This window comes from Muscardinus avellanarius, assembly GCF_963383645.1.
Source record: "Muscardinus avellanarius genome assembly, chromosome: 8".
Lineage (NCBI taxonomy): Eukaryota > Metazoa > Chordata > Mammalia > Rodentia > Gliridae > Muscardinus > Muscardinus avellanarius.
Window position 1 is genome coordinate 83,496,621 of NC_137794.1, and position 116,745 is coordinate 83,613,365.

General features: G+C 37.7%; 1 protein-coding gene across 2 annotated transcripts; it reads left to right on the forward strand.

The window, feature by feature from the left end:
* Window positions 1–9,591: 9,591 nt before the first annotated feature.
* On the forward strand, window positions 9,592–114,971 carry L3MBTL3 (L3MBTL histone methyl-lysine binding protein 3; the record flags this gene model as incomplete). 2 transcript variants are annotated; one of them, XM_080700740.1, is made up of 21 exons in its annotated part: window positions 9,592–9,708; window positions 19,136–19,247; window positions 19,613–19,687; window positions 21,115–21,274; window positions 22,831–22,963; window positions 25,247–25,331; window positions 27,341–27,432; window positions 29,501–29,605; window positions 32,729–32,864; window positions 35,533–35,624; window positions 38,200–38,351; window positions 48,877–48,953; window positions 52,205–52,290; window positions 56,513–56,623; window positions 66,601–66,715; window positions 68,353–68,455; window positions 81,092–81,241; window positions 92,456–92,535; window positions 108,628–108,797; window positions 109,011–109,073; window positions 114,828–114,971. In XM_080700740.1, 21 exons carry the CDS (start codon window positions 9,607–9,609, stop codon window positions 114,969–114,971), a joined length of 2,343 nt encoding a protein of 780 aa, XP_080556866.1. The 2 variants fall into 2 exon arrangements, with proteins under 2 accessions (XP_080556866.1, XP_080556867.1); XM_080700741.1 differs by lacking the exon at window positions 19,613–19,687 and having other exon boundaries at window positions 9,607–9,708.
* Window positions 114,972–116,745: the final 1,774 nt, after the last annotated feature.

Genomic DNA, 116,745 nt, shown 5'->3' on the forward strand with positions numbered 1-116,745 from the left:
ATTTTTTTTTTCTGATTTTCTATTTTCCCAACCCTCCCCTTCAGGACTCTGTTGCATTTTCTTCCACTCTTATTTATTCCTTTGATAAACTTTATTACTACCTACTCTGAGTCTTCACAGAGGATTTTAAAAATGAGCAAATCCAACTCTCCTTCAGCACCTCCTGGAAGTAGATGATCACACACTGATAATAATCAGAATGACAGGTGCTGTCTTCCGACACTCTCTTCTCTTGGCATCCTTTGTGCACATACATACTCCAGTGCTGTGAAGGGAGCACCTCTCTAGTCACTTGAGCCCCTCTGGGGAGGAGCCTTAGCTTTTAGTCTCGCCTTTCCCCACTAGCCTCTTTACAGTCTTTACTACAGTCTTTACAGTACTTTCTGTGCCTTTGTACCAGCCTTCTTAAAAACAGGTCCTGAAGCCAGCATTGGTATGTGAGGAAGTTTTTATGTTTCCTTAATGTAAATGTCACAGTAAGGCTGCCAGTGGCCTAGTTTGGGGTAGATTTTCAGAAATTCTGCCCTCCTCCTCCTTCTTCATTGTTAAAATATTCTTTTCTGAGCCAGGCATGGTGGCAAACAGCTGTAATCTTGGTACCAGGGATGCTGAGACAAGAAGATCGCAGGTGTGAAGCCAGCCTCAGCAACTTAGGGAGACCCTGTTTCAAAACAAAAAATATAAAAAGGGCTGGGGGTATAGCTCAGAGGTAGAATGCCCCTGGGTTCCATCCCCATTACTAAAAAAAAAAAAAAAAAGAAGAAAAAAAAAGAAAGAGAGATTTGAGGGCCTAATAGGCTGATATGGATGAGATCCTTTAAAATGATAAAGCTCTAAGGAATCCCTTCAGCTCCAGGATGTCTGTGTCTCTTTAATGTGTGTTAGGCTTAATAGATTGTTCTACTCTCCCGACCCTTCACCAGTGGCCTTGGATTGGTGGAGATGAGAGTTCTCCTAGCAAGGCTATGTCCTTCTTTGTTGTCTTAGAGGAAAAAGGAGTGCACCAGAGAATAAATCAGAAGTGATGGGGCCTTTTTTGGAAGCGGAGGGCTGTATCTCTTTTTCAGGTTCACTTCTCAAGTGGGTTAAAAGTACATTCACTGGTATCAGAGACCATGACTATAGGTTAGGAGCTGGGTCAGAGGGGTTGCATCTTTGTGGTTGAGTCTAATTGAAGATGAACAAACTCCATCTTGTAAAACGCCACCTTGTTTTCAGCATAAATTTTGTATAGTGGGGCATTTGTGGAACTCAGAGCACTGTGATAGTAACGAAGGCCAAGGGGCGAGACAGTGCTCCACAGATGTTTGTACCTCCCAAAGGCCACTAGGGAATTAATTATACTTCTCTGTTGAAGTAGATGATTATAAGAAGTTAACATCGTATTGACCATTTCTTTGTGATACCTAAGGTATTACCTGACTTCTCTAATCTTCACCATTAGTGAAGAAAAATTCCATGATTCTTCACATTTTTACAGTTGAGGAAATTGAGACTCTATGAGATTAGTTTGTCTACAGTCACAGAGGAGGAAACTGTCAAACTTTGGGAAGTGAGATAAAGAGGAAAGGAAAAAGGTGGCTTAGGGAAGGATGAGGGGTAAAAAGAATGACTTGTGAGAACATGATGGGTTTGGAGGATAATCCCTGAAGTAATTGGATTTGTGCCTGGGAAAGATGATGAGCCAGGTGCCTGGGGAGGGGGGAGGCTCAGAAATTTTATGTGCCATGTTGAGAGCTCTTCTAGCTGGTATTACTGAAGAGTGACATTTAGGATTTTTGAGTATGTCGTTCTGTGCCAGGTACAGCATTTGGTTGCTGACTGATGATTTCTATAAAGTAAACCAGAAGCCATCTTCAGTTAATGGTCCTCATGTAGGTGTCATAGCAACGAGGTGTTGGATTCCCGACGTGGAGGACAGTGTTTTTCCTTGCTTTGCTACTCTTCTACACAGTTGTCAGTTTTACTTGCTTCATGGTAATGACTTTAGAGTTGGCATTCCTGACTTATTTTTTACAAAAGATACATTGACCTCTTAACCAAAAATAGGAAAGTTTAGCTAATTAATACCAGGCACCGATATGTCAGGCCTGTCATCTGAACAGCAGAATTTTAATCTGATTTTGGTTTTCAGGATTTTAATCTGAAGCTTTTGAGGTAATGTCTACCTCCATTCTACAAACACTCTTGGCTCATAACTGTAGCTAGCATCTTTGTACCTTAATTTTTAAATTGCACCTTTAATTGAATTGTTAATGGCAAAGTTAGAAAATGCAACTCTAAAGAAAGCAAGTGTAAAATGATTTAACTATGTAGCTGGTCTTAATGAACATCAATTTGCTGTGCTTTTAAATGTAATTTGGGGAGAAAGACATTTGAGCAGAAATGGCTAGGCCACACTTAGCACTTTCCCTCAGTGATCCTTGTTCCTTTCCTTATCTGCAGGCCCAGACCCTGGTGTTGCAGGCAGGGCCTGTTCTTTTGCTTTGTGCTGTGCGTCCTAGGTAGAATTGCCTGTCTTCAGAGGACTGTTATCTCCCCTCATGTCAGCCCCAGGCAGGCCCTTCACTTGGAGTATGCTGCAGGAGCTCAGCACCAAAGGAGGCTATACTCCTCACTCTGAGCCCCTCTTTCATCCACTCATGGCAGATAGAAGCGAAGAAGTGGTATGAAGGAAGGATTATGAACTGCACACAAACTCTGTTTATCCCTAGTGAAGATGAGATACAGTAGACTCTTGACATTTGTGAGGGGTATGTCCCAGGCCAATTGCAGTTCTCAACTTGATAAACTCATTGTAGCACATAATTCCTTCTTTAAAATTACTAAAGTATAACTGAAACATTTTAAGTGATCTCTCTAGACCCTTTACTACTTATTTCACTTGATGAGGGATTTTTGTACTGTCTGGAACACTTATTGAAACAAACTCATGCATCTTTTCTTCTTATTTCCTTTTGGAGCAGTTGGTAGTTTTGTTCACACAGTGTGTCTGAGTCATCATTGCATTTGACATTTCAGTCTTTAATTTATCCGAAACTTCAATTTTGTGGCTAGGGCCTATTACTTTCACAAACATGTTCATATTCCCCCATTCTGTCATCAACCCTAGACTCAACTAACTGTTTATTTTGTTTTATTTTTTAAGAAGAAACAGCATTTTGGTCAGTGTTATTGACAGTATTCACAGCACTGAGACTATGCACTGTGACTGGAGCATGCCTGGACCTTGGCCAGGACAGAGGATTTGCCCCTCAGCTTTATGGCATGTGTGATTCACAATCATGCCTCTGTAAAAGGACATTAGTAAACATCACAAGAACTTCAGGTGTCTCTTAGGAATGTTATAAATCATAAAATATTCCTTCTGGAAGGAGTGAGCCCTATACTTCTCATCTCACCCCTCTGTTGAATGGGTGCATGTGTATATATTAACACTCACTGGTTAATTTATCCAAGAGCTTCTCATAGATTGGTTTCCCTTAGTGTCTTCTAGGTGATAACTTTAGTTTTGGATATCAGTAACAATATTTTCATTATAAAACATGCCTTTTTTTGGTACTAGGGATTGAACGTTAGGGGCATTGTACCTCTGAGCTATATATGCAGCCCTATTTTTTTTCTTTTCATTTTGAAACAGGATCTCACTAAGTTGCAGAGGGTTTTGCTAAGTTGCTGAGGATGGCTGCAAACCCATGATCCTCCTGTCTCAGCTTCCCTAACACTAGATTACAGGCATGCACCACCACACCCATCTAAAGCATCCCTTTTATAAGCATATTTTTAAATAAACACGAAACAGGATTTAAAACCTCGTTTTTATAATTTAAAAAAATTGAACATTCAACAGATATGCAGAGTATACAAAGAAAAGGCTTCCTCCCAATGGCTATTTTTTAGCAAACCATTGACTCTTATTGGAAATAGCCAGTGTTACTGGTTTGCGACAATCCTTCTAGAGATTGTCTTTCAAATATAAGCAATATATATGATTATATACATTCTCTTATATTTTACACAAAGGGTAGCATGTAGTTTTTGTACCGTGCTTAAAGTTAGCAGTGTTAGTAATGTCTTGGTGTTCTTTATGTATCAGAATATAGTGTTTCCTTATTGCCATTTTCCATGGCATTATATATCACCATGAGGATTTATTATAATTATCCTCTATTGGTGGACAATTGAGTTGTTTATACATGTGTGCATGTATCTATAAGCCAAGTTTCTAGACATAATAATTTCTGAGTTGGAGGATATTGTTTTGAATATTGACCTTCATAGTGGTTGTTCCAGTGTGCCCCCATCAAGAAACGTGAGAAGTGCTGCTTCCCCCTAGACTGCTAATTTAGAATTGTTTTTGTTATTGTTTGTGCTCAGCATTGAACTCAGAGCTTTTGCATGTGCTAGGTACATGTTCTACTACTGACTTGTACCTTAGCTCCTTAACATAGGATTGTGTGTGTGTTTGTGTGTGTGTGTGTGTGTTACTGAGAGTGGAACCCAGGAACTTTTCTACCTCTGGGCTATACTCCCAGACCTATTTTATACCTTCTTTGGAAACAGAGTCTTACTAAGTTGCTGAGAGCCTCACTAAGTAGCTGAGTTTGGCTTCGTACCTGTGTGACCCTGCTGTCTCAGCCTCCTAAGCGCTGGGATTACAATCGTGCGCCACCACACCCAGCTACATAGAATTTTTGGATGTAAGATAGCAACTCGTGGATTGGGGTGCTCAGTGAAGGAGCCAATGATGTAAGTGGTAATGGTAGAATGGGGCTACAAGGGCCTTGTTTACATAAGGAACAGCAGAGTTTCATCCAGTAAAATATCTCATGGGAGAGTCAGGTTGCCCCGTTTTGCTTTGGACACAAGGAATGGTACAGGAAAGCGATACAAGAGGTGCTTCTGAGGATGGTGCCATATGTCATTTAGATTGCCCTCTAGACCTGTTGGAGGCTTAGGGCAAGAAAATTGGAATAAAAGTAAATAAAAGCTGAAGAGAATTGTTTCATAAAAGGGAGTTTTGGGAGCATAACACATTTGTATTGGTGCTAGTGGTAATGGTCTTGTGTGAAGTCATCAGCTCCTGTAGTGGACACTTGTAGGCGCCTGCTGGGCACCAGTGCTCTTGAGTTTAGCTATGGTCAGCCAAGTCATGTATATGACTGGAAGTCAAGATCCATACTGGTATATTTGGTGGACATCTGAAACCTCAAAGCTGTTCTGACCAGTACCAGTAATGGCTGGAGACAACTAGAACTAAGAATTAGAGGGAAAAAATGCCAAATCTTGTCTGGTAGCACAGAGTACCCATCATGGTGCACTTTTAATGTATTTCCTTCTGAAATCTCAGTACCATTTAACAAGATTTCAGATGGGATTTTCTGCAGTGAGAACTGCTATTTGTGACTTATAATATGACTCTATTACCTGTTTTTTGTGGCCTGTGGAACACAGGTTACACATGGGATTATGAAGCCATGCCAGCTGGCAATTACAGGAACAAAACAAAGCAAGACCATTTCCAAGTACTTAAAAGTTGCCCAAGTCTTAGGAACACAATCTGTTGAAGTGAAAGGGCTTTGTGTGTGTGTGTGTGTGTGTGTGTGTGTGTGTGTGTGTATTGTGTGTGTGTGTATTGTGTGTGTGTGGTAATGGGGATGGAACTCAGAGGCATTCTACCTCTGAGCTATAACCCCAGCCCTATGTTTTATTCTTTATTTTGAAACAGGGTCTCACTGAATTGCAAAGGGCCTATGTAGCTGAGGCTGTCCACGAACCACAGTCCTCCTGTGTCAGCCTCCCAAATGCTGGGATTACAAGGGTGCACCACCACACCTGGCCTAGGACTTTGTGTGTGTGTGTGTGTGTGTGTGTGTGTGTGTGTGTGTGTGTGTGGTGTGTGTGTGTATATATAATTTTTTTTTTTTTTGGTGGTACTGGGGGTAGAACCCAGAGGCTTTCTACCTCTGGGCTATACTCCCAGACCTATTTTATATTTTACTTGAAAACAGGGTCTCACTAAGTTGCTGAGAGCCTCACTAAGTAACTGAGGCTGGCTTCGAACCTGTGCGATCCTCCTGTCTCAGCCTCCCAAGTGCAGGGATTGCAAGTGTGTGCCACCATGCCCGGCTCCTATTTTTTATTTTGAAACAGGGTCTCACTAAGTGGTGGAGGGCCTCATTATGTGGCTGAGGCTGGCCTTAAAACTGCAATCCTCCTGTCTCAACCTCCCAAGTACTGGGATTACAAGTGTGCACCACCACACCCGGCTCCCTAATGACTGTTTAAAAATGAATGCATATACATGTGTGAAGGGGCTGGACTTAAAACCTTGAAAGATTTTTTCCCCCAAGCACACGCAAAGCTAGGATGTAGTGTGATGTATTGCCATAGATCCTACGTACATCAGGGCAGTTCTCAACATGTTGTCAGTCCCATTTCACCACCTCACTCCATTGATTAATTTACAGCAAATGTCTCTGTCATTTCTTCTGTCCAGTTCAGTTTATATTGCTAAAATGTAAGGAAGAATATGTCTTTAAAAAGTAATGCCTGTGCCAAACGAGGTGGTGCATGTTTGTGATCCTTGCGCTTGGGAGGCTGAGACAGGAGATCGCAAAGGTTTGAAGCCAGCCTCAGCTACTTAGGGAGGCGCTCAGCAACTTAGACCCTGTTTCCAAGTAAAATATAAAATAGGTCTGGGAGTATAGCCGGGAGGTAGAAAGCCTCTGGGTTCCACCCCCAGTACCACCAAAAAAAAAAAAAAAAAAAAAAAAGTACATGCCACCATCATCCCTTAAAAAAAGCAACAGTATTTTTCTGATATCATTGGTACTTATTTTTTCCCCAAATGAGTTAGTTCCCTTATATTCTGAAAAGATGATTGATGAGGGGTTTTTTTTTGTGTGTGTTTTCTTTTGTTTTGAATATCTATTAACTTGTACCTTAAAGCTTTTTTGGTATGTTTCAATTATTTGCAGCTAGCAAGGATTCTACTTTGTCATATTTGGCCAGCAAGAGCCTCCTTAAGTTTGATAGAAATACCTGTGGTAAGTTAGTTATTGTCTTTGATAGCTTCTCTGCTTTCTTGTTTAACAAAATGTTTCAGGCTCGTCTTGGCTATTTCCTGCCACTGAGCTGAAATCAGTTCCTTCACTAGGGAGATTTGGGGAGAAATGCTATTTGAGTATCAGGCTGGTCATTTTCATTGATTGATGATTGGAAAGCTAGAAAATATGCATATTTTAAAGCTAAAGTACATTATGAGTTCGTACTGATGCTTCCTGTTCAAATTTATAATTAATTGATCCTTTGTCAGCTGTCTGTAATACACATGTAAATATTTACTTTATCTCATATTACACAAATGAGAGTTTCAAAACAAAATATTATCATCAATGATGCAATGTGGAAAAGTTTGTTTTGCAATTAAAAAGTAAAAATAAGAGCATTATCAGTTTAGCAGTCAATTTTTTACCCCCTAGGACTGGGTATTCTACCCAGGACCTGGAACGTGCTAGGCAGGTGCTGTACCAGGAGCTACACCCCCAGTCCTTTATTTTTTTTATGTTTGAGACAGAGCCCAGGCTGGCCTCCAATTTAGAGTCCTCTTGCTTCAGCCTCCAGTGTAGTTAGGATTACAGGCATGTGTCACCACATCTGGCTAAATTGTTTATCTTAACAAAGACTTATTATTGTTGATGTTTCCTGTAAATTTTAAGACTTTTCCCCCTATTTCTTAGAACAATAGGTTTGTAGCTATTTCAATGGAATTGAATTAACTTATTTTTTAAAGATTCATTTACATTGCACATTTATTATATTAATAGATCATATATTTAATTGGTAAATTTAGTGTAGATGACAGTTAATAATAGATTAAGTTTTCCTGTTTTTTGACTATCAAAATGGCTTCTTCTTGTTTATCGATATTTTATTTAGTAGTCATTATCTGCGGTTTACTTCCTGAGATTTGCCACCTGATGTCACAGTTACTTGAGGTCAGTGGCAGTCCAAAAATATTAAGTGAAAAGTTCCAAGAAATAAATAATTTTTAAGTTCTGATGGTGTGCTGCGCAGCATGATGGCATTCTCTGCTATCCTGCTCCTCCACCCTGCCCAGGCTGTGAGTCCTCCCTTATCTAGTGTGTTCACGCTGTATGCACTTCTTACCTGTTAGTCATCTGGTAGCTGTTTCAGTAATCAGAGCAGCATTGCACTACTTGTATTCAAGTAACCCTTACTTTACTTAATAATGATGAAGAATAGCAATGCTGACAATTTGAATATGCCAAAGAGAAGCCATATTTTGCTTCCTTTAAGAGAAAGCTCTCAACCTAATAAGGAAAGAAAACATATGTTTTTTATGAGACTTTTAAGATTTAAAGTAAGGTTTTGTTAATCTCTTACGTTCCTCATCTATACATTAATTGTTGCCATAGGAATGTATGCATGGGAAAAAGCATGGTACACATGGTACACATAGGTACGGCCTGTGTTTTCAGGCATCCAGACAGAGGTCATGGAACGTTTCCTCTAGGATGAAAAGGAATACAATATAAATTCTGTTCTTTATCCATACTACATACTCTCTTTTCAGTATACATATATATACTTTAAAAAAATATTTTTGGTGGTACCAGGGATTGAACCCAGGGACATTCTACCTCCAAGTTACATTCCCAGCCCTAGTTTTTATTTGGAAACAGGGTCTCACTAAGTTTCTGAGGGCCTCACTAAATAGCTGAGGCTGGCCATGAACCTGCCAATCCTTCTGTCTCCGCCTCCCAAGTACTGGGATTACAAGCATGCTCCACTATACTCATTTTTTTTTTCATTATCTTAAAAAAAAAATCTCTTAGAGGGCAAGGAAGTCTATCCTTATAGTATCATGAGTTTTTTTGTTTTGTTTTAAGTAAATATGTTATGAACCAGTGAATTTCTTTTCTTATTAAGAATTGCAAAAGTTTACTTTAACATTTTAAAACTATATTTTCTCCTATAATTTACAACTACATTAGGCAAAAGCTATTATTTATATATATACATATATATTAAAATATGTACTTAAAAGTATAATTGTGTGTGTGTGTGTGTGTGTGTGTGTGTGTGTGCGCGCGCGTGTGTGTGTGTGTGGTGCTAGAGATCAGACTTGGGGCCTCACACATACTAGGCAAGTGTTCTTAACCACTGAGCTATACTTGCAGCCCAGTCAACAGTATTTTTGAAGCAATTTTTTTTTCTTTGGTGGTACTGGGGATGGAACCTAGAGGCATTCTATCTCAAAGCTACTCCCCCAGCCATATTTTTTATTCTTTATGTTGAAACAGGGTCTCACTGAGTTGTAAAGGTCCTCACTAAGTAGCTGAGGCTGTCCTCGAACTGTGATCCTCCTGTCTCAGCCTCCCAAATGCTGGGATTACAAGCGTGCGCCATCACACCCAGCTGAAGCAGTTGGTTTTAAATAGATCTATGGATATGAGATACTGTGATGAAGAAAATTTATCTAATTAAGGGAAACTGAAGTCTGATCACTAAGTTAAAAAATGATTTGTATATGGAGTACTTAGTGATATATTTATCCCTTTTCAGGTTAAACAGTAAATCATGACTGAATCTGCGTCTAGCACAAGTGGTCAAGAGTTTGATGTGTTCAGTGTCATGGACTGGAAAGATGGAGTAGGAACATTACCAGGAAGTGATCTGAAGGTAAGCTCTCTTTATTACATGCAACTTTATGTGCATTTGCGTCTGTGTGTGTAGTTATTTTAAAATGAATACATATATGAAATAATAATTAAAAGCATTTAGCATAGTGCTTTAAGTGTTTTGTCATGCTTAGGTCTCTACAGTAAACTCAGGAGACAATTTCACATGTTGATGGGTTGGCAGGAGCTTTTGTCACTTGGGTTAGGGGAAGCACGAATATTTCTGTAGCATGTGCTTTGTTACAGAAATTGATTTATAGCTTCAAGGAGCATCATCTCACTTTTGACTCTATTATAATAGCTTATAAATGCAGAAATAGCAGAGATAAAAAGATAAAAAGATAAAAAGTCCAGAAATTTCATTTTTGTAGATATCCTAGCCTCTTAGATTTTTATAGTAATGGATTTTGTAACTTCAAGTGACTAACCACATTCCCTATGTCCTAGCATTCTCATTTAAAAGCTAGATAATATCTAAATACTGAATAAATGAGATTATTCATGTTTCTTAAAATATTTATGTTGTAAACAGTTGATTTTTGTATAATCACTGTTCAAATGCAGGTCTTCCATATAGGTTAGACTGCTTTTGTGTAGATGAGGACTCTTTTTAGGCATTTTGTTCTACTCCTTTTGTATGTGCTTTCGCTACCCCCTTTCCCCAGCCTCCTCAGTCCCACCCCAGGACGGCTTTTACTGCCTCATGAAAGTGCTTGTGTAGGCAGCCATCTGGGAAGCCCACTGTCTCACCTCTCATTTCTGGTTTACTTTTGCTCTGATCCTATCTCTGGGACCTTGAACCTGTCCATTGCTTTTTAGACTTTGTGTTTGCACTTGGTCATTCAGGTGTTTGAACTTTCTAGCTCCCTAACAAGCTATCATGTGGCTTGCCTCTCTAATGCTTGGTGTTCAAGGCTCTCTTGAATAGAAATTTCTGCCTCCTAATTTAGGCCTCCTGGAATCAAATTCCTTTCCATGGCTGTTTGACAAGTGTCTTAGCCAAGTCTGCCTTTGTTCATCCTCAGTGTTAAGATTTGGATAATCTGGTTGTCATTGGAAAAATACTCGGTGTTTTAGTTTGGTTAGGTTTAATTAAGTGCAGTGTGCCAATATCTCAAATAACTTGGTGTAACAAAAATATTGCAGTGAGGTTTAGTGACATCTGGAGATGTGTGTATGTGTGTGTGTGTGTTTAATAGGTACCAAAATAGGAGTATTTTGTTCTAGTGTTCTTTATCATAATAGGATAACTATAAAGTTGGACTTGGTGGCACACACTTGTAATGGCAGTACTTGGGAGGCTTAGACAGGAGGATCACAGGTTTGTGACCAGCCTTAGCTACTTAGTGAGGCCCTCAGCAACTTAGTGAGACCTTATTTCAAAATTAAGAATAAAAGCCGGGTGTGGTGGTGCACACTTGTAATCCCAGCATTTGGGAGGCTGAGACTGGAGGATCAGTTTGCAGACAGCCTCAGTTACTAAGTAAAGCTTTCTGCAACTTAGTGAGACCCTGTTTCAAAAAATAAAGAATAAAAAATAGGGCTGGGGGTCTAGCTCAGAGGTAGAATGCTCCTGGGTTCCACCTCCCAGTATTGCAAAACAAAACAATAACAACAACAAAAAAGAATAAAAACTAGATCTAGGGATGTAGCTTGGAGGTAGAATGCATGCCCCTAGATTCAATCCCCGGTACCACAAAATAAATATAATTCAGAGTTAGAATGTCCCTGAGTTCTACCCTCAGTAGAAATAAATAAATAAATTAATTAATAAGGTAACTATAATCTAAAACACTATATAATATATCTTAAAACAATTAAAATAATAGAGCTCAAAGATTCCTTACACAGAAATAATAGATATTTGAGGAAATGGAAGTGCTATTACCCTGATTTGATTAAATAATAGAGCTCAAAAGTTCCTTACATAGAAATGATAGATATTTGAGAAAATGGAAGTGCTATTACCCTGATTTGATTATTATACATTGTATGCAAGTGTGGAATTATCATAATTGTACCCCATAAATGTACAAATACTATGTGTCAATTAAAAAATTGCCAAAAAAAGATGGGGTTTTTGTTCTGTGACCCTGAACAGGTCAGGCTTCTTGGTCTTTAAGCTTTTTGGTTCTTGCAGTAAAATAAGAATTAAATGACTACAATAGAGATAGGTTGCGAAACATTTTTGGAGAAAGAAAAACTATTTCTTAGCGGATGTGGTGGCACATGCCTGTAATCCCAGCAACTGGGAGGCTGACAGGAGATCAGGTTTGAGACTAGCCTCAGCAACTTAGACTCTCAGCAGCCCAAGGAGATCCTGTTCTAAAGCAAACAGCCAAACAGTAAGTACAATAATGGGCCAGAGGTGTAGTTTAAAGGTAGAATGTCCTTGAATTCACTCTTTAGTACCCTTCCTCCTTTAGAACTCTGATAATGCCAACCACATATTAGCCACTTGAGCTGTGTTACATTATTTTACATTCTCTAACTTTTTGAAGCCTCATATATAAAGTGGGGCTGTTAGAATTTGTATTAAGATTCATTATCATAAAGTATTTATGAAGATTGAAAAAAATAATATCTATAAAACACCTAAACTATTTTCTGCATTTGCAATTTATTATGCAAATTGCCCTTTTCCCCCTGTACTTCCTTATTTTTCTTATATATTTTTATTCCTTTACTTCTCAGTGGCTTTCCTTTAATTTAATGACAGGTGAATGATGAAATTTGCAATTTTTATTGTTACCTTTTGACAGCAGAGTGACATTCATTCATTCATTTCTAACGCTAAGAAATTTGTATTGCTTTAAGGATTTCTTTTTTTTTTTTTCCAGTACTGGGGATGGAACCCAGGGGAATTCCACCTCCGAGCTACACCCTCAGCCCTAGTTTTTATTCTTTATTTTTGAAACAGGGTCTCACTGAGTTGCAAGTGCCTCCCTAAGTAGTAGCTGAGGCTGTCCTCGAACTGTGATCCTCCTGTTTCAGCCTCTCAAATGCTGGGGTTACAAGTGTGTGCCACCACATCCAGCTTGCTTTAAGGACTTCAAAGCAACAAACTAGAAATAGTTTATTACTTTTTCTAAGGTAATCTGGTTATTAAACCATTTAGTGTGTATTAGAATCTGGCCTGTTTAGATTGTAATGCTGAGGTAATTGCCACATGTCCAGTTCATTCCATGTACTGTAGACAGTTTGATACTTCACTTTAAAAATAATTTTAAAATTTATTATTTATTTCATGACTTATAATCCTTTTTATCTGAAATTCAGAGACTAGCCCATTGATTATATTGCTAAGGACTTCTGATTCACTTGCTCTTTGTATTAAAATTGAGTTGCTTAAGAGATCTGATTGAGAAACTGATTTTTTTTTGTGTGGTACCGGGGGTGGAACCCAGGGGCTTTTCTGCTTCCACGCTATACTCCCAGACCTATTTTATACTTTATTTGGAAACAGGGTCTCACTAAGTAGCTGAGGCTGGCTTCGAACCTGTGCAATCCTCCTGTCTCAGTCTCCCAAGCAATGGAATTCTAAGCATGTGCCACCACACTGGCTGAGAAACTGATTTTTCACAAAAATAAAATATTAGAAAGCCAGGCGTGATGGTGCACGCTCGTAATTTGGGATGCTGAGACAGGAGGATTGCTGTTCGGGGACAGCCTCAGCTACTTAGTGAGGCCCTTTATAACTCAGTGAGACCCTGTCTCAGAATGAAGAATAAAAAATTGGGCTGTGGGTATACCTCAGAGGTAGAATATCTCCTTGGGTTTCATCCCCAGTACGGCATAAATAATAAATACATACATACATACATACATACATACATACATACATACTTTAGATAAGTCATGAAATTTTCTCTCTCACATCATTCTCTGCCTCACTGACACTACCCAGTCTTCTGTCCCCCCCCCCCCCCATGGCTTACTAGCTATGTTATTTTATTTTATTTTTTTATCTTTATTTATTTATTTATTTTTCTTTTAACAATTTTTTATTGAACATAAATAGTATACATTTAAACTATATTTGGTGCCCTCTCCCCCCTGCCCCCGTTTTCCCTTACCCCTCCCACCAATGGTTGTCCAAATGGGCATGATCATGTAGATTTTCTAACAGGGTGGTAGCCCACTGAAGTTCACTCAACTGATTTTTCACAAAAATAAAATATTAGAAAGCCGGGCATGATGGTATACGCTTGTAATTTGGGAGGTTGAGACAGGAGGATCACGGTTTGGGGACAGCCTCAGTTACTTAGTGAGGCCCTTTATAACTCAGTGAGACCCTGTTTCAGAATGAAGAGGCAGCGAATGCATAGAGGTCAGTTCCTACCATGGTAACAAGTTTTATGTGCTGCAGTTTGGGCCGTTTTGAAAGCATTTTCTTCTGTAGAGCCTCATGATTGCTGGCCAATTGAGTTATGTCACTCTTATGTTTTAACTTTTTTGAGCAGTTGCTAGTATCTTTCACAGCAGAGTTCAAGCCCTATACATTTTCTGCAGGTTTTTTTGTTTGTTTGTTTTGATGATATGGCCTCCATTTTCCTGTCTGGGTACACTTCATTTTATTCCTCAGTACCTCTTTGTTTTCTATCTATCTCAAACGACTAGTGACTTCCTACTTCGGGCCCTTCTTACTGTTGTCTGTTGTTGTAATCCCCTTTCTCCTCTGTACTGGGCTGACGAACCCATATGTAAAACAGCAGACATCTTTAATTGCAGAAGTGGGAAGAATAGGGAACAAACTCCCTGCCGAACACTTTACCTGCATCTTTTCAGTGCACCCTTTCAGGTAATCCTTTTTGAAAGAATTTATGTCTATCTTGTCAGTTTACAGATGGGGAAATAAAGGTCCACAGTGGTTATTCACTCAAGGTAAAAGTTATCTTAAGACCAGGCTTCTCTGGCATTAAAATTGATTCTCATAACACTGCTATACTACTGTCTATGGATAGAATATTTTTGTATACACAGAGATATAAGGAAAATGTTAAAGGGATGGAGGAAGTAAAAACTTATTTTGACTGAAGGCGTCAAGATCAGGATAATTTGGGCTTCTGGTGCTGAAAATATGTAGATGTTTTCTTGAAGATTTCTAGGGGACAGCAGTGGGAGGAGGCAAGAGAAGGGCTTCTGGAATAGAGAGGATCTTCAGAGGTATAAAGTGTTGGGGAGAACCACAAGTATTCACTGACAGTCTTGAAAACACATCATCAAGGAATTTCTGCCTTAAGCACGTTTGGGAACTTCACAATTGACTAATTTGTTCTTTTTTTGTGTGTGTGTGGGGGGTCTGGGGATTGAACCCAGGGGCATTCAACCTCCGAGCTACATCCCCCAGTCCTATTTTTTATTCTTTATTTTGAAACAGGGTCTCACTAAGTTGTGAAGGGCCTAAGTAGCTGAGGCTGTCCGCAAACCATGATCCTCCATACAGCCAGGTATGGTGACCCCAACTTGTAATCCCAGCATTTGGGAGGCTGAGACGGGAGGATCCTGGTTCATGGTCAGCCTCAGCTACTTAGTGAGGCCCTCCACAACTTAGTGAGACCTTGTTTTAAAATAAAGGATAAAAAAAATAGAGTAGTGGGTGTAGCTCAGAGGTAGAATGCCCCTGGGTTCAGTTCCTGGTTCTACAAAATAAATGAATGAATGAATATTTTTAGATTAATGTCTCTGGACCAACCATCAGGACAAGCAGGTGACTATGTGGTAGTGGAAAGGTACCCAGCAGGGCTCCCAGCACTTAAGCAGTTTTTCTACTTGAACTTCTAAATGATGTTTAAAATCTATCCATAGAGAGTTATTCCTCTGGGTCATAAGTCCCTCAGTAGAATGGAAGTCCCTCAGTAGAATGCAGATACTCTCCTGAGAGTGATAGCATCTTATCTCGTAAGAATAATTGCCATGTAGCTGAAAAGGAGACCTGGTAGCAGCCAGGCAGAAACCAGCTATAGAACTCACTGTACTCTTAATGCATGGTTCTGCCTTGTCTTGATTAATGTTTAAAACAGTTTAGCTACCAAACATCTTCACTCTTAAAACACATTGGTAATTACAACTCGCATATCAGCATAGAAAGTAATAAAATGAAAATAATAACCTTGATAGTATCTTTTAATGATCCATTATTAAAGACAAGCAAAAACAGGCAAAGGATCTTCTGCCTCTATAAGCAAAAATTAAGAAGAGAATTGAATCAGTTAAAGGTAGTTTAAGTCAAGCCAAACAACTAAACCTTTGCCACCTTTTATTTATTTCAGGCATAATTGTTTTCTGATCAACCTAGATATATCCACATGCAAACAAAGTTACCATGTCAGCCATTGTGTTTTGTTTGCTCAGTAATTCTTTTTGTAAAGTTTTTTATTTCTATATTCTTTATTGTATAGTGGAGGCTCACTTGAAAAAAATTTCATAATGATTTTAGCTCTCTAGGTTAAAAGAACTGATAATTAAAAAAAACAAAGTTGACGTTTTCATCATTCTAAAGCCACTTATAAAAGTATTACTAACTCCAGAAACTGTTTCATTGGGGGAAAAAGTTAGGAAGTGAATCAGTCTTTCTGGAATTCAGTTTTACAACTTCAATAATGTTAGTACCTAAAATCCTATGCTGTATAACATTTTCTACAATATCAATATAATACAATACAATAGTTTCCTGGAAGACACAGTAAATTCTTATTTGAGAAGCTATGGAGATGCTTGATCCCTATATCTTTTTGCATATGATAGGATGCTATGAGGCTTTCAATTTTTGAGATAAGTAACTTTGGTAAGAGAAGATGTGCTTTATGCTTTCAGGGTTATAGGATGCCTTTGAGGATATGATGGAATCTGTGGGTCCTGTTTTCCCAAATATATTTGTGTACATACCATAATTTTGCTCACATTTCAAAGATCAACTTTTGAAGTCCATCCATGGATATCTGACTTAAAGGAGTTCAGTGTCCCTAAATGACATTGCATTTCTATTTTGTATTTTATTTTATTTTTGTTATTATTATTATTTGTGGTACTGGGGTTCCTGGAAACCCTTCTACCTCCAGGCTACACTCCCAGACCTATTTTTACATTTTTATTTGGAAACAGGGTCTCTTAAGCCACCATGGCTGGCTTTGAACCTGTGAGATCCTCCTGTCTCCACTTTCCAAGTACGGGGATTACAAGTGTGTGCCACCACGCCTGGCGTTCTATTTTGTATTTTAACTTTGGGTCAGTTACTGGCAATTAATATTAGAAGGAAAAGTGACTAAGTTGATTGTTGTATTATGGAAATATGCAACAATAAAGTATATGAGTCAAACATTTCCATGTGTAATAATTTTTATTTGTAGATTCTACTAATATTATTCTCTTCCTCAGTGTTTGAAATGTAGGGCAGTTTACAGATTAGCAATAATTTGCATACTTGAGCCACAGGACACTTTCTGTGTAATGTAAATGTAAATTGCTTATATAATGTGAATTATCAAGTTTTTCCCTATTTTAAAAAAATAATTCAGAATTTTTGTCACATTCTTTAATATCATTAATTAATAATTATCATTACAACTTGTTTTTACTACTCTTGCCCAGTAGATGGTACTGTCAGCCTTATTATGAAATACTCTATTTTCAAAGTTGACTATTAAGAATAATTTTTTTAGGTTAATGTTTCTTTTCCCCCAAAGTAAAGTTATTCTTTGTTCATTTCTTTTTTTTTCTTTCTTTTTTTTTGTGATACTGGGGTTCCTGGAAACCCTTCTACCTCTGGGCTATACTCCCAGACCTATTTTATGCTTTTTAAATTTGAAAACAGGGTCTCTTAAGCCATCTGAGGCTGGCTTTGAACCTGCGTGATCCTCCTGTCTCTACCTCCCTAGCACGGGGATTACAAGGTGCGCCACCACACCTGGCTCTCTGTTCATTACTCTCATGAACTTCTTTCACTTCCTAGACTGACATGCCATGCGAGATTTATTGTGCAAAAATTTCTTGAGAACTTGATCTGGACTTTACAGTAGTGAGAAATTAATGACATTTGATAATTTAATAATTATGGCCTATGCATGTAGAAAAATGTTTAAGGTACTGTTGGCACCTGATGGAAAGATTATAATTGTTGATATACTTTGCCTAAGATTTTTCTAACTTGGATTCTAAATATAATTTGATAAAATAATGCTATTGATACAGAATACTGTCCCCATTGGAAAGTGGAGGGCCTTGCATGCTGATGATGTGTAATTCAGTGAAGGATCTAAAACGTTTTATTACCCTTTTGAATTTTGAACTTTCTGCCTTTTATCTCCTTACATTTATGAAAGCCTATTGCCATTCTGTTTTGTGGAAAATCAGAAGAAATACAGAAAACTTACAAATTCACTGACATTAGAGTAATCCTAGATGTTTCAGAGAGAACAGGGCCCTGCACATAGGTAATGGTTAAGCCTTCAACACACTCAAAGTACAACCAGGTTGTTGTAGAAACATACTTTGCAGTTTGCCATGGGGTAGGAGATTTTTAGTTATTAGAAATGTGAATGTTCATGAAATCAGTGTGCCCTTGACTGTTTAGTAATAAAATTGGCTTTTAGCTAGTAGACTTGTTCAGTTCTCACAGATCTTTCCAGTTGTTTTAGAACAGTAGAGGTGAAGATAATGGAGGATTTTAAAGGGCAGTAAAAGAAAGAGAAAGTGTAGTTCTGGGGAGGGACATTAAGAAATAAACAAGTCTAAGCTGGGCGTGGTGGCACACTCTTATAATCCCTGCACTTGGGAGGCTGAGACAGGAGGATCACACAGGTTCGAAGCCAGCCTCAGCTACTTAGTGAGGCTCTCAGCAACTTAGTGAGACCCTGTTTCCAAAAAATAGGTCTAGGAGTATAGCCCGGAGGTAGAAAGACCCTGGGTTCCACTCCCAGTACCACAGGAAAAGAAAAAAAAGAAATAAACAAGTCTGAAAAAAGTGTCTTAAATGACAATAAAGGTAACTGGCAACTCTTTGGAAAGCACATCTTCAGAGGTACATGCTGCATTATTTTCTTCCCTCAGTTCCAAAATTGGTAAAATGCAGAGGTCTTAATAACCCTTATGCAAAAAACAATTGTTTAAAGTAGCTTTTAGCTGGGTGTGGTGGCGCACGCTTGTAATCCCTGCACTTGGGAGGTGGGGACAGGAGAATCGTGCTGGTTCGAAGCCAGCCTCGCTGGCTTAAGAGACCCTGTTTCCAAATAAAAATATAAAAATAGGTCTGGGAGTGTAGCCCGGAGGTAGAAGGGTTTCCAGTAACCCCAGTACCACCAAAAAATTAAAAAAGAATAAAGTAGCTTTTATCACGTAGTTAAATTGCTTAAAGACTATATGTGTCAGCTATGGAATAATTAGTGTCCTGAGCACTTTTGTAAAACTTATTTCTTCTGTGCTGTTCCTAGTTTCGGGTAAATGAGTTTGGGGCCCTGGAAGTTATTACAGATGAGAGTGAGATGGAAAACGTTAAAAAAGCAACAGCTACCACCACATGGATGGTACCAACTGCTCAAGAAGGTAAGAAAGAATTATCTGCATTGTATTTCTAACTATTGAGAGATTTGAGAGAATATTTTAAGAGTTTATCATAGGCCAGAACTTTGAAAGTCCTGAATGATTTTTGTGTCTCATGTTCTTAGGTAAATATAGAGAATGAAACTGATAGGAGCCAGCTTTTATGTTTTAAAATAACTATAAATGCTCTTCTTTCCTAATGCCAGATCTGTAATAGGACTAGGTTAGTTGGAAACTGTCAAGTAAATCCAAGTTGTAGTCACCTACACAGGTGATTTAGCTGAAAGCCTACCACTTTTTTTTCTTATCTACTCCGATGGTTGTAACTAACACCTATATGCTGATGACTCCTAAATCTATATCTCCAGCCCCGACCTCTCCCCCGAGCTCCAGGCCCGTATTTCCACCTGCCTACTGGACATCTCCACCTGGATGTCCCACAGGTACCTCAAACTCCACATGTCTGAAATGCAACTCATTTTCTATTTCTTTCTCCCTTCCCCAAGCCCGCTCTTTCTTCCTTAATCCATGCTTCAGTTGATGGTAGCACCATCCACCCAGTGGACAAGCCAGAAATACAGGAGTCATCCTGAATTTGTTCTTCCCATCCCCATATCCTGTTACTTGATGCTCTTGGTTTTTTATTTCCTCAGTATGTTTCAGATCTGGCCTTTCTATTATCACTGTCACTGCCTGAATTTAGTCCCTTATCAACTCTTAACTGAACTATTGCAGAAGTCTCTTAAGTAATCACTTTGCTACTAATCTCACCTCCTTTCAACTTACTCTGTAACCTGAAGTCAGAGGAATTATGTGGATTGCTTATCTGACACTTGCTGATTTCTCTTTACCTCTTTAGCAAAACATCCCAAGACCTGGGTGACCTGCACCCACCTGCCTGCCCTGTCTCTCACTTTCTCTCCCCTTTTCTATATGCTGTGTTCCTGCAGTGCCAGCAGCACGGACTTTTATCTGTAATTTTCCCAACTTGTCTTGTGGTTTCATGCTTCCTTGCCTCTACTCATGCTGGTTTCTTTTTTTTTCTTTTTCTTTTTTTTTCTGGCTCAAATGCCATTTCTCTCTTTGTCTACCTGGTAAATTTCTCTTTGGCCTTCAAAACCCTGTTGAGGCTTTGTATCAGAAAATCCTTCCCTGACCTCACCCCAGGATGAATGAATCACTTTTTCTTCTTTACTACTTCTGGAACTCGTTCATGCTTCTATTGTTGCATGCATCACATTTTGTTGTACATATTGGTTTTATTGCCTGTCTTCTCCTCTAGACTGTGAACTGTCTTGGGCAAGGTCTGTACTGTCATTATCAGTGTCCAGCGTAAATTGGTGCCTAATAAATGTTTGCTGAATGAATGATTCAGACAGAAGGAAATTATTTGGATAATTATTATTCAGGAAATTTAGAAAGTAAAATAGATGCTGTGCTTAGTCAGGAATTTTGCTTAAATTAAAAAAAAAAACCACTCACCCAAAGGTTATAAACATGAAATAACATATTTGGCCCTTTTAAATTTATCAGAGATATACTGATAAATCAGAATTCTGTAGATTGACAGTTTTATCTTCTGGATTTGGTGATTTGTGAAGTTTTCTTCATTTTACTTTGTATAGAAAAAGCCTTGCCTAAGTTTTTGTTTATATGCAGATTAATATTTGTTCTAGAAATTATTTGATGATTTTCTGTTCAGAAATCCATTCCCCTCTCCCCAAATTCTATACTTTAATCATTCATTCATTCAACAAACATGATTCTTTATTGTGTGGCTAACAAAATTATTAGAAGAAAAAGTTTAAATGTATTTTGTAATGTCTTCTGTCATTGTTTTAATTCTTTTCTTTTTTATTCCATCTTCTAGTCTTTTCAGAGAAGACTGGGGTGCCTTTCAGGCTGAAGGATCCAATGAAAGTGGAAGGGCTTCAATTCTGTGAGAACTGTTGTCAGTATGGCAATGTAGATGAGTGTCTTTCTGGAGGAAACTATTGCAGCCAGAATTGTGCTCGGCATGTCAAAGACAAGTAGGTTTTGCCCCATTCCATCTTGAAAGTAGGTTTTAGAGAATACCGAGATTTTGTGCTCTCTGACATGTGTTACCCACTCATGTCTTTTTTCCAGAGTCTTTATCTCTGAGAACACATGGGTCATGCCCCTATTATTGCACCTGGTGACTTTAGTGACACTTGGTCTGGGTTGTGCTATCCATGTTCTGCCTGTAGTACAACCTTTGCCTCTGTCATTGGCCCTATGCTTATATTACTCTGATTGCTTCCCATCTAAGACTATTTGGATTTTTCTGGACTCTGGATATGTTTTGATGATTCCAGTATTTATGGATATAGAGTTTTGTTTATAATTTGGGAGTTCTTTGGTAACTCAGTTAAAACTCCACATGTGGAACAAAACTCCCAGGGTTGGTGATTACCTGAATAAACATGGCATGGTGGATGACAAAGTGAGTCATGGTAGGATGATCTCAGGGTGCAGACCCAGTGTGCAGAGGACATCAACTGTGACTAGAAGTACTATGTTACATTCCCAGTTGGGGGCTGCCCGATAAAGTTCAGCTAATCAGCAAGGTGGTGTATTTCTTGCATATAATTGTATACTGAAAATAAATGACTTGATATTTATGTTTCAGTAGAGTTTCCCATATATTTTAATCTGCACAGCCTTGGCAATTGTCTGGTTTTGCTGCAGTTGATGCTTTACAAAGTTACTCTTGGGCCAGCTGTGGTGGCCCACACTTGCAATTCCAGAAGTTGGGAAGCTGAGACAGGAGAATCACAATTTTGCAGGCAGCCTCAGCAACTTAGTGAGGCCATGTTTCAAAATAAAGAATGAAAAATAGGGCTGGGTATGTAACTTGGAGGTATAGTGGCCCTGGGTTCCATCCCCAGTACTGCAGAAAACAAAACAACAACAAAAAAAGTTGCTCTTGGTCTATTTGGTTAGATTTGCCATTCTTAATCATTGCTAGATCCAGCCAGGTATGGTGGCTCATTCCTATTACCCTAATACTTGGGAGGTTGAGACAGGAGGATTGCAGGTTTGATGTCAGTTTCAACAACTTAGCGAGATTCTGTTTCAAAGTAAAATAATAAAACAGGCTGGTGGTAAAGCTTGAATATAGAATACCCCTGGGTTCAATTCCTAGTACCTTTCCCACATACACAAAAATAATGAAAGGAGGGAAGAAAGAAGGAAGGAAAGAAGGAAAGAGAAAGAAAGTTGCTAGATCCTTGTTTTAGAATTGGTCTGAAGATTTCTAAATCATTGATTCTTTTATGGGAGATAAATAAATGTAAACTTGTTAGGACTTATTTCATATATATGTCTAGTCTTCTTTTGAAATTGATATATGATAATTTCCACTTTCCACTCTGATAGGTATCCTATGTAATAGTGGTTTTAAGTATTACCTGTATATGGTATTCTAATGCCTATTTCTCCTAATGATTAAGTAGTTTTCCTTTGGGCGTGTTTTATAAGAAGTTATTTTTGAGTTGATAATCAACATATAGATATTTGATAGGTATTGTTTCCTGTCACTGTTTTGGGGTTATAAACACAACAGAGATCAGAAGGAAGAAAGGGACATAGGAGAAGATAACGAGGAAGAAGATCCTAAGTGTAGTCGGAAGAAAAAACCAAAATTATCTGTGAAAGCTGACCCCAAGGAAGACGGAGACGAGAGAGATGATGAAATGGTTAGTATCTCTTGTTCGGCTGCCAGGGAGTTCCTTGAATGGTGGCATCATGGTTACAAGCCTTGTCTGGGGCCAGTGACTTGAGTTCACATCTGATTCAGGACTACTTCTGTTCACATGTTACCTAGCTTCGTAGTGCTTCACAGCCCTCATCTCAAAGTGGGAATGATAAATAATGGTGTCCTTGCCCTTCCTCAGGGTAAAGAGGGTGGGATTTCCTGAATTTACTACAGGGGTAAGAATCAACAACAAAACCTTCGGTTTCAAGATAAATCTAAAATTTTTCTCAACATCAAAATGCCAATATCATTTTGGTAAATTACAGACAGATCTTATAAAACTATGTGAGTGGATAGAAAGTGGTACATAAATATAAATTACATTTGGGGGAAATTATTCAAATGGTGCTAATTCAAACATCAATATTTTCCCTAAAGTCTGTATTAATGGCTGTATGAAAAGAAAACTTAAAGGTCTTAGAGCATTTCATATAAGATCGATATTGAGCTTCTGTTATTTGCTAACCATTATTCTAGGTGCTGGGAAAATAGGAATAAACAAAACAGGCAGGCTAGGGTCTTTCCTCTCAGAAACATTTTGTTGTTATTAAGGGAACATAGAATAAGCAAACAAAATGAACAAGAAAAATAGCAGCTTGTTCTAAGTGCTGTGTTAAGAATTAAAATAGGGAATTGTGATTGGCTGAATATTTTGCTGGAAGTTGAGTTTTCAGAGAGGCATCCCAAAGAAGGTGACATGAAATCTGTGCTCTGAATAATTAGAGGAGCCAGCTATCATTTTTCAGGAGGCTGAGATAGGAGGTTCGCAGGTTCAAAGCTAGACTCAGCAACTTAGTGAGACCATCAGCAATTTAACGAGATGCTGTTTAAAAATAAAAATAAAAATAAATGGTCTGGGGTATAGCTTGGAGGTAGAATACCTTTGGTTTTGATCCCCAGTACCAAAAAAAAAAAAAAAAACCAAATCAACAACGAAAACGCCCAGCTCTGTTCAGAGAGGAGTGAGGAGCCCTCTGGACAGTGAACTTTGGAACTTTTAAGGGAGAATCCCAAGGTTGAGAGTATGTGTGGCATGTTCTGTTGTATGAAGTGGAAACAGGACAGTAGGGTGGAGAATGGTGTGAGAGGGGAGAGTAGGGTGAGAGGAAGCTGAGAAGGTTCCTGTGATTCAGGTCAAGTAGGTCTTTGTGGTAAAACAGTAGAGGATTTCATTGTTTTCTGTGTGTAATGGGAAACCATCACAAAGTTGAAGGCAAAGAATGGCCTTAATAGGATTTATGTTTTAAAATTCCCAATGGAAGCTAGATATGGTCATACACACCTGTGATCCCAGTACTCAGGAGGCTGAGACAGGAAGGTTGCTGGTTTGAGGGTAGCGTCAACAACTTAGTGAGATCCTTAGCAATTTAGTAAGACTGTTTCAAAGTAAAAGTGAAATAGGGCTTGGATTGTAGCCCAGAGACAGGATATCCCTGGGCTTAACCCCCATTAGGTCCTCTACTCCCCCCAAAATTACCAATAGAGCTTTAATATGCATGAGCAAGAATAAAATCAGAGAAACCAGTTAGAAGTTTCTTGTAATAGACTAAGTGGGAGGGCCATGTAAGACAGAAGTCAGTGTATTTGAGGTCTGTGTTAGAGATAACAATGTTGTATGAGAAGGAAATAGAATAGAAGAATCAAGGATTCCAAGAATCTTCAATTTTTGGTTTGAACAATTGGCTGGATAATCATGTCATTTACTAAGGACAGGGAAGCAGAGGCAGCATAGAGAACCAGGAGTCTGATCATTGTGAGTTTGAGATGCTCATCCGTCCAGGTGGAAGTCTCAAGTATATAGTTGGATGCAGGCACCGAGAATCAGGACAGGGACCTGGAAGTGGAGGTCAGGAGTGCTTGGCATAGAAACAGCCTTAAGGACCAGGGAAAGGGACTAGACTGTGTAGACGACAGCAGAGGAGGGGGCAAGAGAGGTCTAAGAGTGAGGACAGACTGGTCCTGGAGCCAAGAGCAGAAAGCACTTTGAATAGAGAGCAGTGTCCGGGCCCTTCTAGAGTGTAATTCTTGGAGATGTGGTTCTTTTCTAATGACCTCAGGCCAAAAGAAACATAGTGTTCAAATGAACTATATTCTTTTCCTTTAAAGTTATGAAGTGAAATTGAAGAAAAGAACAACAATAAAAAGCTTTCTGACAGCTAGCTAAGTTTTTATTGGTGCCAATATTTTATGAACTTTTAGTCATAACTTTCCTTTCTTGCTACAGGAAAACAAACAAGATGGAAGAATCCTGAGAGGTTCACAGAGAGCCCGAAGGAAAAGACGAGGGGATTCGTCTGTCTTGAAGCAGGGTGAGCTGATGAAAGAAAAGTTGTGCTTGTACTTTGGTGAAATTGAAAACAGCTCACACAAGTAGATGTGTTAGTCTTCACAGTTCAGCACACTTTACATCATTGCTTTTGGTTTTTCTTTGATACAGTTTTGTCATTAAAAATGAAGGCTATGAGGAAATAGATACAGAAAAACAATAGAAATTAGTACCTTTTCCAGTAGTTTCAGGGTAAGCATGAGAATATCTTTTAATTATTTTTCCATCAGGTAGGTGGCTTCTACTTCTGCAGCCTTATCAAACCCTTGCTCTTTTTCCTTTTCCTTTTTTTTTTTTTTTTGGGGGGGTGGTACTGGGGGTGGAACCCAGAGACTTTCTACCTCTGGGCTATACTCCCAGACCTTTTTTAAAAAATATTTTATTTGGAAACTGGGTCTCACTAAGTAGCTGAGGTTGACTTCGAACCCGTGTGATCCTCTTGTCTCAGCCTCCCAAGTGAGGGGATTACAAGTGTGCGCCACCATGCCCAGCTAAACCCTTGCTCTTTTTCATTTTCCAATATTTCAGGTTTTTTATGTTCCCCCTCCAAGTACAACAGCCATATGATGTGGTACGTTTCTCCTCCATTGTTCCTCAGGCAGCATTTTGTTCTTGTGAGGAAGGAACCCAGCTGCAGGCGTTCCCAGTTAAGATTTGGCAGTATGAACCCGTCCCCTTATTTGGTGCTGGCCTTGGGTCATTTCCATAGAGGCCTATGTGTCCTCCACACAGCTTTATCCCCATGGCCTGCCATCTTTGCCCTGCCAGCCACTCTTTTCAGGTCATTCTACTCTGCACAGCCCAACTCCTCACCTGCAGTCAGACTCTTCCTCAGTATCCAGATGTGTTCTTTGTTTATTCTTCAGTTATTTCCTCAAAAATACTTGGAAATATTTCCACCTGCTTTAATCATACAGCATAATGGTTATGAGGTGTTTTTTTTTTTAATGTTGTATGTCACTGAGATTAAAGGGAGTAAATTAAATTCCTAAATTACGGTGTCCTCTGCATTAGAATAGCTTATTTCTACAACTTTTCTTTCCTTTTCCTTTAAGTTTTACTTTGGAAAAATTGCCAGACCCCTGGCTCTTCTAGAACATTGTTTCATTTATTCTCTTTAAATGTTTAGATTTTTTTTTTTTTAAAAAAGCTGGGCATGTATGATGGTGCATGCTTGTAATCCCAGTACTTAGGAGGCAAAGACAGGAGGATCTGGGTTTTTGGATATCCTCCGCTACTTATTGAGGCCCTCTGCACTTAGTGAGACCCTGTTTCAAATTAAAGGGTAAAAAATCAGGCTGGGGGTATAGCTCAGATATGGTATGCCCCAGGGTTCAATCCCCAGCACCACACAAAAAAAGAAAAAAAAAATTAGATTTTTTTTTATGGCCTTTGGTTTTGCCTGTTTCAGTGCATCCTCCAAATCCTTTTCCCCCAACTTTGCTGCCAGTCAAGCTGTTACACTTCTCTCATTTCCAGTATTTTGCCAGAATTAAAATAAAATTGATTTTAATTGTTCCCTATTTTTATCACTTACGTATTCTTTCTGCACCTAAAAATTTCTTACTACTACATCGATATTTTCCTCCCCCTCTTTTTTCAGGACTAACAAGCATTTTCTAAACACTCAATGCACTGGCGCTTTCTTTCTCTTGATGTCTTAGGAAACAAGTTTTGAGCATCCTGCTCTTAGAAGCTTTAAAAGCCTGTACCTTCCATGCTTCTGTTATATTTTGCCTTCCTGCTGGTCTTGTTCCTTTACTCCACATTTTTCTGTTTTTTCTGCCCTCATAGCTGTGTGTATATGCCATAGTTTACTGCTCAGCTTTCATTTATTTGGAAAAGGATCTAGGAAAAGAGCCTGGGAAATACCATCCTTGGAAGGAAGAGAAGAGATAAGCATAGCAGTCTTCAGGGATGTGAGAGGACACAAAACACATCATTGATTTCACAGACTGGCATTTCCATCATGTAGTCTCACTTGCCTTCCAGGTTTGCCTCCTAAAGGGAAGAAAGCCTGGTGCTGGGCATCCTACCTGGAGGAAGAAAAAGCTGTGGCAGTACCTGCAAAGCTCTTCAAGGAGGTACGGACCCTTCTAAAATCCCTGTGTAAAAGGGCAGAGGAGATGGAATACTGAACTGAATCAGTATTGTCATTTCCACTATCTGTTTAGGAAATGTAACCTGGAATAATTTATTAAACATTGCTTTTTATATGTGCATTACATGGCAGGGAATCTCTGAGGGGAGTTAGCATTCATGTATGCGTGCCTTCCCTACTGCTCTAAGAGGCACAGCATGCCCTTCTCTCAACATTAACTGGGCTTACACTCATGATTTTGAGCAGGAATACTAATATTAATAACTGAAACATTAGACAAAATCTGGCATTAAATCTCATGTTAAAATGGCTTCGAGAATAAACGTGAGCCACATTTATATTTTATAACAATGAAGCATCAAAATTTAGGTTACAATATTAGTAGTAATAAAAGATTTTATAAGAACTTAAAATCAATTAAAACGCAGTTATCAAATATAGTTCTGCATATGCACTAGACTAAAACAAAGGTCAGTAAATATTTTCTGTAAAGGGCCAGGTAGTAAATATTTAGTTTTTGCAGGGCATCTGATGTCTGTAGCAACAATATAATTTGGTTGTGTAGCATGAAGGCAGTCAGAGATAACATGTAAATGAGTATACATGGCTTACTCTAATAAAACTTTATTTTCAAAACTAGTGGTGGGCTGTATTTGACCCGTACACTTAGTTTGCCAATCCTTGGTTTAAGATATTTACCTAATCATGGTATGCAATAAACAATCCATGGTTCTTTTTAATATGTGAACAAACATAAGGGATTTTAAAAGAGTGGTGAATGGTAGATGTAGAATGATTACATCTACATTGAAAATGTTTAAACTTAATAGTAATTACACGTGAACTTGTTTTGTATGGTTATTTTCTGTAACTTTGATCTTCCCTTTTTTTTGTGGTACTGGGGGTGGAATCCAGAGGCCTTCTACCTCTGGGCTATAGTCCCAGACCTATTTTCTACTTTTATTTGGAAACAGGGTCTCACTAAGTTGCTGAGAGCCTCACTAAGTAGCTGAGGCCAGCTTTGAACCTGTGTGATCCTCCTGTCTCAGTCTCCCAAGCGCGGGGATTATAAGCGTGCGCCACCATGCCCAGCTGATCTTCCCTTTTTTAAAAAAAAGATAAAATACATGTAATGACTTGAATCAGTAATACATTGTGTAATTTAAAATGTCAAAATGCTAAAAGAACATAAAAATATGTCCATCAAAGGCCTACCCCCGAGAAATTGTTTTGCCTCTCCTGAAGTGACTACTGTTACTAGTATATGTCCTTTCTAGGAAATTTTATGTATATGAGTAGAATACATATTAAAATCTTTTGGTCTCTCTCAAACTTTGTGGCAACATATGTCCTGTACTTTTTGTACTTTGCTTGTTTAACTGGGAAGTTTAGAGGTAATTCTATTTCAGTTTTTAATCCCTTGATCATTCCTTTATAATAATGCATAGTATTCTCTCTTAAGTCTATCCCTTAAAAATTTAAGTTGCTTCCTATTTATTGATAACATACAGATAAATATTTTCAAATCTTTGGCTATATGCTCTAATGAATAACCTTGTATAACTGTCATTTTACACCTGTGTGCATTTTGGATAATCTCCTAGAATTAGAAATGCTAAGTTAAAGAGAATGTTTAGTTTTTTTTTTTATAAGCATTATGAAATTGTTAGGGATCATATCAGTTTTTATTCCTGCTACTGATACAGGCCCCCATCTGTCTTTCTAGAGCTTTACCAAAACAGTGTCTTCAAGTTGATGGATCTTTACCAGTCTGATAGTTGAAATACATCTTGGTGTAATTTTACTTTGTGTGACTCTGAGGCTGAGCATCATTTAAAATATGTAAAAGAACAGGCTGTAAAGCATGAAATTTCCTTTCGATGACTTATTGATACTCTTGGCTCATTTTTCATTGGGTTATTCATCGATTCTTTTGGGTTATTGGAAGTAATTGATGTGTTTGGTTGAAGAGTCTTTAAGAATGCTAATTATTCACATGTTTATTGAGGCCACTGCTATGGTACTAACCCTGCTGTCACTTTGTATTTTAGTACCAGTCCTTTCCATATAACAAAAATGGATTCAAAGTCGGCATGAAGTTAGAAGGTGTGGATCCTGAGCATCAGTCTATCTACTGTGTTCTCACTGTGGCTGAGGTAAGCTTTGCTTCATATTTATTTTAAAAAACTGGTGACCATGGAGTTTAACGAGAAAAACTGCCATTGGTTGAGTGCTTACTTCATGCCAGACACAGTGCTTAGAGTTGTGTGTATATTACCTTATCTAATCATCATAAGAATTCGGTCCTCTGAGAGTCTCCTCTGTTTAGATGAGGGGACGAAGACTTGATATGAAGTGATATATACAAACTACACAGCATCAAGGTATAACCAGGATTTGAACCCAGGTCTTTCTGACTTCATAGTCAGTGTTGTACTATGTTCCTTAAAATAAGGAATAGATCAGCTGATATATCTATATTTTTTTTTAGTATTTTGGGATATCTCCCAAATTTTCAAGACAAAGTAACTAAGTCCCCCCCCCTCTCACACACACACACACACACACACACACACACCTTTATATATATTATGACTCTAGCATATTACTAGGAACACAATAAAATTCTTTTCCTCCTTTGTTAGCCTCCTTGCTATGTCTCTTGAGCCAGGTCATGCATCTTTTAAAAACTTCCTCCCAGAGAATGAGACAATCTTGGGTTATCATAGCACTCTTTCAGTGACTCAGTGGATGTGTAAGAAGCTTGGGTCCTGCAGAATACGCAGCACGTGACGGCTGGGTGATGGCAGTCACTGAATAACAGCCGCAGCCACCTGGAGTGCCTGTGTGCCTGGGCTGACCAAAGGGCTTTTATCTCTTTGTTCACGTTGGTCTCCAAAGCATCCAGCTTTTGAAATGGAGCGGGTTCCCCCATCTTTCATATGGGGAAACTGAGGCAGGTAGCTAAAGCAACTTGAATATCATGTTAATATTATACATAAGAGAAAGGAAAACTGTATTCTTTACTCACATGCCCCAAACAGCTGGTATATTATTTTGGGGTTAGAAATCAGTTTTAGCAGGTGACTGTGCAAATAGGAATAATGAGTAATGAAATAGACTGTATGTAATTTTTCCTTTCCCAGCACCATTCACTAGACTAGAGTAGGTGCTAACCAGCTGTACACTTGGGATGATGGGATTTTGAGAGGCAAAGATTTTAGAAAGGACAGCTGGGCAAAAATTTAAAAATTTTGGCAGGAAAATGTTCAAAATAATTTCAAGGGAAGGAGGGTATGGAGTGAGAGGGATGCTATCATGGAAGAAAATAGAAGGGACAGTGTGAGATTCTAGAGTTTTTGTGGAGATTGAGGCAGAGGTGTATTGGGAGTGGCTGGGCCAGCAAACTGGAGGAACAGAGGGTGTCTTCTCAGGGTTGGACTTTTCAAGTGGGCCTGTGGGGCAGATAAGTTCCTAATGGGGACAGACATAGACAGTGACTTCTGAAGTGGCGAGGGCAAAGGGTGCAAGGAAGTCAGGACTCTATAAGTGGGTTGTCCATATGGATGACCAAAGTACTCTGGGTGGAGAGAAAGTGGGGCTGAGCTGTGAGTGAGGGGTGGGGTGGAGCCCCCCCCACAGCCTCGGGGAGCAGAGTGGAGGAGCTGAGTGTGGAGAGAGGCAGCAACCTCCTCTGCACATGTGGGCTGGAGAGGAGGAGCCAGCAGCCTTGAGGAGAGGCAGAGGCTTGAGAGAGGCAAGCAGGGATGAGCAGGGAGGCTGAGAATAAGGGAGATTATCTACCAAGGAATATGCATTCCATTCTGTAACAGTATACAGGGAGATTGCGGGAAGAACAGGAGGAGGAGACTCCAGGGCAGAGGCTCAGGGCAGTGTGGCCTGGAGGTCCTAGAAGCTGTACGTAACTGCATAATTCAGCTCCTATGCATGGGTCAGACACAGCCACATGCAGAGCATGGTAGAGAAGCAGTCCCCAGCTCCTCCCTCCTGGTGCCCTGTGGAGCAGGTGGCACCAGCCTGACCCTTCCTGAGAGATTGAGCTTCCCAGGAATTCTAGTCTCAACCCTGTACAGAGACTCTAGTACTTCTGCAGAAAGTCATCATAGTTGTAAGCTTTATATGTATAAAACATCAATATATTCTAATTGAGAAAGTACTAATGTATAAAATTTTAAAAGGTCATTGTTCCCTTTATGCTTCTTTCAGAAGAAAGCATTTTAAATCTTTTGTCAAAGTCTTTAACCTTAACTTACTATGCATCTGCATATATATTAATGTTGCATATGTAAATATATGCATATAAATGTCTATACTTTATAAATATATACACAACCAAATATACATAAGTACACACATGGACTCCCACATCTATAATTTTCTAATAAACTGACTCATCCTATAAATTTGCTCTTCTGCTTCAAGTTTAATGGTATATTTTAGAGACCTTTCCACAACAGTAATTGTGCAGCTACCTTGTTATTTGGGGATTAATTGCCCTGACTCTGCACTCTGGTCTTAAGGCTCCTGGTAGGGCTTCTGCAGGACAGGTGTTCCTGGAGTAGTTAGAAGTCTCATGTGGGGGGATCCACTTGGAACATACCTGCTTGTGCTAGTGGGAAGAGCATTGAAGGGCTGAATGTTTAAGAGCCCACAAACCATGACCTAGCTCAGGTCCTATAAACCCAGAATGTCTCCAGGTGAGTTTCTGTAGTCATGTATTACATAGATGAGTCCTTGGTAACATTACAGGGATCCTCTCTGGTCTAAGTATGAACTGAGAGCTGCTTTTTTCCCCCCAGCCCCGTTGCCCATGAAGTAGAACCAGGGGACTGTTCTCTGGGTCTGTACCATCTTTGGCCGGCCACATTCAGTGTAGGAAGACTCTTTCTTGGGCCCTGTGGGAGCTGGGTCAATGTGCTGGTCTGATTCTGGCTTTGCCAGCTTTCCCTTGTGACTTGTGCTACAATTTAGTGAATGGAGAGAAGATAAGTATTTGTTGGATAGTTACTCTTTATCCCATATCAGTATCATTCTAATGGTACCATAGATGTCCCTAGAACATCACAGTTTATCATTGGCAGTATTGCTTTAGATTTTATAATTTGCATAGATGTTTTTGTTGCTGTTAATGAGAATGGTTTGATGAACATACTCTACATTATACCTGATGTCTATGTTAATTTATTTTTTTATATGTATGTGAATATTATGAATTTTGTGTACATGAAATTTTATGGTTTTCTTAATTACTCATCTAGGTTTGTGGATACCGGATAAAACTTCACTTTGATGGATATTCTGATTGTTACGACTTCTGGGTAAATGCAGATGCTCTGGATATTCACCCAGTTGGATGGTGTGAGAAAACTGGCCATAAACTCCACCCTCCAAAAGGTATTGTTATTGTTTTATATTTTATTTTATTTTATTTATTTATTTTGCAGAACTGGGGATTGAAAACAGGGGCAGTCTACCTTCAAGCCACACCCCACCCCTATTTTTTTTTTTTATTATTCTTTAATTTGAAATAGGGTCTCACTAAGTTGTGGAGGGCCTCACTAGGTAGCTGAGGCTGGCTGTGAACCTCTGATCCTCCTGTCTCAGCCTCCCAAGTACTGGGGTGACAAGCATGTTGCCACCATGCCCAGCTTGTTTTATATTTTAAATTCAGTAAAATTCAATAAAACTCATGTTTTAGATGCCAATTTTTAATTTTTAAGAATTCGTGAATCCAAATTCAAGCATATTTTTCATTATAAAAATGTTTATTAAAGTAAAGCAAAATCTACCTTAAGAGAAACTATGTCCATGTATCTATTTACACATAAAAATAATACTTGTAATAATACTAACTTTTACTACAACTTTTACCTACAGATTTCTCTGCATGTGTAAGTGAAACAGAGATGTATATTATTATATATAGGTTATATGTGGATACATTATATATAGAGAGATTATATTATATAATATAGGGAGATACACTATATAATTATATGGAGAGATGTATTATATATAGATTGTAGAGATACATTTTATATAGAGATAAATTTGATTTTTACACACACATACACACGGGGGAGAGGGAGAGAAAGATATACATGTATATGTCTTTGAGAAAAATTATTCAAAAGTTTGGTTTTAACTAAATAATATAACTTATTTTATTTACTGGTATTTCATTGTATAGAAACCCCCAATAAATTGTATATTGAGCTTATAGATCTTAATATTTAAGAGACAGTAAAGAGAATATAACATTAAAATTTGGCTTGGGTGGGAATTGAAATGATTAGCAAGTATTTTCTTATGATTGAGTTTTTTTGATTATAGTCTGCCCATGATTTTTTCTGTTTTCATGTTTATATAAAGTTTTAAGAGTAACAGATAGCATCTTTTTCAATCCCTCCCAGTATATTGAATAACTTGTTTCCTTCCTTTTTCAATGGTTACATTCATTACTGTTTACTTGATGTCAAATATTCAAGTTTCCAGCTTGATAATTTTGGCTCATCTCAAGGCTATTGTTTTTAGTGGACTAGCCATCCTTGTTATTTTATTTTTGCTTTTTTGTGGTACTGTGTATTGGACCCAGATCCTCACACATGCTAGACAGACATTCTCCCTCTGAGCTATGTTCCCAGGTCGTCGTCTTTTTTTTTTTTTTTTTTTTTTTAAAGATTCTTGCTAAGTTTCTCAGGCTGGCTTTGTATGTTAGATCCTCTTACTTCAGTCTCCTCTGTCACTGGGATTACAGGTGTATGTTACCATACCTGGCCTTATCATTTGGTTTTAATTGAAAATTATTGTCACAGTGGCATTTTCAGATAGCTGCAAAATTAAACAAACACACATAGAAAAGATGAGGGTGAAAAAGAAATTTGTAAGCCTTTGTATAATTTCTTATATATAGCAAATTACTGGTTATTTTCGTGCTTCTTTCTGGACTTTAATAGAAGCAAAAGAGAACATATTAACAGAAAAGAAAAATTTTCAATTTTCTCTTTTAAAGAAATATTGACTTGCTGGGCATGGTGGCACACACTTGTAATCCCAGTACTTGGGAGGCTAAGACAGGAGGATCACAGGTTCGTGGCCATTCTCAGTAACTTAGGCTTTCCACAACTTAGTGAGATTCCGTTTCTAAGTAAAATATAAAATAGGCCTGGGGATGTAGCCTGGAGGTAAAAGGGCCCTGGGTTTCATCCTCAGTGTGTGTGTGTGTGTGTGTGTGTGTGTGTGTGTGTGTGTCTCACACACACACACACACACAAAATGACTTTAATCAAATTGTGAAAATAAAGGCAAGGACATTTATTTTGTGGTAATTTGCTAATACCTTTACTTTATAAAATGAATTGTCATTTTTATGGTGATATGTTAAAAAAATTTTACCTGCTTTATTACTTTTTTTCCTTTCAACTTTTGACTTGTTCCCATAAGATAGTCTTCCAAAATAGACTAGGCAAGGGAAAGATAAAGAACTTGACTATTTCAGCTAATATGTCTACTGCTGAGGATTCTAGCTAAAAACTGATGGAAGCAGCCTGGTGATAAAAAATGCACCTCACTATAAAATGAATTAGTCTCTACTTCTTTTCTTTGTATCTAGCATGTTCATTTAGAATGGAAAAAATTAAAGCTTGGTGTGGTGTTGTACGCTTGTAATCCCAGCATTTGAGAGACTGAGACAGAAGATCATGGTTTGCAGATAACCTCAGATACTTAGGCCCTTTGCAACTCAGTGAGACCCTGTTTCAAAATAAAGAATAAAAAATAGGGCTGGAGGTGTAGCTCGGAGGTAGAATGCCCCTGGGTTCCATTCCTAGTACCAAAAAATAAAAAATGAATGAAAAATATAAAATTTGTTGAAAAATAAACACAATCTGTGTCTAAAAATACATAGTTATGAACTGCGTGTTAAATTTTGTTTATTGAAAAAAAATCACTTGATTGCTTGATTTTTTGGTATGTTGGAGTTATAGATAAAAATAGTACTAGGAAGAAAACTGTAAAATGTTTTGATTTATATTGAGTCTGTCCACATGTGCTTTTACTCTAGGATATAAAGAAGAAGAATTTAACTGGCAGACGTATCTTAAGACGTGTAAAGCCCAAGCTGCCCCTAAGTCATTATTTGAAAATCAAAATATAGTAAGTACTTCCAGAATACTTTTTCTTCCAAAGGAAGTGATTTTTTTTTAATTTTTATTTTTTGGTGGTGGTGGTACTGGGGTTCCTGGAAGCCCTTCTACCTTCGGGCTACACTCCCAGACCTATTTTATATTTTTGAAACAGGGTCTCTTAAGCCAGCGCGGCTGGCTTCGAACCTGCATGCTCCTCCTGTCTCCACCTCCCAAGCGTGGGGATTACAAGCATGCGCCACCACACCCAACTCGGAAGTGATTTTTTGAGTGTCTTATAGAATAAATTACAAGTGATAACAGGGAAGTATAATAAATTTTATTGCCTTGGTAAATAGAATTGACTTATCTTAATTAAACTTTAAAATTGATTTATAATCTTTGTGATAAATATCTATTTCTTAGCTATATTAGAATTTTCTTATTGAGTGGTAGAAAGCAACATAGTATACAATCCAGGTATAATTTACAATTAAGATGCACAAAAATTAAATCGACTAGAATATTTTGTTATTCCCTTCATTTAATTAGGAGTGCTGTTTAAATGGGATTCTCTTGGTGAGATGACTATGGCCCTGTTTGAGTTTGCATGCAGGAGGTCTTTGGAGACTATGGTGCATCTTCCCTCTAGCGTACAGCTTTATTTCCAGGGGGACAGAAGTAAAGACTCCATTCAGTGTTCCTCGGTTGGCCTCTCCGAGAGGCCCAGTAGGTTATCCTCTCCTCTCCCAAATTCTGATCTAACTTAAAAGAATAAGGGCAAACCAAAAATACCATCTTTACGACTGATAGTGACTGGGTTGGAGGATATACATAGCCTGCCTCTGAAAACTCATGAGCATTTTGATTCTGAGCCCTAGATCTAAGGGATCTACTACCCTTTCTTACCTCCCAAGCCAGGGAACATGGCCCCTTAAGGAGCAGAGTAGCGTGCATCCTGCAGCTCAGCTTCCCTTCGAGAGTAGAATCAGTCCCTCCTCCCCAGACATGCTCATCAGGTAATAGTGAGTGAGAGGGTGGAGAAAGACAGTAGTGTTTTACTAACGTAGTCCATTCCAAATGGAAATTAATATCAGGAGTAGGGGAAAAAATCCTCCATTTGGGAAATGATATTAACCAGCTAGTTTGCGGGCATCAGGCTAATGAATAAATGTTCTCTGAATTGAACATAAACCAGGTTGACTTAAGACAATTGGGGAAGTATGGGAGTGAGGGAGATTGAGAGAAAATATGTGTATTTAGAAAACTAGTAGGCCAGATTATTATTCTATAATGTTTTAAAAGAGAGGATAGCTTAGTTGCTGAAATGTAAATACTGCCTCATCAGCAGGTATTCTCTGTCAAGACTTACCCCTGGGAGGAAGGTCATTTTGGTGGAAACTCAGCAGTCTGCTGTCCCGAATTTCTAGTCCCTGTCTGGTTCTCTGACGATTTGAGTTTGGGATTTGATTAACTGCCTTTAACTGTTTCCAGCATCTTGTGCATTGCTACCACACAAATTCATCTTGAGGAGGCAATTTATTTTTCTAATTTTAGGTTCTCTACCTTAAATAATGAGATATTTATAGTCATAATTCTGATCATTTTAGGGTATAAATGTATGGTAAAAATTTCTTTGTATTGTGCTTGTTCCTTCAAGTAACACAGGACTTTTTCTAACATTTACAGATATACTATAACAATAGATATATAATTATAGCAAAATGAGACATAACATTTATTTTGCTCAAAGTAGCTAGAATAATACCTATATACTTCAGTCTGAATGAAGGAATTTTTTTTAAAGAAGGGTAAAAATGATTTGCAGTGTGTTGTGATTGACATAATTGATATCTTACTCTGAGATTTGAGTTTTTCTCTCACAAAAGGTTGTAAGGACATTTACATTTAATAGTTCCTCAGGCACAAAATTTTATTGAAATTTTATTGCTTTCATTTTGAGTCCCAGATGGCTGATAGTCTGTGGATTTCCTTAAATTACCAACTATTTTGAATGGTAATATATATTAATAGCAGTTCTGTTGCTGGTGTTGTATATAAAAAGTATCTGTAGTGTTAAATAAAAGTTGTTATAATTTTCACCCTTTCATATATGAAGATGACCTACTTTCCACACAGTACTCTTTTGAGAGATCTCAGAAGTGGAAGTGACTTTGTACTGACTCATGCACATTTTTAACTTGATTAAAGGCATATCTTGTATGAAATAATTTTAATTTTTAAGTTCATAATCAAGGAAAAGAAGGCCAAAATGGGAACTATATGGTGAATAAAACTGGCATGTCTAACTAAGGTATTAAAACACATGTTAAAATTAATTAAACTCTCAGAGGTTGTGAATGTTTTAGTTTTGAGGCTTATATAGTTAATTGATGTTGCTGTAGAGCTATAGAGCTGGGGTTTTATTTCTTTTTTCTTTTTATTGCTGCTTGTTGGAAAGCAACCCTGCTGTGATACTAGCATAGATGTTAAATTATGTGAATACAGGGAGAGAGGCTACACCGTCAGGCAGGGGTGCAGAGTGTGCAGGTCTCACTGGTGTGAAGTGTATGCTTATCTCTAATTAAATCTGCATGTTTCCATAGACAGTGATCCCATCAGGCTTTCGAGTCGGAATGAAGCTTGAGGCTGTAGATAAAAAGAATCCTGGATTCATCTGTGTTGCTACGGTAACAGATATGGTGGACAATCGTTTCCTGGTCCATTTTGACAACTGGGATGAGAGCTATGACTATTGGTGAGATGTTTTCTATTGATGTGTGCTTTTTAAAATATCACATATATCCAAATAAAGTAGGTACATGGTTTGGAAAAAGTAAGAATGTAAAAGCTTATGTTAAAACATAACAGTACACTTCCCCACTCTTTCCTATTTCAGATTTTTTAGTTTTTTTTTTTTTTTTTTTGTTTCTTTGTTTGTTTTGTTTTTGGTGGTACTGGGGTTCCTGGAAGCCCTTCTATCTCCGGGTTACACTCCCAGACCTATTTTATATTTTTATTTGGAAACAGGGTCTCTTAAGCCAGTGCGGCTGGCTTCGAACCTACGTGATCCTCCTGTCTCTGCCTCCCAAGCGCGGGGATTACAAGCGTGCGCCACCATGTCCAGCCCAGATTTTTTACTTTTACTTGTTCCGTACCATACTGTCACATCATAATGTAGTTCAGAGTGATAGAGACATGCTGTATTTCTAAGTAACATCCTTTTTTTGTGTGGTGGTGCTATGGATTGAACCCAGGGATATTTTACCTCTGAGTTACATTCCTTCTCCCAGCCCTTTTTGTATTTTATTTTGAAACAGGGTCTTGTAGGGTTGCTGACAGTCTCCCTTCATTGCCAAAGCTATCCTGGGATCCTCCTCTCTCAGTCTCCAAAGTAGTGGGATTGCAGGCATGTACCACCACACCTGGCTCCTAAATAATATCCTTTAATGCTACTTTGTGATTTGTGTTTTAGTTGACTTCCTACTGTGGAAGTGAAATTCACACACACACACACACACACACACACACACACACACTCACACACTCCCAGATTATACTCACAGGCATGAGCACACAGAGACTCACACTTTCCCTTCATCTTGAGTGTCTTCTCTTACTACTTTTAGGAATTTATTTTAATCTTTCTTTTATATTTTCATGTATAGTAGCTAATTTGTCTATTTATCTATGGTACTAGGAATTGAACCCAGGGCTTTACCCTTCCTAGGCAAGTGCCTACCACTAAACTACATTCCTAAGACCATTTTATTAGCTCAGTAGAAGAGAGTTTGTCTAGCATGTGCATGGCCCTGAGTTCAATCATCAGTACTGCCCCCTCAAAAAGTATTTTTTTTTTTGAGACAGGTTCTCACTAAGTAGCCCAGGCTGGCTATAAATTTGTAATCTTTCTGCCTCAGCCTCCCAAATAGCTAGGACTATAGGAATGAACCACCATTTCTGGAAAGCTGTAGTATTTTATATATACAAACTAAGGATTTTCTGTACCTAACTCATGTTCATTAATAGCCAGAATTCAGTTTCCTTGTCATAGGCATTTCTGAAGTGTTTATTTTCATCTAAAGAACACTTGTAAATATTGTAGAGAAGTAACAAATGTTTTTGACAAATGTTCTTAACCTTACTTTTTAGTACGCATCAGTTTTACTTGCATTGTTTAAAAAAAGATACTGAATTAAAACCAACTTACTATTCACATATTCACATATCTATTATGTGTTACCTATGCTTTATTTTTTTTCTAGTACTGGGGATTGAACCCAGGGGCATTCTACCTCTGAGTTATACCCCATCCCCATTTTTTATTCTTTATTTTGAAACAAGAACTCACTAAGTTGCAGAAGGCCTCACTAAGTTGCTGAGACTGACTGAGAACCTCAATCCTCCTGTCTCAGCCTCTCAAGTACTGGAATTACAAGTGTGTACCACCTATGCTTTTTATAGAAAATTTTTAACATAGACAAATCATTTCATGATTATATTTCAGAGATGTCACTTAGAATATTTTGGTTGTAGCCAGGCGTGGTGGTTCACGCTTGTAATCCCTGCGCTTGGGAGGCGGAGATAGGAGGATCACACAGGTTCGAAGCCAGCTGTGCTGGCTTAAGAGACCCTGTTTCCCAATAAAAATATATATATAAAAAAATAGGTCTGGGAGTGTAGCCCGGAGGTAGAAGGGCTTCCAGGGACCCCAGTACCCCCCAAATAATATTTTGGTTGTTTTTCCCCAGAATTTTTTTCAGTACTGCAGATGGAACCTAGAGGCATTCTACCTCTCAGCTACACCCCAAGCCCTATTTTTTATTCTTTATTTTGAAACAGGGTCTCAGTGAGTTGCAAAGGGCCTCACTAAGTATCTGAGGCTGTCTGCGAACCATGATCTTCTGTCTCAGCCTCCCAAATGGTGGGATTACAAGTGTGCACCACCACGCCTAGCTGTCTCAGAATTTTGTTTTTGCAAAGCATAATTTTGTACCATAGGATGTCTTTGTATTCAGTTTATAATAAAAAATTATTGAAATACAGGCATACACAAAAATAATGATACAGCAGTCCTCCTGTAGCCTTATTGAACACCAGCAATTATCAACTCATATCCAGTGTTGCTTTCTCTATTCCTGCTCTTAAAATCCCAATTCTAAGATTTTTTTTTCATTTGTCTGGACTGTGTTTTATTTATTTTTTGCAGTATCAAGTTTTGAAGCCAGTTTCAGATAACAGCTTTTTATGCATGAAAAATTCACTGTGTATCTTCTAGAGATAAGAATTCTTTTAATTATAGCTATCACACCAACATTCTTAAAACATTTAAACATTGGATAGTGATCCTAAGTCACTACTGGATGGTGATCCTAAGTCTCTTACAAAAATGGGAACTTGAAAACACATGTATATCTGTATACATTTGTGATATTACATGTTTAGTTGCAATAAAACATTTCTTCTAAAATGGAACATGATGAAAATTTATGTAGGATCAAAGAAATGATTACTTATGAAAGGGAAATAGTGTACATTAGAATAAAAATTGCTTTACCTCAGTATTTCCTCTGAGCTAGTTGGTAGCTTTTTAGTTCTATGCCCTTGAAAGTTGTTATATTTAGAATAATATTAAGTATGAGCCGGGCGTGGTGGCGCATGCTTGTAATCCCCGCACTTGGGAGGCAGAGACAGGAGGATCGCGCAGGTTCGAAGCCAGCCGTGCGCGCTGTCTTATAGGAGACCGTTTCCATATAAAAATGTAAAAATAGGTCTGGGAGTGTAGCCCGGAGGTAGAAGGGCCTCCGGGAACCCCAGTACCACCCAAAAAAAAAAAAAAAAAAAAAAAGAATAATCTTAAGTATCACAGAATATTGACATTAGAAAGGACTTTCACTGTCCTGTTTCCTGCATATTGGGCTCTGGGGCTGAACCCCAAATGAGCATAGTCACCTCCTCTTGTTCTCCAGGCACTAGAAAGGAATCCTCCTTTTAAGAAGTGTGATCAAGCACAGTGAGACATGCCTGTAATCCTAGCTACTCAGGAGGCTGAGGCAGGAGGATCAAAACCACAAGCCTGGCCTTATTAACTTAGTGAGACCCTGTCTCAAAATAGAGAAATAAAATGGGCCAGGGTTATAGTTCAGTGGTAGAGGACCCCTGGGTTCAATCCCCAGTAATGTTTAAAAAAAGAAGAAGAAAAGAAAAAAAAATGTTACTTTCACGCCGGGCATGGTGGCACATACTTGTAATTCCAGCATTCCGTAGGCTGAGATCGGAGGATTGTGATTTGAGGACAGCCTCAACTACTTCGTGAGGCCCTTTGCAACTCAGTGAGACCCTGTTTCTCAAAATAAAGAATAAAAAAGAAGGCTAGAGGTGTAGGTCGGAGGTAGAATGCCCCTGGGTTCCATCTCCAGTACTGCAAAAAGAAAAAAAAAATGTTACTTTCATATATGATTTTTCTTCTGGGATCCAGGAAGACTTGAGAACAGGACTTAGAACTTAGCCAGCATTTAGGGCTTGGCCTGAAGACCTGAGATTGTACCTTCAGCCATCTTTGGTTTTATTTCAGTGTTGCATTCCAACAAATCAGAGCAAAAATAGCAATAAGCAGATCAAAGAAACAGAGAAACATCAAATTAGTGAGTTAGGAAAAACCTAGGGCTGGATCTTTGCCTTATTGTTTCTAAGTGTACTGCAGTCTTTTTGAAGAGATATGGATCACTTTTATATTTATAAATTGGGAGTCATGATAATTTTATGCATTTTCCTAAAATAGTATTGAAGAGTTTGCAACATAGAGGTAGTGCCTGAGAGCAGTGTCAAAGCCAACAGGCTTGGCATTACTTGGTTAAGTTGGGGAAGCACTGGGTGTTGGTGATAGAGGCTTACAGAGATGAGTGGGACTCAGGCATTTCTGAACTTCACCCCTGTGAGTTTGTTGTCTTGGGTTTGTGTTACCTATTAGAACCTTTTGTTTGCAGTAGTGCAGGGAGTGAAGGCCTGGCCCAAACTCACTGCAGGACTCCTGGAGAGGGCTTCTGGATAGACAGGGGATGAGAGACCATGAATGAAGAAAGGACTTGGTACTAGATATCAGGAGGAAACCTTCCTGTCCAAACAAAGGACTGGCTTGTGTTCTGGCCTGGACCTAGAATGTGTTGAGGAACAGCAACCAGGTTCTTCAATTAACTCTTTCTAATCTTTCTTTCCAAAAGGATTGGCAGTAATACCTACCTCATCACATGTTGTAAGGATTCAAATAAGAGTTTAAGGCTACAAGTTTGCAAAAGGTTGAAGATAGGGTGATAAGGGATGTCAGGCAGAGAAATTTGGTGCTGAAGGCAGAAGAGGGTTATTGCTTGAGGGAAATTTACTCCTTAACAGAGTTTTCCTGCGCAGAGTACATTTCAAGTTTTGGTTTATAGGCAGGAAGGAGGACCATTGAGGAAGGGGAGTGGAGATATCTGAAACTGGAATTACCAGTGACAACAGTGATCTCTTGCTTTTCTGAGCCTGGAGAAAAGGAAGAAATAAAAGGAAAGTTTGACAGAAGGGTGATGAGCTGGGATTACCTTCATCTCTCTCAGGTCACTGTGTTAAAGATCTCCAGCATGAAGCACATAGTTAATATTTGCAACAGCTGCTGTGGGGAATGGGCTTGGTTAGATTAGGCATGTAAAGGAGAACTGGGAGGCCCAGCCTAATGGGGCCTGGTGTTCAGTGGTAAAGTGGAGAGCAGTGGAGGCACTGAAGAGTCAGCATATGAGAAGCCAGGAGAGTTGGGTACTTCTTATGCATTGGCAGAGTCCTGCTCTGGGTTTAGGGAGTAGGGGAGACAAAGCAGCCTGCATTTCTTCAAAGAACCTAAATCATGATTGCTTGAAATGAAGAGACTGTGATGTTTTCCCTAGGCAAGCATCTTGTAGTGTTACTGCTGGGCACTGCCTTGGTCTGCTGAGCTCCACATGTGTGTGTTAATTTTGCTTAGCTTTTGGCTGTGGCTGTGGTTGTGGCTAATAAAACAAGGTTTCTTTATTTTCAACCCAAGGGTTTGGTGAAGTCACACAACTACTTTATATATCTATAAACTGATCTTCATGTCTGCTCACTTTATGCTTATGTCATAAACATGCTTTTAATGATTGTTTACTTTTTTCTTGCCCTTTTAAAACTTTTTATTATATCATAGCATCCTATGTATTACTTAAATTATCTGTGTGTGTGTGTGTGTGTGTGTGTGTGTGTGTGTGTGTTTGGACCAGGGGTCAACCCCAGGGGAGTACACTTGCCAGGCAAACGCTTTGCCACTGAGCTACATCCCAGCCCTACTTAAATTATCTTTGAAATGGTCGTCTCTCATGATATACACAAAAACTTGAAAGAAGCCTGGTACAGAGATAAAGGATTTGCTTAATTTTCTATCATTGGTTCTGCATTCTTTTTTTTTTTAATTACATTTCTGCCTTTGGACACTAGGTGGGACTACGTGATGTCTTGTTTGACAGTGGCAGCAGGAAGGAGTTTACAGCCTTCCCACTTTTGAATAAAGTGTTTGCTACCAAGAGAGTTTAAGTAAAATCGATAAAAGTTGATTCTATTTATTTTCTATACTGAGGTGGCTTCTTTATTTTAAGTGATGATCAATATTTACATATTATTAAAACCTTTTATAAGATTGAGATAATACAGGAGCGAGTGGCCATAATATACTTTAGTATTTTCCTTAGTTATAATTTATAAAGTAAACCAATAAAACCAAAATGATTATTAATGTTTAATGTTCTTTCTTTGAAGTAATCACCTCTAGTGGCAGGTAATTATAAAAACTACAGTTGTATTATATTGAGAGGGGAAAGAACTGGATAGTGTTATATATTTATTATTTTTTCATTCTTAATAAAGCCATATATGCATTAATATCCTCACCTAAAATAAGGGCAGTTCACCATTAGCAATAATCCATAATCAAACTTATTATTTAGGAAAAGATTAGGATAACTGGAAATAGAGTTCTATGGTTCTGTTTATATAATTTATAACAATGTATCTTAAGGAATTATGTGTTGAAAGATCTTTTATGAAGATATATATTGTAAGAAATAGAGTGATTACTTATGAACATGACACTGACCTAGCAGTTCTCCATTTCCTTTCATATTCTTAAAATAATGAAATGTGGACCTGTAGCCCTAACACATATTATGAAAAGTAGTCAGTTGAGAGAGTGAGGGTACAAGATAACGAGTCAAGAATGGAAGAAACCTCTAACCGGAAGTTAAAGGTATTTTCTACTGAAGTAAGTTCTGAGAAAAGTCTACATTACATAGTAGTTATATCAACTTACTGTGTGCCACAGTACAAGGCTACCGTCTGGGAAGGGTGGAGAGGAGGGTGGTGACGCTATGCTAATCTCATTCATTTAGAACACTTCTTGGAAAGTAGCCTTCCAGTACTCATTAGACTTGTTTATTCACTGGAAACTCCTACCACTATTACTCTCCTGGCTTTCTGCCTTCTAGTTTTCCATCTGAAGGGTTGTGTTGTGATTCTAGCCATCTCAGAGTAGATACAACCTGGTTAATAGAACAATGCCAGACTTTGTGGCATTTTCCAAACTGAGTTCTGTATCACACTGGTGTGCCGTGTGATGTTTGCTTAACAAAAGAGTGTTTCATAATTATCTTCATTAAATACATTAAATGATTTAGGACTTGTTTTTATAGTATAGCTGTACAGCCTTTAATGTGGCCATGTGTATTGTAAATCCCTAAGAAATAGTAAATTGTGTCTTTCTGAAACCTTTTGACTATGTGACCGTGGTGTGTGTGTGTGTGTGTGTGTGTGTGTGAATACCTATTATCTTTGAGACCACACATGAGGAAATATTTAAACTATTTTTAAAAAGACATTAATTGTGATATAGCTTTAGTACCTGTGTACTAGTAAGTATAGCCTCCATTTCCTTATATTGTATTTCCCTGGCAAAATCCCAAGCCTTATTGAATCCAGCTTTCTGCCTGCACATGCCTGTGACTGAGTAGTTGAGTATACTTGAAGAAAGACACAAAACATGCTGACTGGTCTGACTTTGTATTCCTGAATGACTTGAGTGGGCCCTGAGTCCTTGCCTGCTCTTCCAGACTGTTATAAGTCTTCCTCCTTTCCCCCTCAGATTTTATGTACCCTCTTCCTGTCCTCCTTCTCAGCTGATGCCTCATTTCCTATTTCAGTGAGAAAAAGAAGAGACTCCTCAGTGCTGGCATGTCTGTGTCTGCCTGCCTTGCTGACCTCTGCCTGTAGGCTGGTGTGGGCAGTGTGCCCTGCTGCCACCTGGGGACTCTGCTCTCAGGCACTGCATTCCATTTCCTCTCCCTACTCAGGTCTCTCTTCTGCATCAATAGGTCACCCTCTCTTTTGAACTATTTCTACGGGGCACACTTGGGAGAAGGGGGCTTTTGTTTATTTAATGCTGTTGTAACCCTAGTACCAAAAACAATGCCCTGATCTAGGAATTTTCTCCGCATGTATTTCTTAACTAAATAAGGTAATATTTCTCATCTTGTCAAAACCTTTTATTTACAAGTAATTGTAAACTTTCAAAAGTTTATAAAATAGTATGGAGAATTCCCATATATACCTGATCCAGCTTTTCCCATGTTCCCAGTTGCAACAGTAAAACAAAATTCCTCTTTGCTGTCCGATAACTAATTTTTCAGCTTCGTTTTATAACATAACTCCTTAAACATGTAAAAACTATCTCCATTACCTTTTCTTCCCTTTTCTCTGTTCATGGTTTTGCCCTTTTCCATCCCCAATGTTACCAAAACAGCTCTTGTTAAAGATAGTAATAACATTTACATCGACGAATCCAGTGATCATTTTTTGTTTTTTCTCCCCTTTGGTCGATCAGCGCACTTGACCCAGTCAAGTTCTTTCTTCTTTGCCTCCCACTTTACTCACTCACTCTCTAGACCGTCTCCACTCTGCTCATGGCATTAAATATCACTCTATATGTTGACTCCCAGGATTGCACTTCTGGTTTTGGTCTTTACTTTGAACTCCAGATTTTTATGCTCATTATCTGCTTGACAGCTTCTCCTGTTTGTTAAACATCTGTTACTAATAGGATTTTTCATTCATGACTTGGAATGCCTGGAACTATGCCTGCTGTCTTCCCTATCTCAGAAAATGGCAGCTACATTCTTGTTGTTTGTCCTCAAGCCTGTGATTCTTGACTTCATCAGTACACTCACACCCTGTATTAAATCTATCAGCAAATCCTTTGAGTTCTGCCTTTAAATAAAAGTCTAACACATGATCACTTATTTACCACCACTCTTGTGGTATAGGCTACCATGATCAGCTCTTACAATAGCCTTCTAATCACCTCTTCTGTTGCTCCCACTGTAGTTTATCATTGTGAAGCAGTTGGAATATTGCCTTAAAACATAAATAACATTAAGCTAATTTTCTTACCAAAATACTCCACAGTTTACTCTAGCTTAAAGGCTCTTTCTTTCTAACATCATTTCTTCTGCCTCCCTCAGTCTCTTCCTGTTGTTCATGTAGTTCTGCTTGGTTCCTACCCGTAATCTTTGTACTTGCTGTCCCTTCTGCCAAAAGCAGTTTTCCTTCATATACTTAAATGGCTCAGTAGTCTTTCTTCAGATCTTTCAGATCTTTGCTCAGATGTTATTTATTTATTTATTTATTTATTTATTTATTTATTTATTTATTTTTTGTGGTACTGGGGATGGAACCCAGGGTCATTCTACCTCTGAGCTATACCCCCATCCCTATTTTTTATTCTTTATTTTTCTTTATTTTTTAATTTATGTTTTGCAGGTCTGGGGATGGAACCCAGGGGCATTTGACCTTCGAGTTACACGCGCTGCCCTGTTTTTTATTCTTTATTTTGAAACAGGGTCTCATTAAGTTGCAGAGAGCCTCACTAAGTAGCTGAGGCTGTCCGCGAACCGCGATCCTCTGGTCTCAGCCTCCCAAATGCTGGGATTACAAGTGTGCGCCACCACGCCCAGTTTTATTCTTTATTTCGAAACAGGGTCTCCTGAGTTGCGAAGGGCCTTATTAATTACCTGAGGCTATCCGCAAACTGCCATCCTCCTGTCTCAGCCTCCCAAACGCTGGGATTACAAGTGTGCACCACAACACATGGCTTTCAGTTTGAGAGGCTGTCTTGAGTAGGCTACATAAAGGAGCATGTTTACATTCATATAATGTATTGTTTTACTTCCATTTCATTTGTACTATGTTTTTTCACCAAAAAATGTATACAGTATAGTTTAACAACTATTTATATAGTATTTACATTATGCTAGACATTTTAAATAAACAAGATAATTTAAAGTATACAGCAAGATGTACATAGAGATTATATTAAATGCTGTGTCATTTTGTATAAGGCACTTGAGTATACTCTGATTTTGGTATCTGCAGGGATCCTGGACAACCCCTAACAGACACAGAAAGACAACTATATTTTATATTTTTATTTCTTATCTTTTCTACTGTAAGTGCCATGAAACCAGGGACATTTTGTCTCTTTTAATTGTTGCAGTTTCTTCAGGGTCTATCCCAGTGCCTAGCATATTGTCCGCACTCGATATTTGAATGACTGAGTGAGCAAATGTGTGGGTGAAACATGTTGTATGTTGAGATGAGGAATACATAGAGCAAGTGTGGTTAAGAGCAAGGAATTATATGGTCCAGATTTGAGTATGGGTAGAAAGACTCTGGAAAAATATATGTGTGGCTATAGTAAAGATAACCAAGAGAAGAGAGGCGTGAGAGAAAGAACCACCTTGTTTTAATACCTGGCCTCTACCCCTCTGATGGGCAGGGGAAATAGCATGTTGGTTTTTGAGAGCCATTGAGCTCTCAGTACATTCTTAGAGATGCTGAGATAATTATAGCTTGCCTGAGTACATAGTCATGTTTACATAATATTTATGAATGGAAATTCTAAATTTTAATGTTATCTATGCACTTTTACTATCTTTGAAATTTTGGAATATAACAAAATTTGTGGAAAAAATAAAACTGCATTGTATCAAACCCATATGATATTTATCTAGTAAAAATCTACTTGGTTATCAGTGTATTAGAGGAGTAAAAGATCTTTGGCATTTTTAAAAAATTAGATAAATCATAAATAAAATACTGTAAAATGTTCATAATGTCTAATTAACCCTTTAAAAGTTTTTACTAGTGTTTGTGAGTTTATCTAATTATAGTGTTTTAATTTATATAACCTACAGGTGTGAAGCATCTAGCCCACACATTCATCCAGTTGGTTGGTGTAAAGAACACAGAAGATCCCTTATTACTCCGCCAGGTTTGTGTTTATTCTGAGTCTAATAGTATCCATATACCTCAAGAGTCAGCAAACCGTTTCTGTAAAGAGTCAAATAGTAAATATTTTAAGTTTTGTATGCCATAGTCTCTACTTCTCAACTCAATTGGAGTACAAAAGCAGCCACTAAGATAATATGTAAATAGGTGTGGTTGTGCTTTGTTAACACTTTATTTACAAAAGCATACATCTGGCTGCATGTATTAGCTTACTGACCCCTATGTACCTTCAAGTATATGAAGCATTGGAGTAGTTTATATCAAATTTTGGTCTTTTTGCAAAAATATGTCCTGTTTTAAAGGATTTCATTTTTTATCTTGAAATTTATTTATAGGCCGTATTAGTATGCATTTAAAAATGTCTGACCACAGCCATGCATTGTCTAAGCTTGGGAATAGAAAGGAGGCATGGTGGATGTGGCACTGTGGACAGCATGTGGACTGCGTGTGTCGGGCAAGTCTGACAAAAGCACTATGTTCACATTTAAGTGGCAACTTGAGGCTTTAAGAGTTCTTAGTTTAGAGCTTACACATTTGCCTTTCCTTTTTTGTTGTTGTGATTCCTGGTTCCAGCATAGATTTTGTTCCGTATGCTGGCAGTGCCTATGTCCTTTGGAGTCTTGTGGTGTTTGTGCTCTCTGCCTGTGGCCTTGGAGCCTTCTCAGCTTTCTTACTTTCTCTTTTGTAGGGAACAGTGTAACTGCTGAGACATAATGTCCTTGTTTTGTGTCATTTTGAGTCTATTTTCCTGGGCTGCAGAACAAACTGTAGCTTCATTAAAATCAAGACTGTATTTTTAAGCATCGAAGGTGTCATGGTCCCTCCTTATAGGAAGAGGCAGGGTCATCGGCTAAGGTCAGGTCACTGCACATGAAATGGACACGTACATGAGGAATGTCAACTGCCTTGGTCACAGGGAAAGGATGAGTCCTAGGTTTACTTGGAGCAGTTTTGTAGCCCTCAGCATGTAAGAGCAGGGGCTCAGCTTGCAGTTTTAGATGCTAGTCTCTTTCTTTTCAAACAGCTGACTTCATTTCAAGGCTTGTCCCAGCTCCTTGATAGTCTCCCTCAGAGTGTCTGATCACCAACTCAGTCGGGGAGCCAATCATTCCTATGGCTGGGCAGCTCATTGCCTTGCACTTTCCCTTCTACGTTTTCCTGGGTGCTGAGGCAGAGAAGGGAAGCCTCTGACCTATGTACAGAGCTGTTTGTGAAGATGAAGGAGATCTAGGCCATAAAGTGTTAGAGGAAGGGATCTGTGGTTTGAATGTGGTGCTACCTCTAAGAACATTGTGTACCTATGTGATATGTGTGTGTGTGTGGATACTAGGGATTGAACCCAGGGCCATTCTATCTCTGAGCAACACCTTCGGCTTCTTGTTCCCCCTCCCTTTTTTTTGTTTTGAAATAGGGTTTTAGTAAGTTGCTGAGAGTCTCACTAAATTGCTGAGGCTGATCTTGAGCCTGTGATCCTCCTGTCTCGGTCTCCCAAGTATTGGGATTACAGGTGTGCACCAACACATGTATCTATCCATATGATCTCAGTGTCATTCAATTCACTAGTTTTAGAATCTCTTGATATGTGTAGTATGAATTATTACTATAAATACTGATAAATGATAAATTTGGGGGGCACATGGTACTGGGGATTGAAACCAGTAGCATTCTATCTTTGAGATACACTGCAGCCCTGTTTTTTAATTTTTATTTTGAAACAGGCTCTTGATGAGAGTTTCACAACTTGCTGAGCCTGTCTTCAAACCTGTCATCCTCCTGTCCCAGCTTCCCAAGTATTAGGAATTAAAGGTGTGTGCTACCACACACCTGTTGGTAATTATTTTTATTTGGTCACTTTTCGTACATACTTAGTTGATACTCTTATGCAAAGAATAGCTTGCTCACCTTCCATTTATTCATTCAGTTTATTTATATTTGTGTGGACACATATTTATCAATGAGTTATAATCCATGAGTGGTTTTATTTATTTTCACATCAATATATTTGAGAATTTTGGTCAGTAGGAAACCTTTTAAGCAGGTTTCTGTATCTTTTTGACATAGTTTTACCTTTTTTTTTTTTAGTATTTCTTAATTTTTGGCATAGTAAAGTTTATCTTGTACTAGCCTTGACCAATACTGCAGTCAGCCATTTCTCCAAGGCTCCATGGTTCTTTTTAGTACAGAATGATTTTAGAAACTTAAGATCTGCTTGCTAGGTATGCTTATTGCTACTGGATGTTGCAGTCAATAAACATAGGATATATATATATATATATATATATATATATATATATATATATATGTATATATGTGTGTGTGTGTGTGTGTGTGTGTGTATACAAATGTGTTATACTTAAGCCTGTTTCTTCATCTCTATATATTGAAAACCATGAATTGATACCATTAACTCTGATTCAAATTCCACCACTATTGTCTTCATTCCAGTTGTCCTCTGTCCAGATTTATGAAACCTTTCTTCTCAGGCAGAGAGAAACCTGGCTTCCGTTATCTCTTTTGCATATTTTCTCATTCCACTTTATGTAGAAAATTTCCCATCCTACTGGCCACTATTAATTTTTGCTCATGCCCACCTAGTGTATTTTGGGCTCTGGAGGAAACAAAAGACAGTGGGATGGAGGAGGGATTATTTTTATACCTTCTGTTAATAATGTTCCTGGCTTGGATGTGTATGTTTCTTTGTTTGACCTAACAATATGAAGAGATATCTGGAATATTTCACCTATTGCTTAACATAAATCTTTGGTGTTCTTTTTAATGGATGCTTTCTATTTTATATTCTCTATTCAGGGTGATTTAATTTGATTGTATTTACATTTTATAATTGCAAACAACTTTACATTATCTTTGGACGTATTTGAGGCTTCCCCAAATCAGGAGAAAAAAAAAAACTGGTAGATTAAAGGGTATTTGTGTGTCTATCTTATGTGTAAGATTATCCATACTGAGAATATAAATTACACATTACTCATGTATAAAATTTTTCATCTGAAAGGTTAGAGAAATCATGATCAAGATAACAAAATGATAATTAGATAAGTATTTAAATGGTAATTTAGATAATTCTAAATGTGAGACTAGTTTAAAGTTGTCATGAGTATGTGAACATAATTTCATAGAGTAAAATAACAATATCTCACAATTTTTGTAGAGCATTTTGTCATTGTTGCTATCATTTTGGTTAAGCCTCATAAAATTTATGTTTTTCTTTCTCAGGATATCCAAATGTGAAACATTTTTCTTGGGATAAATACTTAGAAGAAACCAATTCATTACCTGCTCCTGCAAGAGCTTTCAAAGTGGTGAGATGATAACACTTAGTATTATTTGGTTAATTTGTGTTAGTGATATCATGTATTCATTGAAATTTAAGAACAGAAAGATATAGTACTGGTACACTGGAATAGGATGAGAAGAAAATAGAAGGCTAAATACGATGTTTTAAAATTATTTTTTTGAGCCGGGCGTGGTGGCGCATGCTTGTAATCCCCGTGCTTGGGAGGCGCAAGTTTGAAGCCAGCCGCGCTGGCTTAAGAGACCCTGTTTCCAAAAATAAAATAGGTCTGGGAGTGTAGCCCAAAGGTAGAAGGGCTTCCAGGAACCCCAGTACCACCAAAAAATAAATAAATAAATAAATAAATAAATAAATAAATAAATAAATAAAATTATTTTTTTGAAAATCAAAATTCTTCCTGGGATCTTTGTTGTTTATATATATGCACATATGTGTGTGTGTGTGTGTGTGTGTGTGTGTGTGTGTGTATGTATATATATATGTATATATATATATGTATATATATGTGTGGGGAGGTTGTTTGCTTGTGGGTGTGTGTATAGACTTTTATTTTGAACTTTCTCCTCAGAAAATAATACTACTTTTTTTAAAAAAAAAAATTATTGGTGCATTGTAGTTATTCATTTTAGTGGATGGAGTACAAGATGGTAGAGGCATACATGCACACATCACCCAATTAGCCCTTACCCAGTTCCCGCCCCATTTCCTCCCCTTTCCCTCTTTCTCATGTTTGGCTTAGTGATTGACTTTGATATGTTTGTGAATGTACATCATGTACATTAGAGAATTTCCCTCCTCCTTAGTTAGGTTGCCTTATTTCCTCATCTGTAGTATCTCATTCTTCATCTAGAGTTTTTCCTGTGATCCATTTTCTCCCAGGCTTCCACATATTAGGGAGACCATCGATTTCTTATTTTTTGTGATTGACTAATCTCACTTAGCATAATGTTCTTCAATTCCATTCATTTCCCTGTAAATATTGTAATTTTGTCTTTCTTTATGGCTGAGTAAAATTCTATTGCGTACATATCCCATAGTTTTGTAATCCATTCATCTGTTGATGGACATCTTATCTGGTTTCAGAGTTTGGTAATTGTGAATTGTGCAGCTATGACTATAGATACACATGCATTAGTTTGGTAGTTTGGTTTTCTTTCTTTTGGGTAGCTACTCAGAAGTGGTTTTGCTGGATCATACAGTGATATGACTTAAAACTAACTGTAGGGTGAATAGTTGACATCTTACAGCAGACTTCGGATTTTCTAGCTAGAAATTCTGAAAGATCAAAACTGGACAAGAAAATGTTTTCAAATGAAAACCATATTTGTAATTTCTTTGGATGCGTTTGTGGAAACCTGAGATACTTTTTATTTTATTGCTATAGATTAGCTTGTTTAATTACTGAAGTAAAAGGTCATCTGTTTTTATTACAGTCACTCTCTAACCCAGAGCTAGTGTCATTCTTTCTTTTTAAAAAAAACAAACAAACTGGGAATGGTATCCAGAACCCAGAGGCATTCTACCTCTGAGCTACACTCCCAGTCCTATTTTTATTCTTTATTTTGAAACAGGACTAAGTTGTGGAGGGCCTCACTAAGTAGCTGAGGGTGGCCGCGAACCTACGATCCTCCTGTCTCAGCCTCCCAAGTACTGAGATTATAAGTGTCTGCCACCATGCCTAGCTCAGGGTCATTATTTCTTGCATAGAACTTACTGAGATTCAAAGTAAGGCTACTACCATCTTGTACCCCCTTAAGATGTATGACAACAACGCACCAATAAAATAAAAAAGTAATAAATGAAGAAACAGAAAAAAAAAAGATTCAAAGGAAGCCTATCTCTATGCACAGAAAGAATAAGAAGTGATATATATTCATCTCAGCTTACTTTATAATTTATTTTTTTATGAGTTTAAAGTAAAAATTAAGCCAGGCATGGTGGCGCACGCTTGTAATCCCCGCACTTGGGAGGCTGAGACAGGAGGATCACACAGGTTCAAAGCCAGCCTCAGCTACTTAGTGAGGCTCTCAGCAACTTGGTGAGACCCTGTTTCCAAATAAAGTATAAGAATAGGTCTGGGATTATGGCCTGGAGGTAGAAAAGCCCCTGGGGTCTGCTCCCAGTACCACACACAAAAATAATAATAATAATAATAATGAATAAAGTAAAAAAAATAGTAAATATTTAATTTTTTAAAATGTTGCTTCATAGTCTGTCACAAACAACACTTTTCTTTAAATGATGCTTTTATATGTAACTTGCTATGATTTTTAATGATAGAATTAATTAGTATGTATAGTCTTAATATATAAAAAAAAGAACATCAAGAACTTTTAGGAGTAAAATCATATGTATGAAGAGAAACCCTCAAAGGTTTTGTATTACTTTATTTGGTTGGTGGGAGTACAAACTAGTTCAGTGTGGAGATTCCTTAGAAAACTGGGAATGGTTCCACCATATGATCCGGCTATACCATTCCTGGGTATCTTTCCAAAGGGCTTGAAGTTAGAGAACTACAGTAACATATGCATACCCACGTTTATAGCAGCACAATTCGTAATAGCCAAAATATGGAACCAACCTAGTCTCCATCAACAGATGAATGGATTGCAAATTTATGGGAAATACACACAATGGAATTCTATTCAGCTATAAAGAACAAAATCATAGCATTCACAAGAAGATGGAAAGATCTGGAGAACATTATGTTAAATGAGATTAGTCAAGCACAGAAAGAGAAGGGACATGTTTTCTCTAATATGCCCAAGCTAGGGAGTAGTGGTAATACCAGAGGACTCCAGATAATGGAGGGGAATTCTCAGTAAAGCTAGAGTGGAAGGATAGGAGAGGAAGAAGGCTGAGGTTGATCAATGCAGGAGCTACATCTGAATATTTGTAAAAGTATGAATATAGGGTGGTCAACCTGGACACTCATTGTTGGGAGGGGGGAAGGGTAAGTGGGGGTGGGGTGGGAGAGGGCACTAAGCACAATCTAAATATACACCACTTTCAATATGTTCCATATATAAATAAAATAAAATACAAAAAACAAATAAAAAAAGCTAAAGAAAAGAACAAGAACTTTTAGGAGTAAAATCATACTGTATGAAGAGAAACCCTCAAAGGTTTTGTATTACTTTATTTGATAGTAAGGTCAGGATTTTTTTTTTTTTTTTTTTTTTGTACTGGGGTTCCTGGAAGCCCTTTTACCTCCGGGCTACACTCCCAGACCTATTTTTACATTTTTATTTGGAAACAGGGTCTCCTAAGCCAGCGTGGGCGTCTGGCTTCGAACCTGCGCGATCCTCCTGTCTCGCCTCCCAAGCGCGGGGATTACAAGCGTGTGCCACCATGCCCAGCAAGGTCAGGATTTTTAAAAAGAAGACTGTGTGAATTATGTTATATATATATATGCATATATGTTTTTATCTGCCCTTTAACTTTCAGCTAGTCTAACACAATGCAGAGCTGCATTGTGTCTTGCTTTAAACTGGATAAAATTACATGCTCACCCTACATCTTTAATATATATTAAAGGGCAAACTAAGATTTCTCTAGTTTGGCCTTTTAGGCCACATTGATTGTTCTGAATCCATTACATAATTTACACACTTGATTATGGAGGGACCAGAATCCTAGAAAACATATCTAACTTGCCCAACAGTCCCCTTGCTGCCTTCTCCTGCTATAATTTTTTCAGAAATCTGTGGTTTCTTTTGAGTTAAGGAGTCGAGGGAGGGACTATAGTTCCCCCTTTTCTGTTCCTGCCCTTTAAGAGCTATTCCATCTTACTAATTTTCTTTTTGAAGCTGTTTTCTGCTTTTCACAGTCACCAACACTTCTAAATTTTGGTGTTATGTCACAACCAATTTAATGTTCTTCCTCCTTTTTTAAAAATAAATTCCACGGTTGTTGATTTTGGGAGATTACCTCCAACCAATAAGAAACATGTCTTGTTTTCCCTGTAGCTAATCAAATAACTACAGTACCTTTCCTTCAGCCTTTCTTAGTCACTCCTTAGTTACGTGCTCAGGCTGTTTCTCTTGCATATGTGTTAGGATTATGTTTTTGATATAGAAGGTGCCATCCAGAGCCAGTCTGGGAACTTAAGAGTTTGAAAAGTTGATTCCTTAATTAGCTCATCTGCTTCTTTATATTATTTTCTGTAACATCAAGTCCATTTGCTTTCCCTCTCAATCTCACTTTATACAATTTTTCTGTTTTGACAGAAACCTCCACACGGATTTCAGAAAAAAATGAAACTTGAAGTTGTAGACAAAAGAAACCCCATGTTTCTTAGAGTAGCAACTGTCGCAGATACAGATGATCACCGAATAAAAGTAAGTGTTCTGTGTTGAGGTTTGGTTTTGGCTTTTGCTACAAGATCCCTTGCATGCAAACTTCAGTAGATATTTAATTTGTAAGGTACTTTAATTAGTAAAACCACAGGCTTATGCAAAGTGGCTGTGTATTTTTATAAGTCAGCATTCATCCAAGTTTTCCTTTAGTCTGCACAAATATTTTCTCTTTAATTATCAGTGGCAATCTAATATTTGGAGAAAAAGTTATATGTATACACAAGAAAATGCAATAATGTTATTCTCCAATACTATGTTCTCTTTTAAACAAATTAAAGTTTAATATTTTGTGGCATATGTTAGATATAGTCTTTTCAGAAGAACATTCTGTCTTTGAATATAAAGACAAATAAAGATAAATAGCTCAATAGATAAAATAAGATTTTAACTGGAATCTGATTAATAATAAATATCTCTCATAAAATAAGCAAATGTATGTAAGATGGGTTCTCTTTGTTATGTTCAAGTAAGGTGTAGTGACATGTGGTAGCTACAGGTGAGAAACACGAAGGCCTCATTGTTTTCTGTCTTAAGCACTCCCTTTTGTCTCTCTGCAGACCAAGTGGTTTTATAGTTTTTACTCGTCCTGTTTACTCACTTGATAGAATTGCTTAGGATTTCTGTCAGGAATGATGATGACTGTAATAAAGGCAAGATGTTCATTGTACACGGAATTTTACAGGGTAGTAGTGTTCTCGCATTCTTTGACATTTGTGCTAATTGCAGTGTGGGAGATGTATGCTATTGTCAGTATTCTATTGATGAGGCAGAGACTCAGGGAGATTAAATAATTACTTTATTCATTACTGGCAGTGGCAGAACCAAGTCCAGTCCTACGCTGTAGGAGTCTTAAGTGCATGCCCAATTAAAAAATAATAAATCACATTTCAGCTGTCAATAACATGTAAGAAAATAAGTTTAAAAATAACACGAAGAACTGTACAGATGTGGTATTTCTACAAAATAGAAATTTTGACATTTAATTTGCTGTGTTTAAGATTATATAATCATGTAACATTTTGGAAAATCTTAGAAATAATGTCAAGCTTGTGTTGACCTTTTTTCAAGTGCATTTTCTTGGTTGTGATGTTACTTGTAAAGCAATCAGTACTTTAGAACTAAAAGTAGCTTTAAAAATAATATAGACCAATCTTCAGAGAAATGTAGAATTAAGACAATACTATTTTTATAAGCCCGGTTGCTTAGAATTTTAAAAAAAGAACTCTTTCTAGTTTGGGTGCATGAAAAATATCACATAATGACTGATATGAATATAAAGTATCTCAGCTGTCTTGAGCAGTTTGGCATCAGAATCTTAGAACCTTGTTTATCTTTTAATTCAGAATTTATTTATGTTGGGGAAATAACTAATTGGAACATGCAAAGGTAAAAGCTCCAAGGAACAGATAGTGCAGTACTGTTTGTAGTATTTAACATAGTAGCTGATGGGCAAAGGACTTTATACCTATATAATGTTAAAATTACATATTTCAAAAGAATTCTTCATATTAAATTCAAGTTTAACAGGTATGGTGGGTGTTTGTTTTGTTTTGTTTTTACTTTTTTTCTTCAAAAGAATAGACACATATGCAATTCTGTAAAGAAACATCCCATCCTTATGACAGGTTTTCTCTTTGGGTGTTAAAACTATAAACCATTGGGTTTCTCTTGTTAATTTCTTGGTTTCAGGGACATATATTTCTTTTGTAATAGAATCTCATTTTACATGGGAGCAAATTTTGGCCTAGGAAAGTTAGGTACTCCAAAATGAGTATTTCAATTAATCAGTAGGAAAAGTTTAGATTAGAATTCAGCTCTTTACTTATAGCTGAATCTTCTTTTTCAAACAACATCCTGGTGGTGAGTCCTTAACACCCCAGAAAGAGTTGGCTCTGAGCAGTACAGTTGGTGATGATCTTTCCATAATAATGGGGATGGACATCATAGCTGAAGGTGAACTGCTGCACATGTGTCTTGTGTCTTGGTGTATACAATCTCTGCAAAAGGTTGGCAAACAGGGCAGTGACTCAGTTCCATGTCCATCGGAGGCGTTTGAAAATACAAAACACTTCTATTAATATGAACTTTTCTAATATGGGAGATGATACAGCAATTTAAGACAGTAGACTGAGCTATTAATGTAGATTAATATTTTCATTTTCTAAAGGATAAAATCAAATCAGTTAATCAACTTTTTAAAAGTTACATAATTATACTATTTCAAACCTTGAGCTATTAGAGTACAGTTTAAAATATCTGATATTTTATCAGGTGATCTTCAAGAAAAATGACCAGAATGATTTTGTTCTCATCTTTACATTTTTGGTGACAAAAGTATAATAATCTTGCTCCATCCTTCCTCAACCCAGTGTGGCTCCCAAGAGGCAAGAGCTTCCAGCACTCTTAGTTACTGCTTATGACATTTTATCTCCAATTTTCTAAAACACTGCTTATATCCTGGTATTTCTAAATTAATCAATTTTAAGTGGCTTCTTTTCTCTCTGTTATGGGAGTTCAGAATTTAAATGTTTCCATTTTTTCCCTTATCCTTTCATCAAAACATTTTTTTCTTACTCTCCCATGTTATTATTATCATAAGTAAGTACATCTTGTTCACGGTTGAGCCAAAGTCTCTTTATAACTGTTTTTCTTGGTGTCAGTAATTTTTTTCATTGTTTTTTAAATTTTCTATCTTTTAGATTGTTAAGAATGTGCCAACAGATCTGACATACTTTGGACCAAAAGCTCAAGTGTGTTTTTCAGCTATCTCTATCTCTCTTTTTCTCTTGAACCCTTTTTTTGCAGCTCCATGTTGCCTTTAGAGTGGACGAGTTCTCAGCCTCATCCAGAGCTTTCATCCATGGGCAGTTTTCTTTGCTGACAAACTGTGCTGTATTTTATTTTCCTGAAAATCACCAAATATGGTTTTATACATTTTTCTTTATCTTCTGAGGGTAGATTGTATCATTTTAAGTCCTTGCATGTCTGAAATTGTTAGCACGCTGGCTTCATGTTTGTTTCCTCCTGCGACTAGGTGAGGTGTTCAGAGTAGTTTCCCCTGAGATGTTACAAGCATTGCTCTGCCTTCTTACACCAGGGGTTGTGATTTTGCGCATCTGAGGCCATTCTGATTTTATCTGAGGGCAATGCATTGTGTCTCTTAAGGTTCTCAGGACTTTTCTCTTTCTCTGGTGTCCCCTGCTGGGCGGTGGTGTGCAGTAGTCAGAGGCTCTTTTATCAGACTGAGCACTTTTGCCTTTTCACCGTGGAACTTTGTGTCTTTAATTCTGGAAATGTTTTGGTCTTATTGCTTTGATAACTTTCTTTTCTCCTTTATGTTCTCTTTATAGAAGTTCTATCTAGTCTGGTATTAACCATATTGATTGATCCTATTTTTGTTTGTATGTGGCATGCACACAAACATGCATCTCTGATTTTAGTAAGCAAAAATTGTGTTTGCTTAGTAATAACTTGGTCTACTTTTTATACTTTTGTGTCTTAATTACACTTAGTTAATTCTTGAGAGTGCTTTTCTTTGTTTTTAGTCCCTCCTCCTTTTACAATAGCATTCTTTTTATTTCCTGAGGCAATATTATTTCTTATCTGAGAATGCTAATGGTAGTTTCTCTTCTATATTTTGCTTATTTTCTCCAAATTTGCTTAAATAGCATGGCCTCTATTTTCATATTGCCTCTTCTTAAATGTTAAATGATCCTTGGTTATCTCTTCACATTAAGAAAAGGCACCAAGGAGCTGGGTGTGGTGGTGCACACTTTTAATCCCAGCATTTAGAAGGCTGAGACAGGAGGATTGAGGTTTATGGACAGCCTCAGCTACTTATTGAGGCCCTTTGCAATTCAGTGAGACCCTGTTTCAAAGTAAAGAATAAAAGATATGGCTGGGGGTGGAGTTCAAAGGTAGAATACCCCGGGTCCCTTCCCTAGTATAGCAACAAAAGAAGAAAAAAAAGAGAAAGAAAAAAAGAAAAGAAGAGAAAAATGTTGGTTGTATAGCTCAGTGCTCAGTGCCAGAGTATTTGCCTGGCATGTATGAAGCCCTGGGTTCAATCACCAGTACCTAAACACAAAACAAGAAAAAGGCACCACACCAGGTGTGGTGGCACACGCCTGTAATCTTAGTACTTGGGAGACTGAGACAGGAGGATCGCAGGTTCATGGCAGCCTCAGCAATTTAGTGACATCCTTCACAACTTAGTGAGACTCTTATTTCAAAATTAACAAAAATAAAATAGGTCTGGAGATGTAGCTCAGAAGTAGATGACCCTGGGTTCAATTCCCAGTACCATTAAAAAAAAAAAAAAAAAAAAGAAAAAGGCTGGAATGTTAACCTGCTTTCATGGGTGGACTGACATATAGTTGTTACAATTGTCCTTTTTATCTGTGATGATACCTTCTAAGATCCCCCATGGTGTCCTGGAAATGCAGATAGCACTAAACTCTCTATATAGTTTTTTCCTCTATATACATACATACATACTTATATATATATACTTGTGATATAGTTTAATTTATAAACTAAGAACAATAGAAGAGTATATATAACAGTAACTACTAATAAAATAGAACAGGTTTAACAACATAAGTTATGTGAATGTGGTTCTTTTTTCCTCTCTCTTCCAAAATATTGAATTTTTCATTTAATATTTTCAGACCACAGTTGACCTTGGGTAACTGAAATGATTAAAAAAAAAAAACTATGAATAAGGGGAAACATTGTGTTGACTGGTGGGTTTTACTCTAGCATAGGAAAACAAAAAAGGTGGCCCTTTTCTCATTTCACTCTTATGGGTTTTTTTTTTTTTTTTTTTTTTTGTGTGTGTGTGTGTGTGTGTGTGTGTGTGTGTGTGTGTGTGTGTATGTGTTACTGGAAGATGAACCCAGGTACATTCTACCTCCAAGCTACACCTCCAGCCTTACTTTTTATTCTTTATTTTGAAACAGAGAGGGCCTCACTAAGTAGTTGAGGCTGTCCATGAACCTGGGATCCTCCTGTTTCAACAACTCCCCCATCCCCTCCCAGCACAAGTACTGGGATTACAAGCATGTGCCACAACTCTGGGTTAGTTCACTCTTACCTTGAAGATGTTCCCATTCACTGGCATCTGGATCCTTTCTCTGAAGCCTCAATTGCTGACATCTACGTCCTTTCTCCTGAGCTTTTCAGTTTTTGCCAGTGTGCCCCATAAGGAAGTTCGAACCCAGCTGCTGCCTGGTGAGACTTTGTCCAACACGTCTCCGCATCCTTTGTCCTGGAGTTCATGGTCTGGTGTTTATATTTCTCTAGGAAGCAAACCTCTGCTCTTCTGCAGGGTTGCTAAAGAAGGCAAGGCCCTTTAGGCAAGGAAGTGTGGATCTAGGGGCCAGCTTACCCAGAGTCTGACTTTGAACCATTTTTGAGATCCTCTTCTTCACCCACTTGTAGCTTCCAGGTGACTCCTTCTCGGGTTCTGCAGGTGAGCTGATGTACTTCTGTCCTGACCCACCTCTCCTGCAGCTGGTATTGGTTAATCTGTCTTAAGTAGCTCTGCTCTCCTTTGCCTGGTTCTGCCCCTCAAACTCATCGTGGTCACTTCCCTCCTGGTGGCTACTTTCTTTCCCATTTATCTCTGTGTATTGATAAGCTTTCCAAATAGTACTAATTTTAGAATGAGAGAAGACTCAGTAACCTTTTCAAATATAACTAACTTCAGAGGAGAGCAGAAGTAAGTGCCTGAGTTGCCTTTCACATGGAAAAAATATGACCAGATAATTCTTTTAAGGAAATAGTGTGCTTTCTAAAATTTAACTGTCTTAATCTGGAAATTGTCAGTGGTATGTTTGAAGTTTTTATGAAGGGTCCAAATTATACTGCTAGATGAAAAATGCATTTACTCTCCTAAACTATAATTTAGTTTATTTGCCAGCTGTTTCTCTGACAAAGACTGATATTCAAAATATATAAAGAAAAATATAAGCAATAGTAAATGCTGATTAGGATGTGGAGAAAAGTAATGCCTATATATTATTGGTGGGATTGTAAATCTCCCTCTTCAGCAACCCTGCAGAAGAGCAGAGGTTTGGGTTTTAGAGACATATAAACATGGCCCTGAACTCCAGGATAAAGGATGTGGAGATGTGCCAGATAAAGTCTCTCCAGGTAGCAGCCAGATTCAGCTTTCCAATGGGGCACACTGGCAGAATCTGAAAGGCTCAGGAGAAGGGAGCCAAATTCTACTGACTGAGGCATCAGAGGAAGCACCCAGATGCCACTGAATGGGAACGTCTCCAAGATAAGAGTGAACTGGCAAATAATAGTTAATTTATATTTAACAATATGCTTTGATCCATTAACAGTTAATTTTCTTTAGAAATTTAAATTTAATTGAATTTGGCATTATTGCTGAGCTGTTTATAGCTGATCATATTTATAGTAGAACAACATATAAACTTATATTTTTCCTTTGTGTTTATAAAATTTTAAATGTCATACATTACATTTATCTCTTTTCCTTTATTGTAGTTCTTTAGGCTTTTTTTTTTCATTTCAAAATAGTACCTACTGAGAGGAAAACTGTTACTTAACATTAATAGAGCATGATGTTTTCATTTGTTAAAAAAATTGTTAATTTCTAGTCTTATGAGGAACCTATTGTGATTATAATTTACAATCCCACAAATAATGTGTAAGCATTACTTTTCTCTACATCCTACTCAGCATTTATTATTGCTTGTATTCTTCAATTTTTTATTTTGAAATGGGGTCTTGCTAAATGGCTGAAGATCTTGCTACATTGCTGAGGCTGGACTTGAACCTGCAATCCTCCTCTTTCCACCTCCCACGTACTGGGATTAATAGGTATGCTCCACTGTGCCCAATTAGTTGCTTACATTCTTGATGCCATTCTAACTGTAGTGAGATGGAATCTAGTTTTGGGGATTTTGTTTTGGTTTGGTTTGGTTTTTTATTTCTTTGGCACTGGACATTGAACTCAAAGGCATTCTACCTTTGAAATATACCCCCAGCCCTTTTTAGATTTTTGTTCGTTTGTTTGTTTTTGTGGTACTGGGGGTAGAACTCATGGACATGGGTTGTGTGAACATTGATTCCAGGGTAAAAGGAAAGGAATTCAGGGACAGTAAGGTCAGAAAACATTGTTGTTTCATGTTTCTAGTAAAACAGAAATGATGATTTACTATGATTTGTTAAATATTAGAATGAATTAAAGTTACGTTAATATTATAAATTATGATTACTCAGTTATCAGTGGAATCAATATAAAAAATTTATATTTTCAGAAAATTGTCATGAATATTGTTATGATTTGGATATGGCATGTCCCTAAAAAAAAAGCCCACGTTCTGGCAATGCAGAAATGTTTAGAGGTGAAATAATTGAATCCAGATTCTGTTCTCATCAATTAACTAATCTAACAAATTTGAATGGATTTACTGGGTGGTAACTGTAAGCAAGTGGGGCTTGGCTACAGAAGAGGGGTCACTGGAAGCCTGGCCTTGGGGATTTTATGTGTCGTTGGTCCCTTTCTCTCTCTCTGCTTCCTGGCTGCCAGCAGCTGAGCAGCTATCTACCACACCCTGCTACCATGTTTCTGCCTTGGAGCTGGTCAGCCATGGACTAAACCTCTAAAACTGAGAGCCAAATAAACCTTTCTTTTTCTAAATTGATCTTGACAGATATTTTGCAACAGTACTGACAAAGCTAACTAAAACAAGTATCATTCTTAGCGTTATTTAAACATTAGTTTTGATTATAGCAAATGGTTCTTTTTAAGTTAAAAATAAGTGTTTTTATTTTTTTTGGGTGGTACTGGGGTTCCTGGAAACCCTTCTACCTCCGGGCTACACTCCCAGACACCATTTTTTTTATATTTTTATTTGGAAACAGGGTCTCTTAAGCCAACAAGGCTGGCTTTGAAACTACGCGATCCTCCTGTCTCCGCCTCCCAAGCGCGGAGATTACAAGAGTGCGCCACCAGGCTCGGCTTAAGTGGTATTTCATATTTAATGTATGTGAATGGTGAATGATTTTATTTCTGGCTTTTGAATTCTAGGCCTGGTTATTGCTCCTAACTAGCTGTATGAGCGTCTGCTAGCCAATTAAACTTTGTGGGTCTCTTCTCATTAAGATTGTATGGATTTCTTCCAAGTATGATTTCTTCCAAGTATGGAATTCTATGGGGCTTTGATACTAATGGAAAATTGATTTTTTGACCTTAAGAAAGTAGATTTATTGCAAAGGACATTATTTTGAGCTCATAAAATATACTTTTAATAATTGTGCACTATTCTATGAACATGCCTTTAATTATTTATATCCACAGATTAAGGAAAGTCTGGTTACTTCTTAATGCTTTCTGCTACACACAAGTTATTGAGATGATTAAATAAAAATTATGTATCTTAAACATTGATTGTTATTGCCAAATAGCTCTTCAGAAATGTTTCCTCAGTTAACACTCTTATCTACAATCTGTGGAAACATCCGTTTCTTCACATACTCACCAGCTTTAGGGCTTACTTATATTTTTGGCAAACTAGATAGAAGAATTGCACCTTGTGGTTTTAATTTGTAGTTTATTAGTTTTAAATGAAATTGTGTCTTTATATATTTACCAACTACTTATTCTTATCTTCTATTTAACCAGTTGTTTCTATCTATTGGACATATTTCTTTGGAGGTTTTCATGTTTTTGTTTGTTTGTTTGTTTTTGACAGTGCCAGGGATGGAACCCAGGGGCATTCACTTTTGAGCTACACCCCAACCCTATTTTTTATTCTTTTTTTTTTTTTTTTTTTGAAACAGGGTCTCACTGAGTTGCAAAGGGCCTCACTACATAGCTTTGTCTGTTTGCAAACTGCAATCCTCCTGTCTCGGCCTCCCAAATGCTGGGATTACAAGTGTGCACCATCATGCCTGGCTGGTTTTCATGTTTTTATATTGACATATGATATTTTAATAAACTAATGAAGAAGGTCCCTTCTTATGTGTGTAGCATATGGGGTTTGTTTTTTTTTTTAATGAGTCTTCCTGACATTACTACAACCATCAGGTTGTAGTAATGTTTGCCATTCCCAGTCTTTACATATATTTGTAATTGAATTGATTTAGTCTTTTATGAGTTTGAGTTTGGTATCCTATCATGATTATAAATAACTTTACTCAGGCATTCTTCGTAAGTGTTTATTGTTCAGTTTTCAGTGATTGAATTTTTTATTTTTATTTTTTTGTGGTACTGGGGTTCCTGAAAACCCTTCTACCTTCGGGCTACACTCCTGGACATATATATATATATATATATATATATATATATATATATATATATATATATATATATATATTTTTTTTTTTTTTTTTTTTTTTTTAATTTGGAAACAGGATCTCTTAAACCAGTGAGGCTAGCTTCGAACCTCCGCGATCCTCCTGTCTCTGCCTCCCAAGGGCGGGGATTACAAGTGTGCGCCACCATGCTCGGCACTGATTGAATTTTTTATTTATTTGCCATATATTGTCTAAGGAATGAGAGATTTAACTTAGCCTCTGTTTGGAAGGTCTTCCTCTCCATTTTTATCTCTCTTCTCCTCCTGGTTGCTTCATAGTCTTTTATAATACTTTAGCAATATTTATTGGGTGTTTGATTTTGAATGTATGAAGATGTTATAACACAGCTCCTACACTCAAATTGCCATAGTATTGAAAGATAATGCATAATCTATCTATAGAACTGTTGCCCCAGAAGTGCCTTCAGCAATGCATTTACTAATGGTTGGATAATATGTTGAAGGTACTTGAAAGGACCTTTTATTTTGAACTGTGAATAACTGAAATGATTTATTAGGTATTAATAGACTGTATAATTTAGAAGAGATTACAGATGGTTATGCCATGGGCAGAAATTTTACTGTAGGAATTTTTGTGACTGTTAATGTCCTCCTGTTCTCCAGGTTCACTTTGATGGCTGGAGTAGTTGCTATGATTACTGGATAGATGCAGATTCTCCTGACATTCACCCTGTGGGCTGGTGTTCTAAAACCGGACATCCTCTTCAGCCTCCCTTGAGTAAGCGACACAGGACAATTTGAACAAATGTTTCCATTTTTGTGTAGTGTGCTTATGTTTTTTTAATCCACTTCTCTTTTTATGTTTTTACTCTGCTTTTTTTATTACATTTTTAATTTTTATTGTCACAAAAAATATAAAAGAAAAAATCTATATTCAAGAAGTATAAACTATAGACATTCTTTCATTTTTATTTAGAAGTAGACATTGTCTTTTAAAATTAGTGCTGGTTTTTGAAAGATAATTTATCAGATTCTCAAAATTTAATATATCAGTGTCAGTATCCTAATAGGGACTTTATTTTATAGCTTTGCAAAATGTTAGCATTGGGAGAAACAGAGAAAATGGCAAAGAGATCTTCCTGTGTATTATTACTTACAACTGCCTGTGAATCTACAATTAGCTCAAACATTTCAGTTAAATTCAATTTTAAAAAGGTACACAGAAAACTTAATATACTATGAACTCAATTTTTTTAAGAGAATATATAACTTGTAGAAAAAATATAGAAAATACAATATGTGATAAGTAAGTCCGGTTGAAATGAAAGGATGTTTCAGAACAGTGCGATCTATATATTGTAACTTTTTTGTGGTAAAATAAGCCAAAACTTTGATAAATGTGTATATACAATTATATATTTGCATCTGAGTACTTAGAACCACAATCAGGAGGGTAAACTTTTCCCTAAGTGGTCAGAATGGGTGAGAGTCTGAAATGTAGAGGAAAGAGCCTATAAGTTGTAACTATTATTCTATATTCCATTATATAGTGTGTGAAGTTTTTACAGTATATGAGTATCATTCTGTAAATTGTGCTATCTTCTGAATAAAATGATGTAAAATTTTATCATTAATTCAGATTTAAGTATCTGTTATTTTTTTCCTTTTTTGTGTGTGATGTTAGGGATTGAACCCAGGGGCATTCCTTTTTTTTTTTTTTTTTTTGGTGGTACTGGGAGTGGAACCAAGAGGCTTTCTACCTCCGGGCTATACTCCCAGACCTATTTTATATTTTATTTGGAAACAGGGTCTCACTAAATTGCTGAGAGCCTCACTAAGTAGCTGAGGCTGGCTTCGAACCTGTGTGATCCTCCTGTCTCAAGCCTCCCCAGCATGGGGATTACAAGCGTGCGCCACCATGCCCGGCTTGAACCCAGGGGCATTCTACCTCCGAGCTTTACCCCCAGCCTTTTTTACTGTTTATTTTAAAAAAGGGTCTCACTAAGTTGTGGAGGATCTCACTAAGTTGTGGAGGCTGGCCTTGATCCTCCTGTCTCAGCTTCCCAAGTACTGAGATTATAGGCATGTGTCACCATGCTTGGCAGTTTGTGACATTTTAAGAGTGTTAGGTCAAAGTTTACCACTATTTTGCTGTCAAAGGAAAAATAAATTATGTGAACCCAGTCATAAGGAAAACCTTTTAAAAGTAGAGGTTTTTAAAATAGTTGTAATTTTTATGGGTTCTGACTGTTTTCCTGTTTGTATGTATTAATTGGAAAATTGGATTTTTAGGAAATATTTTTCTTACCTGTTCCAATCTTGGACATTTAACTCCTAATACTTTTTGCTTAATCTTTTGTCCCACTTTTTCTTCTTTCTCTCTTTTCTTTTTTCTTTCTTTTTTTTTCTCCTTAGGTGCTGCAGAATTAATGGAAGCTTCAGATCTTAGTGGATGTCCAACCCTAGGATGTAAAGGAATTGGCCATTTTAAGAGAGCAAGGCACCTGGGCCCTCAAAGGTATATTCTTACTGCCACTCACATGATTTCTCACATGATCATACAGAGGGTGCCTGTTCCGTATATGTAAGATGATTTCTTTATATATGGAATAAATGTGAACTAATTTTAAATTCATATCCATAAGAAATGTGGTTACCATGGTGACTACATAAAATTGAAGGATATATCTGAACTTAAATCTTTCTGAGAGAAAATGCATTCATGGTTTAAAATAGATTTACTCTAGCTGTTTGGCTTTTTGTGGCCACCTAACTTGTTTTGTAGATACAAGACTTCTTAGGTCTACCATTAATAATGAGAACAATGAAGGCTCTGTTGAAATTATTTGATAGATTATATGATTGGGTGACTTGACAGTTTAAGTAATGAGAGATGAGTTTATTGTAGATTAGCAATGAAGATCATACACACACATGCACACACACACACACTCTCTCTCAAGGGCCAGAAAAGTGGTGTTTTGATATCTTTTTTTCTTACCCCTAAGTAACTTAAAAATGAAGCCAGATTTGTACATTCAAATATGATGTATTGTTTAGATAATTTAGGGATCTTTGTAGATATGTAAAAACATGTTACTTTTCTACCAATAAATTTCTATGATTTAACTGGGACATTAAAGGAACAAAAGTATCACTCACTTTGGTATATATTAAAATAATAATTTCTCAGTGTAAGTGTTTTATAAATTTGTTAGTTGGATTGCCTAATAAGAAAAAATGATTTCTTATTTATCTAGCTTTTCAGCTTGTATAGGTTGTGAATCTAGATCTTAAAAATTCTAAAATTGTACTGCCTCTTCCTCCAAAAGTTAATAGGAATTCCAAAATTGGTGTAATTTTTTCACTAGGATATAGTTTCCTCTTTCATTTCTGTGACCTCAAATCCTGCTTATCTTCCTTTTGCAACACTCCTTGCTAGTTATTTTTATGAGGCTCAATATGTTCTAGAATAAAAAGTCTGAGCATAAATAGGATGATGATTCCATTTGCAAATATCCATTTAAAAATCCTTTTTGTTGCTTATATGGCTATAACCCAAAAGTTATAGGATTAAACTGAGTTTAAAAAAATACATCTTATTAAATATTGTCTAGTGAAGGTAGCTGTATTAGTTTACAGGCAAAAAATAAGTTTAAATGTCAGAAATAATTTATGAGCATGCTAAATTTCCATCATATATTCATTGTATATTCAGTAATATTTTTTGAGGTACTGGGGATGGAACCCAGGGTTTTCTACCTCTAAGCTACACCCAGCCCTATTTATTATTTTTTATTTTGAAACAAGGTCTCACTAAGTTGTGGAGAGCCTCACTAAGTAACTCAGGCTCTCTGAGAATCACATTCCTCCTGTCTCAGCCTCCCAAATACTGTGCCACCACACCTGGCTATTCAATAAATATTTTTGAGCATTAGTTTTTTCAGTCAGAACAACTAACATTTACTGAGTATTTATTTACTCTGTGTGAAGGATTGCTCTAATTGCTTTACATGTATTGGATATCTTTCAAGATACAAGGATTGTTACTTTCCCCCCAGGATTTGGTGAAGCCACTGTGGCAGGAGAGAGGATTAGCAACTTGCCTTTACAGCTAGTGTAGATCAAGGGTCTGTTGTTTTGTTTTTGTGGTGCTGGTGGTTGAACCCAGGGCCACGTGCATGCTAGACAAGCATTGTACCACTGAGCTATATCTCTAGCCCAGAGGATCTATATTTTTTACAACTCCCCTCTAATTGCTTCTGAAGCCTCTGCTCTATGAATTTGTCATAGACCTGCCTTCAAAGAATCTTACATGAATGGAAGTAGAAGAGCTGCACATAATTTGATTAAAATGTAAGAAACAAAAAAATGTTGAAACGTTGGCACACTACCTTTCTGTTGTATAATCCCACGATGTTCATTGATCTAAAGGTAATTTGTTGAAACTCTGAATGAAGAGAACAGAAAAATAAAAAAGTAGTTTAATACTGACTATGTTATTGAGATGCAGTTGAATACTAGGAAATTTTATTCAATCTTCTGGGAAGAAAACTCATCTTAGAACAGTGTCCATAGTCTTTTTTTTTAGAATGTGTTAGGTCTGAGTGGAAATGTTCACTCATGAAAGTCAAGTTTCTGGTGACATTTGTGACAACGTCCTAGGGGCCAGCCACTCATTAGGACAGCCTTTGTCCACATGTGCATGTGAATCTTGAGGATCCCTCAGGGGGGCCTTTCCCATTTCACAAAGTTTCAGTGGTTATTTTGGGGGTATTCCTTTATAGATTTGTAGCATTGTGATTGTGAAGAGAAGGGAGAGATTTCGGGGAGATTCATGGAGGAGTTTATGCAAAAATGTGGTAAATAGACTCTCAATGTACTTGGAACCATACTAGAGAATTGCTCGCTTTCTTGAAGGAGAGGTCGAAGTGTATCTTGTGACTGAAAAGTCAAGCATTGATGGAAAAGCTGGATTCATTTCCTTGGCATATACAGAGCACAACAAGCACATTCTCTGGCTTGGGTAGAATGGGTGGTGGACAGAGAAATACAATTCACAGAACAAGTGGGAAGCTGCAGCTTCTGACCCCGCACTGCCTGCTCTCCTCAGCCTCTGAACCAGGGTTTCTTAGACTCTGTGTCTGGACTGTCCTGCTTACAACACTCAGTGCTTTTTCTGGCAGGGTTTTAATCCTTAACAGGCACAGCCTGTTTTCCATTTCATTAGTTGACTTGTGGAATAGCTTGCTGCATCATGGATCCTTTGAAGGTTCATTTCACTGGCACTTATTTTTGGCCTTGCTAAGAATGCTGTGTTTAGGAAAACATAATGAGAAAATTCTCTTTGGATTAATTTACTGAGAAACTGCATAAATCAAAACATGCATTTCTTGCTTAGATAACAAGGAAAGTTGCTCTTTTAGCAAGAACAGTCAGTTTTATGAACAATAAGCAAAAGACTGTTTTGACTTGCATTTGTCATTACCATCTCTGAAGATTACAAATTGAATTTGGTCTCAGAAATGTTAGAAACAGAACATGCACCGAAATAATGAATTTTGAAAATCTGACCTTTTTGTAATGTTGAAATATAAGTGATCAGTGAGAGGGCTGGATGTGGGTATGGTATTCCCATCACTAGGGATGTTCAGTAGCCATATTGCTTATTGCTGACGCTAGCACGAGAACATTAGCATGGTTGTGTTGTGTGTTTCTCTTTGTCAGTTCATTCATTTGAACCACTGAGATGCCAAAGAATGGGAGGGAGTTAAACAAGAACAGAAGTTTTATAAAAATAGATATTCTGTGTACCTAGGGCCTTCAGAAATCTTTTTAATGTAAAATTTGATCTTGTAGAAGTTAAACAAGAAAATGGAGCAGTATTTCCAGCAACCTCTGAACGATATTTATGAAATCTACAAAATACTTTTTAAATTAGTTACTCTGCATACACATCTGCAAACTGTGACCCTCATATTGATTCAGCACCTACCCATCCATCCACTCTTGTCCAGTGCCTGCTTTTTGCCATCTCCCTTAGGTGGGCTGTGTAGAGGAGAGGGGCCCTGCTTCTAAAGAGGCCCATCCAGCATAAACGTCCTCAGAAAGGTGTGAAGGGAGCAGCACTCAGAGGAGCATCAGTTCCTGGGAGAAGTAGAGCCTTCACAAGTGACACATGTTATGGAGTTTTAGTGCTGCCATTTATTTTTTCTGATTTTATTCTACTGGGTAAAGGTTAAGTGTCGCTCTTTCTTTTTTTTTTAATAAAAGTGATTGATAGGATGTACTGGTGACTTCCTGTGTCCCAAGCATTGTTCTAAGGACTCACACGTGTGTCTCTTGTCATCTTGGCCAATGTCTGTGTATCAGGCAATGTTTTACCAATAACAAGACTGAGGTTTGGATGCCTATGTAAGTTCCAGGATCCTACATTGGAAGGAGCAGTATTCACCCAGCCCTGCAGGGGACCAGCATCTTTGGTCTTCACTGCAAGACGCTCATGAAGAGCACAGTCACCAATGAAGCTTGTCTTTTGTTTTTGTTAAGCTGAATGTGAGAATGATTGTGCAAGCACTTAAACTGGAGATGTTGTCCAGTTGCTTAAGTAAATAATCTTTTTGGTTAAAAGGATTTTTGTGTGTGTGTGTTAAATGAATTTTTATTGGTGCATTGTAGTCATACATATTAATGGGATAAAAAACTTGTGGAGATATACATGCACACATCACCCAATCAGCTGCTACCCAATCCCTAACCCTTCCCTCCCTCATGCTTGGTTTCCTGATTAACTTTGATATGTTTGTTTGTTTTTTTTCTATATATGGTCGTTATTTTTTGACAAAGTTTCCAAGAACATTTGGTGAATGAATTAATAATCTTTTCACTAAATATTGTTGAAAAATAATAATTACATGAAAAATAATAAAACTGGGCCCTACCTAACACCATATACAAATATTAACTCAAAAATAGATAAAAGATCTAAATGTAAATCTTAAGAATATACACTTTTAGAAGAAAACCAGGGTCATAAAACTTCACAACATTGAAATTGGCAGTGACTTCTTAGATATGATTCCAAAGGCACAGGCAACAAAAGAATAAACAAACTTCATAAAAAAAAGAAAAATATTGTACATCCAAAGACAATGTAAACAGAATTAAAAGTTACTGATAGAATGGGATAAAATATTTCTGAATGCTATATCTGGTTATATTAATATTCCAAATAGAAATCCTAAAAATTAGGAACAATAGGTAAAAGACTAAAATAGATAAGGAATCCCAAAGATTTTTATATGACCAATAAACACATGAATATCACTCATCATTATCATAATATAACTAATCATTAAGGAAATACAAATAAAAACTATAGTGAAATACTACTTCACATTTGTTAGGATGGCCACTTAACACGAATTACCTTGCTCCAGCCCTTTACCTTGAGTTTGTTACTATCTTTACTTGTAAAGTGTGTTTCTTGTAAGCAGCACATAGATGGATTCTGGTTTTTAATCCATTTTGCCAATTTATGTCTTTTTATTAGGGAATTGAGGCCATTTATATTCAGTGTGATTATCGAGAGATAACTTTTAATTCCTAACATGTTAAGATTTTATTTCTGTTTGAAATACTGTTTATTCTTGGCTTAGTTGTCTGCTGGATGGAAAATCTTGTTTCTCTGGTTCTGGAGTGTATTACTTATTTCTTTGTAGTTCATCTCTTTGAGTATATTCTCTAGTGCTGGTTTTGAAGACATCAATTCCTTCAGTTTCTTTTTGTCATGGAAGCTTTTTATTTCCGCATGTAATTTGATAGATAGTTTTGCTGGGTAGGAAAGTTTTGGCTGGAAGTTGTTTTCTTTCAGAGTTTGGAATATTTCTGGCTTTCATGACTTGGTTTGTGAAGTCTGGAGTGATTCTAATTGGTTTGCCTCTGAATGTCACTTGGCCTTTTGTTTTTGTTGCCTTTAAGATTCTCTCCTTGGCTTCTACATTGGTCATTTTGACATTTATGTGGCGTGGGGAACCTTTTCTCTGATCCTGTCTAAAGGGAGTTCTATAAATTTACTGAACCTGTGTATCGACCTCTTGCTCTGTGTTTGGAAAATACTCTGCCACTATTTCTTTGAAGAGATTATTGATTCCTTTGGTTTCACTTTCTTTTCCCTCCTCTATTTCGATTATTCTTAGGTTAGCTCTCTTAAAATAGGCACATATTTCTGCAATGTCAGATTCCTGTTGTCGTATTTTTTTTCTAAGTTATAAATTATGCGTTCGTTTTTGGATTGCTCATCTTCAAAGAGCGAGATTCTATTCTCCATGTGGTCTAATGGATTGTTTATAGTTTGAATTGATGCCTTTCCTTCAATGATTGCATCCTTTATTTCTTTTAGACTCTCTCTAAATTCTTTTCTAAAGTCCTGTATTATTTCTACAGTTATTTTCCTGATTTGATCTTCTGGAGATCTCTGAATTTCTGTGTTATCAGTTTCTGATATTATGGGGTTGTGGGCGTTCATTCCTCTATTGTTGTTCCTCTTTCCTATGATTTCAGAAATTTTTGCCTTCCCTGGTTTCTTCCTCGAGTCACCATGACTTCACTTAGGGTGCTCTGGATCTTGAATTTGTGGTAATCTCAGCTGTCACTACTCCTTTACTGGGTGTTATCACAGTCTCAGACCCTGAGAGTTAATCAAGGCTGAGAGAGAATGGGGAGTTTCCGAGTTGGGCGATTTCCCACGGGGAGCTGCGACTAGGGTGTGGTATCTTTGCCACCACTACTCCTTCACTGGGTTGGACTGCAAAATCTAAGACCCAGGGAGATTATCAAAGCTGCGTAAGTCCCTGGGGGTGCAGTGCTGGGATTTCTCCTGTAGGGGGCCACAATTTCACTTACAGTTATTGTGAGTGCTGATCTGGAACTGTTGTGGGCTTGGTGAACTCGCTGCCACTGCTGGCAATATGGCGCCGCTGCTGCGCCCTCGGCTGTGAGGCTGGCATATTTCTTTTCTTGTTTTGAGCTCCTTTCTGAGTCCCTGGAAGGTGTGATGAGCTTGGCCACTGGGAGTTTTAGACGTTCTTTGCGCTGAAAGAATTGCTGAATTATACCCGAATGATCCACAGCTGCTCACTTCACCTCCTTGTTTACCTTTCCTCTCTGGAGCCTGGTACTGTGAGGCATGATGGCGCCAGTGTGGCTCTATAATGCGGGCTGGTTTCTTTTCTGTTCTCTGGTTGTTCTTCTAGTCTTCTTTTTCTCTGTCCCTTGTGTTTATATTTTTTATTTCTCTGCTGATATTGTTTTCTGGCTATGAAAAGTGCTGATTTTGTGGCAATAGATCGAGTGTTAGCAGGACTCCTAAACGCTTCTTTTCTCGGTTGCCATCTTCCCGGAAATACCTCGGTTAAAAGGATTTTCAAAGTAGTGATGGAAAGCAGTGAATAAGGTGGCCTTTCACCTTACCTGATGAACTAGACCCGTGTTTCCTCCTGAGAGGGGCCACGGGGCAAGTATACAAATGACTGATACAGAATAATTTACTAATAGAACAAGGTATGGGATAATAAAGTCATTATAGCAGAGAACATTACAGTGTGAATCTATCCCTTTGCTCTCTGAAAGATTGCATTTCATTCTTGCCATTGTAAAGAGTTGTATGTAAATATATACGTATATATATCCATGGTTGAGTATACACACAATATATGAAAAACTTTGCTAACCTTTTGTCACTAAAACTTAGTGCATAAAAAGCTAGAAATTATCATAAGCCTAATGAGAACTCTGCTTAGATATTTAATCAGCACCAATAATTTTTTTAAATTTTACATGCACTTTTAAAAGTAATAACTTGTATTTGTATATTATAGAAGAAATATTGAACAGAATGCTCGATATTTCTAATGTGATACAAATCACTTGTCTCTTATGCTCTTTCAGGCAACAGACATAGGCATGATCCCAACTCCTTGAAAACATGATTACCTGTAAATTACACTGTAATTCTTATTTAGGAGTATTTAATGGAGTGGGTATAATAGTGAAATACTTGAGTTGTGTCTGTCGATTGGCTTGACTTGAAAGACATCATGTAACAATTATTTTACAAACTTCTATGACTGAGCTAATACGTCCCTTCTCTGTGCCAGTGTTCTTCTTTGTAAAATAATAGTATCTGATGATGTATAGGAGTGGCATGACAAAGAACTTAGCTCATCTGAAGTGCTTGGAACAGTAATGGCCCATAGTAAGCCTGGAGTACATATGAGCCGTGCATGTTTAGAGGATAGGCATTAGCTCCCTTTGAGAAGACGGGTGCTTTCACATCAACTCATTGTCACAGATTAAGAATCAGGAAATTCAGCTGGGCGTGGTGGCACAAGCTTGTAATTTTAGCTTTGGGGAGGCTGAGACAGGAGGATTGCGGTTTATGGCCAGCCTCAGCTACTTAGGCCCTTCACGATTTCATGAGACCCTGTTTCAAAATAAAATTTAGGGCTGGGCGTATAGCTCTAAGGTAGACTGTCCCTGGGTTCGATCCCTAGGACCAAACAAACAAGGAAATTCTTTGATATTGCATACTGTTCTTTGCCTCTATTGTGTTATAGTTAAGAGACAGCCAGGGTTCATGATCAGCCTCAGGTTCTACATCTACAGAATGTCCTCAGGCCTTGAGGACTCTTAAGGAGGGGGAAGGCAAAGGAGGAATTTAGCCTAGAAAATGCAGTGCTCAGTGCATGGTCACTTGTTACCATCCTCATTTAACACATGAGAAAACAGTCTTGAGGGTTGTGCTTGCTCATTATTGAGTAAAGGGCAAAGCTGTAGATCAAGCTCAGAACCAGGCTCCCTGATTCCACTCAGAGTAATGTTCATCCCCTTGTGGCTCTGTACACGTTTGCATTTTGTGACATGGAATCCTGCCTGAGGAGCCATCTGGTACTCCACTTCTCATAGAGGGTGTGAGAATAGGTGTGAGCAGCTCAGAATAGAGAAGAATAATCTATAGCTCATCATCAGCATCTCCCCAGTGGATAATCTTTACTTACTCATTACTAAATTTCTGCTGAGGGCTGTGGTTGTTTCCCTACGTTAGATTGAGTTTGAAATTCCTCTTTGGCAGTGTGTTAAAAAAAAGGTGTTTTGATAGTAAGCCTCATTCTCACCACCACTGTTGCCTTTCTCTGAACTAACCAGGTTTACATAAGGTGATGGAGAGACATTCATTCTTCATTTATTTATTCAACAAAAATATGAATGATTGCCCTTGTAGTGCTTATGACATAATTTGTCTACACTGTACCTGTGATGTATAGTTAGGGCCCTGGCCTATGCAAGATTAGGTTAGTCTTTTCAGTATTTGAAGAGGTCTGGGGGTTAGGAACAAGCCTTTCCTGCTTCAAGTTTTCTTTATATCCAGTCATATTCAAGGTAGATGTGCAACCATTGTTCAATAATTACCAAGAGTGTGATGATGAGTGAATTTTATGATGGCTGTGCTGTTCTAGGACTAACTGCATGCTGTTTGTAAAAAAAAAAAAAAAATGGTCTTTGGGTTTTCTTTTTGTCAGAATATTTCAATAGATAAGTTTGTAGTAAAAAATACACAATATGAAGAATGAAGAATATAATGGGTTCCAAGATGATTAAGATCTGAGGTAAATTAATTTATTTCCTTTGTCAGAAATGGAGAACAGGAACAGCAAAAGGAGCTAGTTGCATTTATAATTGTTTTTAAGTGGGGTGGAATTCATCAGAGATGGTAAATTTGGTTTTAATCCTGTCTATTATGAGGTAACCCTAGGACATTTTGATAGAAACACTGAGCAGAGCCGGGCGTGGTGGCAGACGCTTGTAATCCCCACGCTTGGGAGGCAGAGACAGGAGGATCACGCAGGTTCAAAGCCGGCCTCGCTAGTTTAAGAGACCCTGTTTCCAAAAATAAAGAACATTAAAAAAAAAATAGGTCTGGGAGTGTCACCCAGAGGTAGAAGCAGACATTTGTACTCTGCCCAAATCAAGGTCAGCATCTGGCAGGGTGCCACCTTGCCACCAGGGAACAGGGCTCTTCCCTTCCCCATGCAGTTACAGTGTGGGCAGAAGACCTAGACCTGCCCAGTGGGCACTGCCATCTGAGTTTTCCCTTTCAAGGGGTACTGAAAGATGGGTCAGATTTTTATTTGTCCCTCTGTGAAACCAGAGTAGCTAGGGCCTGAAAGTGGCCGATAGCCTGAGCCCAGTGCTGTGAGTGTTGCCCCCAGCCAGCCACATCCTGGGCAGATGGTTCCCAGGGAAGATGCCAGGGACACCCTGCTTCTTCCTTCCAGGCCTGATTTCCTAGCCTTTCTGTTGAGCTATCAGATGCCCGTTCCCTAAGTTTCCTTCTACTTTCTGCTTTGGGTAAAATTCTTTGTGGTCATTTGTTTCCACAACCTGATTAGTGTATGTATCCCAAGAAGGAGCCCCTGAAGTATATTCAAGTGACACCGTGGTTGGACATGGACTTCCCTTTGCAGTGAAATTGTGAGCCCATTCTCAGTAAGATGAGTAAGATAGTGAGCTCATTGGGCTCAGCTGCTTCATCATTATGTGACTTTGCCAAGCAGTATTTCTGATATTGCTCCCAAATCAACCTCTTTTTACTCATTTTTATTCAGGGAGTGGAGCATCTCTGTTTTCACCAGTTCTGTAAGCCAGAAACCTAAAGGCTATCCTCATACCCTTCCTTTATATCATGTACTATCCCCTATCCACTCACAGGCCATCTTGGGATTGCAGAAGATACCATGACTATCCTTTTTACTTTTTCTCTGTTTCAGCCATAAACATTGAAGCATCATATCTTTACTTTCTTTTTCTTTTTCCTTTTTTTTTTTTTTTTTTGTACTGGGGCTTGAACCCAGGGGCATTCTACCTCCAAACTATAGCTCAAGCTTTTTTACTTTTTATTTTAACCAGACTCTCACTAGGTTGCTGATAGCCTTGTTAAGTTGCTGAGGCTGGCTTCAAACCTGCAATTCTCCTGTCTCAGCCTCCCAAGCACTAGGATTATAAGTATACACCACTGTGCCTGGCCCATCATATCTTTATTCTTAAATAGCCACATTGTTCCATTCTGCCCTCTTAAAATCTCCCCATAAAGAATCCTAAGTTATCATTTTAAAGTTGAAGTCCAGCCGGGTGTGGTGGTGCATACTTGTAATCCCAGTACGTGGGAGGCTGAGACAGGAGAGTAGTGGTTCACAGCCAGCTTCAGCTACTTAGTGAGGACCTCAGCATCTTAGTGAGACCCTGACAAATAAAGAATAAAAAATACAGGATGTGGGAGGTAAAGAAACCAGATCCTCCCATTTGAGCCTCTCAAGTACTAGGGTTACAAACATGCACCACCACACCCGGCTTTCCACTATATTTCTGATGCCTAGAAAAATAAATAGCATTAAATATTTGATAAATACTTGCTGAACAAATAAATGAAATAATTAAAGACAGAAGTCACTTAGCTTTTTTAAGCCATAGTTTTGTCACATGAAATGCTTTCTTCATTGGACTTTGGGGAAATTAAGTAAAATATTGCACGTGAAGCAGTTAGTACACAATCTGATCTCTAGTAAGTGCTCCATAAACACTATAGCTTATTGCTTTTGTTAATGTTGGGTTAACATTATGTGAATTTATATCAATATATAATCAGATGATTATTTTCTTCTTTTGCTTAGGATACCAGGGTAGAGTAGCTTGTAGTAAAATAAAACAGAAATTGCATTTTTGCTTGCAAGGTAGCTGTGGTAGACTTCATAGGCCTTTGTTATTGTTTTCTTTGGGTGGGGGCCACTGAGATTGAATATCCTATCTCCAAGCTATATTCCCAGATCTTTTTTATTTTTTTTTTTATTTTCAAGCAGGGTCTAAGTTGCTGAGGCTAACCACTTGAACCTGGGATATTCCTTTTTCAGCTTCACAAGTACTAGGATTACAAGCATGTCCCATTGCCTGGTTTATAGGCCATTTTTAGAACTACCTGGGAGCGTTTTCAAACTCTCCCTTCCTTCTGCCAAGGTTATGGATCAGATATTCTTGCTAGAATGTAGATATGTACTGTTTAAAAATTCTCCCTGGGTGATTAGCAGCATTCTCATCATCACCTAAACTGAAGAAAAGAAACTGTAAGGCACAAATAAAATTTTCCTGAGGTCAAAACACTTTCCAGATTTAAGAAACATTCCTGGGGCTCAGTGGTAAAGGATTGCCTAGCATGTTCAAGGCCATGGGTTCAATTTCCAGGAAGGAAAGATGGGAGGGAAGGAAAAGACTTATAATCTAATAAAAGAGGGCCAAGATAGGCAGTTAGTTGGAGAGGTCAGTGTGTATAGGGCACCCGAGACACTTGATTTGCCAAGTTGTTTTAGAGACTGGAATACTGAGGCCCAGACATCTACTAAACTAATGTCAAATTAACATTTAATGATCTTGATTTGCTCTTTTAGGTAACTAAAACAGTCACTACATGAGGCCTGATAGGCCAACCTGCAGGCACAGGGTAAAAGGAAAGGAGCTAGATGATCATTATCCAAGCTGAATCTTTTTGCTGTTAGGGGAAAGATTACCCTCATCTTTTGTGTATATTTTCTAGGACATCAGAAATAGGTGATATAGAGTCAGAAATATTCCATGGGGATCTTTCTTCTTTTAGAGGGCAGTAACTGTTACAAAGGAAATTAAATAGCTCATGCCTGGGGCCTGGAGGATCCCCTTAGAAAGCAGATCTCCTTTTATCAGACCAATCTCTCTCCCACCTCTATCACCAACCCTTCTAAGCATTTCTTTCTTGGGGCTCACTGTTCCCAGATATATACAAGCTTGCCTACCTTTGAACAATAGAGAATTCTTCCATGACCATTGCTTCATTCCAAAGACTGCAGCAAAGTGCTTCTTAAATCTAGTGCAAAGAGTTATTTTATATAAGAATATACCTAAATTATGTTTGAAAGACAAAATATTTTATGCTGTTTAATCATACATATAAATATATATAACATATTCAGTTCAATTTTGGGATTTTATATTATGTAGCCTTGTCATTTTAATTGAAAGAATTAAGTATGCTTAATGGAAGTATTCTTTTCTTTTTCTTCTAATCCGTTAGTGCTGCCAACTGCCCCTATTCAGACATCAATTTGAATAAAGACCGCATCTTCCCAGATCGCTTAAGTGGTGAGATGCCTCCAGCTGGTCCAACATTTCCAAGAAATAAAAGGACAGACACAAATGAAAGCTCTACATCTCCTGAAATCAGGTAATTAAAGTGATGATACTGTATTGTTTAGAAGCACTCTGATTGAAGAGGTTGTCTATCTCAGATGTTTATGTTCTATGGTAATGTTTTACTGTGGATTGTCGAAATATACTTGATTTAATCTGAAATGATAATAGAGACCTGCACTTGAAAGCCCCTTGTCTTCCATCCTGACTCAGCTTTCTGCTTAATTTAGAATAATTTAACTATTAAAGCCTAGAAATAGTAAGTTACCTTATTCATTAAGAGTTTCTCTATTTTGGTGGAAAAGTAAATCTTTGCTGAAAATAAACTATTACTGATATATTTAAAAAATGAGCCGGGCGTGGTGGCGCACACTTTTAATCCTAGCGCTTGGGAGGTGGAGACAGGAGGATTGCACAGGTTCGAAGCCAGCCGCGCTGGCTTAAGAGACCCTGTTTCCAAATAAAAAGTATAAAAAAAATAGGTCTGGGAGTGTAGCCCGAAGGTGGAAGGGTTTCCAGGAACCCCAGTACCACCAAAAAGAAAGGAAAGAAAAGAAAAGAAAAGAAAAAAGAAAAGAAAGAAAGGAAGGAAGGAAGGAAGGAAGGAATTATCGAGCACTTTTAGTACTCTACTAGGTTACAGATACAGGATGGTGCTTGTTTCTTCTAGATATTTTTCTCAAATGCTATTTCTTTGAGTAAATACTACCAGCGATGCAAACCCTTTTTCTATTTAATGCTTTTCTAATCCATTCATTCATTTATTCATTTTGCAGTACAGGGATTGAACCCAGAGAAGCTCTACCACTGAGCTACATCCACAGCCCTTTTTATTTTTTATTTTGAGACAAGATCTCACTAAGTTTCTCAAACTAACTTCAAATTAGCATTCTTCCTGCCTCAGCCTCCTGGAGTAACTGGAATGATAGGCATGTGCTACCAAGCCCAGCTCTTAGTTATAGATTAAGATACACAGACCAGTGAGAGACACTAAATGTTGTATGTAGAAAGGTGGTGCATCTAAACTTTCTTAGCTTTTTTTTTCTCATCCAACATTTACACTTTGCTTTATGCTATTGCTCTCCTAGCACAACCATGCAATCTCTTAATGTTGCTCTAAGATTAGGTATTTCACTGATGCAAGCCCAGAAGCAAATTAATACTCAATGCAGGCCTACCTCTACTAGAACATACCATAGTGGTTTTCCCTCGATGGAAGAGCAACATAACTTGGTGATTACTGAACAGCACACTGTTTAGTTTTATATCTCTGCTTCCCTACCTGCCAGGTATATGATCTTTGATGAATTACTCAGTAATTTTGTTTTGAATCTCCTAGTTTGCAGATTCCCTGCAACCACTTTAAAATATGTATTTGGGAACCTGCCCTGTCCCACCAGAACCATCCAGGCTAGAGCCTTGGGATGTACATTGAAAAAAAAATTTTTTTTTCTGCTGTGTTTGTTAATGGGAATTGAACATAGAGGTGCTCTACCACTGAGCTGCATTTATGGCCGTATTTATTTATATTATTAGAACAGGTCTCTCTTAAGTTTCCCAGGATGGGAATTTGTAATCCTCTTGTTTCAGCCTCCCAGGTATTGCTACAATCTTGCACTGATACACCCAGATTAAAAATGTATTTGAATATATTCTCTTGCTTAAAACTTTTCAGTGGCATTTTAAGTCCCTAATTTTTTTTTGTTTGTTTGTTTTTGCGGGTCTGGGAATGGAACCCAGGGGCATTCAACCTCCGAGCTACACCACCTGCCCTATTTTTTATTCTTTATTTTGAAACAGAGTCTCACTAAGTTGGCGGGGGGCCTCACAAAGTAGCTGAGGCTGTTATGTGGCCCATAAAGTCCTGCTTTGTCCAGCCCCTGCCTAACTCCGCAACTTGCTGCTGCCATGCTCTTTTCTCAACCTAACGCTTTAGCCGTCCTGGTCTTCGTAAATCCTTTTCCCTCTACCTAGAACCTTCATCTTCACCTGGTAATCTCTCATCTTTCACATTTCAGATTAGCTGTCCTTTTCTCAGGGAAGCTTGTCTGATCCTCAGACTGTAGATCATTACTGCATGCTCTTGTATCACACATCCTGGTGCTATTGAAGTCTTTCTGTATTCAGACTTATTTGGAGTTTGCATACTTGATGATAAGCTCTGTAAAGGCAGAGGCCATGTCCTGCCTGACACTGAGTGTTAACTTCAGCACTGAGCACACTACCTTGAATGCAGAAGACACATAATGGTGACCTTGAATCACCTATCAGTCTTCAAAGGAGACATGCTATTTGTACAGCCTAAAAGACAATGCTGAATCATATTTGTATTCACTTAAAACTCCTATATCTTAAACTTTGTAAGATCACCACACAGATATCTAAGGAGTGATTAAGTGATGAAATAAAATACTTCACTGTTGTTTAACTTCTTGACTCACATAGATAGTGATACTGTAGAAGTGACAGTTTTTATAGGCACCAAGAATATTGATGTGGTTACCTTCCAGTGACCAGAGTGGGATATGAAGGAATCAGTTCCCTAGAGCTCCTTTACCCGGTGGTTCAAGGCGTCTTCACTGGAGAGCTCTACACATTCACACGGCTCCCCCTTGAGTCTTTCTACAGGTGTGATGAGTGTTTGGACCTGTTTTCTTGCAGAGATTTGTCAAATTAGTGTGAGCAAATTCCCAGTGCCTGTCTAGGTCGAAATGTGAGTGCACAGTTCTTTTCTACTTAACTGTTCACTCGTCAGCAGCATGAGGAGTGTCTGTGTGGTGCCTGATGCTTTCCACAAATAGACAGTGTCCTCACTGTACGGGGCAGCTCATCTCTGCCCTCAGAGTGACCCTGGCATACAGATGGTAGCTTTTCTTGGGGTCTGATAACTTATATTTCTGCTTATTTACAGCTGAGTAAAAGAATATGTTTCTGTGCATCTTCATAAGCCATGGGACCCAAATAAATATTTGCATCTGAATTATTTGGGATGCTTGTTTAAAATGTGGATTTTGAAGCATCACTTCCAGAAATACTGAGTCAGGAAATGGAAGGTGCTGCCCCAGAAATCCTCATGTTTAACAAGCACTCCCACTTAACAGGTGCAAGTGCTCTATATGCTGAGCTTTGGGAACCAGTATTGGATATAAACACCCTTCTCTGGAGTAATAATTCACAATGTATGATCAGTTGGGAAGCATCAGGCATCTGTCCTACATAGTTTTATTCTCATAAAGTCTATCCTTTAACTGCTTGTAATTGTGTTCTAAATTAGGTGCTATCTCTATTTAATAATCACTTAATTTCAAAGCTCCCATGTTTAAGCCACAGAAACACAATAAAGCATCTTTAAAATGCTTCCCAAATGCTTGTATTTTCTTGTGTAAGGCAAATGCACACTGCTAGGCTAATCTAATGAAAGAGTTCAGTCTGGACAGTTCATTATAGGCCATTCAAATGGCTTGTTTTCAAGGACCAGTGTTTTCACTCTGAGAATTACATAGAGCAGGTTGCTGAAATTGCCACCATCCATCTGTTTTATATTTTTCACACACATGCAGTTTTGCCAGTCACACTGAAGTTCATCTGTTCCCTGTTCAATGGATGGAAAAATAAGCTAACATAAAATACAAAACTGTCAGCAAATATACATCTATTTACTTCACAAAACTATCACACCAAGCAGAATAAAGTTGATTAAGAGTCAAAGATTTATAAAATCACAAAAGTTCATTAGGAGTCTTGGGGAACTTGGTTTTACCTCCTGAGGTCTTCTGGCCTGAGGGCTTGGTGTAGAAGATTGGAGCAGATTATTTTGCTGACTCACCATTCCCAGGCTTTCCACAGCCTCTCCCTTTTGTGCGTGGGCTGCCAGGTATGCCGTTGAAGTTTTGAAATAGTACAAATCCGAGTCTAATCTATGCTGTCGTTTGTGTGCACCAGAGAGAAGCTCAGTTCTAGTTAAAACACTCACGGTTCTGAGGCCACCTGCGGTGACACTACGGCAGCCATTCAAAGTGCAGAAAAATGACGAGTGTTACTGTCAGATGCCTGCGAAGTTGTTGGAACAATACCGTAACAGGATCTTATTTTAATCTTCTTGACTATCACTAATTCCTGCTCAGGAGACTCCTCCATATGAAGTAGAAAAGCAGTGACATCTGTTCGGTTTTCTACAACAAAAATTCTTCCTATCCCCACTCTTCTGTGACACATCATCTTTACCTCCCAGCTCCTACCTCACAGGACAGAGCTTTCCCATTCTATGATGGATCAATGAATTGCTCAGTGAGATTTTCCTGCAGAGTTTTTCTTGGCATCTTGATAATACTTGCTGGATTCACTCATTCTATTCCTCTTATTGTTTCTTCACTAACATTCCTTATGCTAAATTATAATTTAATGGGCATATTCATCAAAATGTAATGTTTTTAGTTATTACATAAAGTAAGCCACATTTACTTTTTCTGGGTCATGTTTTTGAAAATATGGTTCAGTAAAATCAATTCTATAGTATCTTTTCAAAAGGAATTTAATTTCTTATTCTAATTTAAGCTTAAACATAAGACTTTCAATCCACTGGTTCCATTTGCTATTTTCTGAACCTTTTTGGCGGTGGTTACTTCCTTGTTCTGAAGCTTTTTAGACTTCTTCATTTGTAGGAAGCATGTAATAAATAGGTTAATTAAGCATTGTTTGAAACCTATAAACTTCAACCCTTGGGATTTTGGGTCTCTGACCTTTTTTTTTTTTTAATACTTATGAGTGACAGACTTACTGGTGATTGAACCCAGGGGTGTTCTGCCTCTGAACTATACCACCAACCCTTTTTATTTTGAAATAGGGTCTCACTAAGTTGCTGAGGCTGGCCTTCAACTTTTGCTTCTCCTGATTCAGCCTCCCAGGTATTGGGAACACAGGCACATACCACCACCCAGCTAAAAACCTACATTTTTTTTTTTACAGCTCCCTGGCATTCTCTGTGTTCCCACTTCTGCCCTGACAAGGCCTATGAGACTGTAGAATAATCCACTTTAGGATAGAAGGTGGGATACCTTAAGTTAGCTTTCTGTCACTGAGAGGTACCTGAGTTGATTAGCCTAAAGGGAGGAAGGGTCTGTTTTGGCTCATGGTCTTCGAGGTTCAGTCTGTGTGTGTGGCCCTGATGCTTTTGAGCCTGTGGTGGCACAGTACATTGCCACAGGAATATGGTGCAGAAGAGGCTCACCTCCTGGCAATAAATCAAAAAGAAGGGAAGGAGGGCCGGTCTCCTTATTCCCCCAGTGTCTAACTAGAGCCCATCTTCCATGGGTTCTACCACCTCCCAGTAGCCCAGATGCTGGGGACCACAGCTTTAATCATGGGCCCTAAAGGGATGTTTCAGATCCAAATCTTAACAGAATAGGGACTTGACTGTGCAGGATAACTGTGTCTCTGAGGCTGGGCTGGGTTGGCAGCAATGTTAGATCCATGTTTCCTGACCTACCTGGCATGTTCCACAACGTTTCATATTCTTTTATTTTGTTTTGTTTTGTTTGGGGTTTTTTGGTACTAAGGAGTGAACCCAGGGGCATTCTACCTCTGAGTTACACCCTCAGCTCTATTTTTTATTCTTTATTTAAAAACAAGGTCTTACTTAGTTGCAGAGGGCCTCACTAAGTATCTGAGGCCTCAAACCTGTGATCCTCCTGTCTCAGCCTCCCAAGTACTGGGATTACAAGCATGTGCCACCACACCCAGCTTGACACATCATATTCTGTTGCCTCCTTTTATGCTGGATTTAGAGAGGGTGCAGAAATTAATACATCCCTGAATGAAGCAAAATAATTTAGTGTTTCATATTTTTTCAATATTGTTTTCAGCAGAATGAGACATAATTGGTTAGGGATTGTTTTTAAGTGAAAAATAAACAAACTTGAGGAAATACAGCTGTTTACATTTAAAAGCCATCTTGTTACTAGGCATCAACTCTTCTAATGTTTGTTTCCCTAATATTTACCACAAGGCATAATTAGAATAAGATCGTAAGACATCTAAAATGTGACGCATAATTACAGAGGAAAAGAGAATGCTGACTCATAAGGAATATGCTTTTCTATCCAAGTGGGTTCCACTGTCTTAATTAAAAGCCAAAAGAGAATTATTGAGTAAGATTTTGCTACAATTGTGTTTCCATTTAAGCTGAAGAAATGTTAGCCTGGTTCTTTAAAATTCTAAAAATCCCAGGAGACTGCTCTGTCCCAGTCACACTTCTGGCACTTTCTCCTGCACTAGCTCATTTAAGTCTCGTAACACTGCCTTCAGTGGTAGAGGAGCTCTGTCACTTCCCTACCCAACCTGCACAGAACCTCTTGATTACAGGCCACTCAGCTAGGCACAAGCGGACCGAGCTTATCAACTAGGCAGTCTGGCCGAAGGAACCATTGCTCCAAAGCTGTTTTAATACTTGAAGAAAACAGCTAACTAAAAGAAGACAGGTCAATAGAAGGTTTCATATCTTCCTAACATACAAGTAGTTAGTATAGTAGTAATAGCAGCCATGTATCCTGTGCCTGTCTCTGTGGCTAATACTTTCTATGCATTATTTTATTCATTCCTCAAAATGCCCTATGAGGATTGACTATCCCTGTTTTATAGATGATGCACCTTAGAATTAGAGAAGTAACTTTCTCCTGAAGGTCATATAAAACTCATAAATAAGTGGCAGGGTTGAATTTGAACCAGTACAGCTTATCTCCAAGGATCATAATCTACCTGCTGTTGCTAGGCTGCTTTCTCCAAAACACACTCAGGCCTAAACAGCATGTGCTTCTGCCTATGTGAAGCTGTTGACAGTGGAAAATGTTGATCAAGCAGGTCAAGCCTCTGTGTCCAGTAGTATTATATTAAAGTATTCATAACAAATCTCTTGTTGTTTTAAAAACATCTGTCAGCCGAGCTTGGTGGCGCACGCTTGTAATCCCTGCGCTTGGGAGGCTGAGACAGGAGGATCGCGCAGGTTCGAAGCCAGCCTTGCTGGCTTAAGAGACCCTGTTTCCAAATAAAATATAAACTAGGTCTGGGAGAGTAGCACAGAGGTAGAAGGGTTCCATCCCTAGTACCACCAAAAAAAAAAATCAGAAAACATATACTATGCTACAGAGTATACTGTAATATTATCACAGAGTTTTCACATTCTGATGTCATGATACTTGATCAGAGAACTGTGTAGCTAGACTGGCTTTTTGGTTAGAAAGTTGAAATTCCAGAACAAGGATTTCATTTTTGCATAGGAAAGAAATTCATTACCATACCCATTCAACTGGAATTAATTACAGAAAGAAATATCTAACCTCACAGAGAAGATAAGAGTTGCTCAATTGAGAAAAAAATGTTTATTTTAAAATATAAAAATAAGAATATGAAGTCAAATCCTTCATTCTTTTTGTTATCAATGAAGGACAATTAGAAAACAAGATTATGATATTAGAAGGCATGTTCCCTTAACTTCATATAACAAGGATATATGCTTTATTTTGGAAAAAAATACAAATGTTTTTTTTAAATGAAAGAGTAATTGAATCTAATTATGAGTATTGGTATCAGGAATGCACTGTGCTTGCTTTGTGAATTTGGGCTTGACTTCTTTGTTTTAGTGGATATAAAAACAGAATCCAGCTCCAAAGGAGTGTTTTGAAATGTTGAACGTGTGATGAGCTCAGCCAGTGCAGCTCCTCGTAGGTCTAAAGAATGCCGAGTTCTCTTGTTACTATTGACTTGTTCCACGTGTTTTGATGTGCTCCACTAGGATTCTGCTCTTCAGAGGTTCTGTTTACCCATCTGTTTACATTGCCTGTTCCCACAGACGCTGCTCCACTCTCTAGCCAAAGGAAACAGCGTGTGGGACACAAGGGACTTTGTCACTTATTTTAAGGAATTAAAAGAATCAATTAGAAATGAAACATTCAGTGACCATTACTTGTGGAGTCCTTCATTTGAATTGTGTTTGTAAAAAAATAAATATCCATGTCTATATGTTCCCAGGTCATGAGTTAAAACTAGAAAAGTGAAAACTGAACATGCAGCAATACAGCGTCCACTTTGCTTCTCTTTCAGGGTGGGTTTTGGCTGATCTGGGCATAAAGAAACTTTTTGAGACAAAAGTTTTATTTTCATTTCTATTTCTATTCCCTCCTAGAAAATAATCTTTTCTTACATTTTAGGAAATCAGTAATTAGCATTTTATTTAGACATAAGAATACAAAGGAACTTTTCTTATTCTAAGCCTTATATCTTTATTTTTAATTTTAATGTTTATTTATTTATTAACTTATGGAGGTACTGGGAATTGAACCCAGGGGCATCTACCTCCGAGGTATACCCCTAGCCCTATTTTTTATTCTAATTTTGAAACAGGGTCTCACTAAGTTGGAGAGGGCTTCACTAAGTAGCTCAGGCTGGCTGCAAACCTTTGATCCTCCTGTCTCAGCCTCCCAAGTACTGGGATTACAAGTGTGCACCATCACACCCAGCTTGTATTTTTATTTTTTAAAAATTTAATTTGACTAAAATATGCTTTATTAAAACCACAAAAGAGTAACTATTGATTATCAGTGGTATCAATGGGTACTTCTAATTATAAAAACTTACACAGATAAGTCTAAGGCTGAATTTTACCTTTTAATCTCACTTTGTCTCTTTAAAAAAATCACCCATCAAAGTTTCTAGAAAAGTCACAATAACTAATTGGGAATGTATTATCTGTGACTCTAGGATATACCAATTTTAAGTTAAAATGCTGTGACATATGTTTCTAATATTTATATATCTGCATATAAGCCACATTTTTATTAGTCATAGTACTTACTGGAATAGAATATGATTCAAAGAATATTATTTCCAACTTAATATAAAACAAGTTTTTAAGTTTGTGAGCTAATTTTAGTGTGTAACATACTGTCCTTACCAAGAATGACTTCAACACTGTTTTACAGAGAGGACAAAGTTTTCTAGAAATACCTCAACTAATATCCCTTTTCCAGTTATCAGGGTAGTCCTGTATTTACTTTTAGTATTGCTCCATGTTGAGGAAGAACCTCTTCCTTTGAAGTGACCAAATATTAAACTAACCATTGCTGTGGATGCTCTATTATGGATCATTAAAATCTTAGTTCAGAGCTTTCTGAATTTCTTGGGAAAATATCTTTTTATTTTATGATGACAGTGAATCTCCCATTCTCAAATAAGGGCAAATAGTCCTAACAGTTGTGCAAGTTGTTTTTAGTATGAACTAAGCCAGGAAACTTAGGTTCAAATGAAATTTCACATTTGGTCTTAGAAATAATATTTCTAGAGCTAGGCGTGGTGGCGCATGCTTGTAATCGCTGCGCTTGGGAGGCTGAGACAGGAGGATTGCACAGGTTCGAAGCCAGTCTCAGCTACTTAGTGAGGCTCTCAGCAACTTAGTGAGACCCTGTTTCCAAATAAAATATATATTTTAAAAAAAAAAAAAGGTCTGGGGGTATAGCCCGGAGGTAAAAAGCCTCTGGGTTCCACCCCCAATACTACTACTACTACTACTACTACTACTACTACTACTAATAATAATAATAATCTTTCTAAAACATAATGAACACTTATTGCATGCTTACTGTTTTAGCATTGTGTCACATTATTATAATTTCAAATGCAAAATAAATTGGTGGCTTTGTAATTAAACCTATAGAACTCTTTTATGTGTTGGAATGTTTTATTTCAAATGTATTTTCCTTGTTTATTTACTTTTTGTGGATCTGAGAATGGAACATAGGAGCCTTCTGCTTCTGGGCTCTACTCCTAGCCCTGTTTTACTTTTTATTTGTACACAGGATCTTGCTAAGTTGCTGAGGTTGGCTTCAAACCTATGATCTTCCTATCTTACTTAGCCTTTAAGTACTGAGATTACAAATGTGCTCCACCTTGCCTGGTTTTCCTTGTTTATTCTTAAAACTTAAAAGTATGGTCTGGGCCAGAGTATTATAAAGCCTTATGTGTGTGGTTACATAGCTTATTCTTGATAGAAAGAATTGAATTGCACAGTGAGGTTCTCTGAACCCTGAGAATGAAATGTATTAGGCTGAACATTTTTAAACCTCTGAAAATTTTAAATTTCTGAAATTTAGAAATTTAGTTTTAAAAAAGTATAAGCATCATGTATCTATTTTTTTTCTTTTTGTAGTGCTGAGGATTGAACCCAGTGGCATTCTACTTCCAAGCTACACTCTCAGCCCAATTTTTTATTCTTTATTTGGAAAGAGGGTCTCACTAAGTTGCAGAGGGTCTCACTAAGTAGCTTAGGCTGGTCGTGAACCCAGATCCTCCTGTCTCAGCCTCCCAAATGCTAGGATTACAAGTGTGAACCACCACACCTGGCTCTAGTTATCTTAAAAGAGCCATTTTGTTCTTGACTTGAGGACAATATCTGAATTAAGATTTTAATGAATCCATTCCATTTTACAGCATCTCCAACTTGTTTAGTTTAATACTAGGTCATTCCTGGCTAGAAGAGGTGGAATGACGTTAGCTTGTACATATGTCCCTAGGGAGGGACAGCTCCCTAGGTTTGAGACTGGTTTGTTTGGGCCATTCTCAGCTTCAGCCCCAAAGCCCAGGGTACAAGGTATAAAATGATTTAATTAAATTCTGGCAACTTTTGGAACATTTTCTTTCTCTAAATTGAAATTATACAGATGGGCATAATGGTATACGTTTTTAATCCCAGTTTTTGGGAGGCTGAGTCAGGAGGATTGCCGGTTCACAGCCAGCCTCAGCAACTTGTGAGGCCCTCTACAACTTAGACAGTTTCAAAATAATGAATAAAATAGGGATGGGGTGCAGTTAGGAGGTAGAATGCCCCTGAGTTCAATCCTCAGTACAAAATAAATAAATAAAATAAATGAAAATAAATTGAAGTCTTACTAAGCAGTGCAAGTAAAAATTCCTCATGAATACATCACCTAAATTATAGTTGCATTATTTAATACCTACTTTTACCAGAAGAGTTCACCTCAATATTATTCTTAGCTTTAAAATCTCCTTTCTAAATAGTAACTGGGAATTGGTAATGAGAAAGTGAGTGTTTATGGGTGTTATTAATATTAATTGCTTTGTGGTAGAACTATATCCCATCCTTTGTTTTTAAGGTGGGAAAAATATTTGTTAAGATAAAGTTGCAAACGAATTTTCAAAATCTTTCTTATTCTTACAAAGTACTTTAACCTATTTTTCTCAGAGAACAGCATGCTGATAATGTCAAAGAAGACACTGAAGAGAGGAAAGAAAGTGAAACGAGGACATCACATGAAGCCAAAGGTAGCCATAATATTCTCATATTATTGATGGATATTATTTTTAATTTTCAGTAATAAAATCTTAACCACAGGTCGGGGATACAGCTCAGTAGTAGAGTGCTCGCCTCGCATGCACAGGACCTCGGGTTTGATCCCTTACATCACAAAATTGATTAACCAATCACATAAGGGAAATATAGCAGTCACATTTCTATTAGAGGTAAACTTCATTTTGTTGGTTTTTTTCATATTGTAAGCAATAAGTTTATTCAGGATAAATATAGCATGTAATTCATTGTGATGTGGATTCATATGTGGCTATTGTCAACAATCACTTTCACATGTTGGTACCATGTTATGTATAAAATTTGGTAAAGACATTCTCCGCTCCTTGACATACTTTTTTTTTTTTAGTATTTTTGGCATCATTTGATTCATGTTTAAAACTCTACTTGGAATATGTTTTTAAATCCAGATAAGCTGGGTGTGGTAATGCACGATTTCTAACCCAAGGACTTTGGAGGCTGAGACAGGAAGATTGCAATTTTGAGGCCAACCTTAACAAGTACATCAACCTAGCAAGACCCTGTTTCAAAAAAAAAAAGGTTGAATGTGTAGCTCAGAGGTAAAATGCCCTTTTTTTTTTTTTTTTGGTGGTACTGGGGTTCCTGGAAGCCCTTCTACCTCTGGGCTACACTCCCAGACCTATACTTTTTTTTTTTAAACAGGTCTTTGAAACAGCACGGCTGGCTTCGAACTTGTGCGATCCTCCTGTCGCCGCCACCCAATCGTGCGCCACCACGCCCAGCTACCCTTGGGTTTAATCTCTAGTGAAAAAAAAAGGAAATTCAAATCAAATATAGTCTTAATCTAATATCACAAAATGAAGAGAAAAATCAAATGTACTGGAGAAAGTAATTTGTCTTATGTATCTGTTAAAAAAACAAGCATTTAAGCAGTGAAGTCATAATGTCTGTCATTCATAGTGTAGATTGTACTTACAACTATGTAACTATTATTTATTTTTAAAGAAAGTTTGATTTTTGGCTTAAAGATTGTGGAGATTGCTTTTCATGTGCATTTTTCTTGTTTAGATTGCTATATAGCTTGAGAATGGCATCTAATGACTGTTTGCCTGCAGTGATCTTTTTTATTAGTGGTACTTTGGTTTACATATCTGATTTTCAGAAAGCAGTAATTAATGATTAACTTGAAAGTTAAGTTTAGAGCTGTCGTCAGCATGTATTATAGTGTCTGGATGTAGTTATGCAGAGCCTGTGGGCAGCCAGGGCTTACTCCTCCTCTCCACCTGCTGACTGGGTGGCCTTGGGATTGTCATTAAACACTCTCAGTGGTTCCTCATCTCTGCAGCAGGATTATGATGGTTTCTCCAAATAAAGGAGTCCTCGTGAGCCCACTGAGTCTCAAATTCTATTGGCACTGTAAAGAAATTCAGGTTGGCTGCTTCTCAGACTATTTGGTAAGTGCTGTTCACACTGCTAGGATTCCTCTCATCCCCAGTGCCACCTGGCCTGGCTGGATTTGGAAGGGTGGATCCAGCACTGAGGAAATGGAGCTGTAAAAAACTCCAGCACCTATTGGTGGGCAAAAGGGAGTGGTCCAGAATACAGCACAGCTACCTGACCTTCACCTGGGTGGGTCTGAAAGAGGGATTCTGTGAAGGCCCATCTCTTTGTGAACAGTGGTTCACTGGAGAGGTTATTCATTCTTAGCTCCTCCACATTCAGGCTCTTTGCTGGCCTTAGTTTCCTCCTGAGTAAGATTGATATGGTCCTACTACCCACACCATTGACTTACCCTGATGATTAAATGCATTGCTGTCACCAGTAGTGGTAATAATGTGAAATCAGTGTCTTTTTTCCCCTATCTCATTAAAGACTCAGACCCATGGCAACATTTTTTATGCTTTGAACTTTTTGAGGGAGTAGTAATTTGATAACACCTTTATTTAACTTGGTGATCTATTTAATTTTACTTTGCTGAAACAATTTTGATCTTTTTCTGCAAATTGTTTAATGGAAATTTTAGATTTATTAATATTCAAGATGCCTGCTACTATATGATAGTTTCTAATATTTTCTGTTTTTTATTTGAATTACATGAGGGTTTTTTAAAGAATTATATTGGCACAATATAATTATACATCTGTAATGAGATTTAAAATGATACATTTATATATACACAAACCACCAACTGCTGTGTTTTCCTCCTTACCTCATCCCATCATCTCACTCCTCCATCCCTGTAATAGTAAGGTTGTAATACCTTCATATGTAGACATAATATAATTTGGTCTGTTTTTTTCCTCAAGCATTCTCTTTTCCTTCTTCTCTTCCTCCCACCCCCTTCTGTTATTCTACTGGTCTTTCTTCATATTTTCATGAAGTTCCTCTTTTTTCCTATCTTCTCTCTAGCTTCCCCATATGAGAGAAAACATGACCCTTAGCTTTCTAAAACTGGCTGATTTCACTTAGCATTATTTTTTCTAGATCCATCCACTTTCCTGCAATGACATACTTTTGTTTTTCTTTATGACTGTCTCTTGTGTGCATATACTATTTTTTTATTCATTAATTTGTTGACAGACACCTATGTTAGCTTCATAATTTAGCTGTTATGAAAGAAACATTGCTAGAATTCACATATAATTCTTATTTTTGTTGCTTCAAAGTCATTTATTTTTACTATTTATCTTACCTACAGAACCTATAGCTTAATAGGCATATTTCATTTATTGTCTTACTTTTTATTGATGAAAAGGAGTCTCATCAAATAAATTGTTTCAAGAATTTTGTACATATGTTCTTAGGTAAGATTGGCCTGTCTTTTTCTCATTCTCTCCAACTGTAACCTCCAAAAATTAATTTTATAACTTTCCTTTTTTTGTATTTTTGAGACATTCTGAATAAGACTTTCATAAAATTAGTCTTAACTATAGTGAAATCATTTTGTTTTCTGTGTTCACTTAACATTTTTATTAGCTTTACATTGCCTTTATTTTTTGAAATAAATGTCTTTTCAGAATTATTTTATGCAGAAGAGATTTGGGTTTTGCTTTTTTGGTTTCCCATTTAGTTGTCTGTTGGTTGTCTTCACCTGAACTCCAGACACCTTCAGTCTCCAACCAAGTCTTAACTGCATCTAAGAACTAGGTTCCCTTGGTGAAGTTGAGGATGTCTCAGATACCTAGTCATTAGATGTCCACCTGCCTCTCAGTTCTTAATAGAGCCTTCACCTGGTGTCTTGGATTAGACTCCCGGAAGCAGATGCTAAGAGTATATTGGTAGTTGTGTGTGTGTGTGTGTGTGTGTGTGTGTGTGTGTGTGTGTGTACACGCACGCATGTGCTATTAAGTATTCTTGGAAATGGCACCAAAGAGAGTGAGAAAAATAGGTCTGGGTAGAATGAGGTGAGCTGAGTTGTAATTACAACAGAAACCTTAGTGGATGCCCAGAGTTGGAAGGAATCAGGCTTTGATCTCAGGACTGAAGGATCCTCATAAGTTGGCTGAGAGAGGTGTGTTCTTGGGCCAAGAAGCTCTCTTTGGCTTAGGGCAGTTCTTAAGAGGGAAAGGGTAAGCTGGGTGTGGTGACACATGCTTGTAATCCCAGCATTTAGGAGGCAGAGATAGGAGGAGCATGGTTCACAGACAGCCTCAGCTACTTAGTGAGGCCCTTTGTAACTCAGTGAAACCCTGTTTCAAAGTAAAGAATAAAAAATAGGGCTGGAGGTGTAGCTGGGATGTAGATTGTTCTTGGATTCCATCACCAGTACCGCCAAAAAAAAAAAAAAAAAAAAAAGAGCAGCCTGCCACAGAATTCACTGTTCCCAGCCTGTATTTTTATTTTAAGAAAAATCAAGCAAACAAACAACAACAAAACAACCAAGTATTACTTTATACATGTGAAATTTGGCCAGCTCTATTCAGCCCAATCTTTTGGTTTTGAACCTGGCTCTGAAGTGTAATCTTCTTTCATTATTTTTATTTGGCAAGTAATGAGTATTCTTGATTTTTGGACTCAGATATTCTTTAGATGCAGAAAGTTTCCTTCAGTTACAGTTTTGATTATTCTGTTTCATTTGTCTCTTTCTTGACTGGTATGATATTTGTTATTCTTGGCTTAGATCTAAGAGTTGATATACAAAATGTCTACAGCTTTTCACTCAGTGTTGCACAGGACCTTAAAATAAGCAGTCATCGTAGTGCCTGAGCAAGGTTCTCTTCCGTAGATGCTGAGTCTTGAGGAAGCCCATTGGAGGAGAATATTAGCCACTGTGAAAGCATTTTTGATATTTTGACAAGTTTATACATTTTCAATGTCTTAAGCATGTTTCTCAAGTTTAAAACAGCTCACTTAACCTCTTGTTTTGCCAAGTCTACTATTTACTACCTTTGGCATAGATTTTAACAGCTGTTTGCTTTATTTTCCCATAACTTCCCACATTGCCTTTTTCTCTTTCTGTAGCCTTTGTTGTTGTTGTTGTTGTTGTTGTTGTTGTTGTTGTTATTGTTTTGCAGAGGTGTGGTCCCCTGTGACTTACTAAAATCTTGAAGTTCTTCTATCAATCAACCAATACTCTCTTCTGATATTTTATTGAACTCTATCAGAGGTCCCATGATGATTGCTTTCTGTTTCATAATTTTGAGTCCACAAAAAGTAGAGAACAAAAAGTCTATGACTTTTGTCGAGAACACTTACCACTTAATAGCTCTATCTGGGCCTTGGCAGAATCCCTCTCTCAGACCCACCCAGGTGAAGGTCAGGTAGCTGTGCTATATTCTGGACCACTCCCTTGAGCCCAACAGGTGCTGCTGGGGTTTTTCACAGTTCCATTTCCTCAGTGCTGGATCCACCCTTCCAAATCCAGCCAGGCTGGGTGCCACTGGGGATGAGAGGAAGCCTAGCAGTGTGGACAGCACTTACCAAATAGTCTGAGAAGTAGCCAACCTGAATTTCTTTACAGTGCCAATAGAATTTGAGACTCAGTAGGCTCATGAGGACTCTTTTACTTGGAGTCCTGGAGCAAAAGAATTTAAAAAGAAGAAATCTCTCCCCGCGCTTGGGAGGCGGAGACAGGAGGATTGTGCAGGTTTGAAGCCTTGCTGGCTTCAGAGACCCTGTTTCCAAATAAAAAAGTATAAAATAGGTCTGAGAGTGTAACCCGGAGGTAGAAGAGTTTTCAGGAACCCCAGTACCACCAAAAAAAAAAAAGGAGAAACTTTGCCCTAAATAGTTTCACCTTATTTGTTTAGTTAATTCATCTTGATTCAGTACAATGTGTATAATCATGAGCCCTCTTTGGTTAATACTTGCCATGTTGCAAATTTTCTTAGGCACATTATCTTCTTGCCCTGAATATATAAATAGCTCATTTCCATCACAATGGAAAGATCCATTAATAAAGGATTCTATAAATTGGTCTTCAAATCTAAACTCTTGTATTTCTGGGGAAAGTATGATTTTTCTTTTTCCCCTCTCCTACAAGCATTCTTTTCCAAGGGTGTCTCATAGAAAGAGTTGAATGTCATTTTGCAGTGTCAGATCATTACTTGAAAAATCAGGCTTCACTTTTGCCTCTGGAGCAGTTAGTTTGTTACATCGATTGTTAACCTTGAAATGATTTTCAATTATCTTTCATGCCTGAGTTTAAGTGTCTTGGAAGTTAATTGTATCTATATCCTGTGATGCTTTGAATTCACTTATTTTACCCAAACATTATTGTTCATCCTTTCGTATTTAGTCACCAGTTAATAACCCCATTAAAAATATATTAGCAGATGTATTTCATTTCTTCTAGTTTTATTTTTTTTCTTTCACATTAAGAACATATTTTATAGATGCCTGGAAGACTAGCCTAGACAGACTGTTGACTCATCTTCATTTTTGCCATTTTATATTTAGTGTACTGTCAATTGTATGTCTTTCTTTCAAGGTAGGAGTAATTTCACCCATATTATATTTCAGATGATGGCTTAAGCATTTAGAAAGTGTTAGGTAGTCCTGACAGCAATGCTATTAGCCAGGTGTGGTGGTGCATGCCTGTAATCCCAATACTTGGGAGACTGAGACAGGAGGATTACAGGTTTGAAGACAGCCTCAGCAAGCAGTGAGACTCTGTTTCAATGTAAAATAAAGTGAATTAGAGCTGGGGGTTAGATCAGAGGTAGAATGTCCCAGAGTTCAATCCCCAGTACCCCCCAACACACACACACTCACACACAGCTGTTAAGTTGATGTACCCAAGATGATATTGATGATTGGGATTTGAATCCAGGTTTACCAGGTTTGCTCCAAACTCATCTTCTTGATCACAAACCCTATATTTTAGACCATGATACAGAAGATCTAGGACCATGGGGTAGCACCTATCTCACAGTATGGTTTTAGCCTGTATTTCAGGGCTGGGCCTCAGTCTCCCCACCTTTATGATGGCTCCTTCATGGTGCTGTCTTAAAACCAAAACAAGTAAAGCATTTAGATTCTGTTGTCACTTTTGTCACTGGCTTGAAGAAACAACAATGAGTCAAAATGAGTCCAAGTGGGGCAGGTGAAAAAAAGTTTGATGAGATACTTTCAGTCAATTTTTATTTCAGGGGACTTCAAAACTATAGAAAATACCTTAAAAGTATGATTTTTCATCTGGGTAGATGGTTTGAAAGGAGTGTAACAAGAAACAGAATCCTAATAAAATGTAAGTGGCAGGAATGTCTTCCAGAACAAAAGATGTGTTTTTTGAAGCAGATTGTGCACATTTAGACCCACTTTTACTCACCTTTGGGCGCTGAGCCAGCTACTGGAGCCAACTTCTATTTCCATTTATTTTGGTCTATATCACATAAACCAACTTCTATTTTCATTTATTTTGGTCTATATCACATATTAAAATAAAAGTCTGGAGTCACCTTTCTGTACAATTTAAGGAATCAAATATAGATTCACTCAAATGAGGTTGTTTTATTTTTTTCTATTATAAACAGGAGATGGTATGTTCTGTGGTTTGTAAACACTATAGTTACTCCATTTTTCAGAAAATATTGAGTCTAAGGGTTTCGGCCAGCACAGAGGAATCAGCAAAAAGAAGGAGAATCTTAAAATAGAGGGTGCAAAGTTGATACTAAGATTGGAGTGGTATATGTGTCTAAAGCCTTTTAACAGATCAGATTTCAAAGACATGCAGAAGCTATCACAAATATAAGAAGTTTAGGTTTTTTTAGTCATTTATTTTGAATGGCTCTGATATTTTTGTAAGGAATAATGTGGGAACATTAGAAATAAACTGTAAATAAACATTAGAAATAAACTTGTAGCAGGAAATATATGCCAATGTTAATAGAACATAAACAATTATAGGGTCAAATAGAATTTGGGCTGAAAAAACCTTACTATGTGGCAAACAGAATACAAATTGTTAAGTAATCTGTTATTATTTGAGTAGTGTAGAACTGGAAATCTTAAAATGGCATTGCATATAAGCCTTTCTTTTGAAATATGCACAAGTGTTATATTTCAAGTACTGTTAAACTCTCCTGAATATCTGAGATTAAAGGAATGTTTTAAGGCACCACCTTTTTTTTTGTACATTAGGAAAACATTCTACCACTGAACTACATCCCTAGACCCCACCCACTTTTTTTTTTTTTTTGCAATGCTGAGAATTGATACCTTGCACATACGCTTTAGTTATTTTTTTTTTTTCACCATGACCAAAATACCTCACAGGTATAACTTAGAGGAAGAAAGGTTTATTTCTGGCTAAAGGTTTCAGAGATTGACCCATGATCAGCAAGCTCCAAAGCGGAAACAGCTTGGTGGCATGACTTTAGGGCATGGTAGAAAAAGAAAGTCACCCTCAGCTCATGATGGCCAGGAATCAGAGAGAGAAGGGTGAAGGGGCCAGGGACAAATATACTCCTCAAGGCCATGCCCTCCACGCCCCACCCACTTCAGCCATGCCTCACCTTTGAACCTGGCTGCATTGTCCAACACTTGAGCTTCTCTGGGAGAGATTTTCCATCCACCAATAACAACAAAAGCAAGCATTCTGCTTCTAAGCTACATCACTGCTCCCTAAACCATATTTTGCTAAACAAACATTTTGAATTCTGGGTGATTTAAAAAGAATGTAACAAATTGGTGTTGGCTCATACATTTGGTTCTTAATAGATATTCAGTAAAATACAATGAGGACCTAAAACCTTAAGATTGAATGAAATATGGAATGAGGAATCATAATGGTTTTAAAAATGATTGAAGATTTGAAATATTTCATATGAAGTAATAAAAGAAATTTTATGCCCAAGCACCAGAACCAGTAGTTACTACCTCCAGTGAAATAAATGTTTGAATCTACATAGTGACTTTATTACATTGGGGACAATCTGAGTTTTAGATTAGGCTGGTTTAAGAATAAACTATTAGAGAACTACAACAGCAGGGTTTTTTTTAAAAAAAAAAAAAAAACTATACCACTTATAACAGCACCAGAAGCCATCAAAAACATAGGAGTAAACTTAACGAAAGATGGGAAGGATCACTACATAAAAATGGTAAACTATTAATGAGAGCTTTTAAAGAAGACCCCAAGAAATTAAGGAATATACTGTGTTCATAGACTGGAAGATTTGATATTGTAAAGCTGTTATTTTTTACCATACTTTTCTATAGTCAGTGAAAATCCTAATTAGTCTTAGTATTTTTCTTTTAGAGGCTCTTTTAAAATTCATATGGAAATGCAAAAGAATAGGGATAGCCAAGGCAATTTTGGAAAAGACTCACATCACTGACATCAGGATACTTACAAAGGGATAATAATTAAAGCTCTAAGTTGGGGTAAAGAGGCCAGTGGAACAAAATGGAATATGTGGAAACATACATTTATATTTACATCAAAACGACCACTACATTACAGTGGGAAGAGTGATTTACAGTAGATTGTGGTTCAGTAAGTAGAAATCCATGTGGAAGCCGAGTGTGGTGGCACATACCTGTAAGGCTAGTACTTGGGGGACTGAGGAGGATTGCAGGTTAATCCTTACCTCTAAAACACACATAGAAATTTTTCAAATGGATTGTAGATTTGAACATGAGAAATAAGAGTATAGTGTTTAGAGAAAAACTAAGTAGATTCTCTTTATGACTTTGTGGTTATAAAGTCATAAGAGGAAAAAATAAAAATTAAACATTATTATAGTTAAAAACTTTTGTTTCCAAAAGATCCGACTAAGAATGAGAAGGAGATATTGCCAGCAGCAGCAGCAGCAGCGAGTTCACCACGCCCACGACAGCTCCAGATCAGCGCGCATGACAACCGTAAGTGAAATTGTGGCCCCTACAGGAGAAATCCCAGCACTGTGTCCCTCGGGACTTGTGCAGCTTTGATAATCTCCCTGGGTCTTAGATTTTGCAGTCCAATCCAGTGAAAGACTAGCAGTGGCAGAGATACCACACCCTAGTCACAGCTTCCTGTGGGAAAATGCCCAGCCTGGCACCCCCACAGTCTCGCGCACCTCAGTGAACTCCCTGGGTCTGAGACTTTGTGATACAACCTAGTAAAGAAGTAGTGGCAGCTGAGATTACCACAAACTCAAGATCCAGAACACCCTAAGTGAAGTCATGGTAACCCAGGGAAGAACCCAGAAAAGGCACAAACTTCTGAAATCATGTGAAATAGGAACAACAATGGAGCAATGAACACCCACAACCCCACAATATCAGAAACTGATAACACAGAAGTTCAGAGATCTCCAGAAGATCAAATCGGGAAAATAACTGTAGAAATAATACAGGACCTTCGAAAAGAATTTAGAGAGAGTCTAAAAAAAATAAAGGATGCAATCATTGAAGTAAAGGCATCAATTCAAACTATAAACAATTCATTAGACCACATGGAGAATAGAATCTCACTCCTAGAAGATGATCTCTCCAAAAACGATCGCATAATTTATAACTTAGAAAAAAAATACAACAACAGGAATTTGACATTGAAGAAATACGGGCCCATTTTAAGAGAGCTTACCTAAGAATAATTGGAATAGAGGAGGGAAAAGAAGGTGAAACCAAAGGGATCAATAATCTCGTCAAAGAAATAATTGCAGAAAATTTTCCAAACATACAAAAAGAGGTCTATACACAGGTCCAGGAAACTTACAGAATTTCCTTTAGACAGGATCAGAGAAGAGGTTCCCCCATGCCACATAATTGTCAGAATGACCAATGTAGAAGCCAAGGAGAGAATCTTAAAGGCAACAAAAACAAAAGGCACAGTGACATTCAGAGGCAAACCAATTAGAATCACTCCAGACTTCACAAACCAAGTCATGAGAGCCAGAAGGGCTTGGAGTAACATATTCTAAACTCTGAAAGAAAACAACTTCCAGCCAAAACTTTCCTACCCAGCAAAACTATCTATCAAATTACGTGCGGAAATAAAAAGCTTCCATGACAAAGAGAAACTAAAGGAATTTATGTCTTCAAAACCAGCACTAGAGAAAATACTCAAGGAGATTAACTACAAAGAAGAAATAGGTAATACACACCAGAACCAGAGAAACAAGATTTTCCATCCTCAGACAACTAAGCCAAGAAGAATAAACAGTATTTCAAACAGAAATAAAATCTTAACATGTTAGGAATTAAAAATTATCTCTCAATAATCACACTGAATGTCAGTGGCCTCAACTCCCCAATAAAAAGACATAAATTGGCAAAATGGATTAAAAACCAGAATCCATCCATCTGCTGCTTACAAGAAACACACCTTACAAGTAAAGATAGCAACAAACTTAAGGTAAAGGGCTGGAGCAAGGTAATTCATACTAATGGAACTCAAAGGCAAGCAGGAGTAGCAACTATGATATCAGACTTCAAACCCACACTGACTAGAAAAGACAAAGAACCTCATATTTTACTGATAAATGGAAAAATCCAGCAAGAGGAAATAACAATAATCAACATTTATGCCCCAAACATAGGTGCTGCTACTTTCATAAAACAAACTCGTTGTGACTTGAAGTCACACATAAATCCCAATACAATAATACTGGGAGACTTCAACACACCTCTCATAACATTAGACTGATCTTCCAGACAAAAGGTCAGTAAAGATGCCTCAAAACTAAAGAACAACATTAATCAAATGGTCCTATTGGACAGATAGAGAATATTTCACCCAACTACAATGAAGTTTACATTTTCTCAGCTACTCACGGAACCTTCTCCAAAATAGATCACATCCTGGGAAACAAAATGAGCACTAGCAAATTCAAAAACTGTTACATACTTCCCTGTGTCATTTTAGACCAAAATAGAATGAAACTAGAAATCAACTATAAGAAGACCCAGAGAAACAACATAAACATGTGGAGACTGAACACCACACTTCTGAATGAAGAATGTGTCATAGAAGACGTAAGAGGTTAAATCAAGAAATTTCTAGAAACAAATGAAAATAAAGATAAAACATATCAAAACCTCTGGGACACTTTGAAGGCAGTATTAAGAGGAAAATTTATATCACTGAATGCTCACATAAGACAAACAGAAAATCTTCAAATAAATAACGACATACCTTGAAAAACAGGAACAATCTAACCCCAAAGCCAGTAGAAGACAGGAAATTATTAAAATTAGAGCAGAAATTAATGAAGTAGAGAATAAAAAAATACTGAGAATCAACAAAACAAAAACTGGTTTCTTGAAAAAATTAAGATAGATAAACCACTAGCCAATCTAACTAAAAAAAAAGGATCAACCCAAATTATGAAGATAAGAGATATTAAATGGAATGAAATGGAATGAAAAAGGAGATATTACTATTGACAGTGTAGAAATCCAGAGGATTATCAGAAACTACTTTGAAAAACTAAAATCCAACAAAATGGAAAATCTGGAGGAAATTGACAACTTTCTAGATAAAATGCAACCTTCCTAAACTGAGTGAAGAAGATAGAGAACACTTAAACCAACCAGTAACAATCAAAGAGATTGAAACAGCAATAAAGAGCTTACCATCAAAGTAAAGCTCAGGACCAGATGGTTTTCCAAGTAAATTCTATATAATTTTATAGAAGAGCTAACCCCAATACTCCTCAAACTATTTCATGAAATAGAAAAAAGTGGGACTCTCCCTAATACATTCTATGAAGTCAACATCACACTAACACTCAAACCGAATAAAGACAGTTCAAGGAAGGAAAACTACAGGCCTATATCTCTGATGTACTTGGATGCAATACTATTAAACAAAATACTACCAACACACATTCAAAACCACATAAAGAAAATCATACACCATGACCAGGCAGGGTTCATCCCAGGGATTCAAGACTGGTTCAAAATACAAAAATCAATCCATGTAATTCATCATATAAACAGAACCAAAGACAAAAATCACATGATCACTTCAATAGACACTGAAAAAGCATTTGATAAAGTCCAACATCCATTTATGATAAAAATACTGCAAAAAATTGGAATAAAAGGAACATATCTCAACATCATAAAGGCAATCTACAATAAGCCCACTGCCAACATCATATTAAATGGGGAAAAACTTCAAGAATTCTCCCTAAAAACAGGAATGAGACAAGGATGTCCATTACCACTTCTCTTCAGTATAGTACTAGAAACTCTAGCCAAAGCAATAAGGCAAGAAAAGGAAATCAAAGGAGTACAAATAGGGAAGGAAGAACTCAAACTTTTTTTTTTTTTTTTTTTTTGGTGGTACTGGGGTTCCTGGAAGCCCTTCTACCTGCGGGCTACACTCCCAGACATATTTTTATATTTTTATTTGGAAATAGGGTCTCTTAAGCCAGCAAGGCTGGCTTTGAACCTGCATGATCCTCCTGTCTCCGCCTCCCAAGGGCAAGGATTATAAGTGTATACCACCACGCTCGGCAGAACTCAAACTTTCACTATTTGCAAATGACATGATACTATATTTAGAAAACCCAACAAACTCAACCAAAAGGCTTATAGAACTGATCAACAAATTCAGCAAAGTGTCTGGATACAAAATCAATCTTAAAAAATTAGAAGTTTTCCTGTATACCAACCATAAATATACTAAAAAAGAAATTCAGAAAAAATTTTCATTCAGGATCTCCCCCCAGAAAATAAAATACTTAGGAATAAACTTAACCAAGCAGGTAAAAGATCTTGAAAAAAGAAATTGAAGATCTTAGAAAATGGAAAGGTCTTCCCTGTTCATGGATAGGCAGAATAAATATCATTAAAATAGCCATATTTCCAAAAATCTACAGATTCAACGCAGTGCCTATTAAATTACCAAGATCATTCCTCACAGAAATAAAAAAAATCAGTCCTTAAATTTATTTAGAATAACAAAAGGCCCAGAATAGCCAAAGTAGTCCTCAGCAACAAAAACCATGCAGGAAGAATCACAATACCTGACTTTAAACTATACTACGAAGCCATTGTAGTAAGAACAGCATGGTACTGGCACAAAAACAGATACATAGACCAATGGAGCAGAATAGAAGACCCAGAAACAAGTCCACACACTTTCAGCCAATTGATTTTTGACAAAGGGGCCAAAAACATTTACTGGAGAAAAGATTGCCTGTTCAACAAATGGTGTTGGTAAAACTGGTTAACCATATGCAGAAACTTGGAAATTAATCCAACTTTCTCACTCTACACAAGAATCAACTCAAGATGGATCAAAGACTTGGATATTAAACTGGAGACCTTGAAGCTTTTTGAAGAGGGCATAGGTCCAACACTGCAACACATAGGCACAAATAAAAACTTTCTCAACAAGACTCCAAAGGCACAACAAATTAAAAGGTGAATCAATATGTGGGATTGAATGAAACTGAAGACCTCTGTTCAGGAAAGGAAACTGTCAAGAAACTCAGCCAAGAGCCAACAGAATGGGAGAATATTTTAATATTAAGCAGACACTTTATGAAAGAAGAAATTCAAATGGCCAATAAATGCATGAAAAAATGTTCAACATCATTGGCTATCAAAGAGATGCAAATCAAAACTACCCTGAGATTTCACCTAACTTCAACTAAAATGGCAATCATTCAAAACACAACAAATGCTGTCGAGGATTTGGAGAAGTGAGAACTCTAAAACATTGTTGGTGGGATTGCAAATTAGTGCAACCACTTTGAAAAACAGTATGGAGAATCCTCAGAAGAATGAGAACAAACCTACCATTTGATCCAGCAATACCTCTTCTGGGTATCTACCAAAAAGAAAGGAAACCAAACTACCAAACTAATATATGTGTATCTATGTTCATAGCTGCACAATTCAACCATAGCCAAACTATAAAACCAGCCAAGATGTCCATCAACAGATGAATGGATTACAAAACTGTGGGATATGTACACAACAGAATTTTACTCAGCCATTTAAAAAATACAGTTACATCATTTCCAGGGAAATGGATGGAACTGGAGGCCATTATGCTAAGCAAGATTAGTCAGTCACACACACACACACACACACACACACTCACACACAAAGAAATCAGATGCTTTCCCTAATATGTGAAAGCTAAGGAGAAATGGGTCATAGGAGGAACTCTAGGAGAAAAAGGAAATCCTATATAGAGGAGCAAACAAGACAACCTAAATGAGGGGATGGGAGGGAGGAAGAAGGAAATTCTCTAAAACACACAATATATTTAAACATATAGAAGTCAACCTCTAAGCCAAGCATGGGAAGGAGGGATGGGGAGGGAATGGGGTGGGAATTGGGTAGGGGCTAAATGGGTGATGTGTACAAGTTTTTTACCCCAATATAATGTATGAATATAATGCACTAATAGAAAATAAAATAATAAAAGGAAAGAAAAAAAAGAGTGAAAAGGAAGACATAGAGTAGGGGAGAGTTTTGTAACATATATTTCCAACAAAGGACTCTTATCCAGAGTACATTTAGATACCATCTGTAACTCAGCATAAGAAAATACAACCCATTGGAAAAATGGACATAAAACATTAATATGTGCTTCATAAAAGACCATCTGTATGGATGATAAACACAAATATACTGTGAGAGAAAGAAGCCATCACCAATGCTCCCATTTAAATACAATTCAAAACAGTAAAGATATTGATGTCTTTCGTAGTTAGTAGTTTGAGAAGTGGCCACCCTTGAAGTGGGAGGTGTGTGATTAGACAGATGTTCCAGATATGGTATATAAATTTATAATGGTAATTGGCAGTTTGGGAAATAACCACCCCCTACGCAGGCAACACTGTGGTTAGGAGGAGGTTCTGGCCATGTAATCTTGTTAATCTAGTTGATTATATGGTTATGTTCACTCTGTGAAAATTCAATGAGTTCTACAATTTAGATGTGTGTACCTTTATATAAACCTTATTCTTCATGGGGAAAAAAACTTACTTGAATATATTAGAGATACAAAATCAGGTCTCACTGAGTTGCACATGGCCTAAGTTGCTGAGGCTGGCTGTGACCCTGTGATCCTCCTGTCTCAGCCTCCCAAGTATCGGGATACAGGCATGGGCCATTGTGTCTGGCTTGTAGTTTTAATTTTGGTCTACACAAATAGTGACAAACATAGTTTCCTTTCTGCTGTTTTATTTTTATCATAATTATTAAAGTTGGCTATTTAAAAAGCTACTATTATTAGTAAACTGGAAGAACAAACTGAGCTGAAAAAAAAGAGAAACCAAGCACAGTAACTGCATTGTGAGCACAGTTCCTGCACTTGAGCATGCAAATTGGCACTTGTGATTCTTATGACATCTAAAGCAAAAAAGAGGACAGAGATGAGTTTTACTGTCCTTGCCATTAAAACTCAGGCACACTTCTTATCTCAAGCATCAAAGAGACAGCGTGGAGCCACACAATAAGCATGTCTTTAGTGTTACTCAATTTTTGTGCAAATTGAGTGTACAGGTTGTCTTTTACAGTGACCTTTAGTAAAGACAAAGGAGGGTGAAATCATTTGAGAGTATGTTGTTGAAAGGAACCAATTCATTAATCACCCTATTTACCCACAATGCCTCATCTGGGGGAGACACCTGGCATTTGGGGCTTTTTGCTACTTTTCAGAGGGTGATTTCCTCTTTGATTCGTTTGGCCAGGTCCTCGGGAAGAGCCTACTGTACAGCAGGCACAGCGTAGATCAGCTGTCTTTCTGTCCTTCAAGTCTCCGATTCCATGTCTGCCCTTGCGCTGGGAACAACAAAGCAAGCTTCTTCCAACTGTCGCCGGAATCCCTGCTAGTAAAGTTTCCAAGTGGAGCACAGATGAGGTATATTTTATTTTCTTCTCTGTTGGGCACCAGATATAGGAATAATGGCTTAAGGGATGGTTAGGCATACTGAAAATAGGTAGAGGTTGGTCTTTTTAATTTTTTTTTCTGAAAGAGAAGTTAAAATGCAAGAAATAAGTAAAATGTTTGAACCAGCAGCACTTAGTTTCTGACTTTCTTTATAACTGGGAATTTTGATATTATTTTTGACAGGTATCAGAGTTCATACAGAGCTTACCTGGGTGTGAAGAACATGGAAAGGTGTTTAAAGATGAAGTAAGTGTTCAGTAAATTACAGTGTGTTACTTAATGGGATCACAGCATTAAAATGCAGTGAAAGGGGAATATGTTGAACTGTCAGAATCAGGAAGAGGGGTTATGTTGGAGTTGACAGACTGATATATAGTTGTCTAAATGGCAGCAGTAATGAGTTGCATAAAAATGTCTTGGTAGAAGATGAGAGCCAAAGAATGTTTGTAAGTGCAATTTCATGATGTGCTGCACAGTAGCATTATACTCATTACTAAAAAAAAAACCCCACAAAATATAATATCATGCACTTAAATAGTTTATAGCACAGAAAGAAGCCAAAGAGAGAAGTAAGCAACATTTTTAAATAAAGTAAAAATAGTTCCCACTATATTATTCTCAAATGCTATTCTAAAAGTATGAGCATTAATTCCATTTGGTATTCTATTATTACCTTTATTGCTAAAAAAATTTCTTAGACTGTAAACATTTCTCATTAATATCTACAGTAACTGACACTTAACACAGTCGCTTTGGAAAGATTTCTTTATTAGTTGTTTCAGCTACTTCTTCAAAAGTTCAGTGTAAGGGATTATTAATAATGATCACCTGCACTGAGCATTAGACTAAAAAGGAATTTGGTTTCTAACTACTCTAGAAATAATGTGGTCAGAATACAGGAAGGACACCCTTTTCACTAGAGGCCTATAAAAATAAGCCACTTCTTATACTCTCCAAATGGAGCAGTTCATTATCACTCTTGATTTGGCTCTCTGTAACACTGCCATAAGGGAGAAAATATACTGAGTAATCTCAAAAGGCTCTCTCCAACATCTGTCTACTGTTGCATGCATGGTTTGTTTGGCTGTCCATAAACCTCAACTGTTGAGAACAGCACATGTTTAATTAAGAACATTGAAATAGTGTAGGGGTAGCTGAGAACCCAGCAACTGGTTATCAGCCGCATCATACCATTAGATGTAATTTACGCTTCGCCTTTTAAACTGTACGAGGATATGATTTTCAACCTCCTTTCTCTGATTTATGTTCTTATTGCAGGAATGTTTTGTCTTTTTTTCTAACTGAACTTTAATTGCCAGTTACTCATATTTTGAGTGTAGATCACTCTCAATGAATTTTCTATCTCTGAACAGACTTTGATCCACATAGGAAACAGTTGTTCTTTCTTTGAAAGTGCCATGTGGTCATTACCCTTAAAAATGATAAATAATTTTAAAAATAAATATTCAATACATTTATTTCACAAATTCTATGTTCGAGTCTGTTGATCGCTGGATAATCCATATAAGTTCACTCTGTTACTTGGTTCAACCAAGAATAAAGTTCAAATCCAAAATGATCTGATAATTCTTTGAATAATAATTTATTCATGGCATTATTGTTTTGGGGGATACTCTCAAAGCCAGATCTTTATTTGGAGGAGCAGGACAGTATATGTTCCCTGTCCAGATGTGTCATCCATTCATGTGTGGTTCCCTTACCTTAGCATACATTGAGTGAACATTTGTTGCATTTTTACCTTATGTGTATTACTCTGTGAAAAAGATGCTTCAGAAATAATAAAACATAATCCTTGCTTTCAAAGGTCTCACATAGTCAGCACATATTGGTTTCAAGTGTCAAAAGTAAACCATAACATCTAACTGAAAGTCATCTCTAAAAGGTAGATAGCAGGTATTAGGATTGGCTGTTATTGAAAACCATTATTGGGTTCTTTCTTAGACATGCCACATCTAGTTTATTAAAAATCCTGTTTGGGTGTGTTTTAAAAACATATGATGTGCTGGGCGTGGTGGCACACACTTAATAATCCCAGCATTTGGGAGGCTGAGACAGGAGGATCACTGTTCGCAGACAGCCTCAGCTACTTAGTGAGGTCCTCTGTAACTCCTTGAGACCCTGTTTCAAAATAAAAAATAGGAGCTGGTTGTGGTGGCGCACGCTTGTAATCCCCACACTTGGGAGGCTGAGACAGGAGGATCGCGCAGGTTCGAAGCCAGCCTCAGCTACTTAGTGAGGCTTTCCCCAACTTAGTGAGACCATGTTTCAAAATAAAATATAAAAAAGGTCTGGAAGTATAGCCCGGAGGTAGAAAATCTCTGGGTTCCACCCCCAGTACCACAAACAAAACAAACAAAAAAATAAATAAATAAAAAATAGGGCTGGGGGTGTAGGTCAGAGGTAGAATGCCCCTGGGTTTCATCCTCAGTACTCCAAAAATAAGTAAATAAATAAATAACATACAACAGTTCTGACTCTGTACCTGCACCACTGCCATCCTGGTTGGGGCCACCTTCCTCTCCCACATGAATTCATCAGTTACCTAACAAGTCTCTCTTCTCATTTTCCTCCTCTGCAGTCTTCCCAGCACAGCCAGGGTGATTCTGCTAGAACCCACATCACATCCTGTCACCTCTCTGCTTAAATCCTTCCAGGGGCCTTTAATCAGGCACTGCACTACCTCTCTTACCTAGTGGCCTCTTTCCCAACTTCACCCATTGCAGTTCCACACACCAGCCCCCGCATTCTTCCTCAGTTGTGCAGGCGTGTTCTGCTCTTCTGCCTGGAGTGCTCCTTCCCTGAATGCCCAGTGACTCACTCCACTGCTGGGGTGCAGCTTCTCTGCTAGGCCTGCCCTGACTGTCCTACTTGGAACTACCATCTGCCACCACTCACACATCTTGCCCCTACTGCCCACTCATCACTTGAACCAGCTCTGTTCTCATAATATCTAATTGCCTTTTCACTTAACTAATTAGTTTGCTTGCTTATTATGCTTATTGCTAATAGTTTATCTCCCACTCCTAGAATGTAAACTCCACAAAGCACTTTGGCTTGCTTTTGCATATGTTTGTTACCTTTGTTTTATTCTTTGCTGTATCCCCAGGCCCAAGAAGAATATTTGGAGTGGAACAGATATTTAGTATGATTTTGTTGAGTGAATATATTCATCTCTTCACACCCTAAAAAAGACATTCCCACAAAGAGTGTGTCATTGTGATTTAGAGCATTGGAAAAGAATGCTCAGTGTGGAGGAGAGGGCAAGAGCTGAGCTCAGACCCTTCTTTGTTTTGGGCCTTTAGAAATACCTAATCCCTCTGGGTGTGGTGGTGCACACTTGTAATCCCCGTGTTTGGGAGGTGGAGACAGGAAGATCGAACGGGTTCGAAGCCAGTCTCCCTTGCTTAAGAGACCCTGTTTCCAAATAAAAATATAAAAATTAGGTCTGGGAGTGTAGCCTGGAGGTAGAAGGGCTTCCGGGAACCCTAGTACCACCAAAAAGAAAGAAAGAAAGAAAGAAAGAAAGAAAGAAAGAAAGAAAGAAAGAAAGAAAGAAAGAAAGAAAGAAAGAAAGAAAGAAAGAAAGAAAGAAAGAAAGAAAGAAAGAAAGAAAGAAAGAAAGAAAGAAAGAAAGAAAGAAAGAAAGAAAGAAAGAAAGAAAGAAAGAAAGAAAGAAAGAAAGAAAGAGAGAGAAAAAGAAAGAAAGAAAGAAAGAAAGAAAGAAAGAAAGAAAGAAAGAAAGAAAGAAAGAAAGAAGAAAGAAAGACCTAATCCCTACACTTGGACCACTGTGTGTGCATTACAAAAGCAGACTTTGTTCTTGGAATGCACCTTCTCACATTGTTCCCCTCCTTCCACTTAAGGCTTGTCCTGTGGTCACACAGCAAAGCAGCTTATAAGCAGTACACTCACTTTGATGCTAGTACACTCACTTTGATGCTAGGATGTTTTTCTTTCTAGTACAACATCCCCCCCTTCCCCCTTACAGGTCTGGGGATGGAACGCAGGGGCATTTGACCTCCGAGCTATACCCCCTGCTCTATTTTTATTTATTTATTTATTTATTTATTTATTTATTTATTTATTTATTTATTGGTGGTACTGGGATTCCTGTACTTTTTTTTTTTTTTAATTTGGAAACAGGGTCTCTTAAGCCAGCGCAGCTGGCTTCAAACCTGCGCGATCCTCCTGTCTCAGCTTCCCAAGCACAGGGATTACAAGCATGCGCCACCACACCCGGCCTTATTCTTTATTTTGAAACAGGGTCTCGCTAAGTTGCGGAGGGAATTGAGTAGCTGAGGCTGTCTGTGAACCACGATCCTCCAGTCTCAGCCTCCCGAATGCTGGGATTACAAGTGTGCGCCACCACGCCCGGCTTGATGATGACTAGCTCTTAATGATTAAGTATAAAATTTACATTTACAAGTCTTTTTTGAGAGAAGGAGGATCTTGAGAAATGGCTACTTAATTATATCAGCCTTTATTTAGTGAACCCTTTGCAGAATTTAGAGTAGTGTTAGTTTGTGAGGGTCACCACAAAGTATGTGTCCATGGATTAAATGGCAGAAAATTATTACCTCACAGCTCTGCACACTTGAACTTAGAAGAAGTTAATACATGGGCAGGGTTGCTTCCTTCTGAGAGCTTTTCAGGCCTCGCCCTGGATTATAGCCCATGCTGTCTTTCCTCTACATGTGTCTGTCTCCGTGTCAGAGCTCACCCCTTTTTTTGTGGACAGTGACATTGGATTAGGAGCCTACCTTCCTCTATTTTGATCCTCATCTTAACTAACTACATCTGCAATGACGCTGCTTGCAGATAAAATCACATACTATGGGAGCGTAGGGTTAGAGTGTCAACTCATGAATTTGCCGGGGACACAATTCAGCCCATAATACAGTAAAATGCTATGAAAGTTTCAAATGTACACTAAGGCAGGAAAAAGAAAAAAGCATGTTTTACTTTTTGTGCAAAGTTGAAAAACTGAAAGAGCAACAAATGTTTTTTATAACCACAAAACTGCCCAAGAGCTGAAAGTCACTCCAAAAACTGTTCTATTGCTCAGCAACCCAAGCCAGTTATCATTGAACCTTAAAGAGCTATATTCTGTAGAAGATCAGACCTTTCCCCTTAGAAGAGCCAGAGAGAGGGAGGGTATTTCTCATGGTTATCCAGGTAGCAAAAAAACCATCTCAGAGCCTGTAACTCCTGTAACTTGACTCAACGTTTGTCCAACTGCACTGCTGCTTTTCTTTTTTTAAATATATGAAGAAGACTAACTGATTGTGCTAAAAACAAATGCTGGCTTTCTCGTGTATTTTTTCCTTCATGATAGAAAGCTAATTTAAAAAAACGAAATTGTTAGCATGCATCTGATCATTTATCTAAATTTTTTTTATGTCCACAAGCATTTGTATACTTCTTATCTGCTTTAATTTTAAAATCTACCTATCTGGCCAGGTATGTTGGCACACACTTGTAGTCCCCGTAATTGGGAGGCTGAGACAGGAGGGTTACAAGTTTGAGGGCAGCCTCAACAAGTAGTGAGACTCATCAACCTCGAGAGACCCTCTTCCAAAATAAAAATTAAAAAATAGGACTGGGAGTGTAGTTGGAGGTAGAATGCCCCTGGGTTCAATCCCCAGTACCACAAAAATCTATCAATCAGTCAATTTGCTTATCTGGATTTTCCCACCCTCTTCATTCAGCACCTAATTCATAATAACCACAGGGCAGCATGGGCACCTCCCATTTTCCTGTGGGCTGTGTTCAGATGAACAAGTTTTATTTGTTCCCAGTCCACATTTGGGTATACTGTTGCTTGAGAGAGAAAGGTCCATCTGTGAGATGTAAGTTGTACATGGTGTGCGCTTGTCAGTGTTGGCTGTGTAGAGGTCAGCTGATAATTTTCCCTTGGCTAGTTCCCACAGTGCCACATGTGGCTAATCTTCATTCTTTTGTTTCTTTCTGCTATTTTAGCAAATTGATGGAGAAGCATTTCTACTCATGACTCAAACGGACATTGTTAAAATTATGAGTATTAAGCTGGGCCCTGCTCTCAAGATTTTCAATTCTATTCTGATGTTCAAAGCTGCAGAGAAGAATTCTCACAATGAACTTTGAAGATGGCGAATTCTGAGTACTATCAGCTTTCTGCTTTAAAGCTCATGTTTTATTCAAAGCACAAGGACGGTTATAACTCATAAGTGAGAGGTCTCCAAAACCCAAAAGAGCAACACTATCGGATTATTTATATTCCTCAAGAGACGATATATATAAATTCTTATTAAAGTGCTTGAGCTTTTAACCGGGTACTGTCTAACAACAGTCATCTTTTGGTTCTGTTCACTGAGCTAAATTTATCTTTGTAAATCTTTTCAAGGCTGGGGGGTGGGAGAAAGGGGGACTTCATTATTTATGGATAAGGGGACGGCAGAGTAAGAACTTTTGGCATTTTGTAAACATTGTTGAATTCTCTTTCATGTACACTGTTTCTTTTTCAATACTTTCGGAAATCTTTTTATATAATTGAATTTCAACTTAAACCAGATTAGACAAAGCCTGGCTAAGTTTAGCCAGTGGGACTGTTATCTCTGTTGTCTATTTGTGCCCTGTTTTGAATCGCAACAGGATGCGCAGTGTAACTTTGCAAGTCATGATATTGCCTAACTGCTTGTCATCATGTTTTGGGGCCGAATAGTTGTAAAAGTTACTTTTCTTTGAATCAGTGTTTTTTTTTCTTTTGCACGCATTATGAAATGTTAAACAAATTACTTTTCACCAGCATCTTTATTATAATTACCAAAAAACATGTATATAAAAGAATGGAATTGAAAAATAAAATATATACACATAAATAAATTAGGTAGTATATTTGAGTGGCATCAGTTTCATACATTGTGGTGCCCATGTTTATAAGAGTCAGATGGTATCAGAAGAACGTGTGGTTACACTTGGGAGGGGGAGGGGTGTTCGTAAGGCTCTGTGACTATTTATGAGATTATCTTGAGCTTTTCTCTAATTGCCATTGAAGTAACTGTAGTACTTCTTGGAGACAAAGGGCTTTTTCTGTTGATGGAAACACTAATCCAACAAGAGCTTCATCACAAACCTGTCAGTATCCTCCAGACTCAAAGATTGTCTTCAGTGTTGGTTGAAGAGCGAGTGTCTAGGTTTTGCTGAACAGACCAGCATGAAGGAGCAACATCTGCGAGTGGCCTTGGTGCTCACAGGTCAGGGGTGCGGATTCCAAAGCAGTTATTCCACAGCCTCCGTTCTGGAAGGATTCCTTTTCTGTAAAGAGGAATGCCTCAGTGTAGAAGCATTCTGATGCACTTTAAATGAAAATCCTTGATTATCTATAATCTGATAGTTGGCAGTGTTTGTTTTGTTTTATAAGAATGAATTTCTAAGGGGAAAATAATTTTGTCAGTTTTTTTTTAATGTGCTTTCTAGTTCCAGGATTGGACATTATTCATGTACTATTTTAAAAATAGTAAGTTTGTAGCATGCTTGTCTGAATTCTGGGGAAATTCCCACCTCTTTCCTTCCTTGCTTTCATTTTCTTCCCCATGTAAGACTTCCTTTGATGTGTCCTGTTGGGAGACCTTTAGCTGTCCTCTGCATTTGTCATGAGTCAGGGTAAAATGGGGTCAGTGACATCTGCAGTGTCCCATTCATTTCTTTGCATGGATCAGCTGAATTGAGTTTTCATTGTTGTTTTTCCCCTCATTTTTATGTTTTTTCCAAATGTGTACATTCATGTTGTACTTATTGTATCTGATATGAATTAAATAAAATCTTAATTGCAGATAATTTTTTACACCTGTATGACTTTTAAAGAAGCTTGTCAAGTAGAAGAGGTAGAACAGGAACATCAATCATAAGGATATTGAGA